At 41.1% G+C, this 144,179-nt stretch overlaps 4 protein-coding genes, 2 long non-coding RNA genes and 2 other non-coding genes across 14 annotated transcripts in view; 4 read left to right on the forward strand and 4 right to left on the reverse strand.

Annotated features, from left to right (window-relative positions):
* The first annotated feature begins 4,162 nt into the window (after positions 1-4,162).
* Positions 4,163-18,916, forward strand: LRRIQ4 (leucine rich repeats and IQ motif containing 4). Its single transcript, XM_036243139.1, is given in 6 exon segments — positions 4,163-4,202; positions 4,205-5,184; positions 10,629-10,802; positions 12,875-13,013; positions 14,250-14,446; positions 18,748-18,916. Coding segments are annotated over 6 exon segments (1,683 nt in total). The 3' UTR covers positions 18,901-18,916.
* Positions 18,917-20,592: 1,676 nt separating this feature from the next.
* Positions 20,593-48,993, reverse strand: LRRC31 (leucine rich repeat containing 31). The gene is made up of 10 exons (XM_036243140.1): positions 48,882-48,993; positions 46,695-46,949; positions 41,082-41,225; positions 39,209-39,376; positions 36,604-36,771; positions 36,218-36,385; positions 35,275-35,442; positions 32,504-32,671; positions 27,816-27,983; positions 20,593-20,951 (listed from the first exon to the last, which is right to left on the reverse strand). The coding sequence occupies exons 2-10, from the start codon at positions 46,882-46,884 to the stop codon at positions 20,620-20,622; spliced, it is 1,674 nt and encodes a 557-aa protein (XP_036099033.1). The 5' UTR covers positions 46,885-46,949; positions 48,882-48,993; the 3' UTR covers positions 20,593-20,619.
* A 4,881-nt stretch (positions 48,994-53,874) lies between these two features.
* On the forward strand, positions 53,875-53,978 carry LOC118617935. Its single transcript, XR_004956893.1, has one exon. It is a non-coding gene; the product is annotated as a U6 spliceosomal RNA (small nuclear RNA).
* A 25,146-nt stretch (positions 53,979-79,124) lies between these two features.
* On the reverse strand, positions 79,125-79,231 carry LOC118618074. Its single transcript, XR_004956995.1, has one exon. It is a non-coding gene; the product is annotated as a U6 spliceosomal RNA (small nuclear RNA).
* A 7,189-nt stretch (positions 79,232-86,420) lies between these two features.
* On the forward strand, positions 86,421-114,932 carry SAMD7 (sterile alpha motif domain containing 7). 6 transcript variants are annotated; one of them, XR_004956800.1, is made up of 10 exons: positions 86,421-86,645; positions 91,861-91,966; positions 93,552-93,678; positions 96,547-96,671; positions 100,058-100,136; positions 101,519-102,144; positions 103,142-103,263; positions 108,617-108,727; positions 113,862-113,999; positions 114,663-114,932. XR_004956800.1 is itself a non-coding variant. In XM_036242808.1 (9 exons), exons 2-9 carry the CDS (start codon positions 91,864-91,866, stop codon positions 113,931-113,933), a joined length of 1,365 nt encoding a protein of 454 aa, XP_036098701.1. In that variant the 5' UTR covers positions 86,421-86,645; positions 91,861-91,863; the 3' UTR covers positions 113,934-114,932. The 6 variants fall into 6 exon arrangements, 5 of the variants coding, with proteins under 5 accessions (XP_036098701.1, XP_036098703.1, XP_036098699.1 ...); XM_036242808.1 differs by having other exon boundaries at positions 113,862-114,932; XM_036242810.1 differs by lacking the exon at positions 113,862-113,999.
* Positions 88,390-105,281, reverse strand: LOC118617147. The gene is made up of 3 exons (XR_004956802.1): positions 104,769-105,281; positions 100,646-100,753; positions 88,390-88,496 (listed from the first exon to the last, which is right to left on the reverse strand). It is a non-coding gene; the product is annotated as an uncharacterized LOC118617147 (long non-coding RNA).
* LOC118617146 lies at positions 112,193-114,051 on the reverse strand. Its single transcript, XR_004956801.1, has 2 exons — positions 113,944-114,051; positions 112,193-112,528 (listed from the first exon to the last, which is right to left on the reverse strand). It is a non-coding gene; the product is annotated as an uncharacterized LOC118617146 (long non-coding RNA).
* Positions 114,933-136,899: 21,967 nt separating the features above from the next.
* SEC62 (SEC62 homolog, preprotein translocation factor) overlaps positions 136,900-144,179 on the forward strand; it is a 25,126-nt gene continuing 17,846 nt past the window's right edge. Inside the window, exons 1-3 of one of the 2 annotated variants that reach the window (XM_036242616.1) lie at positions 136,900-137,043; positions 142,867-142,975; positions 143,980-144,085. In XM_036242616.1, coding sequence (XP_036098509.1) covers positions 137,008-137,043; positions 142,867-142,975; positions 143,980-144,085 — 251 coding nt within the window. In that variant the 5' untranslated portion in view covers positions 136,900-137,007. Of the gene's footprint in view, positions 137,044-142,115; positions 142,137-142,866; positions 142,976-143,979; positions 144,086-144,179 lie in introns of those variants that run through there. The other variant, XM_036242617.1, reaches the window with a different exon arrangement.

Genomic DNA, 144,179 nt, shown 5'->3' on the forward strand with positions numbered 1-144,179 from the left:
TGGTGATACATTTTGCTAAATGGATAAGATGCAGTGTTTTGAGTCCATTGAAAGGAAACAAGTCCTGAGAAGCTGCTTCAGATCAATAATTTGGCCACAGTGGGAATGGAAGCATGCCTTCAAGTTGCTTTTCTTTGTTAATCGTCACCTGAGGATATTTTTACATTGATTTTTTTAGATAGAGTTGAAGGGAGGGAGGGGAAGAGAGAGAAAGAGAAACATCGATGTGACAGAGACACATCGATTGGCTGCCTCCCGCAGGACCCTTTGGCTAACACTCTAACCGCTGAGCCATACCGGCCAGGGCTCCAGTTGCTTCTCATAAAAAAGTTTTTCACTGATATTTATATGGAACTTCAGATCAGTTTTAGTTGAAAGGAGACAAAATTTTTTCAAGGGATTTTATAGCTTCCAAAGCAAAGGGTAGTGTGTTACCATTGCATGATTTTCCAGTCCTAGGTCAATTAAAGCTACGTTTAGCTTGTCTGTATTAGAGGAAAAAGAGCTCTCAGGTAAAGTTTTAAGCAAAATCTTGCAATAATTTTAACTAGAAATGTAATCAGAGAGTCACACACCATATTAATCTTAGGACCCAGTTTGTGTGTAGTTAGACATGGAAACATAAGTATCAACACTTGATGTAAATCTGAGGGGGCTGATCACTTTCCTAAATGATTTTCTTGGGAATTAAAGTTACATAAAGAAAGGTTAGCCCTGGCCGGTTTGGTTCAGCGGTTAGAGTGTTGGCCTGTGGACCAAAGGGTCCTGGGTTCGATTGCGACCAAGGGCACGTACCTCTGCAGTTCATCCTGGCCCTGGTTGGGGTCGTGCGGGTGGCAACCAATTGATGTGTCTCTCTCACATCGATGTTTCTTTCTCTCTCTCTCTCTCTCCCTCTCCCTCCCTCCCACTCTGTCTGAAGATAAATGTAAAAAAAAAGAAAGAAAGGAAAAGAAAAGAAAGGCTAATTATTAAACTGTCCAACCCTGGCTCTTTGAAATAATGATGCAACAAGTTGTTCCTCTTAGAAACACCACAGTAATATTGGATTGTAATAAGTTAATTTGACCACATTCAGGTAGCAATTTCTAAGAGAAAAAATAGCCAATAAGGAATCAATCTTCCCCTTTCTTATTTACCGTGGTTGAATTATTGGCAACACTGTCCTGAATCCTGGCTTTACAACCTCCATTTATTTATTTATTATTTTCAATATTATTTGTATTAGTTTTAGGTGTACAGCATAGTGATTAGACAATACAAAGTGTTCCCACAAACTCCTTTTATTAAGTCCACTGATGATATACAATATACATATATATAGCTTTCAGAGGGCCACCAAATTGGTTCCAGACACATATGGGATATCTGATTAAGGTGAGATAATATATATGCACACACTTTCAGACATTCTAGTCAGGTTTCATCATGGAGCAAGATGAATGTTAGGAGAAGTAAGTTCTTTTATGTGTCTGGAAGCCCAGACAAACTGTGTTAACCCTGATCAGGATGCTAGTCCACACAAATTTCCCCCAGATGACTGTAGCAAGGCTGAGAAAGAAAAATCAAGCCTGAAACCTCACACACAAGAAGAATTATTCTAATAAAAACCAGGCTTCTTTGTGAACAAATGATGCTAAAAACCTGTGTGAGGTTGAGTCAAAATCTCTGCTTCTGCTCCGCTTCTGAGACAAGCTCTTTTAGTTATTTAGTTTGTAAGAGAGGAATCATAATGGTGCCTCCTTCTTAGGGTTCTGGTGAGAATTAAATAGGTTCATTTAAGTAAAACCTAGAGCACATAAATGTTCTGTTGTTACTGGACTAAAGGGGTCCATTTGCCCGTGCATATCAATACCCAATAAAAGACGAATAGGAGTTTGCAGCCAGAAAGTAAGGGTTTATTAGCTCAGGAAATGGCGCCAAGCCCAGATCACAGATAAACTAGTGCTCAAAGACCTAGCTCCCAGATGGCTTTCAGGGGAAAAATAATTAATTATGGTGGTTAAAAGAGTTGGGGTCTGGATTCTACCAATTGGTTAAAACCAGGGTAGGGAGTGGTTGATCATTGTCAGCCATGGGATTGTTATGTCTGGTTTCATGACAGTTGAAGTCAAGATGTTACCTGTTTCTGAAGTCAAGATGTCAACAGAACTGAGGCTTTGTTCTTTTTTTAATCCTCACCCGAGGACATTTTTCCATATTTTGTTCAGACAGAGTGGGAGGGAGAGAGAGGAAGAGAGAGAGAAACATCGATGTGAAAGGAACACATCGAGTGGTTGCCACCCGCACAACCAAACCAGGGCCGGGGACAAACTGCAACCAAGGTACGTGCCCTTAGCGGGAACCGAACCCGGGTCTCTCTGGACCACAAGCCGATGCTCTAACCACTGAGCGAAACTGACCAGGGCGAGGCTTTGTTCTTAAGACAGTCTGATGCTGACCAAACTCTGATGTCCTAAGGGTTTAATGATTAAGAAAGGGAATTGATGCCCAGCCTGGTGTGACTCAGTTGGTTAAGCATAGTCCCATGCACCAGGAGATCGCCATTTGATTCGGGTCAGAGCACATGCCTAGGTTTGGGCTCAGTCCTCAGTAGAGGGCATGCAGGAGGCAGCCAATCAATGATGTTTCTCTCTGAAATCAATAAAAACATATTTAAAAAGAAAGAAAGGAGAAAGGGTCATGGCAAAGAAATTGAGTTTCTGTGTGTTACCTGGGGTGTTCATTTTTATTTATGTTATTGCCTCAGTCTGAATACTGTGGAGTATCTAGGAGCCTTCAACCTTTCAGTAGTTTGTATTGAGGAAATTGGAGATTTTATCCTATAGTACTGAACAGTATTCATCTGTCTGATGACCAAATGATTAAAATGCTGGAGACAGCCAGTTTTAGACATAATTTAATCAATAATATATCTTTTTTTTCTTCCTTTAAATAACAGAAACACTATCCCAGAACATTTTTTGAGGCTAGGTATATAGTAACAAGGATCTGAACCTCATATCATTAAATTGCACACAGTGTGGGGCTACAGGGCCTCTGTGCTGGATGAGAGGACCAGTACTCCAACAGGAAAGCCCCCCACCACACAGGCAAGTCAAAGATGCTACAGTTAACCTGGCCACCATTATGTGTCTTCTCTGCCATCTCCCTTAGGCTTTGAGAGAGAGAGAGAGAGAGAGAGAGAGAGAGAGAGAAAATGATCAAGGACTCAGTCTTATGTAATACAATATTAACATCTTAGATTAATAGGATTTATAAATCTAGTAGTCTGCCAGTTTTGTTCTTATTATTCAAGACTGTCTTTTGCATTTTAATATAAATTTTAGAATAAACTTGTTAACTTCGACCAAAAAAGAAAGAAAAAAGCGTGCCGAGGTTTTTATTGGGATTATAGAGCAATTTGGAGAGTATTGGCATCTTCACATTAATGAGTGTTCTAATCCATGGACATGATTTATCTCTACATTTAATTTCTTTCTAGGTTGCAGCTTTAGTTCATTAAGATTCATGACATTATCAAGTGTATTGCTTAGGGATTTAAGCCCTTCCCCCCAGCCAGGCTTAGGGATCTAAGACCATGAGAGGACAGATCTCTCTCTCTGCTTGCAGCCAGCAACCTTCTCTAAAGCCACTGACTTGCCCCAGCCTCATGGGGGAGAACTGGCTGGTGGAGAGAACAGACTCTGCACTTTGAGGCGTCTTCAGCTTCGAGTCCACCCTGCCAGTTCACACATGGCTGTTAAAAGTTTGGCTGGTTTCTCCTTATCCCAGAAGGTCCTTTGTCTATAGCTATGGAAAGCTTGCTTCTCTACCTGTCGGTCACCAAATTTAAAAATGCCAACAATACTTTGCAACTTTCTACATCCTACCTGGAAATAGAATCAAGATAGAAATTGTAAAAAAGGAAATTAGATAATTTTTGTATATATTAGTCAACCTGTTAGGAGAAAGAAGAGTCCGCACTTTAATTCTTCTCCTAACAGGAAACACAAAAGCCTATATTTTATGTTGTGTCATAATGTCAAGCACTATATTTAATCAACTAAAATTTAATTTTATCTCTCTTAAGGATACCAAGTCTGATGGCAGGTAAATCCTGATTTTTTTTTTCTTTTCACGGTATTCCAGATTTTGAATATTTGAATTTTCCATCAAAATAATGTCAAATGACAACATAAAATCAGTAGAACATTCAGATAAGAATACATCAGAAATATGATCCATAGCAAATCTGATAGAACATTTTTCATTGACGCTGCTAATCGGAATTTGGCTACTGTTCCATTGGAGGTTTTAGAATTAAGAGAATTAGAAGAAGTGCATCTGGAAAATAACCAGATCGAAGAAATCCCCCCGGATATTCAATACTTAAAGAATGTCAAAATCCTCTACCTGAACAAAAACAAACTGAGCAGGCTGTGCCCCCAGCTGGGAAAACTGAGCAACCTGGAGGGCCTGGACCTGAGCGACAACCCCCTCCTCCCCTCCTCGCTTCTGGTGCTGGGCTGCAACCGCAGCCTGCGCCAGCTCCGCCTCTACCGCACCTGCCTGCGGGAGTTCCCCGTGGAGATCTGTAAGCTCCTTCACCACCTCGAGCTGCTCGGACTGACCGGAAACTACCTGAAAACTCTGCCCATGGAAATCGTGAACCAGACCAAACTGAGGGAGCTCTACCTGAAGCAAAACCAATTTGACGTTTTCCCGCAAGAGCTCTGTGTTCTCTACAACCTGGAGATCATTGACCTGGATGAGAACCAACTGACGGTCCTCCCAGAAGAGATCGGGAACCTGACCAGGCTGCACAAGTTCTATGTGGCTCATAACGGCCTGCACTTTCTCCCCGAGTCTCTGGGCCACTGTAGCAAACTGTCGGTGCTGGATTTATCCTACAACAGCCTCCACTCCATCCCACACTCCCTGGAGGGGCTCTCGGAGATGACGGAGATTGGGCTGAGCGGGAACCCCCTGGAGAAGGTGCCGCGCCTCGTCTGCAGGTGGACCTCGCTGCAACTGCTCTACCTGTGCGGTGCCGGCCTGCACGGGCTGCGGCGCTCCTTCCGACGGCTGGTCAACCTGCGCTTCCTGGACCTCAGTCAGAATCATCTGGAAAGCTTTCCGAGGCAGATCTGTGCGCTGAAGAACCTGGAGATCCTGGCGCTGGACGATAATAAAATACGGCAGGTACTGACTCTCTTCCTGGCTGTCACTATGCTCTTATCAAGGGCCCTCCCTGCCCTAACTCGGTGCGGTTCTGTGTCTAAGCATCGGCAAATCTGAATTGACGATATGGGCAAGAATCCAGGGTTAACAAATATATCCAACAAGGTGATCATTTCTATTACTCCTCTCCCCACGAATAACAATATTAATCATAAGTAGTAGCTCGTGTTTATTTACGGTATGTCACTGGGCAAAGTGTGTTACATGGAATATCTCATTTAATCCTCACAAATACTTTTTTTTACAAGAATTTTTGACGTGGATAATATCCTCAGTGACACGAGGAAAAGGAGGCACAGGGAGCTTCACTGACTTGCCAAGGCCACACACCTGTGAGTGATGGAGGCAGGCATCCCACTCAGGGCAGCCGGGCTCCAGGGTCTATATTCTTAACAAAGACCACCTCCTACCGGGATTTCCTTAAACACATTTTTCTGACACATACAACCTTAGGCCTTAATGTTCCATTCATGGGAAACTTCAAAAACAGCTTAATCCCTAAAGAAACTTTCCCCCATGTGTGCAGAGTGGCCTGCTCAGAAATGTTCATTATAGCATTGTTGATAATCATGAAATGATGGGAATCACTCTAAATGTCAGTCAGTAGAGGAATGAGCAAGTAAACTGTGGTATATTTTTAAAATGGAAAACTATACAAAAATGTAAGGGAACTGGAACTATAGGTGCCAATGTGGATAAATCTCCAAATTGTAATGTTTATTAACAAGCAAAACACCAAATTGTAGAACCCTATGATGCCACTCATAAAATTTTTAATCACACAAAAATACAGAAACGCCCATCACATTTTATGGATATTTATACATGTCATACAAGTATAAAAATATGGACTAGAAAAAACTCACTACATTTCTTATAATGGCTGTCTCTGGGAAGAGGGAGGTAGTCAAGCAAATGAAGAGGGTATTGTAGAGGAACTCAACTTTAATTGCAGTATTATATTGTGTTTATTAACAAAAGATTTGGCAGTGGATACACCTGTATTTGTTTATTATTATCATTTTTTAAGATTTAAAAGTGGCCCTGGCCAATTTGGTTCAGAGATTAGAGCAATGGCCGTAGGACTAAAGAGTCACTGGTTCAATTCTGGTCAAGGGCACGTACCTTGGTTGTGGTTCGGTTCCCAGCCCTGGTAGGGGTTGCGGTGGAGGCAGCCAATCAATGTGTCTCTCTCACATCCACATTTCTCTCTCTCCCTCTCCCCCTCTCTCCCTCTCCCCCTTCCTCCCTCCCTCCCACTTTATCTGAAGATAAATGGAAAAATATCCTCAGGTGAGGATTTAAAAACAAACAAACAAATATTTTAAAATGTAAAAGAACAGATTTCTTTGAAAAGCAAAAAACAACTGTAGAGGGAGAAAAAGGAATATTTGGAATTCAACACCTAACCAAATAATAGGTCTGACTTTCCTGGCCTTGGACACCAGTCTCGTGTTCCCCATACATTATAAAAGTCCTAGGCCAAAATGGTGTTGTTGTTATTTCATCTTCTACTCAATTTTTAATTTCCAAAACCTAGGAATGGTAGTTTGTTTTCCTAATTATCGTAGAGTTTTAAAGCTGCCTTTCAGGAAGTAAATATTTTGATAGTAACTTTAAGATTTCGGAAGAGAATCAGGGATTTAATCTCTATTTAAGTAGCAACCCGCCTTGGAGGATTTTAGATGTTCCAGGAGAGGCCCTATGCCCATCCCCCCAACTATTCCACCACTGACAGAAGAAACTCCTTTATAGTGGATAAAACCTGTCCTTCCACATTTGGAGTGAAAGGCTCAAGATATAATGTGCCCCTGGGAAAAGTAACGTAAAGCATTGACTTAATTCCTAATCCTTTCGATACCTAATCCTTTCCTGTGAGATGATTTAAGAGATCAGGGTAGAGGGAATCACACATGGGTGGCTCTTTAACAAAGATAAACCTCATCCAATACCAAATGTTACCATAAGTCAACTGCACTGAAATGTGGATATGTTCAATATTATTTCAAACATGCAGTTCTCTGTGTTCCATTCTTATGACAGTGTTTGTTTTTGTCTTCTCGGTTTCCTGTGTAACTTCTCAATGCTTTTCTGTCCTCAATGACACATGGCCTTTAAACCTGCTCCTTATCTTATCTCTCTTATCCCAAAGATGTACCTGATGGGTTTCTGGCTTTTGAAGTCTGCCTAGTAGCTTTTTTTTGCCTAGGTAGATAGATGCAAAAATAGCTGACTTACACCATGTATGTAGATGGATTTTATTTGTATGATACATTCCTATTAGGGGAGAAAACCCATTCTCTTTTTTCTTTGTTTGTTTGTTTGTTTGTTTGTTTGTTTGTTTGTTTTAAAGAGAGAGGAAAGGAAAGGGAGAAAGAGATAGAAACATCCATGAGAGAGAACATCAATTGGCTGCCTCCTGCATGCCCCCCACTGGGGATCGGGTCCACAACCTGGGCATGTGCCCTGACTGGGAATCGAACCTCTTGGTGCATGGGTCAATGCTCAGCCACTGAGCCACACCAGCTGGGCAAGAGAAAACCCATTCTCAAAGTGGTTATAGCTCAGTTATTATGTCAGCAGTAATTGTCCTCATTTGATGCTGTGTAGGTTTTCTGTACATCCAGATTTACTTCCACTATAGTTTAATATGACTATGATGGAATTAATTATGGATCTTGAATATTCTGGGGGAAAAACCCTTTAAACATTTAATGTGCTTTGAAAAAAAAAAGCTAAACCTGTGAGCTAAGTAAATAGCAATAAGAGTGAAATTACTAGGTTATAATGAGGTAGTTAGATTGAAAATCTTTTCTCATTATTTTGCACTGCACTGAATGTAGGTGCTTTATATTGAAGGTATGTAAGTGCCCAAGAAGAATTTTGAAATAGCTAGGAAGGAAAGCTTAAACATCAGTTTCTCTGGAGATTGATTGACTGGTTCTGATTTTTTAAATTAAGTAAATAAAGCTGTAAACATATATAGCATGCTTAGAAAAATTAGCCCTCACCCTATACAATAAAAAGAAAAATGTCTTTCCAGGCGTGTGAGACTTTTATTGACAGGTCATCTCCGCAAGGGGCTTTCTTTTGACCTATTCACCAATTATTTATCCATTTCACCCATCTATAGGGAGGTCTGGGCTACACTGAACTATGAAAGCAGAGTGGCAGTGTAGGGAGCCCGGGAAGAAAGCCCACGAGCTAAAGCAGGGAACTGTGAGCAAGGATTTTCTATTTAGGAATAAAGAAATAAAGCTAGATAAAGGAGCAATGGTTTAAAGTGAGTTAAGAAGCTGTTGAGATATATAGCTGGGCTTTTTTTTTTTTCCTACAAGAAAATTGGCATCTCTGTAACATAATCAATAGGTGAGTGTGTTACATTTTAAGAATGAGACTTTTCTATGTGGTTCTAGAGGGCCAGAAAGACCAATAGGTAGACATAATAGTGACATAGATTTTGGCCTGACAAAAGAAGAAAATCTGGTGAGTAGAGGTCTCCATCCATGGTAGTGAGCTTCTCATTCTAGGTCCTAGAGGACATGGTGTTTAACTATGGGCTGGATGGTTACCTATGAAATGCATTCAACCACCGTATTAGAGAGTTAGAATAGAGAGCCTTCCAACCCTGAGAGTCTGTGAGTCTGTGAAATGCCTAGTTAAAACCTGCACACAAGCATCAGTATTCATTGGAGGGAAGAAATAGAACGAGAGAATAGTCTTCATTTGTGTCCAACTGAGATCTCAACTAAAGTTTCAAAGTTGCCAGGTTACAACCATAAAAAGGAATGAAATCTTACTATTTGCGACAGCATAGATGGACCTAGAAGGTATCATGCTAAGTGAAATATGTCACACAGAAAAAGAAAAATACTGTGTGGTTTCATTTATATGTGGAATCTAAAGAGCAAAATAAATGAACAAACAAAATAGAAACAGACTCATAGATTACAGAGATCAGACTGGGGGGTATCAGAGGAGAAGAGGGTTGGGGGGCTGGGTGAAAAAGATGAAGGAATTAAGAACTACAAATTGGTAGTTACAGAATAATCACAGGGATGTAAATTACAGCATAGGGAATATAGTCAATAATATTGTCAAAATTTTGTACAGTGACGGGTGGGTACTTGAAATATTGGAGGGACCACTTTGTAAAGTACATGATTATCTAGCCACTATGCTATACTTCTGAAACCAATACAGAATAATACTGAATGTTTAAAAAATGTATAAGTGCAGTTGCAGCTACAGGGCTGTTTGATGCCACCACGCCATTGTGCACACTTGGACTTGTGTATTGTACAAACTGTATATGGCAGCCCTGTCCAGACACTCTATTTCCTGATAAAAAGATAATAGGACTTGTAAAAAAAATTGCTGAGTTAAAGTCTTTTAGGGTGAGAGGTCATGCCACTAAATTTATCAGTTCTAATAACCGGATTAGTTATTAATATTATAATTACAATATTACACTAATAACTTTAGTTCTTTTTCTTTTAGTAGTGTCAAGCATTTGCTACACTACAGTTCAAAAATTTCTAATAAAGGTTAAAAATTGCTCCAATTTAAAGCAGTGCATAAGAGTGAACGGCAGAGAGGCTTAGGGAAAACGTGAAGCTCTGCAACTATAATGACTATATATGTGCAAACTTGTCATAAGTAGGAATTGCTAAATTACTTTATTTTTCATATAACAATGTCTCAAAACTTTTTTTTTATCCTCACCCGAGGACATTTTTCCATCCTTTGTACAGACAGAGCGGGAGGTAGAGAGAGGAAGAGAGAGAGAGAGAGAAACATCGATGTGAAAGGGACACATCAAGTGTCTGCCTCCTGCACGACCAACCAGGGCCGGGGACAAACTGCAATTGAGGTACATGCCCTTAGCGGGAACCGAACCCGGGTCTCTCCAGACCGCAGGCAGATGCTCTAACCGCTGAGCCAAACCGGCCAGGGCCAATGTCTCAAAACTTTTTAAAAGCCCAATTTCATTTTCTTTTTTTTTAAATTGGTTTTGTAGAGGAAGGGAGAGGAAGAAATAGAAACATCAGTGAGAAAGAAACATTGATTGGCTGCCTCCTGCACGCCCTCTACTGGGGATTGAACCTGAAACCTAGCATGTGCCCTGACCAGGAATCGAACCTGGGACCTCTTGGTGCATGGGTCCGTGCTCAATCACTGAGCCTCACAGGTCAGGCACCAATTTATTGCAGGTTCGATTCCAAGTTAGGGCACACACCTAGGTTGCAGCTTTAATCCTCAGTCGGGGCGCATGCAGGAGGCAGCTGATCAATGTTTCTTTCTCACATCATTGTTTCTCTCTCTCTCTAAAATCCATAAACATATCCTCAGGTTAGGATAAAAAAAATCTCGACCTGAAACATATCTTTTTGGAATACTTCTAGTTACCTTCAGACTTCTGCTTACTTTCAAAACTGAAGATGCTGGGACTAAGCGGGAATCAGTTCTTTACATTTCCAGAAGAAATCTTTTCTTTAGAGTCTTTAGAGAAATTGTACATTGGGCAAGATCAAGGAGCCAAGTTCACCTGTGTGCCAGATCACATTGGGAAACTACAGGTAAGTCTCCCCAAATGAGCAGGCAAAGAAGAACAAACCTACTGATTTCTTAAATTGGCCGATATTGAGAAAACATGGCCGTGTTCCCACAGGCTGTGTGTGGAATCAACCATACTAGGTTTCCAGCTCCAAACAAGTGGTCATTATCATACTTTGAGCCTTCCACGGTCTTGCTGAGCCACCCACAGATTTATAACTAAAGAACATCTTATTGTGATTGCTATTGGGTATGCCATGCCATGCTCCTTTCCACTGTGTGGCTTGGAATGTTTTATTTGCAGAAATTGAGCCATACTGCTTTTCATTTACTTTCCATTTTTTGTAAATTGCTCCTGAAAGTGCTACTATTTTGAGGTTAAAGTATCATACAGATGACATGGCCAGGAGCCGCATTTTGGATGGGGCAATAGACCTCCCAAACTCCATGATGGAATGCAAATCGTGGTCTATTTTATTGTGGCACCAGGTTCCCAGAGGATGGGTTCACAGCACTGTGCTAAATCCTACAAAGCAACAAGATAACTTCAATGTAGCCATACCAGTTTATCTTTATCTATATGCATACTTTAAAGAATCTTGTTATTTTCTTTTCATGTACCTGGTACTGCACTCCTTTTTATTTTTCTTTAACTCATTTTTTTTTTTTTTTAATCCTCACCCGAGGACATTTTTCCATTTTTTGTTCAGGTAGAGTAGGAGGGAGAGAGAGGAACAGAGAGAGAGAGAAACATCGACGTGAAAGGAACACATCGAGTGGCTGCCACCCGCACAACCGACCAGGGCCGGGGACAAACTGCAACTGAGGTATGTGCCATTAGCGGGAACCGAACCCGGGTCTCTCAGGACCGCAGGCCGATGCTCTAACCGCTGAACCAAACCGGCCAGGGCTTTAACTCATTTTTATTGTTGAATGTATTACAGATGTTTCTCCCTTTTTTCCCCACTAACCGCCTCCTCCCCAATCCCAACCCCCTCCTGCCTTCCCCACACTATTGTCGGTGTCCATTGGTTATGCATATATGCATAGAAATTTTTTGGTTTATCTGATCCCGCCCTCCCTCCTCCCTTCCCTTTGAGGTTCATCAGTCTAACAACCAATTTGTACTTCTTAATTTCTTCATCTTTTTCACCCATCCCTCCAGCCTCCACCCATCTGGCAAGCAACAATAACTCTGAATCTATGAGTCTGTTTCTATTCTGTTTGTTCATATTGTTTGTAGATTCAATTGTTGATAGATAATGTATTAATTGCCATTTTATTGTTCATATTTTTTGTTGTACTTCACCTTCAAGAAGACCCTTCAACATTTCGTGCAATACTGGTCTGGTGGTGATGAATTCCTTTAGCTTTTTCTTGTCTGGGAAACTATTGATAGGTCCATTGAATATAAATGATAGCTTTGCAGGATAGAGTAATCTTGGTTGTAGGGGTACTGCACTCTTAATACTGATAAGTAGGTATGGGCCACTACTTTATCACGGTCACAGAACTGAGCGATGGTAGGTATAGCACAGACACTTCTCACCTGTGACACAGGGTTCTCATTCCTAATTCTCCATTCCTTTGCCCTGTGTTCTTAAAATTCTGCTCTTCATCTTGTTTCTTGTACATACCATGCCACACTCTCTAAAATCTTAGGGTGAAATACAAGTTTTTACAAAGTGAATTTGAAAGTAGTTAACCTATTATCTGTACCTTTGGCTACTTCCACTTGGGCAATGTTGGATTGATATTTGAGGAAATTATACTTCTGAGGCAACTGCCACAGATCACTAGCTATTGAAAGGGAGCAAGTGATGTGTATAGTAAATGATCCAAATTATTTTCCCATAAAGTTCTTGTGAATAAACACTAGGCTCCTGTGCTCTATTTTCCCTACATAAATGGGAACCACCTCATGGCTTAACTCAAAAGTAACTTTTTGATGATGGTCCTTTAAATGTTTTTTCCCCTTGACTTCAATGCTTAATAACCTTCAATGAATGAGCATGGGAACTCGCAGGTGATCTTAGTTATTATAATTTATTTTTCAATGTAAGGATCATTATGGTGTACTATCATATTGTTTCAGAACCTCAAAGAGCTGCATGTAGAGAACAACCATCTGGAGTACTTGCCAGTCGCCTTGGGGTCGATGCCTCACCTGGAAATTCTTGATTGCCGCCACAATCTGCTTAAGCAACTTCCAGATGCCATCTGCCAAGCACAAGGTGGGGAATCTGAGTAGGTCCACGGCCTAGTAGAGTTTGAGGCCAGCGTTTCCCTTGATGAAGGCTTCTTTGCTTTACTAAAGACCAATCTCAGTGTTTAGAGAACTCGGCCCTACCCCCTTACCTCCTTGTAGGGCTCACTAACCATATGAGGAAGATCAGTTGCCTGACTAGCACAGCTCGGAGCCTCACAAAGGCAGGTTCTTTATGGGGACTTGAAAAAGAAAAGTGAACAGCAACTACTAAGGAAATTAGCCTTCATCCATATAGTCATTATACCACCAACAATACTTTACTGAGTACCTACTACGTGCCAGAATGAGTTGGGGGTCCTGCAGTAAATTCACATTAGGTCACTAAGTCACAAAGGACAGAAAAAATGCTGACTCAGAATGATGAAATCAGCAAGCAGGGAGGGGGGCTTTTGGAGCTACATGATTGACATTAAAAATCATGAATGATTCATATTTATTTATTCATTTTTAATCCTCACCCAAGGATATTTTTCTATTTATCTTCAGATAGAGTGGGAGGGAGAGAGAGACACACACACATCAAAATGAAAGGGACACATCGAATGGTTGCCACCTGCACGACCCAATCAGGGCTGGGGCCAAACTGCAACCAAGGTATGTGCCCTTAGCGGGAACCGAACCCGGGTCTCTCTGGTCCACGGGTTGACACTCTAACCACTGAGCCAAACCAGCCAACGCTGTTTTTACTTTTGTTTTTTTTTTAAAGAGAAATCCCTGTTTCTGTTTGTTTTGTTAATCCTCACCGGAGGATGTTTTTTCATTAATTTTTAGAGAAAGTGGAGGGGTGAGGGGAGAAAGAAACATCAATGTGAAAGAGACACATCAATCGGTTGCCTCCCACACAGGCTGGAGATTGAACCTGCAACCCTTTGATCCTCAGGCTGATGCTCTGACCGCTGAAGCAAACCAGCCAGGACCTGATTGTACATTTTTTATCCTGTCCTTGGTCCCTGGAGGAATGAAACATTCTCAAAATGTTTTAGTGTGTACTATTTTCCTGCCTCTAATACTAATTACGCTAGCTCTAACAACTCGGCGTTGTTTTAAAGACGAGAACTTGGGTTTACCTCATCAAATCTGATGTGTTTTTTTGACATGGCACAGTAGGAAACAAACATTTCAAAGTGACTGGACTAAAGAATTCACATTTCAATCTTGCCTGTTTTTAACATAAATTTGTCATTTTTGAAAACTGTTTCAGCTTTGAAAGAATTACTGCTTGAGGACAACTTGCTCACTCAACTTCCGGAGAGTTTAGACTGTCTAGTGAATCTGAAGGTTCTGACACTGATGGACAATCCCTTGGAAGAACCCCCAATAGAAGTGTACACCGAAGGCAAAGAGGCTATATACACATACCTTCAGGAGAAAAGAAATATGAAAATAACGGCAACAAAGGTAAAATCAGCAAAAGTTCATAGTTGCTTTGGAGAGGGGTTAGTGTTAAACATACTATAGATTATCCAGTGGGTAGAGACTCTTATTTACTTACCCAGGGCTAATCGAGAGAATTTTTAACATCATCCTAGAATTTTTGTCTTTTATGTTCCTTATCTCCTTGTCAGATAAGAAGCCAACAATCAGGCAAAAGAACCCGAAATTTTAAATTCTAAAACTATCTACAATTCTTAGGCTGTTCACTGGAGTGAAAAGGTGATGTTAACAAAGTCAGTAAGACAAGGCTGGAAAATTAGAAATGAAAGCAGTTGTGGAGCAGAGGTCTAGGACGGAGGTCTGCTCTGCCACTAACTAGGATCAAAGGACGAAGAGCCCTGTCACTCTCCTTGCCCACCAACCTCATGGAGACATAGGATACCCCAGACAGACCAGGAGTGTGTCCACTTCAGTCATTATTCAGTTTCTTTTTTTTTTTTTTTCCATTAATCCTTACCTGAGGGTATTTTTCCATTGATATTTTTCGTTCAGATAGAGTGGGAAGGAGAGAGAGGAAGAGAGAGGGAAACATCGACGTGAAAGGGACACATCGAATGGCTGCCTCCAGCACGACCCAACCAGGGCCAGGGACAAACTATAACCGAGGTGTGTGCCCTTAGCAGGGACTGAACCCGGGTCTCTCTGGACCGCAGGCCGACGCTCTGACCGCTGAGCCAAACCAGCCAGGGCTCCACTGATATTTTTTAGATAGAGTGGAAGAAAGGGAGGGAGAGATAAAGATAAAGATAAAGATAAACATCAATGTGAGAGACACATTGACTGGTTGCCTCCTGACTGGGGCTAGGGATCAAAACTGCAACTCAGGCATGTGCCCTTCCTTGACCGGGAATCTGACCTGCGACCCTTCAGTCCAAGGACCAACACTCTAACTGCTGAGCCAAACTGGCCAGGGCAATATTCGGTATTATTTATTCAACTGGCCCAAGCCCCCATCTTCTCACACTTCTACTTCTATACCTGCTCCCCCTAAAACATATCTTCTGCTCAGCAGTCAGACTGATGCAGTCAAAACCTAGGTTGATCAGCCCTCTGCTGCTGAAATTGACCATTTTCCCTGACATTAAACTCATAGATAATATAACCTATCAAAACCACATAACTTTAATAAATCAAAGTAATACCTGAGCTACAACATAAAGGGAAAAAAAAGTAATTTATATTAAAATATTTATTTTAATATGCATATACTCAGGAATGTTTGGAAGAATAAAAATAATTTTTTTGGATACTTTCTAAAAGAATTTTGAAAAACCACATGCCCTCTTGCACATTTTCCAAACTGGTATTTACATTTTTTTGCTACTAAGTTTAAATCATTGCAAAGCATTTACTTTCCAGTGAATTTTAAATATTGACATTTTCAAATAGAACTCTTAGATCAATATTTTAAATGTATCCAATGGAATCTAAATATTATTTTGATTTGATATATTAGTCAACATCAATTTACAAAATACTTGAACAGGTTCTTATAGGCATTTCTTCTTGAACATGTATTTTCATCTTAGAATCAATCTTAATGTTTTATGTGATATACATTTTATTAATCATATATAATTTTAAGTCATTTATAGATCACCTCTCATACTTCTGGGCAATAAAAATATTTATATAAATTAAATTTTTTTCTGTGACTACAGGGTTTTTATTGTTCTGGAATATTACATTTTATTAGTCATATTATAATTGTTGGTATTATAATTGTGGTATAAAATTGACCACAACAATATAACATCTATTACAAATTTTGATGTTCAATTATTTGACCTATAGGATTTTTGTGAAATACGTGTACAAATGAGAGAAACTATTTTACATAGTTTATGTATCCTTGCATAAATATTACTTACTGCTAGAATGAAACAGGGCTTGGCATCAGTACTGTGCCTGTTTTTTGTTTAACAGATGAAGTGCTGAGAAACCTTGTTTCCATAAATAAGTTGATAAAAATGGAAGACCTGTTTTTTTTTGCCTACATTTTTTTTTAAATGGCAATGCCTTACATATCTCTTGAACTTTTCCCAGATTTATACCCCTCAAAATCAGATAGCAGGCTCTTAGCAGACAACTTTCTTGAAGGCAGAGTTAGAAAGCAAAAGAATTGGTAACCCTGTCCTTAGAGTCAACATTAGTAATACTATTTTGAATTGTCCCTTTTTCTGGTGTCCCAGACGTTTCTGAAGTCCAGGGCAACACACCCTAGTCAGGTGGATGAGAGGTGTGCCAGAGACGCAGCTGTTCCTAGGCAGATACATTTTAGGAAAGGGTGCATATGGGTGAACTTTTGGAAACCGATTGCCTCCAAACTTTTGAAGCCTGCACAGCCTTGGACAGTGTGTGTCACACAGTTGAAGACTGCTAAGTCTTAAGACATCAAAAAACCCTGTAAATTTCCAGAATGCCTCTAGAGGGCAGTACCATCCCCTGGAAAATCACCACCCTAACTGCTGCTTTCACTCCCCATCTCATCTTTCCCATTTTTGTTTGACTTGAGTCACAAACAGGATCCTTGGTATGTTTCCAAAGTCCCAGCATGCTCCTACCTCAGCGCTGTAACACTGGTTCCTCCTGCCCAGAGATAATTCCCCCGGATATGAACAAGACTCTGCCCTCACTTAGTTGAGTCTCTGCTCCAAGGATCCTCATACATGCCCTCCATCCGCCTTATATAAAACAGCATACCCCCACTTAACGTATTCATTCATTTATTCAACAAATGTTCATTGAGCTTCTACTATGTGCCAGGCACTGTTCTAGGCACTGGAAATACATCAGTGAACAAAACATAAATATTGCTGTCCTCATATTGCTTAAAGTCCAGTGTGATGGGAATAAAGATATAAAATATAAAACCTGAGATTATATATATGGTGTTAGGAAGTGATAAGTGGTGTTGGAAAAAGTACAAGCTAAGGGGAACTGAGATTACCAGAAGCTGTGTGTGTTTGTGCTGTGGGATTTCAATTTAAACGAGATGGTCATGGTAGGCCTCCCTGAAAAAATGCCTGCCTCAGTTAGCTCAGGCGACCGTAACAACAAAGTATAATCTAGGTGGCGCAAACAACAGAAATTCATTTTCTTGCATGGATGCTAACGGTTAGAAGTCTACTTACTACTAGAGGAAGGATGTTCCTGAGAAGGTGGGAGGGAAATAGGATCAAGGGAGGAGACAAGGGAGGGTTGGCTGCAGGTTGGCGGGCATAGGAAGTCTGGTAACAAATTCCCCTTGCTGGGCGCTGTCATTTCCAGGGCACTGAACACCATGTCTGATTATACATTCGTGTGTTTATTGTTTTGGTTTGTTTTGTTTTTATCCTCACCTGTGGATATTTTTTTTCATTGATTGTCAGATAGAATGGGAAGAAGGGGGCGAGAGAGAGAAACATCAATGTGAGAGAGACACATCGACTGGTTGCCCCCTGCACAACCCCAACCAGGGCCAGGGAACGAACTGTAATCGAGGTGCATGCCCTTGGCTGGAATTGAACCCGTGACTCTTTGGTCCACGGGCCAATGCCCTGGTTAGACTTGAGTCAATCCAGCCAGGGCCATGTATTCATTGTTTATTGGCTCCTCCCCTCACTGGAATGTGAGCTCCACAAAGTCAGTGACAATAGTATTTAACTGCTGTTTCCCCAAGGTTTACAACAGTGCTTGGCACATAAAAGTACTCAATACTTAGCCCTGGCCGGTTTGGCTCAGCGGTTAGAGCGTCGGCCTGCAGTCCTGAGAGACCCAGGTTCGGTTCCTGCTAAGGGCGCGTACCTCGGTTGCAGTTTGTCCCCCGCCCTGGTTGGTCGTGCGGGTGGCAGCCACTCGATGTGTCCCTTTCACATCGATGTTTCTCTCTCTCTCTCTGTTCCTCTCTCTCCCTCCCACTCTATCTGAACAAAAAAATGGGAAAATGTCCTCAGGTGAGGATAAAAAAAAAAAAGGAAAAAGTACTCAATACTTAAAAAATAAGCTCTGGCCGGTTTGGCTCAGCGGTTGGAGCATTGGCCTGTGGACCGGAGAGTCCTGGGTTCGGTTCCCGCTAGGGGCAAGTACCAAAAGAAAATAAATAAATAAATAAATAAAAATTAAAAATTCCTGGATGATCGGCCAATTCAGAAAGAGAGAAAATAAGGTTTAGAGTTTTAATTCCATTCCATTCTTCACATCTTTAAAACCACATGTCAGAACAAGGAGATGCAACCCTCCCCCGTGATACCAGCTGATGCCGTTTGGGTTTCTCTTGTTTTCAGATCCAGACATGGTGGCGCGGAATTATGGTGCGGAAAGGATTGGGGAGATTTGGTGAATTACTGAAAGTGCGAAAGAAAGGAAAGAATTCTCCAAAAGCTAAGAAAGGAAACAAGGATGCAAAAGGAAAACCTGCAAAAGAAAAGAAGAAATAATTTTGTATATTAATGACTCGAGGTAATGAACCCTGATGATTAAGAAGGAAAAATATATAGGAGTTAGATGCCCACCACACTAACATTTATAGAATTATGGTTACGTGTAAAAATAAAGATTCTTATTTTTACTGAAATATTTATGATAAGATATGAAGCCTGGTAATTTTTCAGATTATCAGGGAGAAGTAAGTATGAGGGATCCAAATGAAACAAGATTGGCTATAAGCTGATAATTGCAGAAGCATCTGATAAGTATGTAGAGGTTCAGTATAGTATTCCATCTGCTTTTAAAAACTTAAAAAAATTTTTTTTCTTTATTGATTTTAGAGAGAGAGGAAGGGAGAGGGAGAGAGAGAAACATCGATGAGAAAGAAACTCTATTTGCTGCCTCCTGTATGCCCCCCACTGGGAATTTGGCCCACAACCTGGGCATGTTCTCTGACTAGGAATCAGACCTGCGACCTCTTATCACCTCACACCTGCCGCCATCAACAAATCATCAAACAAGTGTTGGTGAGGATGTAGAGAAAAGGGGACTCTAGTGCACTGCTGGTGGGAATGCAGACTGGTGCAGCCACTATGGAAAACAATATGGTGTTACCTCAAAAAATTAAAAATTGAACTTCCATTTGACCCAGTGATCCCGCTTCTAGGAATATACCCTAAGAAGCCTGAAACACCAATCAGAAAGAATATATGTACCCCCATGTTCATAGCAGCACTATTTACAATAGCTAAGATCTGGAAACTGCCCAAGTGTCCATCAGTAGACGAATGGATAAAAAAGCAGTGGTACATGTACACAATGGAGTACTATGCAGCTGTAAGAAAGAAAGATCTCTTATCCTTTGAGATGACATGGAGGGACCTGGAAAGTATTATCCTAAGTGAAACAAGCCAAGCAGAAAAAGACAAATACCACATGATCTCACTTATATATGGAATATAATGAATATAACAGTCTGAGGAATAGAGTAGACCCAGAAACACAGAAGTAGGGTACAGACTGACAATCCTCAGAAGCGGGGCTGGTGGGGGGAGGGAAGAGATAAACCACAGAACTTATATGTATGTATGCATAACCAATGGACATGGACAACAAAGCCGGGGACGGGGCAGGGGGGATGGGGAGGAGGGTGTCAATGGGGTAAAAAAGGAGAAACATCTGTAACAAAAATAAAATTAAAAAAACAAAAACAAAAAAAACCTGCGACCTCTTGGTGCATGGGTCGATGCTCAACCACTGAGCCAACACCAGCCAGGCTAAAAACTTTTAACTTTTACATAATTATATATTCATAGGAAGTTCCAAAGAAAGGTACAGAGAGGTCCATGCATCCTGTACCCTCCCTTAGTATTGACATTTTGCATAACTATAATACAATAACAAAACCAGAAAATCTATTTTGGTACCATCAAGAGAACTTATTCAGATTCCATCAGTTATACATACACTCGTGCACGCGCACTTGTGTGTGTGTGTGTGTGTGTGTGTGTAGATCAATGCAGTTTTATCACATGTAGCTTCGTGTAGTCACCACCACAATCAAGATGCAGAATTGTTCCATCACCACAGGTCTTCAATGTGTTATTCCTTTTAGTCACATCTACCACCTACCCCTCTCTCAATCCCTAAGCTGTTCTCTGCCTCTACAGTTTTGTTATTTCAAGAATGTTAAATAAGTGGAATCATATATGTGACCTTGGGAAATCAGCTTACTGACGCCCACCGTGGTCGAAGTGAATGCTGCTCCTGTGATCTCGGTCAAAGCATTGTAGTTCTTCCTCCAGTGACGGTGGGAGGATCCACCTTTTCATTCCTATTTCAGTGATCTCCGGAAGTCTGGTCACAGCACATAGCAAGTGTCTAAACCATTGTCCACAATCTCGAAACGTTGATGGCCGAAGGCTGATGTCCAGCTCAGTTAACTCTTTGAGGAGCCACACGTTCTGGCAGAAGATGGCCCATCCTGCATCACAGATGCTGTCATTATAGCTCAGGTCGAGCTTCTGCAGCCTGGCCAGATGACCTGTGTGTATTACCGATGCTGAAAAATAAAATCACTCTAAATGCGAAAATACAAGAATACTTTCTATCATGGCTCTTTCCCATTTCCAATAACACAACACAGTGGCTCCAGGATTAGTAATGACAAGATTGATAATTAGTATTGATTTGTTATTAGCTAGGTGCTTTATATAGGGCATCTGAAGTTACTTTAGTAACAAGTTTCCTCTCTGTGTATCCCAGGTACAACTTGAAAATGGATTTTTTTTTTCTCTTTCCAAATCCCTACCCAAAGAATATATTTTTTTTTGTCAAGTTTCCTGCTCTTTACTTCACTGAGGTCCCAGGTCTTCCTGAAGACTTTCTTTAATTAAACATCAGGAATGATGGCTCATTGGTGTTAACCGTTGGTGAATAGTCTTCTTGCTGTATAATACTGTTTAATTGTTCATTGTTCATTCATTCTGTCATTCCCTAGTCAACAATTATTTAACTAGCACTTTCTATGTGAAAAATATCCCTGGATAATTCCTAATCCAACTGAGAGAACTTTGATACACAGAACAACTTTCCCTTTGAATAGCACATATCTCAGTACTACCTGCAGTGACAATGAATAATAATTAATGATGAAGCTAAGAGAAGGTAAGGACTTATGTAAGTGGAGGTAGGAGATAGACCCAAGGCAAACAATACATGCTTTCCTTTTCCGTCAAAAGTCAAAATGGATTATAGAAATGAGACGAATAGTGTAAAATCTCGGAGTTGCCAGGGACCTTGGAGGTTTCCTCATTCAACCTCCAGATGGATGATCAGAGAGGAATCCCGGTCACAGCTTCTCTATGGTGACCAGCCCCGTTCTGTCTGAAGCACCCTTTCAGGTTGCCCTAGTAGAGGGAAGCAGCTCCCAGCAGGAGGATGCCCTTCCCTTGGGCCCCCATCTGCCTTCAGGTGACTTTCCCCCATTCCCCACGTCAGCCTGCCCGAAACCTCAGCTCCTTCCTCGTGCTAGCCCTGCAGTGTTGGACAGCAGTCAGGTCCATTCAAATTTCCCCCCATTGGGACTAAATGTGCTTTGGTTTTTCAATCTGTTCTTATACATCATGGTTTCCAGAGCAAGCAGGATACTCCATCCATGCCCATTACTCTCACTTGCTACAAGTCTGAGTCCACGTGCACCTGAGAGGTGAGCAGTGTGTGCGCTTGACAGGTGCACTCGGTCCCCGGGTCCAGGCCGATGTGTTTCTGCCTTTCTGTCTTTACCCCGAGACATTACTCAGCATATCCTGCAGACCCAAGTGTTCATGACAATGTGCATGCTCTTTTTTTTATTTATTTATTTATTTATTTATTTATTTATTTATTTATTTATTAATTTATTTTAATCCTCAACCGAGGACATTTTTTCATTTTTTGTACAGACAGAGTGGGAGGGAGAGAGAGGAAGAGAGAGAGAGGGAAACATCGATGTGAAAGGGACACATCGAGTGGCTGCCACCCGCACGACCAACCAGGGCCGGGGACAAACTGCAACCGAGGTACATGCCCTTAGCGGGAACCGAACCTGGGTCTCTCAGGACCGCAGGCGGACGTTCTAACCGCTGAGCCAAACCGGCCAGGGCTGTGCATGCTCTTTTTTAGAAAATTTTTTATAATAGAAATTTTGAAACGTACAAAACATTGACAGAACAGAAGAGTGAACCCCCATCCCCTTGTTCAGCCTCGACAGTTACCTTCATTACACCAATCTTGGCTCCTCTAGTCCCATCCGCTCTACCTTTTTTTTTAAAAGTATTTTAAAGCAAATCCCAGACATCATTTCACCTTTCCTATATTGTTTGAATGTTCCAGTCATGTGAACACCCTATTTATTATATTTGACTATTTTATATTTGTTATATTTTTAAAAATCTAGGTAATTAGATCACAGGCCATGGAAATACTTAAAAAATAATGCTGTTATTTATAAGATATAAGCTATTAGTGATTAAAAATCTTAAAGAATGTTTCTGCTACAAATAATAAAAGCAAAATAAAAACGACAATGGTGAAAACTGCACATAGTAATACTTACTACTTACTAAAAATTCAAAGGCAAAAATTCCCTTGACAAAATGTAAAAGTTGTATAAATTTGACCTAAGGTGGGAAATAACATCTGGTAGTAAATATTAAATATATATATAATGGCTGAGCTATGATTAATACAATTTAATGCAGACCAAAAAATTGAAGAAGCAAATTTGAATTACAGTTTTTAAATGAAATAACATCTATGTGTAATGGTGTCCAATTCAAGAAAAAAAAATAAAATAAAACCAAAGCTGACTCTGAGAAGATGGATAACATTGATTAGCCTCTCATGGCAGTCTGCATTCTAAGGTGGCCCCAAGACTTCTACTTTAATCCCCGGGACTATGAATATGATGGATTTTACTTCCATGATTAGGGTATGTTACATGGCACAGGTGATTTTAAGAAATGCAGATTATCCAGGTGGGGTTAACCTAATGACACAAGCCCATTAAATTAGAGACATTTCTCCATCTGGTAGCAGAAAAGAAAGGAGGTCACAGAGAGAGAGAGAGAGAGATTCGAATGTGTGAGGAGCACTGACACGGTTGCCGCGTGACGCTCGGGGGCCCTGTCCTGAGGAGTGTGGGTGGCCCCTTGTAGCTGAGAGCTACCAAGAAAGCAGGAACCTCAGTCCTACAGCTGCAAGGAACTGAATTCTGCCAGCAACAAGAATGAGCTCGAGAGTAGATTCATCCCCAGCCTCCAGATGAGAATTCAGCCTGGCTGACCTTGATTTCAGCCTTGTGATGCCCTAAGTGGAGAACCTGGACAAGCCTTGCCAGATTTCTAACCTACAGAACTGTGAGCAAATAAATGGGTATTGTTTTAAGCCACAGATTAGTTTGTTACACTGAAAAGAAAACTAGCACCTTTAGTCAGGCTAGCCAAGAAAACAGACAGATAAAAACACAAATGACCAACATTAGGAATGAGACGGGGTATCACCACAGACATTAGAAGGATAGTAAGGGAATAACTTTATTTCCATAAATTCAACAAGCTAGATGAAATGGGCCAATTCCTTGAAAGACACAAATTACCAAAATTCACTCAAGAAGAAAGAGATAACCTAAATAGTCTGATATCTATCTATCTATATCTATATCTATATATTTTTTATTGCATTTGTAATTTAAAACTTCTCACAAAGACAACTCCAAGTTTAGACAGGTCCAATGGTAAGTTCTGTGAAACAGTTAAGGAAAAAATAATACCGATTCTATACAATCTTTCAGGGCAATAACAGAGGCAGGAACACCTGCCCACTCATTTTACGAAGCTGCCATTACCCTGATATCAAAGCCAAACAAAGAGACTACAAGGAAATGACTAGACCATTATCTCTCATGAACATGGCCACATGCTCAACAAATATATAAAAAAGATAATACATCACAACTAAGTATAGCTTATACTGGAAATGTGAGGCTGATTTAACACTTGGAAATTAATTACTTTATTCACCATTATGACAGACTAAAAAAAATGCTTATCTTAATAGATGTATATAAGGCATTTAGCAAGATTTATCTGTAATTCATTATAAGAACACCTGCTAGATTAGGATCCCTTTCCCTGCTAAGGGCACATCTATTTAAAAACCTATAGTTAACAATATACTCAGTGGTAAAAGGCTAAATCCTTTCCCCTAATACTGAGAACAAGGCAAGATGTCTGCTCTCACTACATTCAACAGCTACTGGAAATCCCAGCCTGTTAAATAACCAAGAAAAAGGAATAAATGATATACATACTAGAAAGGAAGAGGCAAACTGTTTCTAATTATAGAAAATGTAGAAATCCTACAGTATTTACCAAAAATCTCCTTGAACTAATAGATGAGCTTAGCCCTGGCCGGTTTGGCTCAGCGGTTAGAGCGTCGACCTGCGGTCCTGAGAAACTGGGTTCGGTTCCCGCTAAGGGCGCGTACCTCGGTTGCAGTTTGTCCCCGGCCCTGGTTGGTCGTGCAGGTGGCAGCCACTCGATGTGTTCCTTTCACATCGATGTTTCTGTCTCTCTCTCTGTTCCTCTCTCTCCCTCCCACTCCACCTGAACCAAAAAAAAAAAAAAGGGAAAATGTCCTCGGGTGAGGATAAAAAAAAAAAAAAGAGATGAGCTTAGCAAGGCTGTTGCAGAAAATGTCAATATACAAAAATCAATTGCGTATCGGCGTGCTATATCAATGACCAACTGGGAATCAAGATTTTAAAACAATACCTTTTATGATAGTACCTTTATAAATAAATGAAATACTCAGATATAAATTCAACAAAATAGCTACAGGATCTGTAAAATAGAAACTCCAAACACCAATGAAAGAAATTCAAGAGGACCTAAATAAAAAGAGAGATATACTGTGTTCATGAACTGGAATGCTCAATATAGTTAAGGTGCCATTTCTCCCTGAATTTATCTATAGACTCAGTGCAACCCCAGTGAAAATACCAGCAGAATTTTTTTGTAGCTATTGACAAGTTGATTCTAAAATTTATATGGAAATGTCAAGGAACTAGAATAACCAAAACAATTTTGAAAAAGAACAACGTCAGAATACTCATACTACCTGATTTCAAGGCTTACTGTAAAACTGCTGTGATCAAGACAGTGTGGAATTGACAAAAGAGTAGATACATAGATCAATGGAACAGAATAGAGAGACCAGAAATAGACCCTCACAAATATGACAATTGATTTTTGACAAAAATGCAAAGGCAATTCAATGAACAAAAAAATAGCCTTTTTAACTAATGTAGCTCAAATAATTGAGCAGTCACATGCAAAAAACAACTTTGGCCCATATTTCCCACCTTGTACAAAAATAAGTCAAAATGAATAACATGTCAAAAGGTAAATATAAAGCTAGTAGAAGAAAATATAGGAGAATTCCTTCAGAACTTGTGTTTTGCAAAAAGCTCTAAGATGGAACACAGAAAGCCTGATCCATCTAGTTAACAAACTGATAGTCTTCAGCAAAACTGGAAGTTTTGCTCTGCAAGATACTGTCAAGGGAATGGGAAGACAAGCTATAACCTCTGAAAAAATATTTGCACATTACAGATCTGATAAAGGACTTGTATCCAGAAAATCGAAAGAACTCTCATCAATCCAATTTCTAAACTTAGGCAAACGATTAGAACAGATACTTGAGCAAAGAATACATACAGTTGACAAATAACTACCTTAAGATGTGCTCACCATCATTAGTCATTAGGGAAATGCAAATGAACATCACAGTGTTTATTCCCCATCTTCTAGTTACAATGTTTTGCCCTAGCGTTTGTTTTGAAATCAAACTTGTTCCAACTAGATTGAAATATCAGAAAACAGTGTGAGCATAACAAACTTTTTTGTTTGCTTATGTGTAATTCGTCCACAGGAACCACTAAGTGAGCACACAAAACTGCACCAGCTATGCCAGATAGAGGAGTAAGCAATATCCACACACATGCACGTACCTCGTGAGGACAATGAGCCTCACCGGTCCACATCCAGGTTCAAACTTTCTGTCTGACCTCAGATAATCCTTCCACCACTTAAAATAACTCACACGCTGCAACCCAGGGCTTCGCAGCCCTGAGCTTTTGCCTCTTCAACTTCCCCTTTCCTCTCAGCCAGCTTTGTGCTATTCTTTTCTGTTCTCTTCTTTTTCCCTCCCTCTTTCCCTGTCTCTCTCTGTTCTTTTCCTCCAGCGCACAGGTTGTCAGGCACGGGAAAGAGAGGTAAGCCGGTGAGAGAGTGCCCACAGCCACAAACTTCAAGATAAAGCGCTCCATTTACTATAGTATTTATGTATTTCTTAGCCATTTAACACAGATAGACCTTACTACCAGTTTATTCGTTTCTTATTTTTTAAAATGTGTCAGTGATGAACTTTTTGAGTATGGTGTTCTAATCATAAGCCCTGTGGTTATCGCGTGATTTTTGCATAGTACATGATCTTTTGGTTACACGTGTCATGTTACAGCAGCTCTGACCATATATACACAGAAAACACAGGTACAACTACCTGAAGTGGGTTTTCTGGGCCCTTTATTTGGAGGGGTGCTCACTGCTTCAGAGACTGGCTGCTGGTGGTTGAATAGTGATGGGGGGTACCATGGAAACAAGGGTAGACCGAGACAGATACACTCTCCAATTCGCCAGAGGGAGGTGGACACGTAGAGGAGCTTTTAGGGCATATTTGGCTAAGTACCGTATAGTATGGAATCCCACAGTACAAAAGTTGTTCCTTATTCAATTCTCTTTCCATCTTCCTACATTGACACGGACACGGTGTCAGATTGGTGCCACAGAATGCCTTTAGTCCCTCCCCTTTTTCTAACAGAGTGAATGAACCTCTACTCAAAGCCTTCAGCTGGCAACAGTCTAATAATGTCTTTCTATGAGAAATGATACCTGTATTTCAGATATGATGATCAGTTTGCTGTTTAAATAAAAGCATTTAAGTTAAAGAGTCAATATAAGGACTAAATTAAGTAATAATGTAGGTACCATGTAGACAGGGCAGCATTTGTAAAGGCAGAATGTGGATGACTGAAGTTGGGTTAGCCCTGAGTTGGTTTGGAACACCCCAGGCTCTCATGTGTGTGGGGGAACCTCCCACCACCACATCTAAGTCTATCTCCTTTTATGAAACACCCTCCACTGCTGTTTTGGTTTTAGAATTGCCCTTATTTGTTCTAACCAGATCTCTCCTGAGATGTTGGGAGAAGGGGCACTGCAAAGAGGGCCCAGGTCTCGCTGCCTTCTCCACCCCCTCCCCAGGGATGGCTGGGCAGGCACAGTGGGCTCTGCATGCCAGGGCTGCTCTGTAACCCAGAGATACAAACCCAGGAGAGCCACGTCCTCTGTCACCAGGGAGCAGCTGCTCAGCCTCAGCACGTGAAGGGACGTCGAAAGCTTGAGTGTTTCCAGAAGCAGCTTCAGGTTGCCACCAACACACTTATTCCAAGAAAGGCTGAGTACTTCCAGAGCAGGGAGGTGAACGGAGGCTTCCGCTAAAATGAGAGCAATTAGAACGGCAACACCGTTGGCTTCCGTAGAGGTCATAAGCCTTGAGTTTGAGGAACGTGGGCTAGGGCAACACATGAACATAACTGAGGCTGAGAAAGTTGTAGAGATTGTTCTCCCCCACCTGAAACCCATGGACTCCATTAATGTTGTCTATTTTTATTTGGGGGAAATGTTGGAAATTTAAGAAAAGTAAAATGTGATTAAATGGAATTCACTATCACCTGGGATTTCTTTCCTTCACGTTTAAGAAGAAAGAGGCAAAGAATTTGGGCAACTGGTCAAGATTTGCAAAGTGTGCTCTGGTTTTCCATATTCCACAGACTGTGTGGTCACTGCTGAAATTTAGAGACGGGGCCAAACCTCCCTAGGACTCTGAGACACCAAAGTGTATTTGCTCTTACTTAACTGTTTTTACAGGGACAAGGAGGGGAAATAATGTATTTAGAAAGATGTTTAAAGGAAATGAAAACAATTTTCTGTTCAATCCTCAGTTTCCCCTCACATTAAAATTGACCAGAACAACTTATTCACAGGGTAGGTCATTAATTACACTTTACACTTTTTTCTTTCTAAAAAAAGTAAAATATGTTCAAGGGGAAAATACATATTCTTTTTATAATATCTAATAAGAAAACCCCTTCTTGTCATATGGTGCAGAGACCTCTCAAGATATGGAATTTTTTTCTTCTAAAAAAGATGGAGAGAAATACATATTACTCGATTTACTTCTTAGTTCCAATTGAATTTAAGATTGAATGATAGATTTATGTTAGATGAGATAATTTACTGTAGTATCTGCTTGGTTATGATCCATTGATTTTGCAGCTATAATTGGAAAGAGTTGTTTTCTATGGAATTCACAAAATTTTTTTAAAAATGAACATTTCCCGCCCTGGCTGGTTTGGCTCAGCGGTTAGAGTGTCGGCCTGCGGTCCGGAGAGACCTGGGTTCGGTTCCCGCCAAGGGCACGTACTTCGGTTGCAGTTTGTCCCCGGCCCTGGTTGGTTGTGCGGTGGCAACCACTCGATGTGTCCCTTCACGTTGATGTTTCTCTCTCTCTCTCCCTTCCTCTCTCTCCCTCCCACTCTATCTGTACAAAAAATGGAAAAATATCCTCGGGTGAGGATAAGAAAAATGAACATTTCCCAACTAGGAAGTATATTTAGGAAACATCATGTCGTCCACAAATTTATTTTTTGTGGAATTTTTCTAACTGAATTTTTCATCTGAGCGATTAAATGTGGGGTGTGTATGTGTGCTTACCTAACCATTTGGGGGATTATAGACCCCTTAAGTTAATCTGTCTGTCTATCTGCTAACTCAATGTGTAGAAATATCTAAAATGTGCTTTGGGTATGCAGTGAAGAATAAACACAATTCTTGCCCTCAAGTTGCAATCTGGGAGAAATGTGGACATTAAAAACAAATAAGTAAATAATGATGAATTCTGATAAGACTATGAAGAAGATGCAGGGGCTTCTAATGTAGATCGAGAAGGGCTGTCTTCGATGGGGACGTCTACGCTGAGACCTGAAATCAGAGCTCCGCAGAAGAGAATGGGGGTAGGGAATAATTCCAGGGAACCAGAAGGCCCAGGGGCAGGAGAGAGCTCGGTGATATGAAGCAAGCACAAGAAGCCAACTGAGGCTGGGTCTGGGGAGTAGGGGGAAGAGTGGCAGAGAGGTACTGGGGCCAGGTCTCCTGGGTCTTTTATTTTTATTATTTATTTATTTATTTATTTATTTATTTATTTATTTTTTATCCTCACCCGAGGACATTTTTCCATTCTTTGTACAGACAGAGTGGGAGGGAGAGAGAGGAAGAGAGAGAGAGAGAGAAAAACATCGATGTGAAAGGGACACATCGAGTGGCTGCCACCCGCACGACCAACCGGGGACAAACTGCAACCAAGGTACATGCCCTTAGTGGGAACTGAACCCGGGTCTCTCCGGACCGCAGGCGGGCGCTCTAACCGCTGAGCCAAACTGGCCAGGGCTCTCCTGGGTCTTTTAGAACACATGAAAGAATTTGGACTTTACTGAAAGTGTTGCAGACAGTCTTTGGAAGTGATAAGACCCAATTTATTTTTTTAACTGGGTAGTGATAAGATTCAATTTACTTTTTTACATATGTTTTATTGATTTTTTAGAGAGAGAGGAAGGGAGAGAGAGAGAAACATCGATGTGAGAGAGAAACATCTATTGGCTGTCTCCTGCACACCCCCTACTGGGGATGGAGCCTGCAACCCCAGGCACGTGCCCTGACTGGGAATCAAACTGGGACCTCTCAGGCCATGGGACAATGCTCAATCCACTGAGCCACACTGGCTGGGCATCAATTTATTTTTAATGGAATTTATGGACTCTCTATAATATTAATGACTAACACTTATTGAGCATTTACTATGTGCCACGCATTTTCCCATTAAATTTACATGTATTTACCCATTTAATTCTTATAACCCTATGAAATAGGATACTATTATTTCATTTTACATTTTACAGACAAAAAAATTGAAGCACAGAGATGTTCAGCACTCAGGTCACAAGAGCCAGAGGCAGGATTTGATTTTAGGCAGTCTGATTCCAGGTGTTTGGAGCCAGAAAATGTATCATATACCTCCCACAAAATAATTGCACTCAATTTTAGGGAATTCACACAGCTCGCTACCCCGAGCATAGCTGTAGACTGACTCTCAGACCGGGGTGGGGGAGTGGTCCCCAGATCAAGAACTCCAGTTCTAAAGGCACATATCTGCTCCTCTGCCTCATCCAGACACATGGACGGTGATAGGAGCAATGCTGGGAGCAGTACGTGGCAAGGACCAGGTCTGTGTGAGCTGAACAAATATGTGGGCTGAAAACGGGGGCAAGAGTACTGTAGCCCTGGCCGGTTTGGCTCAGCGGTTAGAGCGTCGGCCTGCGGTCCAGAGAGACCCGGGTTCGGTTCCCGCTAAGGGCACGTTCCTCGGTTGCAGTTTGTCCCCGGCCCTGGTTGGTCAGGCAGGTGGCAGCCACTCGATGTGTCCCTTTCACATCGATTTTTTCTCTCTCTCTCTGTTCCTTTCTCTCCCTTCCACTCTGTCTGAACAAAAAATGGAAAAATGTCCTCGGGTGAAGATAAAAAAAAAAAAGAAGAGTACTGTAAACATAGAATTTGGGGTAAATTATATGCATTTATCTTTAGTAACAGATAATACTAAATAGCTCCTTATGTATTAATAGAATACATTTATTTATTTAATAATAGGCTTTGTCTGGTCTATAGCACAAGTCATTTTCAAGGACGTGTCAACTGACAGAACACTTAGGAGGTCAGAGAAGACTCTGCTTTTTCTCATATTCCAGAAAGCACCAGGATCTAACCTCTGGTCTTGTGCAGGTGTGCACAAAAGGAGTTAACCTACCAGGCCTGGGACTGCTCTCCCCAGAAAGGCCTGCTTGCAAGCTTGGCCCTTGGCTGACACCTGGGAACTTAATTTGGAAGTGTTACCCCCATTCCCTGACCGGGAAGGGTGGTCCGCTGGGCCTCAAGAGTCTGTGTCCAAACTTCATGATTTGTGCGGGACGCCAGCTTCCTTCGGTGAGTCTGGAGTTCTGGTACGTGTTAGGCAGGGGTGCCTGCGTGACCACCCCCAGTGAAAAACCTGGACTGGAAGGTTCAGGAGAGCCTCCGGGCAGACGTGTCACATGTGTGGTCACAGCACACTGGTCGGACGGAATGTGTCCTGTGTGACTCCACTGCTGGCAGGACTCTGGAAGCTTGTGCCGGGTTGCCCCGGGCTTCACCCCATGCACCTTTCCCGTTCCTGATTTTGCCTGTATCCTTTCATCGTAATAAATCTCAGTATGGGTACAACTACAGGCGGAGACCCGTGAGTCCTGGCAAATCCCTGAGCATGGCACTGGGGACGCCGTCAGGCACCACGTGCCCAGAGTGCTGGCTGCCTGCGTGGTACATTTGGGATAATACTGCACGATCCCTTTGCCTCAGAATGGCTCCCTCTACTTGCTGGCAATGCTTTGGTCCTCGAAGAGGCAGAAATGTCAGATTCAGCAGACCCTCGAGGTAGGCTGGGCTGTATCCAGGACCTTCAGCATGCGCAGGGTCCTGAGAGAGGACAACAATTCCTGTTGGGAACTGGGTGCTGGACAGTCAGCCAGGGTCACAGGCCAGTGATTGCTCCCTTTCTCCATCAGACATCAATCCCTATTTCTATTGGCGCCTCACTGAAATGCCAAGTTACTTGGCATGGACCTCCAGAGCTGGTTCTATATACTTTAAATTTTAAATGTTAAATGTGCAGATACCAGAGTCATTCCTGTGCCTTTCAGAGGGTCACTTTTAAGAAAGCATATTTCCTGAAAAGAAGACAAATTAGTACTTCACACCTTTGCCTATGGCTGCATCTTGGAATAATGAAATTCACATGTAGGGAAAGAGAGACACCCCCCCCCCCCCCCCGGTGTTACTATACCATGCCTCCTGGGGGGAATTTTCTTACCGAGGGCGGTAAAAGTCTCCCTTTCCAAAGCACAGTTGTTGATTAGTAATGACGTCAGTGCTGGTAAAAATCGGAGCCTGCTGAGGAGGTTTTCAGAAGAGCTGCCCATCTTCTTGTTGGCGGATAAATCCAATTCTCGAAGACTTGAGAGTAAAGGAATAATCTGGGCTGTTCAAATAGCAACAGTGACATGTTTCAGGCACCTCACAAAGGCCTTCTGGGTGTTTCGTTCCCACAGCCTTCTTGATTGGCAAGCCATGTCCTCCCTTACTCACTTCCACACCACACAAACCAGCCTCTCTTCCCAGTACGCAACCCGGGCTCTTCCACTTCCGACCTCTGTCCCCAGAGACCTGGGGTCCAGTCCGGGCTCTGCTACTAAAGAACTGTGTGACTTGGGACAAGTTACGTAACATCTCTGAACTTCAGTTTTCTCAATAACAATGATGGCAATTCTACTTCATAGGGTCATCCATACATGTAAAGTGGTCCGTGCAGTGCCTGGCACACATCAACTGCTCAATTAACGTTTGATATTATCATGCTTTTCTCAGGATATAAGTACTAGGAAGGCAGTGAAATTAAGCAATCAGAGCAGATATCTGTTGGAAACAGCACTGGGTTGGGTCCTGAGGGCCCCTGCAGAGTGAAATGTGGCTTCCTGGGGTCTCTGTGGGGCTGGCTCACCTCAGAGCCTTCCAGGCCACCTAAGCCCTGGTCCCAGTAACCTGCTGGTCACAATCACATGGCACCCTATTTTGTTTTTCTCGCAGCACCCCATGATGGGACTTTCTGTTTGTGTATGTGTTAGTCTTCTGTCCTCCCTCTGAAGGTGAGTTCTGTGTGTAGGAACCACTTCATTCCAGGGTATGCATCAGAACCTGGGACATTGGAGGCCAAACCAACAAATAAATACAAACTATAAATTGTGGAAGGGGGGGGAGGAGAACAGGGGAAAGAAAGATGAAGGGAAGGCCAGTACTTGTGATCTCAAGAGATGTAACAAATATCCCCTGTTTGAACTACAACACATGGTAGTTCACCGTGTAACTTGGATATTTATTAGTTTATTACTGCCCCTACCAGACCAAAGCTCCTTGACTGTGAATTTTCCTAAACCCACCACACAGTGCCTGGTATAATGAGATGATTGATCAAGAGTTGTTGGCTAAATGATTTAGAGCTGTCTAGAATAACCAGATAAAAGAATGCTTAATTTAAAAAAAGAACACAATTATTTAACATCATGAAGTATTATGTTTTTAGTACATAATATATCAACAGGATGTATGTTCATTTCCATCATTTCAAAATTAAACAGAAGGAGAACAATGCAATTTGCTACAGCTTTTAAAGAATCACTAGCTTTCCAGGGTCATTCACTTGTGTTGGGGGCTGTGCCTCTCGATAAGAGAGGCTAATCCCTCTGTCAAATTCATGGTAACAGCTGAGGTCCTCTAGCAGTTTAATCTTCCTCTGAGCAGCAAGATGATATGTGATACTTGTGTTAGTCAGTTGTACCAAGGAAAATTTATTATTTGGAATCTGATGGACTGGTAACTCAGGAGTGTCTCTCCCAGGTAGGACACTCATAAGTTGAGGGGATGGTTATACCTCATAAAGCTCTACCTGGAGCTCAAAAAGGGGTTGTTTTGTTACTTTAAAATCTTCAAGCCTTGAACTCTTCTCATTTTCTACAACTGAGGCATAAGAGCCTAAGAAATAACTAAGCAGATCTAAAAGAGAGATGTTAGACTAACTCCCCCCCCCTTTTTTTTTACTGCTTTCTTCTCCAAATTGTACGAAAAACAACTTAAAAATTATATTTACTCTTGTTCACTAAGTCATTCATTTATTCAATCACATATTCAATAAACATGTACTGGATGCCAGTTATGTGCCAGCATCTGTGTTTGAGCAAAGGAGAGATGCTGAGGAGACACACCCTCCCCAGGAGGAGCCCACAGTCTGAAGAGAGCCCAGGGACAGAGCGTGGCTGGTGTGCGTGAGCATCAGCACAGGTGTGGCTGGAGCGGCCTCAGTGAGGGGAAGGGGGAGAGACTGAAGTCAGAGTGAAAGAGGAAGAGGGCGACTATTTGGACTCTCGCGATCTTCTAGGCATGAGATGCCCGTGGCCTAAAGCAAGGTAGCAGAGGTCTAGGTGATGAACTGTGATCAGATTCTAGATATATTTGGAAGGTTTATTATGGTTACAGATGGAATAAAACCCTTCATCTCAAGGCTCTGCTTGCTGCTTGTTAAGAGAAACTGCATTTATACATTACATGTTGTAGTAATAGCAGGACTATGTTTGAGGCAGAAAGTAAGCACATCACCTCCAGTTGGAATGTACACCTGTTATGCACCACCCTGCTGACTCTTTTGGTAACTTCATTTGTAGCTAAGTGATATAACTTACTTGATAGTCTGAAAGCCTCCACACCCTTTGTTTTGGCTTTCTCTCTACATCCCTCTCTGTGGTGACACTCACAGATTCATTTCTAAACAGCAACCTAAATCCAAACTGTTCTCCTTCAAGTGCCATGTCTATCATTTAAGACGTGTAATAGGAGGAATTTGGATTCACTAACATTTACATGGGCATTTAAGACATGCCAAATACTATATTGGGGCACCTACAGAATTTTCATGATTTCAGCCTTCCAGTAACTTCATAAATAGTAAGCTTAAGGGTACATCTCAAATTTGCCAAGTTTCTAAACATATGCCGAGATTCCAGCATCTTCCTTGGCTCCGCAGCACACACTTACTCAGCGACACCACGTCGCCCACTGTGAGTGAGCACTGGTGAAGGTCCAGGACTGCCAGGTGCTCCAGCGTGGCCACCTGAGCTGGGGAGTCTTCAAACCCTCCCCCCAGCTCCTTGTTGCAGGAAAGGTCGAGTTTCCTCAGCTCACCCAAGTATCTAAAAGCAGCATCTACAAAGAAAGTCAAAATCCCATTCTGACATATTACAAGGCGGGAGGCAGCGTGGAGCAGGGGAGGATGGGTGTGCAGAAAGGAGAGAGAGGAAATATGCTCAGAAAAATGCCAAGACAGAGGAGTAACTGTGGACTGTAGACTCTCTACCATCCAGCCCTCTTTGGGACAATGACCTCCCACACACAACGGTCCTGCTACTAATGGGTCTCCCACTACCCTTGAGCTTTGGCATTTTCATAGAATTCTAGACTTGCTCACACTGCCAGTGAGAAGGATATTACAGGCTCTGTAAGCTGAAGAGAAAACACAGTTTCATTTCATATGCCCCCTTAATGTAGTGCCCTCTACAGGGAAATAGGTTTTAACTGTGGGTACCATTGAAGCCGTTCTTTGTATCCGTATCAATTCCTCCTTACTACGGAGCATAAACGAATGCTGACATTTTCAAAAGTGAGAGAAAACGGAGTGCTTTAGCAGCACAGAAACTTTTATTTTGCCCGTTAGCTCTCAAACCCAAAATAGCCTGGCTTTTTCAGATTCAGACATTTGGAAAGGTTATTTCTGTAATCCTGAAAGTATATGCTCACTGTAAAAGAAGATACAAAAAAACATAAAGAAGATTTAAATTACCCATAATCTTACTCCTCAATATAACCACTGTTTATATTTTGTTTTTTCCTAACAGTTTAAAAAATTAAATATGAAATAATATACATAAAAACATAAAATAAAATTTTATGTGTGGATAAACTTCAGCCATTGCTAACTTACCCAACAGTTTGACACTCTTTTGTGATAATCCACATGACTGTAGCTTCAATACTTTCAGAGTTGAGGCACGTTTTAATCCCTGAGCAATGCTGTCTAGACTGCCACCGATGTTTCTGTTAATGGAAAGGTCAAGTACTTCAAGACTTTGCAGCATAGGTAGCAACTGACCTGGAAGGAAGGAAATGCAAACAAAAAGAGCAACTCAGTAGAGCAGCAGGTGTGGGCGCTGGGGCAGGCAGGAGGGGGGCAGCCTCATGGGACCTGGGGGTGAAGTGAGCCACTCTTTCCATTCGGAGTAAGAAAATCACTGCCAACTTTGACTCCCAATTCAACCATGGGCATCTTGCACCTTAATTTTTTTAAGGACTCTTCCAAACTCTACGTACCCACAAACTCCCCGTCTTCTGAGGTGAGTGCGCAATCCACCAGCTCCAGCACGTGGATCTTGCTCCCTGCTTGGAAATTCTGGAGAATCAGAGGCAAGTTTCCTCCCACGTTACTGTTCCAGGACAAATTCAGCTCTTCAAGGTCAGGTACCGCTTTAAGTGCTTCTCCTGTCACAAAGTGGCCGAAGATTGATCACTAGTCCACAAAGCAGAGAATGCACCTCAAGATCAGTCCAACCATTATTTAGGAGCATTGAAGCAGAACCAGGTACTGGGTAGGTGCCCAGGAAGAGTAGAAAGGACCCAGTTCCGGCCCCCTGCCAGCAGGGGGAGCATCTATACTTACAGGCACAGTAGACCACTCCTTCCAAGTTCTAAAGCCATGCCAATGAACAAAAGTTATTAAAAAACAACCACCACCCACCCGTCAGTAGGGTGTGTTTTACTGAGTTGTTTTTGCAGTAGTAAGCATTTGCATTAGCCCATTACTTTCTGTCATCCACCCTCCCTGGAGCACTGCTGAGAAGCTTGGCCAGAGGTAGAAGTGAGACAAAGGCACTGGCTCCCACAGCGGCACAGCTCACTGTGACATCAAGGATGTCACATACAGCTGAACCGACCACTGCAGAGAAGAACCAATAATAGAGTATCAGGCATTAACAGCTCATAACAGCCATGTAGCCTTTGGGGTTACAGGCGGGTACAGTGAGAAAGGGGTGAAATGACATTTCTGAAACCATTTCACACAGAAAAACACCCATGGGCTACAGCGTGGAGGCTGGGAGAGTCAGGGTAAGTGACCAGGGAGATCATTAGGAATATTTTCACTGCTGTGGGGAGCCCCACGGAAAATGCGTTTCTCAGCTTGCAGCATCGATCTTAATCCTAAACAAGCAAGAGCACCGGAAAGCCCCCTGTGCCCAGAAGCTTCTCTTCCACATCCCCTGCTGGGCTTGGACTCCTACTGTTGGTTATTCATTGTGTGGATTCAGGAGTCCAGGAGCCCCCTGTTAAAATGCACATTCTTCCTGCACAGGTGTCATTTTGTGTCACTGACAGTCAACTGGAGGTGGCTTTCTATATAGTCTTGAAGCATCAGGATCAGGGAGAAGGAGTATAAGACTGATCAGCTACCTGCAGTGCTCATAGTACTAGTGTTATGCACTGGTCATCGTGCACTAAGCAATTGTAACAGGTGGAACGATGAGGAAATGCCTCCTGATTTGTGTTATCTTACCAGTACAGCATTTATTCTCCCTATATCCCATCTGCCATTAAGGCCATGGAAAGTCCCTTCTGATGGGAGAGGATGCAGAAGTCCTTCCAGAGAGGAGAAGTCTCCAGGAGGGGAAAAGGGCACAAGACATCAGAGAGAAAGGTGCATACACTCCCTTGGATCGAAGAAGTTTGGAGTGGGTCCCAGGGCAGAAATTCCATGTCCTGGTTTCTTAAGGAAATGGAGGATCATGAAAAAGATTAGATTAACCAAAGAAAGTAAAGAATCTACATTTTCTTTTCATGCCTGAGTAATGATGTGTTAAATTTGCAATTCCGCAACACCATAACCAGCTGATAACCAGTGGGACTAAATTCCTTGTGTAAAGCCACAGAAAAGAAATTTGGGATGAGGGCATAGGGAAAGGAGCAACTACCATTTGCGGAGCACCTGTTACGTGCCCAGTATGTAGTAGGCACTTCACAGAAATTATTTACTTATTTAATCCCCGCAATAATTTTTTGAAGTGGATTCAAAAACTGAGATAAGAAAACTGAGGATCAGAAAGGTTAAACAGTTTGTCTATGGCCACAAAGTGGAGCTAGGATTTGAACTAGGGTCTGGCCAGCTCTAAGATGTATGATATTTTTTTCCGCTACAGGCAGGGTGGGGCCAACGGTCATCGGCTGGCTCTCATTTGCTAGGGAGGGATTAGAGAGAAGACTTTGGCATGAATTGTGTTGTTTTTGCAGAAATCTTTGCAGAGATGTCAATGATCAAAATACATCACTGAAACAAGAAACTTTAGACCAAAAAAAATTAAGAAATATGAATGTCATCTAAAACCAGCAAGCACTTCAGTAAGGTAGTTGGGTTAGAAGCATGACAAATGTTATCCTATGTTCTGTTATTCCATGTTCAGCAGATAAACTAACTTAGTTGAGGTTCTACTTCTATTTAAACTATTTCTTTGAGTTGAAAAAAATCTTGTTTTGATGAATTTTTAATGGAAGTAGAAAACAGAAGGGATTATTTTCAAATTGGAGAAGAATTTCATTATTATCTACTCCAACTCTATTTTACAGATGAGGTAACAGACCCAGAGTGAGCTAGTTTTACAGTGATCTCCATTTAAACTCCATGGGGGCAGGTACCTGTTCAGCCTTGTTCCCCTCTATCCTGGATATTAGCACAATGCGAGGTACAGGTTACATAGCTCTTTAGAAGGTATGCTAGTGCTCAACACCACATTGCATCATTTACATAGTCTCATGCACAGTACACTGGTCCGTGACCACCGAGGCTGTGGTGACCCACATAGTTTGCCCTGGAGGGTCAGGCTGCAAAGGTGCTTTAGGTGAAGTCTTTTATGGGAAGCATTCATCATACCCAGTGCTCGGACATCATCCGTGGTAAGTCTGCAACTACTCAGCCTCAGGCTTTTTAACTTGCTGACAAGGTGCATTTGCTCAGTGATCGAATGGAGGGTTCCACCTATGAAATCATTCCAGGAAATGTCCAGTTTTTCCAAGTCCGGGAGAAAAGGCAGCAAAGTGACTAGACATGAACAAAAGAAAATACAGATTTGCATATGTACTTTGCAATGCGTAGTAGATAGGATCCATTGCCGAGACCCACAGAATACAGTTTTGCACTGTGAAAGAATAGAAGGGATGAGGGCAGCGTGGCTCTATCAGGGATCTCTCAGCCAGGCACGTGGAGAGAGATCTGCATTTCCTACTTCAGGGGACGATTTCTATTTTTGCCAAATAATTTCATTCTGAAAACGCAGTGGTGTCTCCATAAGATTTCCTAAGATCTTTACTGCAGAGGAAATGGTAATTCCACTGTTACCCCACTGCCGCTGTACTGTGCATGCCAGGCCTTGTATTTGGCAAAACCCTCGGACACCCATCAATCGGTCATCCTGTTGGATCCTCAGGCTGATGGTCTGGGGACTGCACTCTGGGCCAGGATTGCTGAAGTTGCGGGTACCTATTACCTTTTCCTTTTTATCTTGATTATCTGGGCATCACCATCTTTAAAAGCTGCTGTTACACTTAACTATGGAGACAGACCGGCGTAAAGCCTGATTGGAACCTTCTCTGCTGCTCCACTGCTCATTAAAAGTGAAGTTACTCTCTGTGAAAAAGATCCTCCAAGGCCATCTTTCTCTCCTGAAGCAACCTGACTTTTGAGTGGACACGCCCACACAGAGGCGGTGGAGCACCCTGCTTTGGAACATCCGCCTTGAGTGTCCAAGGGGTGGCAGCATTGGGAAAGTGCACACCCCGCTTCTGCAGCCACAGGCTCAGCAACCCCCTTCCAAACGCGGAGGCCCACTGAGCAGCGGAAGACTGTTCTAGTCACCAGCATTCAGAGCACTTAGCAATTTCATCTCGTTTGCGATGATCCTAACTGTATAAAGCATATGTCTATTGCACATATTAAGAAGGAAAAAATAAAAAATAAAACCAGGGCTTCTGGGGCCCACTCTCAGAGATTGCAATTCAGTGGGTTTGGGTTGGACTCAAGTGTCTGCATGTCTACAGGCCCCGCAGTGGTTCTGACACATCTGAGAACCACAGGCATGGTTAGAGTTCCCTCTTAAAGAACTGTCTAAGTTTTAATGGCATGGCTTTTAATTACAATAGTCAAGGACTCCATTCAAAACACAGTTCTTGTGATACATCTCTAGTGGTAGACATGTCTAATTTGATAAAAGGCTTGATTTAAGGTAATTGAAGAAAAAGGGGGGGGAAGGTGGCGATTGTGATGTAGGCATGGGGTTCCTCACAGTTAAACTCCTTCCTGCTTAGGTGAAGCAAAGGGTAGTGATAGTTCCATGTACAAATTACATGTGATTATTGCTGGTAGGTATATTTTTCATTCCACAGATAACTAAGCATCATGATACCCCTTTGAATTCCCAAGACGGCTTCAGTTTTATGGCCGAGTTTCATGGATTTATACCATATGCAAGAACAGATGTTTTTCAGGAGCCAGAGGCAACCAGTAGGGAGGTAAAAATGCTTAGGAAAACAAACAAATGAACTTCCTCAGCTCAAATCTTTGAAGCTTGAGGAAGAATAAATTAATTTGTTTTTTTGTTTTTTTAAATCATGGTACAGCTGCTGTTTTTGAGTAGTCTGGGGCCACCCTGCAGACCTGGAGTTACCAAGTGAGTAGTGAGTGTGTTTTGCTGGCTCTGTCAACCTACAGGCCCCATGGTGCTCTCTGTGAAAGCCAGCTGCGTACAGACCCATCTCCCTGACGTCCGCTGTTGTTAATCTGCAGTTATTCAGATCTAGGCACTTGTCGACAGCGTTTTTGCCCAACTTCTGCAGGAACTGCTCGTTTTTCTCCATCCTGCGTCCTGGTTCCATTTCTGAAGGGAGAGGCTTAGCTACATCATCAGAATAAAGAAGAATTTGCAGTTAATGCCAGATCATGTTAAAGATGCATAATGATCACAATAAAACAAGTGAAAAGACAGACTACAACCCTGAACTGGTTTCTGGTAAAAACCTGGAGCATTTACCAAGGTCAAAACCTCTGCTCCTGCCTCCGAGTGCTCCACACTGGACACTGACCACTCCCATGACCCTTTTCGAACAAACGAGCCTGAGGAACCTCGGTGGCTTTTCGTTCATGGCCCGGCCTGGCTCCTCAGCGTACAGACCGCTGTGCTCCTGAAGACGTAAACTTGTTAGCACAGCGTTGAGACAAGCACTGCTGGAAAGACGCACAGGGAGCTTTGGCGAATGCAACTGCTGGGCCAAGCACAGATGTTTGCCTCCTGTCCCAGCAGGTGAAGGGCGGGCTTTGCAGGCACCACCCATGAGCTTCAGATGGCTACAGGGAGTGAGTGAACGAAACACTCGCTGCTCATTGCCTCCATCATTCAAGAGACAAATCCTGAGAGCGCAGTGCCTGGAAAGCTCTTGAATCTTCTGAGCTCCTGCTGGAGAATACATTCAGAAAGCCTCATTTATCCTTCTTGTTATTAGAATCTACTTAGGAGGCACCTCACCCAATCTCTCTATAATAACACTGTATGACGTGATATCACTAAAGTAATAAAACGCTGTAATTTTATTGAGCACCTATTATGTACCAGTGCTTCACCCACTGCCTGTGCCAGCATTTAAGACACATGTAAAACACATTATACTTTTGTAGGGAAAAATGAACACACATGTACTGACAGTAACTTTAAAGAGGTTTTGTAAGTGAAAATGTACAAGTTAAAACATAAACCAAGAGTATGCTGGAATCCAATAGGAAAACATAAGTTATGAATGTACCATAATATTCTACTAACCCTGACCAAAAAAGTGTAAAACTACATAGTAGCTAAAAATATATACATATATATTGGCACCAGTGAATATTAAAAGATAGTAGGATTACAGTAATAATAAATTTAGACTAAAATATTAGCAAGAACAATAAAATCTCCATCTCTCCTCGACAGGGTGTCTTGTGACTTGCTATTTTTAAGAAAACCGCCTACCTGTAGGGTGTACATTTTTGCTGGGATGGTTGGTGTTGCCACATTCTACCAGTAGAGGGCAGCACGTTCACCATGTTACCTCTTTACTCAGCTCTTCCATTTTTATCACATGGCAGTGGATACAAGGTATTTGATTTGGGGTAGGGTTGCCAGATTTAGGAAAACCAAAAACAGCACGTCCAGTTAAATGTAAACTTCAGGGAAACAAGGAATCAGTTAGTAAAGTCCCAAACATTGTGCTTATTTTACCAGGCAACCCTGATTTCCGGTGGAACAGAGGAGAGCTGTGGATGGGAGTCGGGGAGAGAATGACTCTTACATGCCAGGGACTGCAGAACAGTTTGTTTAAACTTAATGCAAGGAGTCACAGTTATACTATTTCATAGATTTGAAAACTGAGACTCTGTTAACTACTAAGTAGAAAGTCAGAATTTGAACCCAGAACAGTCTGCCCCAAAGCCCATTATGTGTGTGTTTTACATTTTTGGTGTTTAAAAAATTTCTGTACATGGTGTGGTTGCTTTTTTATCTCTATAGGCCCAACCTACAATCACACTCAAGTTCCAGTCCCACCCATTCTTTCTCTTTGTTTTCTCCACAAGCCACACTGCCTTGTCAATCATTTTCTTTACTGTCAAATGTTTGAAAAGAGTGGTTTGTACTTGCTCCCCTCAATTCTTCATCACATTTACCAACTAACCCACTACATCTGGTTGCCACACTCATCTATTCTAATAAATTATTCCTCAAAAGTCACCAACAATGACCTACCAATGGACAGATTCAGAAATCTCTTCTCAGACCACATCTAACCTGGGTGCTCTGTAATGTTTGATAAGATTAGCAAGTCCAAGACAGCATGGTTGGAAGATCTGGTTGAAATCGTGGGTCCACTGAGTGAGCAAATCAATTAAATTCTCTGAGCCTTGGTTTACGCATCTATAAAATGAAGACTATAATTCCTGCCCAGTTCCTATCTCAGGAGTATAGCAACTTAAATTCATTGTGGCCTCCCAGGGAGATGGGACTCTGCAGAGTTTTTTACATGAGAGGTACTTGGTAAATATTTGTTGAATGAATAAATAATTGAATGAATGAATGAATGAATGAATAACCATTAGCTTTATAGTGTCTTAATTACCAAATCAACATGATAAATCTTTCTCAAAACACCTACATATAAATATGAGTACCAACTTATAAGACCCCTGGATATCTCTTTGCAGACCATGTATTTTGTTTTTAATGTTTTTGTTTGATTTTTAGGGAGAGATAGAAACATTAATGAGAGAGAAACATTGATTGGCAGCACACCTCCTATTGGGGACCTAGCCCGAAACCTGGCATTTGCCCTGACCGGGAATCGAACCAGCAACCTCTTGGTGCATGGGTCGACACTCAACCACTGAAGCACACCAGCCAGGTTTTTGTTTGTTTGTTTGTTTGTTTGTTTGTTTAACTATGCAGCCCTTTCTTCAAAGAATATCTTATGTCACAGCTCAACATATAAAACTGATGAGTCAGAGCTGCTACAGGTCAGCTGAGGTGGGCGGGTTGTGGCTCTGTGGAGGGTACAAAGTGATCACATGTGAGCAGTCTGTGAGTGCTTGGGGCCTTTTCCCAGTGGCATTACCACTGAGCCTAGTTCTTGTGTCTCCATCCAGGTAATTCTGTGAGCTAACCAGTATCTTTTCATTAAGTTCTTTTCCAACTTAAATCTGTATGAGTTGGTTTTTGTGGTTTATGACCAGGAGTCCCAATGTTTTCATAGAACATTGTTAGGTTTGTAACATTATTATCAAGTCGCTGTCTTCAAGGAACTATCTGTCTGATGGAGGAGACAGACAAGAAAGCCATGGTCACACATGGAGGAGAAATGTAATGGTGGAGGCATGCAGAGGGTGACAGTAAGTACCTCTGCTCTGGTGGGTGGGTCTTGGCAAACTACCAAGAGAAAGTGGTGCATAATTTGCACCTTAAAGGACCAATGGGAGTCAGCCAGGTGGGTGGACACAAGGGAGGAGTGCAGAGGGAGGATAGTGACACAAAGGAAGATCTTTCTAGGTATCCCACTTCGGGGAACGTGGCCAGTTTAGGAAACTGCAAGTAAGTCAGAATTTCAGGAGAAGAGGATGAACATGAGGCTGGGGGAAGGCAGAGGTCATGAAAAGATAATCAACTGATCACCAACACCTTGAAGACCATTCTTGGGAGTGTAGATGTTCTCTTTAAGGCAAGAGGGACTCAGTAAAGGATTTTAAGCAGGTGAGAGACATCATCATACCTACGCTTTAGGAAGAGCATCTGGTGGCAGTGTGGGGGACAGGCTGGCAAGAGAACAAGGCTAGAGATAGAGAAACCAGCTAGGAAGCTGTCACCGTAGTCCAGGCAAGAGACTAGAACCAGAATAGCAATGAAAGGAGGATCCAGGTCCGAGAGCCATTTGGGAGGCAGAATTAACACAACTCCAGGAGCCACTGACTTTGAAAGACATGGAAATAGAGAAGCCATAAATGGCTTGAGCAGCCAGTGTTTACCAGCAGGGATAACCAGCTGCCTGGTCTTGCACTGCTGATTTAATCACCGTTTCAGGTATTCATTAACCATGTTCCTGAAGCTCCAAACCACACTTTAAAACAACTGTCAACAATTTTCTGATAGTTGTCTTCCTTTAGAAGTAGGCTTTAACTTCCTATTTATAAAAATATATTTAAAATACATTTAACGTACTTACAGGTAACAATATTATTTTAGGTATTTAATATAAATAATCTGCTGGAAGTGAGGGCAGGAATAAATGAAACAAGATTGGTCATGGGCTGATAATTGTTGGAGAGAGGTGATCATGGGGACTCACACTGTTCTCTCTACTTTTGTGTATGTTTGCATTAAAAGTTTAAAATGTTTTTAAAATACATTTAATCTAGTTGATAATAAAGTGATGGTATTGGATATGCCATCATATTGCCAAATATTATGATTCTGACTTTGGAGAGAGATTTGACAATAGTTATTTTCATAACCCTCTCATTTGTAATCTCTGTTCTGGGAATTTCTACTTAAAAAAAAAGCTGAAATTCCATGAAGCAGAGAATAAGGGAGAGGGAAAGCCAAAGATAATCACTGAAGGGCAAAAAAAAAAGGAATTTATTAAGTAATTATGGCATATGAATGTAATGGAATATTATGCAGCTATTAAAATTATGCCCAGGAACATCATGAAAAAATGTAGGAATTGAGCAGTATAATATGGTCCAGAAGTAGGATCACTGCTTCATTCAACTCAAGAGGGATTTATTTGTAAGCTGTTATAACTGCCAAAGATGCCTGTTCTGGCCCCCAGCTACCTCACCAACTAGTCTAACCCCTCCTCTCCCCATCTCTCACCCTATCTCAGCATCTTGGAATTCCTGGCTCCCTCTCAAACACTCCGGACTCAGTCCCACCGTGGGCCTTTGCACTTACACTTCCCTTTGCCTGGAAAGCTATTCCCAGAAATACCTATGTGGCTGGCTTTACACATTCCTTCTACATAGCTGACTTTATTCTCTCTCTCTCCAATGCCACCCAATGAGAGACTCCTTTCCTCCAGCCCTGTCTAAAAGAGCACCTCCATCCCATCATTCTCTACTCGGCCTGCTTTGCTTTTCTTCATATCACTTATCAGCACTGAAACTGTATCTGCATTTTGTTCTTTGTTTACATACGGTCCTGTTCTTCACGGCTGTATTTTGAATATTTACAAAATATAGTGGCAGACACGTCGTAAGAACTCAAGTAATGGCTGTTGACCAGCTGACTGACCATAAATGTGTACACAGGGACAAAAGACCAAAACGAATCTTGAAGAAATGGTCATTTGCATTAAAACGAAAAGAAATCAGGTATTTTCTCCATACCTTTCTGGAGTATTATAATACTTTTGATCATTTAAAAGCAAAATTAGCGCCCTGGCCGGTTTGGCTCAGTGGTTAGAGCATCGGCCTGCAGTCTAGAGAGTCCCAGGTTTGGTTCCCGCTAAGGGCATGTACCTCGGTTGCAGTTTGTCCCCTGCCCTGGTCGGTTGTGCGGGTGGCAGCCACTCGATGTGTCCCTTTCACATCGATGTTTCTCTCTCTCTCTGTTCCTCTCTCTCCTTCCCGCTCTACCTGAACAAAAAATGGAAAAATGTCCTCGGGTGAGGATAAAAAATAAATAAATTAAAAAATAAAAATAAAAGCAAAATTAGCAAACTACTTAAAGTAATTAAGTAACATAAATGTTTAGACAGAGACTCATATTAGGTTTAGTTTCACCCAATGATCTCTTTAGGGGAAAACATTATTCTAAAAAATACAGAGCTGGTGGCAGTCAGTTTACCAGTGACTAAGGTGGCGGTCTCCTGCGTCTCATCGCCGGGTTGGCAATCAGTGGTTCGAAGGTCATTGCCCTCTTTTCTGCGTTCAGCTTTGGAGGACCTGAGTTTTGAGCCCCTGAAGAATTTGTTGACAAATGAAGTCTGGGGTTTAGTTTCTCCATCTGAGGACTTTTCTTTCCTTGTTTCACTCATGGTCAACTTGAAGGAGGTCTTTCTCAATAAAACATCTTCTTGCTGTTTTTTGTGTTCTAGGATTTCTGAGGAAAAAAAAATAAGACGGTCAAGCCTGGGTGGAATCAGAACTTTCATATATGGGTTTTTATTCCCCCCTTTTCCTTCTGTTTTTATCACTGGCAATGTTTAATATAAAACTAAGAATGATGTAACCAGGATCCGGGAACTAACAGATGGTGGCAGATGTAAGTCCAAAGCAAATTTGAGTTTTTAATTTCGCCCTATTTTATTGTGTGCAGTACAGGTCATTAAGCACCACTTGGCAGTGCATCAAATGTGTCAATAGATGTTAAATTTCAGCAATTAGAGTGACTTTCTAAGGAAGTTGGTCAAAGACGATTTCGCGTGTCTCTGCCTGGACCTTCGCAAAACTGCCACCTGGAGGAGTGTGCCTTGAGGCCCAGCCCCCTCTCTTGTTCACTGCTTCTCTTCCTCTTGGCGTTTTTATTCCTCTACTCCAGCCCTGCACCACCACCCATTAAAACACTCTGGCAGTAAAGAATTCATTCATTCCCTAAGCAGAACTTACTACAGACCAGGCATTACTTGAGATTCAGGAGATTCAATGCAGAACAAGACACAGCTCATGTCTTAACCTGGCGGGAAGATGGACTTGTAGGCCAGCGATTTTCACTGGGAGAAGGGCCATCAGGGAGGAGAGATCCAAATCGTTAGAGAACCCACACTTGGACGAAGCCTGCTTTGGAGAACAGACTTTGAGCAGTGAGTGGCATTGCCTGGCTTTTGAAAAACTGGGAATTAGCTAAATAGAAGATAGAGAGCACCAGTGAACATAGACAACAATGCTGTGAGGAGGGCTGGGATCAGGAGGAGGGGGTCAATGGGGGAAAAAGGAGAAACATCTGTAACAAAAGAAATTAATTAATAAAAAAAAGGGAATAAATAAAATAGAGAGCAAAGTGTCCTGGGCAGAACAAACAGTGGGCTCAAACACTCACAGGCATGCAGAGCCAGGGGTTGGCTCCAGGAGTGAATTCTGGTTTGTGGGGAGCAAGATATATAGGGGGGAGGGAGGTAAGCGGAGGGTCTGGTATGATTTAAGGCTAAAAATTCAAGAGGGTCACTCTGTTATCCCTCTTGGGATCTGCTTACATTTTTTTTTTTTTTTTTTTATCCTCACTGGAGGATATTTTTCCATTATTTGTTCAGGTAGAGTGGGAGGGAGAGAGAGGAACAGAGAGAGAGAGAGAGAAACATCGATGTGAAAGGAACACATCAAGTGGCTGCCACCCGCACAACCGACTAGGGCCGGGGACAAACTGCAACCGAGGCATGCGCCCCTAGAGGGAACCGAACCCGGGTCTCTCCGGACCGCAGGCCGACGCTCTAACCGCTGAGCCAAACCAACCAGGGCGGGATCTGCTTACATTTTAAGAAAAGGTTAAAAACATAAACTAAAGAGATAAGACTGTACATGGAATTTCAGATTCTGTTAAGAGAATTTAGATTCTGTTCTTGGGACAGGGCCCAATATTCTTGTATTCTTCAAATTACTATGTTCATGAGTTTCTTCCTATAAAATGGGTCTTTCTGTAATATTATGTTCCAGAATGGTTCAAGAAACATTTTACAAAGGGGCTTGTAAAAATTACCTTGTAGAACCCACCTTTAAGCGTGGGGATGGAATGTTCCATGTACCTGGAGTACTACTTTAGAAGTCACAAATGGGCATCCCTTCCTTTTCAAATTTTCTTTCCAAATTAGATCAGGGTCCACTCATCCCAGGCTTTCCCAGGAAGACATAGCACTAGAACCAGATAGTGTCCCCATCCACAGCCCTGCAGCTGGCCAGAGCCTCAGGGGGTCAGTTGAGAAAGAAAGAAAGACCTTTATTTAGCTCATGAACCCAGCCACCACCTGCAGCCCAGCTGCCCCGTTGTGATTCCACCATCACCCCACATACCCTTCTCCTTTGGCTCCAACCCAAGACTTACCTTCATTTTCACTCAATTTCACCTTTCAAAGACACACAGACCAATTCTTTGGAGACCTATGCCAGTAAATGGTTTCACCTTCCCTCCCTAAATGCACTGACTCCAACTCCCACGTCTTAAGAAAACACTGCTGGATGGCGCTCCAGGATGTGGTAATTTACCCACGTGAAACCCCACCCGGCTCTGAGTTCCTGCTGGTCCTCAGTGCAGGCAAGTTCACTTCAGGGCAGAATGGGGAGGGCAGGGCAGCCGGGGGGGGGGGGGGGGGGGCAAGAAACAGCTCGGGGCTCAAGGAACAGAGGAGGAAACGAAAGAACAAATGGTGGGCAAACTGGGGAGGCAGAAAGGCAAGAAACACAGGCGAGGCTAAGAGGGAATCAGAAAAGGAGCAAGTGTGAGGAAAGCAGACATGTGAGCACCAGGGGGAAAAGCATCAGCAAATGTCTTAACATTCAGCGGGAGGTTACCGTGCTCACACATAGGGAAAAAAATGTTTTCCTACATGTGTTCGGGAGATTCCTCTTTTCATATAAACTTCAACAAGTACTCAGGCTTCTGATACTAATTCAGCTCTGAGATTAGCTCACACAAACCTTTTATTTCCCTCTCCTCTCTGCACTGGGCTTAACTTTGTGAAGGTAAACCCTGAAAACTAAATTTGGGGAAATTCGCAGATCACAACATAACGACTAGATTACAGCAGCTAAAAACTGGGGTTTTGTCTCTTCTCCAAGGATCAAAAGCACTCACTCAAGAGCCCTTTGGGAAAACGAATGGTTGGCATTTTAGTTCAACTTCCCCAGGTTAATTGAGCAGTTACTTTTGGTATTTACTGTATTATCAGCAGGTAAGGTTATTTGTCATGAAACGCTAAGGATAATAAAATATTTCACATGCACTTAAGTAGTTTTTATTTATTTATTTTTGCAAAAGTGAGGAATATCTTTCTTTTCCACCCTTAGATTTGGGTTTAACGTATACTTAAAACTTCTTATCCATTTTCAGAGTGAGTCATATTTTCAGTGTTGCTTGTGAAAGGGAAACGCATTGTTCTTTCTCCACAAAACTTCATTAAAAAGGAAGTCCTGGCACATGCTACACAAATGAACCTCGAGGACACAATACTAAGTGAAATAAGCCAGGCATGAAAGGACAAATACTGTATGATTCTATTTATATGAGGTATCTAAAGTAGTCAAATTCATAGAAACAGAAAGTAGAATGGTGGTTGCCAGGGCTAGGGGGTAGGGTAAATGAGGAGTTGTTTAATGAGTACAGAGTTTCAATTTCACTATATGAAAATGTTCTGGAGATCTGTTGCAAAACAATGTGAATGCACACTTAAAAATGGCTAAGAACTGTGCATTGAAAAATGGTTAGGATGGTAAATGTTATATGCTTTTTAATTATTATTTATTTATTTATTTATTTATTTATTTATTTTTTCCTCTTAACTTTATTTTTTTAACTTATCTTTATTGTTGAATGTATTACAGATGTCCCCCCCCCCTTTTCCTTCCATTTTAATCATAATTTTAAAATACATACATGTATAAGTATATAAAGTGGGTCAGAGGACCAGGGCTTTAAATGAAAAGAAGTTTTAGAAATACTTTAATCAATTTCTGCTTTTATTTTTTTATGTATACACAAGTGTGATTTAAAAAAAAAAATCCATGCTTAAATATGTCTAAGTAGGTTTTAATAAGTATAAAATAAAACTCCTAGGTAATAAAAACAACTTAATTCCATCACTCAGTTCTCAAGCAAACAGGGCTTGGTTCAGCCCTGTCCAGAACTCTTGTCTTGAAAAAGAAGTGGATCTACTTCTAGCATTTCAGTTAATACTATTATTCTCAGCTAATTTAAGCAGAAAAAGGAATTTATTAAAAGGATGACAGAACTTCTGTTAAAGGGACAGCAGAGGTGAACATGTCCACTTTTAAGGGATTAAAAAATACTTTGTTAATCTGCAAGGATAAAGAGAATTAGATAGATGCCAACATAATTTTGGAATCTACGGCATGAGAATGAGTTAAACTGACTTTACAGTAAAGCGCCCACAAAGGTTGGGGAACACATTTTTCAAACTTCAGAGTCCCAAAAGTCTCGGTAATCAAACCAGTGATTGTACCAGGCAACTCTGAAGGACAAGGTGAGTATGGGTGGAGCTGAAAACAGGATGACTAGTTACAAGCTGTAAGAAGTTAAACTATTAAATTCCATTTCTCATGCCAGGGCAGCCAGGAGACAGCCTTTTCCCCACCCTAGCAAAAGATAGAAAGTTTCTTTTCAGCACAGGTTGAATTCAGAGACACTGGTCATGTTTCCAGTACCTTATTGGACAGGGGGTTAGGGAAAGTCTGTATGTTGAACCATGAGAGCCCTCCCCATTCCCTTTCCAGGTCTTCTCAGAACACAGTGGGGACTAAGCTTAACCATCCTCTTCCACCACCCAGTAGAGGTTTATGACAGACACCTATCTGGGAAAACCGATCAGCCTAAGAGAAAAGACCTACAGATATTAACTGCTGAGAGTCCCTCAGTTAAATGAATCTGTCTCTGTAAGACTGTTGACAAATCCTGTGTATATACACACAGCTCCTAATATAATGCCAAATTCTGTATACACTTGAAGACCTGTCTGGTGTCCCAAGGTAACAGGAAGTGGACAGAGACCAGTGTTCAGTGCAGGATCTTAGGTGTAGGCAGTGCCCTCCTGGCTTCCCCACAACCCCTGCCATTTATTCCCTGGTATCTTCACGCAGCCATGCATCCCTCATTATGCAGTGAATTATCATGGAGGATGTAATAACAAGCCTGCCGTGGGACCTTCAATCCTGTTTTGGTTTGTCGGGCCTCAGTTGTTTCCTGCAGTGAACTTGTCTCTTTATCGACATAAGGAACATAAGTTGTAACATAAGGAACCTATCCATTTGAGCTCAAAAAATCCGCAAATGGTTCAGATGTGCTCAACATTTTCCTAACCTGGATATCACCTTCCCTATGCCCAGCATCCGCAGAACACCAAGTCTCACACAAAATCCTGAGGATCGGAGATCTTTCTAGACATATTCTGATCATGAAAGCAGCCTAAGAGAAAGAAAACATAAAGAAAATTAGAACTGTAAATGCACTGTCCGATTAGTCACAGAAAATAATATAGGCCCAGACAGGTTTGAAACATCTACCCTCCTCTGGTCCTCACTCTGGATGCTCAGTGTAGCTCATCCTAATTCTATGATTTATCCTCCCTTTTAAACCTCAGAACAGTCAGGAGCAAACTGCTTTATAGAGAAACTTAATGAGACATGGTTGGTGCCCAATAAGTATAGTTTGAGTGAATACACTCCACCTTCCTGCCCCAATTTTGCTGCATCTCTATCTGAATACCTGTTCTCATGATGGTTGCTACAAGGGAAGGTAGCTTGGAGAACTGGCCACTGGTTGTTAAATGTTTCTGCTTGGGAGTAACAGGCATCATTTCCACTACCATTTTGTTGACCAAAGCAAGTCATGAGGCCACCTACATTCAAAGGGTGACCCAGGAAGGGGAACAGAACTGCAAGCACCAGTCTGCTGCAGACCTCTTACCCAAGAAGCTGACCTAAACATTAATGTTGGGTTGGGGGAAGTACTGACTATTCTATAACTAGTGACTGGAGTTTTACTTCTTAAAGCAAGTACATTCTATCCTTTGCTCTGAGGCATATTTTCCCCATTTCACTTTTATTGTGATGTTCTCTACTGGCTAATGTGCATTCTTGGCAGTCCCCAGCTCAGGGCTTTACCAGAAATGTCCCTGTGAAAAGGAACTTTAGGTCAATAGCAGAATTTGCTTACTCAAACTGGCTCGTCATCTATTCATTGCCTTAATGAGGACAAGCAGACTGCGTCCCTTTGTTACACATGCATGATGGGTATGCATGATGGGTATGCATGATGGGTTGCTGTTGCCCTCGTTCACTTGCCTTGAAATTAGCTGCTCTTGGAGCTCTGCAGAATGGGGCTGCACCCACCGTCAACCACACACTTACTCAACATCTGCTACCTGTAATTCCTTCACCAGGTTAATGAGTGCAAAGAGATATGATTGTGGCCCTTATCCTCAAGGAAATAACCTTCCAGCTGAGGAAACAAGTTGTAAACCCACCAAATGGTACCGAAATTCATGACCGTGTATGTTTCCATGCAGGACTGATGGTCAGGCGATAAAAGAATTTCAGAGGCAAGAAAGTTCCACCAAAGTGGTCGTGCAGTCAGGGTCTTTGAAGAATGTGGAGGGTGAGCTGGGCTTGGGGGGCCGCGGGGGGGACAGGGGTCTCAAGGGGTGTGGATCTCCCTCCTAGGCCTTGGCGTCTCTAAGGAGAGCTTGAGAGAGGAGGAAAGGGTGGAACAAGATCAGCAGCAGTGATGGAGGAGAGAGAGCATGGATGGATGTAGGGAGGATACTGCTGAAGCGGTGGGTCCAGTCATCTCAGTCTGACTTCCAAGTCGTCCCCAGGTCACAGTTGCACCTGGGATTCCAGAAATTCTACCTCTTCTAGGAAGTCTAGTATTTGGATTAACACCGGAATTCCATTCCATGTTAGACATCTTTGTGTCCCATCGGACATCCTTATAATTTAATAGACTATTTTAGAGATCTTTTTATATCTGTCCAAGTTTTAAAATAATATCCACTATACAGAATATCATAATTTATATGATCCGTTCTCTATTTATTCATATAACTACTTCAATGAACATCTTTCTGAGTGTCCATTGCCTCTTTTCCCAACCTGCCCTAAATCTTCCTTTTGATGTGATTTCTCCTGACAAATGTTGGGAGGAACATCCTAGCCTGTCCTTTGTAAGGCTAGGCCAGGATTGATGGACTTCAGGCAGCAAAGCTGAGCTGGTAGGGGTGTTTGCAGGACACACAGATGTGCGTTTACACCTGTGGGTATAACTGAGAAGGTAGGAGAAGCAGTCCACATAGAGACTGCCCTCGGTGCTTGATTCAGCAGCACATACACTAACATTGGAACAATACAGAAGTTAGCAAGGCCCCTGTGCAAGGGTGACATGCAAATTTGCGAAGAGGTCCATATTTTTATTTTCTTTCAAAGTACATTTTAGCAGATAAGTAGGCATAACAGTCTGAGAATCAAGAGTTTTGTGCCATAGTAAAACCACTTTAGCCCTGGCTGGTTTGGCTCAGCGATTAGAGCGTCAGCCCGCAGACCAGAGAGTTCCGGGTTCAGTTCCCACTAAGGGCACGTACCTCAGTTGCGGTTTGTCCCGGCCCTGGTTGGGGTTGTGTGGGTGGCAGCCACTCTATGTGAGAGAGACACATTGATGTTTCCCCTTTTCTCTCTCTCCCTCCCACTCTATCTCAAGATAAATGAAAAAAAAAAAAAAGTCCTCGGGCGAGGATAAAAAATACAAAAACATTTTAGAGAATCTATTTAAAATTAATCGTTCTGATAATAAAGCTTTAAATCTCCAAAAGGAGAAAGAAGGGAGAGAGGAAGAGAGGGAGAGAGAGACGAAGTGGCGTGAAGAGAGACTCCTCTTACTTCTGACATCAGTTGCAAGTTCAGGGTTCCGAAGACCACTTTTAGGTTTGATTATTTCCTAGAACAATGCACAGAACTCACTGGCAGTGTTTACACCGTGGTTATGTGTTAAGACAGCTAAAGGACACAGATCAGGATCAGGCAAGGGAAGAAGTGCATGGGCAGGGCCTAAGAAAGTACGAGATGCTGAGCTTCTATTTCCCTCTCCCTGTGGTCATAACACTCACGTTCTTGGCATTGAAGTGTGACAATATGCATTCAGTATCGCCAACCATGGCATTGACCCAAGCCTTGGTGTCCAGAGTCTTCACTGGGGCCTCTTCCAGGAGGTGATCTCAGCCCCTCAGGAGGTCAACTCTACTAGGTGACTCAGAACCCAGAGCCCATATCACAGTCACTATCTGACCGATCCAAGACCCCCGGCCAACAGAAACACTCCTATCAGGAAGCCGGGGACAAAGGCCAGACCTCTTTTTGTACTAAAGCTTCGATTCTTTACTACACAATACCAAAAACTTAATCAATTTCATCAGATTTTTCTAGGGAAACATCTCATTATTAACATCCAGTGTCTTTCCTGAGAGTTATTTAATCACACAAAATGGGGGAAGACATTGATCGGCTCGATAGCAAAAAGCGTCCTTGACCTCAACTGGCTGAATTCTTTAGACCCAAAGTTCTGTCCCACCAGTTCCAGTAAGTTCCTCAGCACACGCTCCTGTCTCCTGCGCGCCACTCACAGGAGGAAAGGGCGCAGGGACGAGTGGAACTGGGCGATCGGACCACTCCGCAGTGTGGGGAAGGAGGGATTTTGTCCTCAGGACTTCGCTCTGGTGGCTCAAGGTCTCCCCCAGAGTAGAGATTTGGGGCCAACGAAAACCCTTTCACTGAGGTCCTTGAAGTGAAAACAATTTCCTAACAGTGAAAAGATGTTATCTGTGTCGTGCGCGCTCAGATCCTCGTGACTGGACAGGGGAGTTCTCCAGAGGCTACGTGACACCTGGTGCCGCAACAGGTGCAATGAAGCAGCTAGGAGGACACAGCCAGACATTACGGAGATGGGCAAAAATGGAAACAACCCCATTCTTCTCACTAAAAGTTATTGTTAAAATATAGTTTTCCTAAAAATATATTATTTCTATTAACATGCAATGAGTTCATTATTTTAAAAATTAGTTGATATAGTTTTTTTCTTTTTATCCTCACCCGAGGATATTTTTCCATTTTTTGTACAGAGTGGGAGGGAGAGAGAGGAAGAGAGAGAGAGAGAAACATCGATGTGAAAGGGACACATCGAGTGGCTGCCACCCGCACGACCAACCAGGGCCGGGGACAAACTGCAACCGAAGTACGTGCCCTTAGCGGGAACCGAACCCAGGTCTCTCTGGACCGCAGGCGGACGCTCTAACCACTGAGCAAAACCGGCCAGGGAAGTTGATATAGTTTTTAAATTCTGGGCTTTAATCTCTAATACATTAAATGTTCATATACAAAGGTGTTTTGAGGCACTTAAGAGCAAAATGAATCCTGAGACCAAAAGAGTTTGAGAATCGCTGGTGTAAGGGAAAACAGCAATGATTTAGGACTGAGACATCTCTACCATGCTGGCCTCCTCTCCAGACACACACACACACACACACACACACACACACACTCATACACACCCGCAAGCTCTCTTTATCTCCTGCTTAAGGAAAAAAGAAGTTTAATTCAATAAGTAAATATAAAGTGACTCAACAAAACAATTAAAAGAAAAACAAATTCCCCAACTAAATAATGAAAATGGAGGAAACTAGAATATGTCTCTTTGAGATAAAATTATTTTGAGCTGAAGGCAATTAAGAAACAGCAAACACAGGAAAAGCTCTTTTCACACTTCGCTTTTTCTGTATAAAAGCAGGACGTAAATTCCCTTTTACTGGAGATGATTCTAGACTCTTATCAGCCCAGAAATGGCAGCATAGGAATTTGCAAACAAACCTTACTTCATTAGTTCCCTCCCATATGTGTCCCTTCCCACAGTGTGCTGCCATTGGAAACCTAAAACTGCTTTTCTTCACCCTGCCTTTCCCTACACATTGATTGTTCTTTGTTGAAAATGCTACATCAGCAGGAGTTCTAAACCACCTTTTCTAGTTGCTCTTTCTCTTCCCCTGAGGCCCTCTTATGCTTTAGGAGATAAACATGCTAACAAACTTCTCTGTATTTTTCTCTTATCTGTCTTTTTACAGGGGCCCCAGCAGAGAACACAGCAGGGTAGAAAGAGATTTTTTTTCCTTTCCTGTAAACATACTTAGTTTTGATGTGGGAACAAGGAAAGAAACACACAAAGTAAGAACTAAATGCAAATGATTTTTAGATTATTTTTATATTATTCTGTTTGCATGCACACTCAAAATAACTGTATTTGAACATTTTAAAATTTTAGTTTTCTATTAGCTTATTTTGGGTGCTTTAATCTTTTTGTTTTAAATAAATACAATTCTTTTATTTTTTTCTTCTTCAATTTTATTAAGGTATATTTTATTATAATAAACTGCACAGATTTAGAATGCATTGTTTGATGAGTTTTGACACATGTATACACATGAGTTTTGACACATGTATATACACATGTGAAACTATCAAAAGATAATAAACATATTTATCATCCCCCCAAAAGGTTCCTCCTGCCCTTTTGTGATTCACCTCCATACCCGCACTTCCATCCTCAAACACTAATCTGCTCTCTGTTCATAATAGTTTCCATTTTCTAGACTTTTACATAAAGAAATGATACAGTATATACTCTTTTACATTATTTTGAAATTTATCCAATTTGCATTTATTATTAGTTTATTACTGACTAGTATTCTATTGTATAGATTTACCAAAACTTGTTTATTCATTCACTTGTTGATGGACACTGGGTTGTTCCCAGGTTTTGGCTATTGCAAATAAAGCTATGTACGTTTGTGTACAAGTCAGGATGAATATCTATTTTCATTTCATTTCATTTCAATCATATGTCAGATATGTGTTTACTTTATAAATTGTCAAACTGCCAAACTGGTCTCAAACATGATGACACCATTTTATATTCTTATCAGCAGTGTATGAGAGAGTTCTAGTCATTCCACATCCTTGCTAACGCTCAGCATGGTCAGTCTCTTAAGTTTTAGCCAATGATAAGTATGTAGTGTTAACCTGTTATTTTTTCTCTATCCCCTGACAGCCCTATAACACCACTGTTTTCCTAATGTTCTAAATATTATTCATCATTCAAGACCAAGCACAACATGGTATGTTTTTCAATAAAGTATTAAGCATTTGTAAATAAATAAATGAGTCCTTGATTTGTGCTGATATGGAAAATCTCTGAGATATATTAAGTCAAAATGGTAACGTCCAACATATATTACAGTGTTTTCTATAGGCCAGACACTTTCTAAGCATTTAATATAGATTAGCTCATTTAATCCTTACAACAAACTTAAGAGGCAGGTACTCATATTTTCCTCCATTTTAGAGGTCAGAAAACAGCCTTAGTGACTCGTGTCCCTGGTCACACTGGTAATAAGACGGGAACACAGGCTCCAGAGTCTCAGCTGTTAATAGCTCTACAAGACCATGGTAGAGAGCGGCTACCATTTGTAGTTCTCAAGAGGGAGGAAATATCTATTCACATTTATTTACATATGCATAAAATATCTCGGAAAAAATATACAAAAAGGCAGTAACATTGATTGCCATTGTGGAGGAAAGTTGGAGTTGAAGGACGGGGAGGAAAGAAGACCTTTGGAATTTTGAACCTTGGGAATATATTATTTTTTACCCAAAATGTAAAATAAAATGTAAGTAATAAAAATAGAACCCATGAGTTCAACTTCTTGGTCCAACTTCTTTCCAAAGTCCTTCCCAGATACTCAATTCCGGATCCATGTTGCCCAACAACTGACATTTGGCTGTTGCCTCTTTTTTTATGTAAGTCATCCTTCTCTATCAGATTATACATTCCTTGAATCAAATACCCACTTCATACTTAAAAGTCGTGGAGCCACTCAGCACTCAGTACTCAGCACAGTCCTGGGCATTAGCAAATGCTTCATAATAACTTGTTTATTAACTGGTAAACCTGTTCCCGAGGGACTGGAGTCCTGGCACTGAGCCACCTTTATGTAACAAGTTGTCTCTTGTGAAGAACACATGTGGGACTGGGTCAGCCACCCTGGAAGACTGGGCACAAGCTGATCCACATAAACAGAAGAACCAAAAACCATTAAAAAATTATATTTGAAAAAAATTGAAGTAGTCATCATGGGAAATATAAATCCTTTGCTAGATTCTCTACAAGAATTTTACAGTTTGGAATTTTTACTTGTTTACATAACAGCAAGAGCCCTGTCATCTTTTCAAGGCCCCGGGTGTCTAAGAACTGAACCCAGCTGGGAAATCAGAAGGAAGGGGAAATTGTTTCATGATGTATGGCGTCCCAAGGTGTTTTATGAATGAAGCGGTAAGGGTAGTGGGTTAATATCACATGCTGAAGAGCCAGACAGCCCTCCTTCCAGATGAAGGGCATTGCAATCAAGTAAAGGCTCTTTGGGTTTCAGCTCTGGCCTTTTGTCTTCAGTTTTGAGAATTGAACTTTGGGGACAAATCTCTAGAATAGATCCTATAATTGGTGAAATTTCATTTTTCAGTAATTATGAGTAGCATTACTAAAATAGGGCTTAAATGCTCATGAAGGGAAAAAAAGAATGTCCCATCATTTGAAGAGACTTTTACCCACAAGTTGCAAAATGTTTCTGCCTGGGTCTCTCCAGGCACTAGGAAAACACAGCTCCTTCACACAAAATGTTAGCAAGGGGATGATGCTCTGCCCCCAGGCCATTGCATTCTGCAGGGTCAGCAGTCCTTGGACTCCCCAGAATGACTGCCTCAGAGTGAAATTTCAGATGATAAGCTATTTAGAAGTTTCCATTTCCCTTTAAAGGTTATCTTACTCTCTCAGGTTCTTGCAGTTCTTAACTTTCTTTGCTACATTTGCAAACAATGAGCAAAGCTTCATGTTTAAATTCAGAAATTGTCAGAAAAGAAATTTTTATTTTATTCAACTGTGCTTTGAAACTTTTTATAAAAGAGAGGCGGGGAATTGTGGCCGCCATTTCAAAAGCCAGATACTGTTCAGACTTTTTCTATAGTTTTGGAGAACAAACTGTTTGGCTTTTTGCTGGGAAGATCAGAGTTGATTTTATGTTCAGATACACTGAAGAAGGAACAACAGGTGTCTTGCATATATCACCATTACCTCCAACACCAGCCTCTCTTTTGAATGTGTTATAATTTTCAAAGCATGTTTCAGAGTTACTGAGAAACACAAAGGTTTGCAGTTTAGGTGGACATTGAAACAATGTGGCAGTAAGAGAGCCCTCACATTTTAAACCAAATATGGTAACAAGACAACGAGGAGATCAGCTGCTGGAGCCGGGCCAAGTCTTCACTTGCGAGTTTGTCTCAACCAGGTCATGTAAGTCCTTAGTGGAGCAACCTGAGTCACAAATAGTATTTGTTTATCCTTTAGCTTCCTTTATCAGCAGAGAAAGGCAATGAGAAAAGACTTTGACAATAATTTGCTTTATCAGTTCTTTTTAATTGAAGTCGATTCCCTTTTTAAAGGAAGTGACCGTTTTCTAACTTCAGATTTGTCCTTCTCAAGAGAAGGCAGATATCGTTCTGTTTCCACATCTATGCAGCCAGTCTGAGTGTCTCCTCCCTTGAGCATTTACCCGACTCGGGCCTGCTGACCAGGGTGTTGGACGTTGAAGAAGCCTGGTGGGGTGCCAGGACACTTTAGGAATCTCGGCCGTGCTCAGGACAAGCTTTTGGCAGGAAGCAGGGCTGAGCAATCCAGGCCGCAGTGCTGGAGGCCAGCAGCCTGGTGTCTTTTAAGATGCCTGGCTCCTCGCCAGCCAAGGTGGTGCTCTCTGCCGTCGCTGAGATTCCTTCCCACTGCTTGATGCACCGCCTAAGAGAGCTACAGCCAGTGACTTCCTAGGTGGCTGTCATTGATCTCATCATTTAAAATTTCTATTTGAAGGTGTTTCATTATGTACATAGTATATTAAATAATAGTACACGTGTATAATTTATAAATAAACATATAGAGGGGAGTCATGCTTGAAAATATTTTCCAATGGGAGTTCACAACCAAGAACATTTGGACACCACTGCTCTATGAGTAAAAGTTCTGGAAAGGGTCTCTATGACCTTTGCCCAAAGGCAGTTTTAAAGCTTATATCCAAGACTTAAGAACCAACTTGCAATGGCTCCAAATGGGCAATGATGGGACCATTTGAGCATTAACACAAGCAATGGAGTAAGACATATGAAATCAATTAAAATGTTATGACTTCATAATGATATTTTTTAGATCAACTCATTGGTTACCTTTAGAGGATGTTAGTGAGCCAATTATTCTAAAATGAATTAAGCATTGAATCTGCCTTTCCTGTGTGAGCTGTACCCTCTCTCAAGAAATAATAGAATTTGAATATCATTATTTGGCAAATCTCAAATGAATTAAGATCTAGGCTGTAACCATTAATAACCACTAACACATAAGAAGAAGAGAAATAACTGAACATGGTATGTCTCCTGGTGGAAGATCCAACACCATCTTTATATAAAAAGGTTCTGCCGAGCAGTGGCCGGCCGGTGTGGCTCAGTTGGTTGGAGCATCATCCTATATACTGAAAGGTGGCGGGTTCAGTCCCAGTCAGGGCACATACTCAGGTTGCAGGTTCCCTGGTCAGAATGCATTGATGTTTCTCTCTCTCTCTCTCTCTCTCTCTCTCTTTCTCTCTCTCTCAAATCAATGATAAAATATAATAAATAAATAAATAAATCATATCCTCAGGTGAGGATTAATAAAAATCCCTCAAAACATGAAACCTGAATCAGATTGAGCAACTAAATCTAATATTTAGGAAATGTGGAGGTCTGTGGAACCTGTTAACGGCACCAGGGGAATGCAATAAGCAAGACCAGATTGTGGGAGATGTGATAGGAAAAATAACCTGTTTTCTTAAACAAATTATATCGAGGAAAAAGAAAGGTAAGAGAGTCTGTAGCTTTACTGAAAGAAACTCAAGGCACATATACCAAATGTAATATGTGAATGCTTTTTGGATTCTCATTCAAACAAACAATTTTTTTAAAAATTATGAGACAAGAAAACTTGGACACTGACTGAACAACAGATAATATTTAGAATTATTAATGTCTTAGGTCATTGTTTCATAGCAATTTTTTAAAAGGTCTTTTTCTTTTAACGATACATACTGAAATATTTGGGGATGAGATGCTATCAAGCTGGCATTTGCTTCTGTACTCCAGTGTGGGGAAGGAGACACAGGAGGTGGGGAAGGCAACAATAAACAAGAGTAGGCATGAGTTTGTAATTAGTATAGCTACATAATTAGTACGTTCAGGTTTACTGTTCTAGTCTGTCTCCTTCAGCCTATGTTTGAAATTATCCATAATAAAGGATTTTTTAAAGCCATAATTATGTCCAACCACCATCCTCCTTTGTATTCCTAAACCACACACCAGAGAAAAAGTTCCAACCAAATTAGGTTGAATGGACCAATGAATTTCTGTTACAATCTTACCTCTACGCAAAAGCCAAAAAAAAAAAAAAAAAGCCCATGGTTATCTTGATCATTGTTCCATACAGGATTTCCACTCTAGAAAGGGAAATCTTATAGGAGTGAGTGCTCTCAATTAAATATTCCATACAGGAATCATAAAGTGTTGTTGAAACAAATGAAACCCTGTTTCATGCTCAGATGTGGTAGGTCCGTCACCTTTCCACCCCACCTGACTTCTGGAGGACCAGTCTGGGCAGCAGCGCTGGGGATGGGTTTCAGTGGATCTGTTCATTAAAATACTTTTGAAAGATGACTGTTTAACCCAATTTTATTTCTCATATGTTTTAAATTTTAAAGGTTGCTGGACATATAGTTGCCTGTAAGTATTCGTTGACTGAACATTTGAACATTTGTATAGTGTTTTTTAGGATTTACCCTTGTGCTTCAGGGGAAAGGACATTCTAGCCATTCACCAGCACATGGCCTGCACAGAGAACACAATTTAAGGGGCATAACCTCATTGTGAGGGTGGGAGCTGTCATCCCTTCAATTTCAGATATTATAACTAAAATGTTCCACTACCTGGTGCTCTGAGGGCTTTGCTGCCACAACAAAGTATCACAAATTGAGTGATTTAAGCAACAGAAATTCATCATCTTTCAGTTCTGGAGGTGGTCAGTGGAGGTCCAGGTGTCAGCAGGGTCGGTTCCTTCCAAGGGCTATGAGGAAGGATTAGTTCCATGCTGTCCCCTAGCCTGGGTTTGCTGACAATCTGTATCATACCTTGGCTCATAGGAGCATCACTCTGATTTCCACCTTCGTGTGCATATGGTGTAGTTCTCCCTCTAGGTGTGTCTGTGTCAACATTCCCTTTTTATAAGGACTCCTGTCTTTGGATTAGTGCCCACTGTAATTACCTCATTTTAAACAGATTACTTCCAGAAAGGCCCTGTCTGCAAATAAGGTCACATTCTGAGGCACTGGGCGTAGGACATCAACATATAAATTTTGGAGGAATGCAATTCAACCCATAACACTAGGTGAGCCTTATTTCCCCAAGCCTTCCTGTCCTTGAGGACAATTGCACTCTGAGGCCCCGAATTCCCCTCAGTTTCCTGTTGGCAAGACCAAGAAGCCCTTCTGGTCTTGCTCCTGGAGCCTCCTCAACACAGCTGTGGCTCATGTTGCCTGTTAGGTCTCTCTGTGGCCTGGTTTAATAGCTGCCATTTCCCTATCACTGGATTACGGTCCTCAGCTCTTTCTTCTTTCACGCAATGCTCCTTAGAGCTGGAGCAGCATGTCTCCGCTGCCAGCAAACAGCTTCTTGGGCTCAACTTAAAGCCTGGCCTTATACTGCGATTAGATTCTTTGAGCTCCCTTCAAAAGGTAGCCTGCTCCTTTTGGAGAAACTTGGGATATATATTTCCCAGATCTAGCTAAATGTGGGCAGATAATAGAGTATTCCCCTGTTGCCCTTGAATTTTCCCCCAGGAATCGATTTTCCTTCCCTCATCCAAGACATGGAATATTCTCTGTTTCTCAGGGTACCCTGGACACCCTAAATTAAGGGTAGCCTTCATCTGGATGCTCTCGGAGTTTAAAACTTCCAAAGATTCACTACCTAATTTTCCAAGACCCTGAGGGGCCCTCATGCAAATAGAGGTCCTAATAGCCCCCTGTAATACTCAAGGTTTCCCAGGGCCAATGTGCAAACGAGGTATCCATCAAACTCTCTGGATATAAAAAACATCTTCAACTGCTCTTCGGAGGCTGTGCCCAGAACAAACCAAGGAAAGCCTTACCCTTTCAGATAAGTAACGTAGACTTCTACCTGGACTGGCTGCATTCTTAGTCACGGTGCCTCCAAAATTAGAGCTAGAAAGATGGCAGCTGCGGACTCACGTTCCCTTAGCTAAAAGGCAGCACACAGCTGAGCCCAGAACTTTCAGAAACTTATGCTCACCTTGTGTTTTCTAAGAGCAGACAGTCATATCCCAGGTCACCAGACGACAGTAATAACTGCATGCTGGGACCTCAACTGCAAGAAAAAGAGGGTAACCTGGGCAGACAGAATCAAGAAAAGACTCAGAAATTCCAATGGCACATCCCTGGGATGCCATGTGGAAGGACATTCTGCTTCTGTTCACTCAACTCCGACCTAAAGCAGTGTGTGAGGGTGAGAAGCTTCTAAAGCCAGACAGACTTGGGTTCAGATCCCAAATTCCATCTCTTACTAGCAATGCAAGCCTAATTGTAGCTTTGCCTCAGCAACCCAGTCTGTGAAACAAAAGTAATAATAATACCTGCCTCACAGGTCTGCTGTAATGAACGCCTGAGAGTACGCAGCATAGGGCTCAATGCAGAGGATGCGCTCATTAAATGTCAGCTGTCATCACGGTTACTGTATTAATCTGAGGTGCCCTCGTGTCCTGAAGCTCTGTTCTGCTGAAGAAACGAAGATAACTCCTTTGGCCTTACCTGCTGCATTTATGGACAAAGAACGCCCTCTCTCTAAACTCACACGAGCGCCTTCAAGTCATGTGAGCCTATGAAACACAAGCTGGCACCTTTCTGCCGAAGGCCGGGGCAGAACTGCTGAATTTCTTTGGCATTTTGTAAGACGGAGGCCCATTTTCCAATATTACGTGTCATGATCACCCTCTCTTCACACCTTCAGCAATTCAATAGAATATGGCTAGCTCATCAATCTCACCAAACAAACATCCACAGAAGTGGAATTGAGTCTCCGAAGGCATGGCTGGAAGAACCCGAATCCAAGGCTTTCTCTGATTGCAGGTGGTGACAAGGCACCTTTTCCTCCGTGAGTGACAAGCGGGAAACTCGAGCTGCAGCTGCCCAGGTCAGAAGGCCATCGCCATGGTTTCTGAGGCAGGCGCCAAGGCAGAAATACCATTTTTGCACTAATGATGGAAAAGATAAGCGGTCACCCTGTTTCTCTGAATGTATCTTTAGAAGGGCAACAGCAGGTGAAGAGAAAAAAGGAAACACTAGTGAGAAGAAAAACGAATGCATTCAGCCTAGGGACAAAAGAGAACAATTACTTATTTTCCTGTTATACCTAAATAATTCACCATTCCTACCAGAAAATCACTTGACATACCGGCAGTTGCCTGTGTGTGCAATGAACTCTCCCTGACTGACTGGTTTCGGCTCAGCTGCTGGTCCCACACGCTCCGCTGGGCGCTCCCTCCGTGGGTGAACCCTGCTCCTTGGTGAAAACCAGCCTCGACCTGTTTTCCTCTGAAGTGTGTTTGCTCTTCCTGTGGAGAGGGCCCGGGTTTATGGCCCCAGGGTGTGGCACGAAGCACATCTCTTTGATCAGGGGTTGTCCCTGTTACATCAAGGGTGGATTGTCTAGTTAGATTAGCTAATAGTGGGGATATTTGGTTATTAATTTTTCTGTGCATCTCAGCTGCAGTGTTGACCCAAGAGGGCGACACTACAAAGAAATGAAAACAAAACCGTTCTCGTGCAAAGTGGTGGCCGATGTGTCTAAGTGTAGTGGGTGTTGTCGCGGTGGGGAGGCGAGGGGACAGAGGCCGAGGCAGGTGTGCGGGCTGGATAAGCACCAGGCTGTTTTCTCTCCGTGTCCCATATACATTTTCAAGCATTTTGTCTCTCCTCGTGTTCTAGAGCTTGACTCAAAACTAAAGGTGTTTAGAACCCATCTTTAGTTGATGAGTTTGAAACCCCCATTCTGTTGTAGGAAACATAACTCTGACATGAGGGTGGAAAAGACAGGACACACTGAAATTTAGCTTCATTCCCCTGAGGTCTGACCTCCAGTTCTTAGGATGGCCCCTAGCACCACAGACCCCGTTCCCTTTCCCGACGCCACCCTGAGGAGCCGACAGTGACACCAAGGCGAGCTCTCCTTTGTCCCTCGCCACTTCGCGCTTCGACTTCGCGGCTTCACTCCAGGGCGGTTTTTGCAAATATATTCATTAAAAGTTGATGGAGACAGTGAAAACGATCCAGCGCGCGCTCGGTTGTCTGAGTCAATTATATACCCCTGTATTACCACTAAAATTAAAATTACTGTACGTATGGACTGTAGGCCTATGTATTGGAGCACCCCCGGAGCCCTTCAACGCCGGTGCAACCGCCGGTCTGGAATGGATTAACCGCGGTCTGGAACGGATTAACCGCGGTAAATGAGCGCCGACTGCAGACCACTGAGCTTCGCAGTCACCGTTATTTCAGCAACCGCGTAGGTCTTCACAGTTACCAGGAGTGCCAGCGCTCGAGATCCAAAGGAACACAGACCCTGTCCGGGGGCACAAATGCTCTCAAGGAGGGCAGGAGGGCAAGCAAACCAGGGTTGTAGCAGAGATAGAAACCCTCGTGGTGATTTCAAGTTTCCTTGGTCCTGCAGAGTGGTGGTCATTCTCATTAGACCCAAAGCCCCTTCTCACAACAAACATTTTGAAACACCCCTTTACTATCCTGAAGTGGAATTCAGAGATAATATAACCTCCCTACACACTTCCAAACAATCAGTATAATGCCCTAAGTGTGATATAAAGGGGGAACGTAATCTAAAAAAAGTCATATGTATTTTAAAATGCAGATACCCCAGCACTATACTGCAACATATGAAAAGTCGGCTGCTTGTGCCTCCTACAGTGAAAATATTTTACTTAATTTTTACGTGTGCTTATATTGCTTTAGTTAATATTTATTATATATAAAAATATTTAAATGATACTTAATATAATAGTGTGTTGTTATTTGTATTTAATGGAATGCCTTTTCCTTTAAAAATATTTGACATTTTGAAATCAGGACTAAATTCATATATCATACATATTGTGAAATTTTATATGGATAGATAAATAAATATAGGTAGGTAATGACTAAGAATGCAGTAAAATACGTGTTGATTTGGTGACTCAAATAACGTGACTGACATTGCTGTCATGGTGTGATACTTTCACAATGATGAACGGCACTTAATAAAGTTGGAACAGAAGACAGGCATTTTTCCCTCAACTTATATCATAGTTGAATACCTGGAAAATTCAGTGTATGCCAACAATCACTCAAGAGAACACTTTGTGCCTCATGGAAAGTTCAGCTTGAAACTCTAGCGGTTATAATTTGTTTTCATGAATTCCCAGCCAAACACTTTAAGTCGCGTGTGAGGCAATGCACTGCTTTGTTGAGCAGGACTGTCCACACATTGCAGGATGTCCCCTATCCCTGTAACCATGCAAAAATCACATAGCAGTTTGCAAACAGGCGAACAACCCAAACCCCGAGGAGGCACCGCTGTCCCCACTGAGAATCCCTGGCCTAGGGGCCCTGCTACCTCGAAAGTTAAGTGGTTCTGTTTCTATACATCATTTCCAAACGGAATGTAATTAGTTATATTTATGGCCTCGTGTGTGTCTTTGTCGTTGAGGTAGGCAAAGATAAATTTGTGTCTTGTTCCTTTACAAAGACTTTTACAGATTTATCTCTAATGCCTAGCACAGCCACTGATACGTACTAGGTGCTCAAGAAATAATTTTGAATGTATGAATATGCATAGGGAGGATACTGAAAAAGTATAAATAAACATGAGTCTTTTCCTTACATTCTAATGGATGTCATACATTTCCAACATTCTAATTGGGAAATTAAGAACAAGATGTGACAGCCTCCCACAACCACATCAAAATTACAACTAAACTACAGCACAGCCATCAGTCAGAACTGCCTGACATCGAGCTGAATGGAAGTCCTACAACTATGAAATTAAAGAAGCCACATTGAGACTGGTGGGAGGGGCGGAGGTGCAGACAGGCTGATCCCACACCCACATGTGACGGATAAAAATCAGGAGGACACCTTGGCTGGGAAGGTCCTCCCTGAGGAGTGAGGAGTACCTGTCCCACACCAAGCACCCAGTTCAGGGTTCCAATGCCAGGAAGAGAAGTCCCCATAACTTCTGGCTAGAAAAACCAGCAGGAACTGAGGCTGAGGGAGGCTGAGGCTTCTGGAGCCCCAGGCATTTCCTCTTAAAGGGTCTGTGCACAGACTTATTTGGACTCACACCCTCCAGGCTCTAGCATGAGGGAGGCAGCTTGAAAGGCAACAGAGACATATGGTGAAGAACTGAGTTGTTTGGCATTGGGGCAGCTTTCTCCTGGACAAATGTGCTAGTGGAGGCCAGTGTTGCCTTGGTAAGCCCTTTCCCCACACGCAGTCAGACATGCACCATATCTAGGACTCCGGCAACCTGGCTCACACTGTTTGCCCCACCCTGGTGATTCCCTGAGACCCTGCCCCAACCAACTTTCATGCTCACCCAAGCTGTTTTCAGTGGCTTTGCCACAGGATTGGCCTGTTTTGGATCCTGCTTCAGATTTTCTTGAATTCTCTCAAACAGCACCTGGCCTAAGCGAGCCCCATACCTCTAGCTAATTGGCCCCAGGCCTGGCACTAGAAGCAGCCAGCCTTGATTCATAACTTGGCTTTGCCTGGGCACCTCCAAGCCTGGGGGCCTCGGGTAGAACACAGACAGAGGCTGACCTTGACCCAGAGCCAGGACACCTAGTGGACAGTTTCAAACTACATTGAAGCACCACCATCCAACTACCTTCATAAGTGACACACTCAAGGAGTGGATTCAGTGGGTACCAGAGGCCTGCTGAAGTAAGTCTTGCTCTATGTGGTGGGCCCTGCACAGTTGATCCTCCAAGGTAGTCAGTGGTCAGTGGGCACAGCCAGTCCTTGTAGCTGATCATCCTGAGTAAATCCCTCCAATTGATATGCCAACAGCAATCAAGATTCAATTACAACAGAAGAGTGTACAGTACATACTAGGGGTGCACCTCAAGGGTCCAGCTGGGGTGATCAGGGAGGCTGTGCCACTGGACCCTATAGGACACCTACTACAATAGGTCCCCTATTAAGCCTAGGAGACATAATAACTGTACCTAACACATAGAAACAAACACAGGGAGGCAGCCAAAATGAGGAGACAAAGAAGCATGTCCCAAATGAAAGAACAGAACAAAACTCCAGAAAAAGAACTAAATGAAGTGGAGATAACCAATCTAATAAATGCAGAGTTCAAAGCACTGGTTATAAGGATGCTCAATGAACTTAGCAAGAATTTCAAGGAACTTGGTGAGAATCTCAAGGAACTTAGTGAGGACCTCAAGAGCATTAAAAAAGGACCAGTTAGAAATAAAGGATGCACTAACTGAAATAAAGAACAATTGACAGGAAATCAGTAGTAGAGTAGGTGAAGCTAAGAAGCAAACCATTGATTTGGAATATAAGGAAGCAAAAAACACCCAATCAGAAAAAATAATCCAGAACAATGAGGATAGTGTAAGGAGCCTCTGGGACAACTTCAAGCGTACCAACATTCACATCATGGGGGTGCTAGAAGGATAAGAGAACAAGAAATTAAAAACCTATTTGAAAAAATTAAAATTGAAAAAATAATGACAGAAAACTTCACTAGCTTGGTGAAGGAAACAGACATACAAGTCCAGGAAGCACAGAGAATCCCAAACAAGATGAACCCAAAGAGGTCCATACCAAGACACATCATAGCCAAAATGTAAAAGGATAAAGAGAAAGAGAGAATATTAAAAGAAGCAAGAGAAAAGCAGTTAGTTGCCTACAAGGGAGCCCCCATAAGACTGTAGGCTGATTTCTCAAAAGAAACTTTGCAGGCCAGAAGGGAGTGACAAGAAATATTCCAAGTGATGAAAAGCAACAACCTACAACTGAGATTACTCTATCCTGCAAAGCTATCATTTAGAATTGGACATATAAAGAGTTTCCCAAACAAGAAAAAGCTAAAGAAGTTGATCACCAGTATTATATGAAATGTTGAAGGGTCTTCTTGAAGAAGAACAAAAATATGAACAATAAAATGGCACAATAAATACATATCTATCAACAATCGAATCTACAAACAAAATGAGTAAGCAGAACGGAAACAGACTCATAGATACAGAGAACTTTTTGTTGGTTGCCAGATGGGAAGGGACTGGGGTGATGGGTGAAAAGATGAAGGAATTAAGAAATACAAACTGGTTGTTAGACTGATGAACCTCGAAGGGAAGGAGTGGAGGAAGGACAGAAAGAGATAAACCAAAGAACTTATATGCATATATGCATAACCAATGGACACCGACAATAGTGTGGGGAAGGCAGGAGGGGAACGGGAGCGGAGAGGAGGGGTCAATGGGGAGAAAAGGGGGGACATCTGTAATATATTCAGCAATAAAGATAAGTTAAAAAAAAAACAAGATGTGACAACAAGAGATCAATACAAAGTAATACTTCATGAAGGGGTGCATCTATGGTGGAAACTGTTAAGTATAATAAAGTGATAAGAGAAATTACTGAGGTACCGAGAGAAGGATTAGTAAGTAGAGTCAATGGAATTGGAGCTGGCCCCGAAGGAAGGGTTGAACTTGGGTGAGAGAGGGGGAAGGCTTCCAAAGAAACTGAGAAAGTGCAGGGCCCAGAGTCAAGAATGTGCAAGGTCTGTGTGAACAGCAGGGCAGGGAGGCGCCTGGCTTGACTGGAAGAGCAGCAAGGTTGACATTAACGAGGTGTGGAAACACCGTGATTAGGTGTGCAGGGGCCAGATATAGAAGGACTTTGAGTACCAATTAGTTGAGACTTATTTGAAAGATTTTAAAGAAAAGCCAAAATTGAACACTATTTTAGAAACCCAAGCCAAATGCTGACATTGTTGAGGAGTGGAAGGAATGTGGATGGCTGAGGGCAGAAGTGCGCTGGACAGTGACGTGCTAAGGTCAGCTTGTACCAACTCACAAGGGCTGATTATTAAATTCTCGGGAATTTTGCAAGTTGGTTGGTAAACATGGTCATTATTAAAAGTCAATTTATATAGACACAACTGAATCAATTCTATTAAAATAAAAGTAATACATACTCAAAACTCATCACTTTCTAATTATTTTACCCCATTTTATTATTTCTATGTTCTTGGAGTTATTTATCACTACTTATCAGAACGGTGGAAATGATGTAGATCGCTGGGCTGCCGGTGTCTCTTCAGGGGTGGTGGTGGCTAGAAATCAGCCGTGGTGGGAGTATGGACACCACAGAAATCAGAAAATGCTGTGAATCACAGCTTGATGCATTGTTTTCTTGATTATAGACTTAAGAAGGTGATGGAGAAAAAGTTGATAATCTAGATAAAATCTTTAAAACTATCTTATCTCACCCTGGCCAGTTTGGCTCAGCGGTTGAGCGTCAGCCTGCAGACCAGAGAGTCCCAGGTTCAGTTCCCACGAGGGGCACATACCACAAGAATGAAAAAATAAAACTGTCTTGTCTCTAAGAGCTGTTGCCTAGAGAATACCACAAAAAGTTGAGGAAATATTTTTTTCAATATGTATTTAGAAATGTTTTAGCTTTATTGGGATATAATGAACAAAATTATAAGGTATTTAATGTGTACAATAGGATTATTTGATATATATATACATTGTGAAAGTATTTCCCCTACTTAATTAACATATTTCTCATCTCACATATTTGCCTTTTTTTGTTTCTTCTTTAAAAAAAATTTTAAATTAAATTTATTGGGATGACATTGGTTAATACAATTATATAGATTTCAGATATACAATTCTATAATATATCATCTATATATTGTATTGTGTGTTCACCTCCCAAAGTCAGGTCTCCTTCCATCACCATTTATCAACCTTTACCCTCTTCTCCCTCTCCCTCCCCCCTTTCCCTCTTGTATTCACCATACTATTGTCTGTGTCTAAGAGGGTTTTTTGTTTCATTTTGCTTAATCCCTTCACCTTTACACCCAGCCACCAATACCCCTCCTCTCTAACAGCTGTCAGTCTGTTTTCTATGTCTGTGGGTCCGTTTCTATTTTGTTTGTTTATTTTGTTCATTAGATTCCACATATACATGAAATCATATGGTATTTGTCTTTCTCTGACTAGCTTATTTCACTCAGCATAATACTCTCCAGGTACATCCATGCTGATAGAATATTTGCCCTTTTGTTGTTCTGCTCTCTTAGGGAATTTCAATTATACAGCACAGCACAATCTACTAGAGTCACCATGCTTTACATCAACTCCTCAGACCTTATTCATCTCATAGCTGAAAGTTTGTGCCCTTGTGCCAACCTCCCCATTTCTCCCCCCGCCCCCACCACCACCTCCAGCTCCTGGCAACCACTTTTCTAACCTCTGTTTTTACCAGCTTGACTTTTTTAAGGTTCTACATATAAATGATACCATTCTATATGGGGGGGGGGAGTACTTATAAATTATATATCTAATATGGGGGTTAATATCTAGAATATATAAGAACTACTATTTAACAAAAAAACAAAGAAACACACAAACAATCTAATTTAAAAATGAGCGAAGGACTTGAATAGACATTTCTCCAAAAGAGATAAATAAATACCCAGTAATCACATGAAAACATGCTCCACATCATTCATTATTAGGGGGAAATGCAAATCAAAGCCACAATGAGATACCACCTCACACCCAATAGGATCACTGTTATCAAAACAACAACAAACTCAGAAAATAACAAGTGTTGGTGAGGATGTGTAGAAATTGGAATCCTTGTGCACTACAGGGAGGAATCTAAAATGGTGCAACTGCTGTGAAAAACAACATGGCAGTTTCTCAAAAAGTTAAAAATAGAATTACCCTATAATCCAGAAATTCCACTTCCCATTATATACCTAAAAGAATTGAAAGCAGGATCTTGAAGAGATATTTGCACACTCATTTTCACAGGTGCATTATTCACAATAACCAAGAGATGGAAGCAACCCAATGTGTATTAATACGCCAGTCACAAGAGAATAAATACTCTGTGATCCCACTTACATAGTTACCCAAAATAATTGAAATCATGCAACCAGAAAGTAGAATGGTGGTTGCCTGGAGTTGGGGTGAGTGGGGATTGGAGAGTTGCTTAATGCATATAGAATTTTAGTTTTGCAAGATGAAAAAAGTTCTGGAAATTAGTTGCACAACGGTATGAAAGAACTTGTTATTGAACTGTACACTTAATTTTTTTATTGTTGAAAGTATTACAGATATCCCCCTTTTTTTCACCATTGACCCCCTCCTTCCAGCTCCCATCCCTCTCCTGCTTTCCCCAACCTAATGTCTGTGTCCCTTGGTTGTGCATATGTGCGTATAAGTTCTTTGGTTTATCTCTTCCCGTTCCTTCCATCCCCCGCCTCCCCGAAGTTCTTCTGAGGTTTGTTAGTCTGTTTCTTACTTCCATGACTCTGGATCTCTTTTGGTTGACAGTTTATTTTGTTCATTATGTTCCACGAATAAGTGAGATCATGTGGTACTGGTCTTTCTCTGACTGGCTTATTTCATAGCATAATACTCTCCAGGTTTTTTCATGTCGTCTCAAAGGATAAGAGATCTTTCTTTCTTACAGCTGCATAGTATTCTATTGTATATATGTACCACAGCTTTTTTATCCACTCATCTATTGATAAGCCCTTGGGCTGTTTCCAGATCTTAGCAATTGTAAATAGTGCTGCTATGAACATAGGGGTACACATATCCTTTCTGATTGGTGTTTCAGGCTTCTTAGGATATATTCCAAGTAGTGGGATCAATGGGTCAAATGGCAGTTCCATTTTTAATTTTTTGAGGAAACATCATATTGTTTTCCATAGTGGCTGCAACAGTCTGCATTCCCACCAGCAACGTACTAGAGTCCCCTTTTTTCTACACCCTGGCCAGCACTTGTTTGATGATTTGTTGATGGCAGCCATTCTGGCAGGTGTGAGGTGACACCTCACAGTTGTTTTAATTTGCATCTCTCTCATGATTAGTGACATGTCTCTTGGCCCTTTGTATGTCCTGTTTGGAGAAGTGTCTATTCAGGTCCTTTGCCCATTTTTTTTATTTATTTTATTTTTTTTTTTATTTTTTTTATCCTCTCCTGAGGATATTTTTCCATTTTTTTTTTTTTGTACAGATAGAGTGGGAGGAAGAGAGAGGAAGGGAGAGAGAGAGAGGAACATCGACGTGAAGGGACACATCGAGTGGCTGCCACCCGCACGACCAACCAGGGCCGGGGACAAACTGCAACCGAAGTACATGCCCTTAGCGGGAACCGAACCCGGGTCTCTCCGGACCGCAGGCCGACGCTCTAACCGCTGAGCCAAACTGGCCAGGTCCTTTGCCCATTTTTAAATTGGATTGTTTGTCTTCCTTTTGTTGAGTTGTATGAGTACGCTACATATTTTGGATAGTAATCCCTTATTCGATATATCATTGGCAAATATGTTCTCCTAGAGAGTGGGTTCACTTTTCATTTTGATGCTGGTTTATTTTGCCGTGCAGAAGCTTTTTAGTTTGATGTAGTCCCATTTATTATTTTTTTCCTTTGTTTCTCTTGCCCTGAACTGTACATTTAAAAATAATTAAGATTGTCAATTTTTTGTTATGTGTATTTTGTCACAGTTAAAAAAAGATACTTTGTGCCATGTGGTACTCATAAAAGTGACTCATTATTTATGTATAAAATGCTGGCATTGAGATTGCTTTGAAATAAGATACTGCTCACACCAAAAGTCAGAGCACTACACTGGGGATGAGGGAACCTGAAGCCACTTCTGAGTTCATCAATGATCCCCAGTGTGTGAAATACAGTTATTGAACCTTTTGAGGACGATCAAATGCTATTACTGCCTTCAAAAAAATTTTTTTTAAAGCAGATGTTTTAGGTATGGTTAAGGCAATATTTGTAAAACTACAGAGGCTCTCTACCAAAAAGAAGACTTTAAGTAAAGAAAAAAGTTATTATTAGTAGTATGATTATGCTACTTCTGTAAACACTGTTACATTGTTCAAAGGAATTCTGTTCACTTATCTGGTTTGGGCTAGATATCTATTAATGATAGACCCTTTGTCACAGCGAGTAATATTTAGTTTCCTGAAACCAATCTTTAAAAGTCTGCTTTGTACAACTGTTGAAATCTATCATTACAAGGACTTATTTTTGGCACCAGGTCCTGGAGCTTTGGCTAATAGCAGTCAACTGAGGTAATTCTAGCTTAATTTTTCAAGTGTTCTAATAGCAGAAAAAATATGTTACCCATGAATCATCATGACACTCAGAAAAATAGCTCAACATTTTATAGAGCCATAAGAGCATGGTAACTATAGTTCCTATTTTCCATGATCATCCTTTGTTGGGAATATTTCTATAATTTGGAAGAATCAGATTCCATTACAATTAATACCCACCTAACATAAACGTATTCAATTTTGTAAGTTTTGTGGTATGGCCAAGTAGTCTAGATTGAAATTCTCTTGAGGAGTTATTATTCTGTGATCATGGTACCTTCCCCTAATTCCCCCCCAAAAAACAGGAAAAACCCACCATCAGTAAGTAATTTACAAGTGCAATTGTTTGATGATCCTTTAAAATTAATTTTTCTGTTTGAAGACAAAATGTCATTTCTTCCTGTTTCCTAGTCTACTTACTTTTTTTCTGCTTATTTCTTATGCTATATCAGTAGTGAAGAGGGAGGAACAGGGAATTATGTAGAAGAAACAAAAGTCATTTGCAAAAAAATAGGCGTAAATTAAAAGCAAAAAGCAAAAACCATGTCATTGGCATATAGTTCTCATAGTGCTCGGTATTTTATGGCCATTAAAATAGAATGATTTTTTTTCAAAGCACTTTGCCATGCAGGAAATAATTTTTGAGTATTACTTTTTTTCAGGGTTCATGGTTTTCTAGATCTTAGTAAGATTTTAGGTGACAAAACAAGTTAATAAGTAATCTTATGTTTTAATGGGGATATTAAGGAAAGTGAGACTTTTTTTAAATTAAGAAAAATAACAATTAAAACTAGTATTTAAAGGAACAAAAACTTTGGTGATTGTTTTTCTTATCTTACTATTACCAAACTGTTTTCTACTTGTGCAATATATACAGTTGTTTGCATGGAAAATAATACAGTGACTAAGAAATAATAATACAAGAATAAACAGTGTTCCGCATACTCACAATTGTAAATTTACTCTTGCCCCACACTTTATGAGCCAGAGGTAAACCAAAGTACATGGATTCAATGGCATTGCCTTTATAACACTACAGTAATATACTGCATAGCTATGAATATATGCAAAGTGATGTAATGTATGTTATAGTAAATATTTTAATTTGTACAGGGCTTGCTAATTGTTAGAAGCATTATAGAATAGCATATAACAATTTCAGAAGAATATATTTAATGCTGCCACCATATATTTTTTTTCCCTCACCCTAAGATATTTTCCCATTTCTCTTCAAATAGAGTGGGAGAGAGAAAGAGAGGGAGAGAGAGAGAGAGAGAGAGAGAGAGAGAGAGAGAGAGAGAGAGAGAAACATTGACGTGAGAGAGATACATCAATTGGTTGCCTCCTGCATAACCTTACCAGGGCCAGGGATGAACTGCAACTGACGTACGTGCCCTTGATTAGAATTGAACCCACAATTCTTTGGTCTGTGGGCCAATGCTCTAACTGCTGAGCCAAACCTGCCAGGGCTGCCACCATATTTTTAACAAACAAATCACAATGGCATTAAGCTGGAGATCCCAATTTTTTAATTTTCTTAGATCATGAAGTAATCATCGTCTATTCTGGACAAAGAAAGGGAAGACAGATGAAGAAGAAATATTTCCTATTATTTTTTATAATAATGTTTATTTATTTATTTTTGTTACAGATGTTTCTCTTTTTTTTCCCCATTGACACCCTCCTTCCAATCCCGTCCCTCCCCTCCCCCAGCACTATTAATATATCCTTGTTTACACATACATGTGTATATGTTCTGTGGTTTATCTCTCCCCTCCCCCCACATCCACCTCTTCTGAGGTTTGTTAGTCTGTACTCCACTTCCATGTCTCTGGGTCTATTTTGTTCCCCAGCTTGTTTTGTTCATTATATTCCACAACTAAGTGAGATCATGTGATATTTGTCTTTCTCTGATTGGCTTATTTCACTTAGGATAATACTCTCCAGGTCCTTTCATGTCATCTCAAAGAATAAGAGATCTTTCTTTCTTATAGCCGCATAGTACTCCATTGTGTATGTACCACAGCTTTTTTATCCACTTATCTACTGATGGACACCTGGGCTGTTTTCAGAGCTTAGCGATTTTAAATAGTGCGGCTACGAACATGGGGGTACATATATTCTTTCTGTCTGGTGTTTCAGGATTCTTAGGGCATATTCCTAGAAGTGAGATCACTGAATCAAATGGCAATTCAATTTCTAATTTTTTGAGGAAACACCATATTGTTTTCCATAGTGGCTGCAACAGTCTGTATTCCCACCAGCAGTGTACTAGAGTCCCCTTTTCTCCACACCCTCGCCAACACCTGTTGTTTGCTGATTTGTTGATGGCAGCCATTCTGGCAGGTGTGAGGTGACACCTCACAGTTGTTTTAATTTGCATCTCTCTGATGATTAGTGATGTTGAGCATTTCTTCATGTCTCTTAGCCATTTGTATGTCCTGTTTGGAGAGTTGTCTATTTAGTTCCTCTGCCCATTTTTTAAATTGGGTTCTTTGTCTTCCTTTTGTGGAGTTGTATGAGCACTTTCTATATATTGGAAATCATCCCCTTATCTGATATATCATTGGCAATTATGTTCTCCCATACAGTGGGTTGCCTTTCCATTTTGATGATTATATCTTTTGCTGTGCAGAAGCTTTTAAGTTTGATGTAGTCCCATGTGTTCATTTTCTCCTTTGTTTCTGTTGCCTTAGGGGATGTATCAGTGAAAATTCTGCTGCGTATGATGTCCGACATTTTGTTGCCTACAGTTTCTTCTAGGATTTTTATGGATTCATGAGTCACATTTAAGTCTTTTATCCATTTTAAATTGATTCTTGTGTATGGTGTAAGTTGATGGTCTAGTTTCATTTTTTTGCACGTAGCTGTCCAATTTTCCCAACACCATTTATTAAAGAGGCTGTCTTTACTCCACCGTATGCTCTTGCCACCTTTGTCAAATATTAATTGAGCATATTGCCTTGGGTCCATTTCTGGGTTCTCTGTTCTGTTCCATTGGTCTACATGCCTGTTCTTATGCCAGTACCAGACTGTTTTGATTATAGTGGCTTTGTAGTATAACCTGAAATCTGGTAATGTGATCCCTCCAACTTTGTTCTTCTTTTTCAAGATTGCTGTGGCTATTCAAGGTCTTTTTTTGGTTCCATATGAACTTTTGAAGTATTTGTTCTAGTTCTGTGAAGTATATTGTTGGTATTTTGATGGGGATTGCATTGAATCTATAGATTGCTTTGGGTAGTATGGACATTTTAATGATGTTAATTCTTCCAACCCATGAACAGGGTATGTGCTTCCACTTTTTTATATCTTCCTCTATTTCTTTTTTCAATGACCTGTAGTTTTCTGTGAATAGGTCCTTTACTTCTTTGGTTAAGTTTATTCCTAGGAATCTTAATTTTTTTGCTGCAATGGTAAATGGGATTGTTTTTCTGTGAGTTCATCATTGGTGTATAAGAATGCCATCAATTTCTTGATGATAATTTTGTATCCTGCTACTTTGCCAAATTCATTTATTAAGTCTAGTAAATTTTTGATGGAGTCTTTGGGGTTTTCCATGTACAGTATCATGTCATCTGCAAGTAATGACAGTTTCACTTCCTCCTTTCCAATTTAGATCCCTTTTCTTTTTTTTTTTTATCCTCACTGGAGGACATTTTTCCATTTTTTGTTCAGGTAGAGTGGGAGGGAGAGAGAGGAACAGAGAGAGAGAGAGAGAAACATCGACGTGAAAGGAACACATCGAGTGGCTGCCACCTGCACGACCAACCAGGGCCAGGGACAAACTGCAACCGAGGTATGTGCCCTTAGCGGGAACTGAACCCTGGGTCTCTCTGTACCGCAGGCTGACGCTCTAACCGCTGAGCCAAACCAGCCAGGGCTTGGATCCCTTTTATTTTTTCTTCCTGTCTGATTGCTGTTGCTAAGACTTCCAATACTATGTTAAATAAGAGTGGCAAAAATATGGAACACTTCATGAACTTGGGTGTCATCCTTGCGCAGGGGCCATGCTAATCTTCTCTATATTGTTCCAATTTTGGTATATGTGCTGCCAAAGCGAGCACTCATAGTTGTTTTAATTTGCATCTCTCTGATGATTAGTGACATTGAGCATGTTTTTCATATGTCTCTTGGCCATTTGTATGTCCTGTTTGGAGAGGCGTCTTTTTAGGTCCTCTACATATTTTTTAATTGGGTTCTTTGTCTTCCTTTTGTTGAGTGTATGAGTACTCTGTAATTTTGGAAATTAGCTCCTTATCTGATATATCGTTGGCAATTATGCTCTCCCATATAGTAGGTTCCCTTTCCATTTTGATGGTTGTTTCTTTTGCTATGCAGAAGCTTTTTAATTTAATGTAGTCCCATGTGTTCATTTTGTCCTTTGTTTCTCTTACCTTAGGCATTTTATCAGTGAAAATTCTGCTGTGTGTGATGCCTAAAATTTTGTTGCCTGCCTTTTCTTCTAGGATTTTTATGAATTCATGGGTCACATTTAAGTCTTTTATATATTTTGAGTTTATTCTTGTGTATGGTGTAAGTTGGTAATCTAGTTTCATTTTTTTGCACATAGCTGTTCAATTTTCCCAACACCATGTATTGAAGAGGCTGTCTTCACTGTATGCTTTTTGCCGCCTTTGTCAAATATTAATTGAGCATAATGACTTGGATCAATTTCTGGGTTCTCTGTTTTGTTCCACTGAGCTCTTTGTCTGTTCTTGTGCCAGTACCAGGCTGTTTTGATTACTATGGCTTTGCTGTATAACCTGATATTTGGTATTATGATCCCTCCTACTTTGTTACTCTTTTTCAAGATTGCTGTAGCTATTCAGGGTCTTTTTTTGGTTCCATATAAACTTTTGGAGTATTTGTTCTAGTTCTGTGAAATATGTCGTTGTTATTTTTAATGGGGGTTGCACTGAATCTATAGATTGCTTTGGATAGTATGGACAATTTAATAATGTTAATCCTTCCAACCCATGAACAAGGTATATGCTTCCACATTTTTATATCTTCCTCTATTTCTTTTTTTGGAGACTTGTAGTTTTCTGTGAATAGGTCTTTTACTTCTTTGGTTAAGTTTATTCCTAGGTATCTTAATTTTTTGCTGCAATGGTAAATGGGGTTGCTTTTTTAGTTTCTCTTTCAGCGAGTTTGTTGTTGGTGTACAAGAATGCCATCGATTTCTTGACATTAATTTTATATCCTGCTACTTTGGCAAATTAGGGAAGTTTTCTGTCATTATTTCTTCAAACAGGTTATCTATTCTTTTCTCTGATTCTTCTCCTTCTGGTACCCCTATAATGCAAATGTTGTTATGCTTTGTGTTGTCCCAAAGCTCCCTTAAACTTTCCTCCTGTTTTTTAATTCCCCCCCGTCCCCCCCATTTGCTACTCTATTTGGGCATTTTTTTCTACCTTGGCTTCTAACTCACTGATTCAGTCTTCAGCTTCTCTAATCTACTATTAAATCCTTCAAAGGTATTTTTCATATCAGCTATGTCATTCTTTATTTCCTCTTGATTTCTACCTCTTTTTTTAAGCTGATGTAGTTCCCTCTGACCTCTTTATAATTCTCATTAAGTTGCTTGTAGTTCTCACTGAATTGTTTGAGCACCTTAAAATCATTGCTTTGAATTCTTTATCTGACAAATTGCTTTCTTCCATTTCATGTAGTCCTTTTTCTGGTGATTCTTCCTTTTCTTTCATTTGGGTGTTGTTTCTTTGTCTCCCCATTTTAGCCGTCTGGTAGTTCTAGACCCAGTGAGGGATGTTGGGATGTGTAGGCAGGTCAATGTGTATTAAATAAGGCTGATGTGCCTCCCATACTGTTCTAGTGTATGGCGTCTCTTGCCTGCTGTGGGTCCTGGAGGATTGACTACTGGCAGCAGGTATTAATCTGTCTTGGTAGGCACTGGTTCTGGGGCCGTGGGCCCACTGAAGCCACAGGCAGCTGGATCATGCGGGCTCCACTGGAGCCCCGGACCCTGCCAGTGCCGTGGGCAACTGTATTGCGTGACCCCCCCTGGAGCCATGGGCCCCTCTGCTGGTGGCTGGGGTGCACTGCTGCCTAATGGAGCTCAGCTCCTGCTCAGCCTCTGCTGATGCTGTTGGGGGATGGGTCTCAGCTGCCGATCTGTGCTGTTGCTGCCTGGGGATGGATGTCTGTTTCCGAGTCTCTGTTGCTGGGGATGTGTCTCAGCTCTAAACAGGCTGCTGCTGTGGAGTACGGAGTTGGGCTCCCAGCCACTTGCGGCTTCCGTAGCAGGTACCTTGACAGGCCTCCGCAGCAGGTACCTTGACAGCGCTGCTACTGTGCACTGGTCTGTGTTGACACAGGGGGGCCACTAGTCTGTTGGTTCGAGGTGCACTTGTGGGCTCAGGTCACTGGGCCCTAGCCACTCCTGCTGCCTCCTCCCAGAAAAAACCAGGGATCTTTCAAAATGGCAGGGCCTCCTGGCCGCACAGGGAGAAGCATCCTGATGAGCCGCTAATCCTGGTAGCCAGCTGCTCCCTGTCCACAGCACAGGAACCCTCTGCCCACCTTTTAGCACTGCTCAAAGTTGTTCGTCCACACTCACGTCCACTGACACTCTCTTGCACACTTGCTCACACTCTCACTCACTCTTGCTCTGGTCTTGCCCGCTGCCATCTTTTTCTACCTCCTATTCTTTGTTTGGAAGTCTTGTTACATGAAAAAAGTGTTCTTAGAATAAATCCTATTACTCTCCATTTCTATACTTACATGATTAATTTCCAGAAATAGAGCTGTCGACACTACATAAGAAAATAATTTCAGTGCTTGTTGGATCAGAAGTGTGTCCGCATTAAAAAAATGATGATATAAAATAGTTCAAAAGCAATATTTATTTTTCAGTGTATCCTCACCACACTCAGAGAAGTCACTGATGTTAAGTCAGTAAGAACCTTAGTAATAAACAGAATTTGAGAGCTCACTTATATTATTTAAATAGATGGAGACGATACAAACATGTGAAGCTACAAAGGCAGCAGCCACTTCTTCAGGTGGCTCAGAGGTGGGGCTGTGAGGTTTATTGCCACAGGAAGGGAGGGGGTAAGAACTCCCATCAACAAAGAGGCCGGGGTAGACTGGTTTTGAGCCCTACACTTTCTTTTTCAATCTACTTAGTTGAGAGATTTGTTCTGAAAACTACACTTTGTGTAGAGAGAATGGGGTAACTTAATTCCAGATCATCCTCATTGGTTAGCATATCAAGGGCCAGAACAGGAAGCCTGTTCACAGTTGTACATCAGGGAAGTCCCAGAAAGTCAGGAAGAAGGTGGTTGACCTTTTGCTTTGGTTCGAGGTGCACTTGTGGGCTCAGGTCACTGGGCCCTAGCTGCTCCTGCTGCCTCCTCCTTTTGTCTGGTTACCAGGGACACCAGAGCATTCTGGAGTCCAAGAGACAGGTGCTGTGTTAGATGAGTAGAAGGAAAGCTAAGCACAGAAGGACTCTTGCTATATGTCTCGTGTGGTTTCCTAGAAGAACACTTCTCAGCTAGGTGTCCTGGAGCAACCCAGGATTGCCAAGAGGACAGACAGAGAGAGGGCCTTCGTTAGCTTCTCTGAGTGACCCTGTGTGGCATGAAAGGAAGGACCTGGAAGAGCCCTTGGGTGGTAAAAGAGTAGTAGAGACTCCGTCTGGGAAGCTTGCTAGAGTGGGTCATCGGTGCCACGGCAAAAATAACTCTGTGGTCAAGGGCTACCGGGGATGAACGGCCAATCTGCAGGGACTCTGCAGTGTCAGGTGCTGAGGCAGCAGGTAGGGCCTCCTTCGAGCAGATCACGCAGTGATGCTGGAATGGAAAGCCAGCACAGCCCGGAGCCCGAGGCAGCACCAGGAGAACAGAAGGGCCGAACATGGCCCCTTGTCACTCTCTGAGATCCCTACCCCCACCCCTCCACGACAAGGCCACTGCAAGCTGACCACCCCTCAACTCATGTGCCATCTCAAGGAAGAACAGGAGATGAAGAAAATATACAAAAGAGATTTCATTTTGGAATAGACCAAGTTACCTGAGAAACACTCATTATTTATGTTATTGGATAGGTTTTAATTGATCAGATTGGACTAAACACAGTTTCTCACCTCTTATCCAGAGAGTAGGACCTTTGAAGGAGACTAAATCAGCTGCAGGAAAACAAAGAGGCTTTGCTTTGTACTGAGTGTAGGATGCAGATTTACAACACTTCTGAGTGATCAACAAATAACCCCCAAGACCACTGATAGTCTCTCATCCTCACCTGTTCCTCTTCCTGTGGACCTTCTTCCAACCTTCCCCAAATTGCCAGGGCCCTTTGATCCCACCATTTCCTCTCCTCTGCAGTCTTCGCTTTCAGAGGCCCACTTGTCAGCCCTGTAATCTTTCTTTTTTATTCAGCAACGGTCACCCCAGTGCAGACCAATCTGATTGCATTTTAGCTGGGGTGCTAGACCTAAAACCTGCAGACAACGTGCTGTGTTAAGAACTATACCTTCACATGCTATACAGGGGCGGGAGCGGAGAAGGGGGGTGGGGTGTTTCAGGGCAGAAGCTGGAGCAACTGACTCTGGAGCACTTGGGGGCTCAGGGCAATGACTACTGTCCAACCACTGTGGAAGAATTTCAGTATTTTAAAAATCAGCTCAGCTAGATTGGTGTGTACTAACTGGATATCAGAAGTTTCTATATCTTCTCTCCCTCTTCCAGTCAGAGCCCAAACTCCCCAGAAGCCACTGTTTCTCTTACTCCCCCCACATCAAGGTTCCTAACCTGCCAACCTCCCTCCTTCCCTCCCTTCCTCCCTCCCTCCCCCCCCCCCTATAGGGTCAGCCCCCTCTTGTAGCAGGAGCTAGTGGAGGGGAGTAAGAGAAGTAACAACTGCAGTGGGGACTGGGAAACTCATCCAGGAATGGATCAGGAGAAACTGTGTCATTCATGGACCCCACTGGTACTCTAAGCGCATTTCCAGAAGAACACAATGACAAATGGTAGATCCATGCTAAAATGAGGACTGCTGTTGTGACCCGTCCCGCAGGTCGAGCAACGAGGACTCTAGAGGGGGAGTGAGGATGAGGAGGGACAAGAGACACGAGAAATGGAGACAAGACAGGGCTCTGATCAAGTCTCGTTTATTCCGGGGAAATTCACACAATATATAGGGCAAGAAGCACATTTTGCCAAGCACCAAGCTTGCCCGAAGCAATTCCAGGAAATACTACAAAAGGAACAAAAGGTCAGCAAAGACTGGCTTGTTGAGTAAATGGTTACTTAAAGAAATGCAGAATGCAGAGATATCCTGCCTTGGGGCAGGAGATGGCAGAGCAGATTTTAACAAAATGGATGCCATGCAGTCTCCCACACTGTTGCACTGTTAGATGGGGTCATATGGGCTGGCAGGAACCTAATTACCCTTTAGGATGCTGCTCGTATGAAAACAATGTTACAAGTTCCCGTTGAGCCATATATAAATAAGCCTTTCAGACACAAGCTCTTCTAATGTGAGGGCTGTCGGAGTGATGAGATCTCTATGTGTTTATTGTTTATTAGCAGAAACTTCAAAAAATACATATAATACAACGAAAGAGACAATTCAGTAAAGAAATTAAGGTAAAGGGAAACTAATGTTAGAAAACACAAGCTGAAGCCATAGATCGTTTCTAGTTTTATTGTTTTGTTTAAAATTTTTTTTTTCTTTATTAGAGGAAGGGAGAGGGGGAGAGAGAGAGAAATCTCGATGAGAGAGAACATGGGATTGGCCACTTCCTGTATGTCCCCCATTGGGGAATTACCCCACAACTTGGGCACGTGCCCTGACCTGGAATAGAGCCAGCGACCTCCTGGTGCATGGGTCGATGCTCAGTCACTGAACCACACCGGCCGGGCAATAGTCTCTAGTTTTTAAATACATGCATAAAGGTAGATCGAGCTTACTACCAGCCATTGCAAAGGAAAGCTTTACTAGTTACAGAATTCCTGAGATTTTGTTCAGCCTGATTTCTCTGGAAAACACGTGATTACGCTTGGTACTGCAGACTGAGAAAAATTTCTCCCATGGATCCTCAACAGAGGACGCCACGTAATGTAGTTATCTAACATAATAGCTAACGTTTAGTGGGAACTATCCAAGTACTGTCAGCCTTGTTACCCTCATATTTCAGAAGAACTCTCCTAGGCTCTTCTGAGGTGAGGCAAGGTGGCTCAGAGAAGTTCCACAACTTGGCCAGGCTGTACGGCTCGTCAGTGTGGGCCTGGACTTGACTGGGTCTGTTAGGCACTGAAGTCCCTGCTACTTCATGAACAGTAACCCTAGAGCGACATCAGCGAGTTCTTTCTGGTATTTCTTATAATGACCGCAATAACCAAAGACAAAAATGTGTGTCAACAAAGGAGCAAATCATCGTCAAACTGGAAGCCTAAAGCATTACTTGTAACACTTTAATTTTTTATTTATTTTTTATCCTTACCCGAGGACATCTTTGCATTCATCTTCAGCTAGAGCGGGAGGGAGAGAGGGAGGAAGAGAGAGAGAAACATCGATGTGAGAGAGACACGAGTGGTTGCCACCCACACGACCCCAACCGGGCTGGGGGACAAACTGCAGCCAAAGTACATGCTCTTAGTGGGAATTGAACCCGGGACTGTCTGGTCCACAGGCCAATGCTCCAACTGCTGAGCCAAACCAGCCAGGGCACACTTTAATTTTTTAAGTTAAATTTTGTACTTCCCACTAGTAAATTAGTAAAAATTAAGAAATGAATGTTGTTTTTCATGGCTACAAATTCTCTATTTCTCTGGTAAATAAAACAGTTCAAGTTTTCAAAGTTCCATCTCTTCTCTTTTGTGTAGATTGTAGCTCTCACACAGACTCTAGAGGATTTTCTCACGGTCTACAAGAAGTAAAGTACATTTGTCAATTCTAGAGGAGTCTTTCTTAAATTGTCTGCCATCTTTTGTTTAATCTTTGCAGCTCTGTGGAAAACAATTTAGTTTTTTTCCTACTTGCAAAAAAACTTTTCCACTAAAACCTGTTGGAAATATGAAATAGGTTATATTTCCATCCAAGAGAAGCTTACTACTTATTTGTATAGTATTTTCCCTTTGTGTCGAAGAGTGGCATTAAGTGAATGCCCACAAAGCATCTTAGAGGCTAAGGAAGGATTAAACTGAAGGCTAAATCCTGAGACAGGTTTATGTTCACTGTCGTGCACTTTCCTGGGGCTTAACGTCTTTCCGCCTAGCTGCAGAGGGTATCAGAGGACAGCCTTTCTGTCATGAAATAGGACTAATCAACTTAGTCGAGTTCGTATTTAAGGCCAGGTGAAGTAACTGAGACAGTGTCTGCAACAGTGGTCAGACGTGCTTTTCAACCTGCAGTCAGAGAAGCTTCTGCAATTTAAAGACAGGAAGTTTTTGGTTTTTTTTTTTTTGTTTTTTTTTCCATGAGCAATGTCAAAACCAAGAAATCTTCACAGAGGATGTAAGTATACCTATACATTGGTTAGTCTAAACTGAGGCTAGTCACTTTTATTAAAATATTTGCACATGTAAAATAAAAGGACAATTTTATCTTAAAAGGAATATAGTTCTATAGGAGTCTGATGAAAAATGAAGAAATAAGGAAATAATCTTGTATAAGTATCATCAACAGCTTTCCTCCTATAACCACTGGTGGGTACAATATAAAAATAAAACACAGTACACTTTGGAAAAATTAATTTATGTAAATATTTATCTATAGATGTTATTGGCTCCATTACTAGCAGTATGTTAGCTAATAAATTCTTCTTTGGCTGAAGTTACTAAAGAGCAAAGATAATATATTGCTCATGCCAAATAAAGAAATAAATACTGCCTTGCCTTAGTTTTTTTTTTTCCAGTAAAAGTAAAAGAAAGTTTTTAAAAGATAAAGTCAGTTTAAAGTTGTATATAAATTTAAGTGTTTTGTCATCTTCAAGTATATTAAGGACGTGTCTCTGTGTGTTACTGTTATATATTTACTATGCATTATTATTGTAATGGACTCCTACTACTGCAGATAACTATATTCCAAAAATTGTCATGATGTGTAGACCATGAAGTATCAGAGAAGAAAATTTTGGAAAAAACATCGAGGAACAAACAATCATAATTGTGAAAAACAATCTCTCATGTTAATATTTATTTTTTCTTCTTTAATTATTTTTATTAACGTATTTTTGTTACAGATGTTTCTCCTTTTTCCCCCTTTGACACCCACCTCCCAATCTCCCCCCCCACCCCTCTCCTCAGCCGCTGCGTCCCCGGCTTTGTTGTCCATGTCCACTGGTTACGCATACATGCATATAAGTTCTGTGGTTTATCTTCCCTCCCCCTGCTACTCCCTCTTCTGAGGTTTGTCAGTCTGTACTCTACTTCTATGTCTCTGGGTCTGTTTTGTTCATCAGTTTGTTTTGTTCATTATATAACACAAATAAGTGAGATCATGTGATATTTGTCTTTCTCTGCTTGGCTTGTTTCACTTAGGATAATACTCTCCAGGTCCCTCCATGTCGTCTCAAAGGATAAGAGATCTTTCTTTCTTACAGCTGCAGAGTATACTTAACTCATTCTCAAAAATGATCTAAAGTACCTAAAATTCAGTTCAATTATATGAGTATTGCTAGACTCTCACTTTGGTCTATGTAAAGATTTATATATATTAGGTTTTGGTTCACAATCTTTTGAAGAAAGTGAACATAATTTATACAAACTGTAGTAACACATTAATTATGTTGCATTCAAGCAGAAAAGATATCACATATTTCTACTTGCTTAATGATGTCAAAGGTTTATCCCTTTGTGTTCCACTATCTGCAAATGTGCCTAGAACGTCACATTTCAAGAAGGCACAAGTGGATCTACTGACCATGAGCTCCCAGAGTGAAAATGAGGGGCGAGGACCCTGCACGTGTCCTCTGTCTTCACCAACACTGCAGGGTATATTCACTGTGAAGTGGTGCATTTAGAAAGTGTTAAAGCACGTCTTTAGCAGAAGCGAAATATATTTTATGACCACTGCCAAATGCTTCTGTATTAACTGTCTTTGTTGGCAGTGCTACAGTGATAACTCATTTTTGCTTGTACTGTGCTAGAATAACAGAAATAGCGCTTATTGTTATTTAAAACCAAAATTAAGTCTAGCTGCCTTCTAAAGTAGGATGTTAGTGACATACTTCAAACCAGTAGAAAAGAACTCTCCAAACCTCCTATTCTTAAAGATGGGTAGGGAGGGAGTCCAGAGTGACCCAGAGTGGAAGGCCCATTGAGGAGAGGCTCAGAGCAGAGTCTGGAAGAGGGTCTAGAGAGGCTTCTGCAAAACAAAGTAGGAGGAATTGGTTTGGGGTTGTTGGGGTACCAGCTGAAAGAAGGTCAAAGAAAACAATAAGAAACCAGAGCGTGACTTGTCAAAATTGCCCAAAGGAATGTTTCACAATGGAAAAGTCATGTTTAATTTTAAGTTGTTCTTGACACACCCCACTCCAATTGGCCAAGATGTCAGTTAAAGTCGGCTGCACACTGTGCGTGGTTTTATGTGGACAGTTCAAGATATGGACTGCATTCTGGGTCAGTGAGCCATGGGATGGACTGGGAGCCTCACAAGGCAAACACTTGTAGACAGAGTGCCTGCAAGGATGGAACCCCCAGGGATGGGCAGAAGCCCTGCGGAAGATGTGGGATAGGGGCTGAAGGTGACATTGGTCACTCAAATTTTAAGGAGCAATGTCATGTGTCCTGTTATAAATTACTGTGATGCACATTTGGATTGGAGATATTTTAAACTATGTTTTCCACTTGAAATGAGTGTTTGGATAATTTTAGAATTCCCTTGCAATCTTCTCAAGAAATATGTGATTCTACAATTAGAACAGTCAAATATTTTATGCCAATTTATTCATCTAGTCTTGCCTTCAATTTTATTTCAATTAACAAATGTATTCTGAATATTGATACAATAATTTCTATTTTACATGATATTTTATATAATTATTCTTAAATTTTTTCTCACATTGGATATAAAAATGGATTTTTCACACTCTATCTACAGCTATGAGAAATTAACATTATACCTCTTATCACAGCTAATTTTTCTGTTAGAAGTATTTGATAATGAAATGGTTTAGGGCAGCTCTTTTGGCCTTCCTAGTTTTAAAAATTAATTCCCATTTGTATTTTTAAAAATTAAAATATACTTTAGGAAGTGTGAAATGTGCTTTAGCATTAATATGCTTTTCATAACTCACTTTAATATAGGACACCTAAAACAGTGAATATGTGAAGATACTGGGGGTTGTTTTATACCTTAAAAAAAGACCTCTAAGGATATCATGTTCTAATTTTAATTTAAGAATGTATATTTCTTTTTCTCTGAATTGTACAAACACTTGATCCTACTGATCTTCCTTTTAAATGTAAAAACTTACCAAATACAGCAGCTATTTTAAAAAGTGTTTATTTAAAATGAATATATCCTAGAATTCATGCATCATACATGCAACAGATATTCTCCATGTAACTGCTCAAAATAAAACTTGGCCAAACTCAAATTGCATTTACTTTAACGAATGGTCATAGTATAGCCAGCGAGAAACTGAAATATAATCGAATTTGCACCTGGCTACTGTGCACCAGGCAGGCGTTCAGTAAATACCTGCTGACTTGGCAAGGGCTTTGGTTCATGAAGTTCATGTCTTACTACTACTGCCCTAATCAGTTGAGACAGAATTAGCACTAGCTAAGTCGCCAGTGTGCTGCCTGAAGGAGTTTGTCGAGGGTAAGAGTCTGAAGACAGAGATTAAGGAGTCCTCATCCTCCTAAAGTGCTGGGCATCCCGGATTAGAGCTCTGGGTCAGAGAAATCCAGGCTGAATGCAGACCTGAGCACCAGTGCACTCCCGCAGTTGGGATTACCAGACACGCTCCGCGTTTAAAACTGGTCTCTCAGCCTGCACTTTGACTCAAGAGCATTTCATCTGCCATAGCAAAGTGACCTTGGTTCATAATTTGTCTACATGTGTGGTTTTGTTTTTAATAAAAGGATATTCAGAAAATGGGAAAATTAGTATTTAAAGACTCATGGGTTGACCCTATGACTCAGTGTCTCTGAAATGGTGTATATGTAGAAACAGAGATTTGGAGCTTCAAGTATCTATCCAGCTAATAAAGGGAAGCATATAGTCAATCCCAGAATATTTCCTTGAAAGTGTCCTGATAGTATTTATTTTAAAATATAATTTGGCTCAGGGGATTGAAACTGTTCTGTATCACACTATAATGGTGAATACATGTCATTATGCATCTGTCAAAACGCACAGAATGTACACTAAGCGTGAACCCTGAGGTAAACTGTGGATTCTTGGTGATGGTGATGTGTCAGTGTAGGTTCATCAGTTGTAACAAATATACCACTCTGGGGAAGGCTATACATTGGTGGGGGGGAGGTATATGGCAATTCTCTGTACCTACTCAATGTTTCTGTGAAACTAAAAATATAAATATAAAGTTATTTTACATATATATATATATAATATTGGCAAACAAAAGATAACAAGCTTATCGTGACAGAAAGTTATCTTAGTCCATTCAGCCTGCTGTAACAGAAGACTACAGTCTGGATGGCTTATAAACACAGATGCCCTGGAGGCAGGAAGTCCAAGGTGAAGGTACCAGCAGATTCAGTGTCTGGTGAGGACCTTCTTCCTGGTTCATGGACTGGCATCTTCTTGTAGTGTCCTTATGTGACAGAAAGGTCAGGGAGATCTCTGCTGTCTCACTTCTAAGGGTGCTAATCTCATTCATGAGGGCTCCACTTTCATGACCTAATCACCTCCAAACTCCATCGCATTGGGGATTAGGTTACAACACAGGAACCTGTGGGTGGGGAGATATAAGCATTCAGTCTATAAAATGTGTTTTTTAATGAAAATCTGGGCAGTAATAGATATGATAGTGACAGGTAACAAAGCACTTGCTCACCACAGAAACTAGGAAAAGAAACTAGGAAAGCCAAGCAGAGCCTGGAATCATAACACTTAGTGTGGTGGATGTCAACGACTCAGTGTCCTCCCCAGAGACCTCCATGACATAAGAATATTTCCTTAGACATTGGAAATAATTTACATTTTAAGTAAAAACTTGGTGGATTGATTTGATAATAATAAACTACCATATCAAGAGTGTAACAAGCCCTGGCCAGGTTTGGCTCAGCGGTTAGAACACTGGCCCTTGGACCAAAGAATTACAGGTTCCATCCCTGGTCAAGGGCGTGTACCTCAGTTGTGAGTTTAATCCCTGGCCCCAGGTGGGGTCATTCAGGAGGCAGTCAATCAGTGTGTTTCTCTCACATCGATGTTTCTCTCTCTCTCTTTCCCTTCCTCCCTCCCACTCTATCTAAAAAGAAATCAATGGAAAAGTATTTTTGGGTGAGGATTAAAAACAAACAAAAAGTGTAACTAAGTTTTATAGATTACATTCAACTCATTGCAAAAAGAGTGAAAGGCAGACCCAAGAACCATAGAATCCAGAACAGATATGGTACCAAGAAGGGCTTTAACTTAGATGAGACTTGTCTCTGATGACTCATTTCTTCATCTCAATTAGCTTGATAGCCCTGTATTCTCCACTTATTTCATTGAACATGTGACTAACAGTGAAAAATATCCTGCTGTGCTGTTGCAGACAATGGACCCCCCAGAGCTTCGTAGAAATATGCTTGTGCCTGGCAAACCTGGCAGTCCAGACGGGAGGCATCTGTGCCGATTATCTAGTGGAATGACACTGGAAGGTAACTACTTTGCCTCAACTGCACTAGACCCTGTTGCTGCCCTATCCCATGTCCCCTTGGCCCACTTCTGAGTTCACCTGCAACCCCGAAGGTCATTTTCTACCTCAAACTCCTGCATTGCTCAACTTCTCAGTCTGAAGGCTTACTCCTGCACCATAGAAGATTTTTGGATCAGGCTCAGGCATAACCCAGATGTGAGTGAGAAGTGTGCTGTCAGAAATGGATGGGTAAATAGCCAACTCTTTGTCCTTCACTGGGTCATGTCTCAGGTGTGTACCACAAGGTTTCTTAGAAGATCTCTAGCAGGATTGAGCACTGGTTGCCCACAGTGGTAACTCACCCTTTCCCTACTCCCTCATGTGGGCTTCTTGGGGTCACCTCCCAAATAAACTACCTGCACTCAAGCTCTTGTCTCAAGGCCTGCTTAAGGGGAATCCCAAATAAGACAGTCTCGTGTCCTCGGTGGCTGATCTCCGTGGCATTTCCCTGAGCTGGATTGTGTGAGGAAGAGGGGTAGTCACTACTTTGAAAAGCAGAATTTTTCTTCCTAATTTCCTTCTTTTTCAAAAGTTGTAGATATCTTGGTTTTCGAGGGGTTTTTTTTTGAGTGACAACTGAGGACGAAGGAGAAGCTAAAATGACCTCTTTCACTAGTACTTGTTAAATATTTTAAATTATTCAAAGGACATTAATAATTAACAAAAAAAGGTAAGGCAAATTATTATCCCCCTAATAAGGGTCTCTTTTTTTTTTATTACTAGGCACTGAAGATTCAGTCATGAATCCTTGTGCTTATGTATGTTTGAATATGACTTGGTCACCTATTCTAATTAAATACAGTTTTGCCCTGGCCGATATAGCTCAGCGGTAAGAATGCCACCTGCGGACCAAGGAGTCCTGGGTTCGATTCTGGCCAAGGGCACGTGTACTTCGGTTGCAGTTCGATCCCCGGCCCTGGTTGGGGTTGTGTGAGTGGCAACCAATCAGTGTGTCTCTTTCACACCGATGTTTCTCTCTCTCTCTCTCCCCCTCCAGCTCTACCTGAAGATTAATGTAAAAATGTCCTCGAGTGAGGATTAAAAATATATATACATATATATAGTCTCATGCTTTCAGCCTGTATCCTTTCTAATTAAATATACTGTTAGCCATAAGAAGATATCCCCTTTCTTTTTTGTTTTAATCTTATCAACTAAACAGGAAGATTTTTCCAAAGATTGAACATGAAGAAGAGTGTATGCATTTTTACCTCTAGAAACATACAAATCAAAATAAGTTGTAAGAGAGGAAGTTGGTATTTCTGGAATCTTGCAAGACAGGTTTAATTTTATTATTGCTTGTAGCATGGTGTGCTATTATCTGTGGACTCTGCAACAAATTTCAGGGGCACATGCATAAAACACCAAGTTCTACAGTTGTATCTGGGTGCTTACAATGGAGAGGTTTTTGTGTAACAGAAAGCTTGGTGCAGCTAGTCTTCCCAAATGGTGGAAAAATACAAAAGATGTTCATGTGTTTAAGAAGAATTCAAATATTTTTCAAAAAGTAGAATTATTTGTTAACATACATATCTGGTTCTTTTTAGAATTCCATCAGTGGCAACAGGTATTGATGATAAACCCAACGATGGCCATGAACCCTTTATTGACAGCATCACAGCAGCAAAAGATCCCCCTGGTTCCCTCACCATTTGAACCTCCGACTGTGGATAGGTATTTCTTTCCAAAACAATATTATGGTCAAAGGAGAACATGGATAATAATTAAGTTTTTGAATGATTTTTATCCCAGTGTTGTTTTATGGTCTAATGTTATTTCAGTGAATTGTGGTGCAGTAATTCATGTCAAGATATTCTGCCGGCTGTACCTTCAACACACTTCCCATCCTTTCCCCTTTGAGGCCTGCTTGACATACTCATAAAGTAGCTTACAAGCACTTTTACTATGTCACAGGCATTGGCCGGAGCAAACACTGGTAGAGTCTGTGAGAGCTGCCATAATGAAATACCACAGACGAGTGGCTCGAACAACAGAAATTTATTTCTCACAGTTCTAGAAATTGAAAGTCCTAGATCAAGGTGTTGGCAGGGTTGGTTTGTGGCGAGACCTCTCTCCTTGGCTTGCAGACAGCTATCTTCTTGCTGTGTCCTCACAGGGACTTTTTCTCTGTACATATGCACTCCTGGTATCTCCTTCTCTTCTTATAAGAACACCATTCCTGTTGGATTATGATTCTACACTTTTGCCCTCATTTAACCTTAATTACCCCTTAAAGGCCTTATCTCTAAAGACAGTCCCATTGTGGGTTAGGACTTTAACATATGGATTTAGAGGGACGTAATTTACTTCATAATAATTGGGTGCCCTGGATTTCCTGTGATAGAACAATTATTTCTTTTCAATAAAAGTGACATTATCAGTATTTATGTTGCACACTCTGACAATTTCCTATCTTTTCTTCTTTAGAATATTTTGACATTTTGAGGAGAAAGTAAAAATCTATTATTTAATCTTGTTCATGGAGTATGAACAATAAATTTGACTTCTAGAGACCACTGAAGTTTGGCAAAATAAATAAATTATCTACCAGAAAGTCAAACTTTGGTTCCAGAGAGCAAAACCCAAGTCAAACATCGGTAAATGAGTAAAACATGTTGTGGTCAGAAGAGTATGTTGAGGTGGCTTGAACCTGAGACTTGGCCTTTCATCTTCCTTCCTAAACATTAGCTTAGTACCCACTCCAGCTTCTCCACCAATTACCAGACCCTGAGTTCCATGCAGTCACCCAGCCACTAGCCAGGCTGGCCAGCAGTGTGTTCAGAGTCTATGCAGGTGCTGGGAGCTCAGGTTCCTGGATCTTCGTGTTCCACCCCACAAACGAGTGAGGCAGCTGGGGGTCTGGGGACCTGGCAGGCATAGGGAGTATCTAGAGTGAGAAGGAGACTATGCAATGCCTGAATGACCACCAGGCCTCTTACCTGGAGAAGATAAGGAGTGTGGAGGCTGATAATTGGAGACAGAGAGCAAAATCCTTGAACATCTGGAGAAGAGGGGACCCCAGGTCAGAGACTGGAGGCATTACTGCAAGACCATTGAGGATGTGAGGATTCAGATCTTTGCAACTTCTGTGGACAATGCTGGCACTGTTCTGCAGATTGACAATACCAGCCTTGCTGCTGATGACTTCAGAGTCAAGTATGAGACAGAGCTGGCTGTGTACCAGTCTGTGGAGAATGGCATCATTGGGCTTCGAAAGGTTAATGATGACACCAATACTGCTTGGCTCAATTAGAGACACGACAGAGAGTGAAACTCTCAAGAAGGAGCTGCTCTTTATGAAGAAGAACCACTAGGAGGAAGCAAATGGTCTACCAAACCAGATTGCTAACTCTGGGTTGACTGTGGAGTTGGATGCTCCCATATGTCAAGACCTCAGCAAGATAATGGTGGATATCGGGCACAATATTATAAGCTGGCTCAGAAGAACTGAGAGAAACTAGACAAGTACTGGTTCCAGCATATCGAGGAGAGCACCACAGTGGTCATTTCACAGACCATTGATAGAAGCTGCTGAGATGACACTCACAGAGCTGAGGTGTACAGTTCAGTCCTTGGAGATCAACCTGGACTTTATAAGAAATCTGAAGTGCAGCTTGGAGAACAGTTTTAGGGAGATGAAGATGCACTATGCCATACAGATGGAACAGCTCAACAGGATTCTGCTGCACCTGGAGTCAGAGCTGGCCCATACCAGGGCAGAGGGGCAGCCCCAGGAGCATAAAGCTCTGCTGAACATCAAGGTCAAGTTGGAAGCTGAGATTGCCATCTACCCCTGCCAGCTGGAGGAAGGGGAGGGCTTTGATAATACCCCAGGTAACAGCAACTCCATGCAATCCACCCAAAAGACCATCACCCACAGGACTGTGGATGGCAAAGTGGTGTCTGAGGTTAATGACACAAAGTTCTGAGGTGTTAAAGCAGCAGAAACAAGGAATTCCTTGTAGGGGGCAGGAGACTAATAAAAAGTTCAGAGGTCAGTCCAGCCAGTGTGGCTCAGTGGTTGAGCATCGATCATGCACCAAGAGGTAGCTGGTTCAATTCCTGCTCAGGACGCATTCCCAGATTGTGGGCCCGATCCCGAGTGGGGGGCATGCAGGAAGCGGCCAGTCAATGTTCTCTCTCATCAATGTTTCTCTCTCTCTCTCCCTCTCCCTTCCTCTCTCTCTAATAACAATAAAGGGAAAAATTTTTTTTTAAAGTTCAGAGGTCATTAAATAATTTTTTAAAAAACAGGAACACTATATTGGTCATGGAAAATCAGATCTTTTCATTCAGACATCCCTAAAACTTTTCTTTCCTGCTTTCTCTGTTGTCAGTTGGGTCACTCCTTCCTTAGTAGAGTTCTTCCTCATCTTTTTTACCCTATTTCTACTTAAACCAATAGAGAGTGCAGGACTTTTGTATTTCATTTTGGGAAGAGATAATAGAATTTCATATAGCAATAAAAAATCTCATTGCTTATGCAGTGGAAATTTTGTACAATTCCATTCTCATTTTATCTGTTTTATATATTTTCCCTAGAGATTTATTGCCTTCCAATATAGCTCCAACTGACTCAAGACAATTTTGTGTTCCATCCCAATTTGGATCCTCTGTTCTACCAAATGCAAATATGCCAAACATGATGTCCAACTGTATCTATTCAGGTATGAGCAATCGATGGCTCTCATGGCTGCAGGATGCCAATTTACTGGTGAATAACATGAAAATCTGCAATATTACTACCTGTCTTATCTTACATGTAAGGAACTGATGAAGTCATGAGGAGATAAAATATGAGAGTTAAAGGGGCTTGGGGAAGTTTATATGTGGCCTGATAGGTCAAGTGAGGACCTGCCTTTTATTCTGATCAAGAGGGAGACACTTTTAATGAGTTTAAACAAGTTAGTGACATGGTCTGACTTATATTTTACCAGGACCACTCTGGCTGCTATGTTGGGGACAAACTTAATAGGACAAAGTTCTGGGGATAAACTGGTGGGAGTAAATGGGTTATAAGAATAGTCAATAGATTATGATGGATTGGCCCTGGGTGGTGTCAGTAGGAACAGTAAGAAGTGGTTGGATTCTATAATTATTTTGAAGGTAGGAACAACAGGATTTTCTCACAGTTTAGATATGAGATGTGAGAGAAGGAGTGTTCAAGAGGATATAAAAAATTTTGGTCTGAGCAATCAGAAAGGTAAAGTTACTGTTTACTGAGTTGAGGAATACTATGAGAGGAACAGAGTTCTTGGGACAGGAGAGATATCATAGGCTCATTTTTGCTCATATTACAATTGAGATCTTTAATAGACAATCAATGAGAGATGTCGAGAAGGCAGCTGAAGTCCAGGGAGGACTTCTGGAGACACTATCAATATAATTTTGGAAGTTATCAGCATACATGAGACTAGATTAGATGATCTATGTAGTGAGTATGGATAGAAGTTAAAAGAATGATCCCTGGGACATACCAATGGGGTCGAGAAGATGTCGAGGAATAAACAAGGGAGAGATAGAAGGACCAACCGTGAAGTGGGAGGAAACCCAGGAGAGTATGGAGGCCAGGAAGGCAAGGGAAGAAATATTTTAAGGAAAGATTATGCAACTATGTCCAGTATGCCACTCATAGATTAAGTAGATGAGGACTAAGAACATGTAATTAGATTTGGCTAAGTGGAGGTCATTGGTGATCTCGTAAGAGCCCTTGCAGTAGAATGGCAACAGAGAAAACATGACTGGTGGGGGCTCAAGAAAGAGTAGGAGACTAGAATTTCCTCATCATATTGAAGATCAAACTGATACATCTTCCCAATTCCAACAAGTCTTAATAGACAAGAACAATGTGAGTCAGAAACTTGACCCAAAAAGAAATATGATTGATACCAGGGCCAGTGAAGACACTGGCTTGTCTGGATTTGAGCTCCGCAGTGCATGGATCCACTGCAGTGAGACTGGGTGTCCAAACAAGGACCAGATTTAAAACTAACACCCACACTGGAGTGGCCTGAGGACCAAATAAGACAGCTGATTCTGGATGGAAGTTCCATCTGGCAGCAAGAACCCAATAAATCGATTGCCGTAGTTACAGGCAACAAATAGACCACAGACTCAGAGTGTCCTTCTTAGAGTGAAGAATTCAGAAACTGCCAATATTTGGATACAAACAGGCAGGTTGATTACCTGTCCTGAGGATATGGGCCAGGTCTCCCACCCCAAGGCTAATGTGTAGGAAAGTAAGCAAAGGCAAGGTAGGGCCTCGCTTCTATAGAAACTGAGCTTCTAAGTTAGCAAAATTAAAATTAAGACGGGTCTATTTTAAAAATGGGGTGTTACGTAGGGAGTGACTTATTACAGCTAGACCAGCACTAAGTTTGAGGTCACTTATTTGGGAAAGAAAGAAATTTGGAATAGGTTTGATGAGTTTGGATTTTAAAAAGTCCTGAAATCTAGGTAATTAGAACTGTACTCTCTACACTGGACTTCTCACATGGTCGTTCTCTGCATCCTTGGGCAGTACACCGTGAGCTGGCACTTTAAAGGAGAATATCTTGGAGCTACTCAACTATAAAAATATAGAGCTTTAGCATTAGAGGATTTTTATTTTTATTTTTTATTAATTTATTTTTGGTACAGATGTTTCTCTTTTTTTCCCCATTGACACCCTCCTCCCCGTCCCCCCCTCACCCCGTCCCCAGGTTTGTTGTCCATGTCCATTGGTTATGCGTACATGCATATAAGTTCTGTGGTTTATCTTTTCCCTCCCCCGCCTCCTCCTCTTCTGAGGGTTGTCAGTCTGTACCCTACTTCCATATCTCTGGGTCTACCCTGTTCCTCAGACTGTTATGTTGCATTCGAGGATTTTTAGAGGTCACGTCATCTAACCTCTGATTTTTAAAAATGATAGAACACCACAAAAAGGATATAGTGTGGTTTATTTCAAGATAGGTTATTATTAATAGTTTAGCTTAGTACAGAGTAAGTATAAAAAGTAGTTCTAGCCTTCATGATACTTACTCTCTTTTTGGAGAGAACAGATTTACACAAATACAAATATAGTTGACCAAAACTATGAATAGTAAGTACAATTTGTGTGTCTATTATTATTAGAATATACTTTGTGGACCTGCATTGGTCTGTGAAGCGTTGGTACAAATAAATGTATAAATAGAGAGTAAGGGCTGAGAAATTTTTAAATAGCAATTTGACAGGGTGATTTTATGCCTTTTACTCTAATAATTTAAAAATATGTTTCTTGTATTTGTTCTTGTTTTTATTTAAATTTTCTAAAATTTCATTTTATTATATATTTTTTAAAGTATTGGTCCATGATGAGTTGGAAATTTAAAAAGAAAAATGCTCTCACCATAGATGGTTTGAGAAGCGGCAGAATGAACCCTAAGTGCATTAGGAGTGCAAATGGAGGAAAAATCAATATAGCGTGGAGTTGCTAGGCAAGAACAGAGCCTTGAACTCTGATTATGCTGCCATTATTTCAAGACATTTTAGCAGCTTGACACACCAAATAATATAATTGCTGTCCAACTCCATTGACATGGTTTCAGAAAAAGGATTTTCCTTAGATACACCAAAAGGTCCACATAGAGAACTATATATTTTATCCTCTTAATTAATGCATTTACTTCCAGGGATTTCAGTGCATCAGGAAGCACTTAGTTACATTTTTTTTAAAAAAAGGTCAACTAATTTCTCTAGCACCAAAGGAAAAAAAACCCAGCTATCAATGTTTACTTCAAAAGCAAGAGATCAAGAGATCTACAGTTTATTTTATCTTTTTCCTGTTGAAAGATGGCAGGAAATGTCACTAATCAGGAGACTCATCCTTAAAGAAAAAAAAGTATTTAGTGTTATCATGATACCCTCACCAACATGACTCTAAGATGCTGAAGAGCAATGATACTGTTACAACATTGTGCTCAACTGGTGGTGTTTTGCAATTACTATTTTAATCATTATGCTTTATTTTATTATTTTCAAATGGGTGTTGTTAATTTGTTTGTGGGGTGAGATGGTGATTTTCTTTCTTAAGGTTGGGGCATTTTACCACCCGAATCCTTGAAGGCAATGGCCAGAAGGAATGAAATGATTCAAAGGCAGCATACTGCCAGGTAAAGTGACAATTTCGCTTCATTTATTTTCTATTTGTTCACTTGTTTGTTTATTCATTTGTTTTAGATAGATAGGTAAATAGATATAGTTATATATACTTTTATATACATTCATTCATTTACAATCTTTGTAAATTGTTGTATTTGTGTATGTTGCTATGTTTGTGTATATAAATACATTCTGAATGAATATATATGTATATATCTGTATATACCTCTGTCTATATAGATATATATACACACGCACTCTGATCACCTACTATCACTTACAAAAATATTTCAAGAATATTACAAAAAAAGAAACATATACATACATTTACAAATGTTGGTTAAGGATAAAAGCAAGATTAGACATTACATAGTGAAGCAAAGTTTACAGACTGTAATAGTTTGTCAGTGTCTCATAATGAAAATGCCTAGCTGTGATTCCTCTGAAATTAATGTTGGCATTTTTGTCTTAAATGAACTCAATTCTGCCCAAAGGGAGGAGCCAAGCTTGCCAATCTCACCTCAGACAGTGCCGCAGAGTCCAGGCAGCCCCCATGTCAACTCAACAGTGGCCTTCAGGTCTAGCCACCAGGAGAAGGAAAAGATAGTGGTAGTGACCGGGGTGTGGCCTGTGGGGAAAAGAAGGCATCAGAGTCAATTTTCTCATCACTGAATCTAAGGGGTCCAGGTCATGACCAGTAAGCAAGGAAAAGTATGCAAAAACACCAAGCCCGTCTTCTCCCCTCCCCCAACCCCTGCCACTTGCAGTAATTTATAACAGTCGAGACTTGCATTGACTTATTTCAGTTCATGAGTCCCACTAAATTTGTATGGCAGGGTTTTAAATTCTCTTCCAGAATTTTAGTTTCTTTGAGAATTAATCTCTGGCAAGAAATTTCCCTGTGCTGCTTTATTAATTTATAGTAACAATGTGTATAAATTTAACAGGCTAAACTGTTAAATTTGTCAGATCTATTAGAGGTGAGTCTCTACAGACTGGTCTTGGACATTCCATTGTGAGAGTCAGCCATGCCCTTTACCCTCATATCTTACCCCAAACTCTCCTTCCCAGTGGTTTTGTGGGGAATTTGTTTGTTTAGATTTCATCCAACAAACTTCAGATAAGTGGTATGAAGACTCATGGGAAAAACAGAGGTGAAATCTTAGGGAAGGCAGAGGGCCATTAAAATTATATTTCTTAAAATTTTTTTTTAATTTGTTGGGGTAACACTGGTTAATAAAATTACATAAGTTTCAAGTGTACAATTCTATAATACAGCATCTGTATATTGTCTTGTGTGTTCACCACCCAGAGTCAAGTCTCCTTTCATCACCATAAAATTTTACTTCTATTGGTTTTCTTGGGTTGTGTAAAATGCATTCTTTTGTTCTAGGATGGAAATGGAAATGCATGCCATTTACCAGCAAAGGAAAATAGAAAGAGTGAATCCCAAGGGATTAGCAGGTCTGGGAATACCATTCCTCTATGGCCCCAGTGTCCCAGCTGGCCCAGCCACCTGCCATGGCAGGAGCATGCTCCCTGCCAGTGACCTGAACTTGCATAGATGCTCCCTCAGGAACCTTCATGGAAACCCCATGCTAGTGGCAACTGGTCCACGCTACCCAGAGGGTTGGGGGCAGAAATGTCGTCGTCTCAGGAGAGGTACAGGGAATCAGAAAATTCTAGACAGTGATACTGAGAGTTCCAAAAGTCAAGCAGAAGAAAAATCCCTCGACCAGGTCCATGTGATTCCCTATGAAGAGGATGAGTATGCAAAAGACCCAGAAACCGAAGCCCTCAACAACCAGAAGTCAAGCAAAATCAATGAAAAGCCAACGACAGTTCTTGCCAACACCTGTGGAGAGTCGGAGCCTACCCTTAGAAAACCCTGGGGAGCTCCCGGCGGCGCAATGGAAGCAAAGGCCTGGGACAGTGGGAGAGAGGGTTCAGAGCAGGTTTTTACAGCCTGTGGTGAAAAGAATGGGATTTACCCTCCACTTCCTCAACCATCTTTGTCAGGTGGGTGTCCAGGTGCCAATAGCCAATGGCAGATTCTCATGAATCACAGGTCCTCAAGTCCTTAAGTAATTGCATAGTGAGCTAAAACCATGACGCTTCTTTTTATCTTTCCTTTTGTTAATCATATTTAAAAATACTTCTTCTTGAAGTCATTTTTTTACTTTAGATCCAAGAAGCCATATCAGTGAAACTCATCTCTATATATTGCTATGTAGAGAATTTACAGCAAAAAGTTAGGAAGGCAAGTATGAAGAAGGATGGGCAAACATACCAGAATTTTTCATTAAAATTTTAATTTAATTTGCTGTTAATTTCTTAATTTAATTTGCTTAAAAGTATGACTTCTATCTGTATTTAAGTGTAAAAAAAAAAACCAAAAGCCAGAAGCATTCATTTTCAGTACCCATTACTGTTAATACCTTCTGATCTAAAAGTATAAACACATTATTCACCCCCCAGTCCCGAAAATAAGTTCTGGTTTTCTAGAATTTATTCAGATAAAATATTTAAAAACACAGGGATTGGGATGATATGTGTGTTTGTGTGTGTGTGGGGGGGGGGGGGTCATGACCTAGTCACCAGACCAGCTGCTTCTCTTACAAAGTGTGAATTTGCTATTTTGACGAAGATGCAGCTAAATCCAAGTGTCACCTAAGACCACGATAAATCACAAAACATCATAGGACATGGTAGTGTTAATCTGCAAAACGAAGTCCACAGGGCATTTCCACTGGATCTGAGAGAAGCCATCCTGGAACTTGGTTTACTTAGGATAATGTCATTAAAGATCTAGAGGAGGAAAAGAAAGGAGGCAGCTTAACTGTTTAGAAAACATCTCTCAATAACTCTTACCATCCTTTAAGCAGTTTACATGTAGATTGACATAAAGGGATCACTCTATGGTAATAAAATAGGAGGACATTAATGAAACTATACATAAAGTAGGACTCTTAGGGTCCCTCTTTCCCCTGAAAATAATTTTCTCTCTATTTTAAAGGAACGCATATACTGGTTACAAGTAGGGCGACTCTGTCTTTGGATGAAGATATTCAGAAATGGACCGTGAGTGATGTACACAGCTTCATCAGTGGCCTTCCGGGTTGTTCAGACTATGCTCAGGTGACCTAAATTTAAGTATTTTCATTTTAAGTATCTTACTTTTAAATATATTTCCTTTATAATGAGTTCTGTCACATTTGCATTTTGCCCCTCAGAGAGGGTTCCTAATAATCTCCCCTTGTTTTATGTCATTGGCTACCCTGGGACAGGAGCCTCTGTTTGGTAGAGCTGGGGGGGCTCATGCCCACACCCCAGCTGGGAAAGCCTGTGTTTGGGTTTAATTTCTGTTCCATCAAGGCTCCTGAGAGGTGGGAATTCTCCCCAAATTAGGAGGTTCAGAGACCAAAGATGCAAAAAGAATGAGAAATGTCTACTACCTTTCCTACTTGTTCATAAACAAACATTTTGGGGGCAGATACTTCTGTACCAGAAGTTTTAGGCTACTCATAATAGGTAACGACATATATGCTTCATTTTCTAAAGGACAAGAAGGCAATAGATCTGAAAAGCTGGAGATGAACTGTTTTTAAATTCTTTGTTCATGCGAGGACAATATACAAAGCTGCATACACACATATCATTCTATCTAGTAGATAAACACTATGTTCTTAAAAATTCCAATAATGCCAGGATAGTTGGAATGAAGACTAATTTCATGTTTATGGGAAAATTGGTGACAAAAAGAGGTTGGCAAGTTTTTGAAGTTTACGTCAATGGTACATTTTCATGCATATAGTTTACTTTTTCAAGTGATTTAATAACACAATTTCAAGCAACAATGTGCTTACTAAATCTGATATCATTGTCTTAATATATATATTTATATATTAAAGGAAGCAAGAAAGAACACTGTGATTTAACAACATCATAAGTAAATGATGTTAGAGATAATTTTTTTTTTAGATCTTGGTTTGAGAGTATTTTTCTTCACGTAATGCTGTTCATTCTTTTCTTTATTTGTTCTGTTTATGAGACTTATGGAGAAGTTATATAGAGTAGTTATATAGAGTTATATAGAGTAGTAATTAAGAGTGTGGCTTATGAGACCAGAAAGTACAAGTTCAAATCCTGGCTTGTCCTCTTTCTGGACGTGTGATCCAGGACAAGTTGCCTCTCCTCTCAGTGTCTCATTTTTTCACCTGTAAAATGGGGATAGTATAATACACTCTCAAAGGATTGTTGTAAGCAATAAGGAGTGCCTGGCACCTTGTCAGTACTCAGTAAATGCTAATTTTATCATTAGGTCAGCCAGAAACAAGCAGCCTCGTGTATAATATACTTGGGATTGCTGACTTCTGATGGATTGAATCTGTTTGAGCTCTCATTATTATTAATCAGTCAGTGATCCAGTCATCAAAGTGCAGTTTATATTAACCACTCTTGTAATAAATAATGTTACATGCATTTCAAACCTTATCATCCCCAATGTCCTCTTGTGGGTACATGGAAGTCACATAAACACGACTACGCACCCTTTGCTGACTCATTATCTCTCACCAACAGGATGTCAGTGCTCCCTACCCTGCCCTAAGAAGCAGAAATCATTATTTCTAGGTGTGTCTCACATGTGCTTAGGATCCAGTCCTGCTCTGTTTTCCTCATCAAGGTCTGTTTTCTCCTGGCGACTACTGGTGAGACGAGTACAACAGGGCCGCTGCTGTCCTGGGCACGCCCCCACCACAGCGAGGGACGCTGTTCTGTACAGAAACAAGAGCATCCCCTGGAAGCAGCTGGGTGCAGCAGACCCTGACCAGCTCTGCTTGTGCTCGACTCCACACGTGCCATTGTCTGAAATGTGCCTTCAGCGTTTTCTCGCAGCCCCGGCTTACACCCACTGCCCCCGCCCTCTCTTTCTTCCCCTCTGCCTTAGGTGCCCACTCAGCCACCTCCCTCCACCTGCCTCCTATAGATAGCAAGAGAAATTCAGAAAAAATAACCACAACTAAAACCCAAGCCCCTATGCAAATGAACCCCTTTAAATAGAGGTAGAGAGAGGGTTGGTGGCTCAACTGTTTAGGGACATCCAGGAGACCCTGCGGCACATTTTGTTTGTCTAAGTAAATGTCTAGTTCCAAGAACTCAGCAGATAAAATATTCTCTTCCTAAAAGTAACTGAAGTGACTAAAAATATGTGCACACGTACGTGGTGCTTTTGGCCTAAACTGCTCTCGTGACAATGAGAATGAGACACCTTCTGAGAGACAGTGGCATGTTCAGGGTCTTTGCCTCAGGCCCAGGGTTCATCCACCAAGGCCGAGGGTTCAGCCCTCATGCATTTCAGGCCCTGGCTGCCAAACTACCTCTAACATTTATCCCTGTGGTTTCTCTTTCTTTGGTGCTTCCTGATAGTCCCCTCACTGCTCACTGGAATGCCGACCCAGGAAAGACACATGAGGAAATAACTCCCCCATTAATATATTTAACTGTTTTTATTAGCACTCCTTTTCTGAATGGCAGTGGCCTTAAGCAGGGACGATCCTAGCTCAGAATCATAAACTATATCTTTTTCTAAATTCTCAAAGTGGCAAGCTGTGAGCAGGCAACTCACCTAACCTTTTCTACATTGCTCTCTCCTTTATAAAAAATCATAACCAGAATGCGTATTCTTTGTTGGGTTGATTATCTGTGAGGCACTGTACTAGGCACATTGTGTAGAGATTATCCTTTACATTTAGTCTATACTAATTCTGCAAAGAAACGGTAGTAGTCCTATTTTGCAGCTAAATAAAACTGTCATCAAGGTAGCTAAAAGAGTAAGTACTTGAAAAATGTGTATGCGACTATGCATCTAACTCTTTCCATTATAATTACATTGAGGATATCGGGCAATGTGGTTTCTAGTCAAGAGCTCCTATGAGTTTTTAAAGGTGATAAAAAAAGATCCTTCATTTACTCTTTGTATTTAAAAAAACCTAAGAGAGATCACACATCCATTTCCCCAAGAGAAGGCCACAAGACTAACCCAAACTGTCAATTTTCTTGCTTAGGTCCAAATTAAATTAATTTATATCAGCCATTCTGTGATGTACTTCATTAAAATAGGAAAAGAAACAATTACTTAATAAATGTATTTTGCAAATAACTAAGACATTTAGCACACAAAGTTCCTGGTGCGGAAGCTTCCCAAGCAGACTCTAGTTTTCAGCTGGCCCCGCGGCGTGCCCTCCGGGCTGGAACACAGAGCGGAGACGCGCAAACAAGGTTCTTCCCGGGAGCCGTAGTCCAGACGAGGGAGGGACAGTCGTAAGTGATCCCGCAGCAGGTGGACGTGCTGTGAGAGGGCAGGCGCGGGCCTGGGAGGGGCGCACTGGAGGCCTCAAGGCTCCCTGCGGGAAGAAGAGGCAAAAGTGGGACCTGCCGGTGAGTTTATCAGCTGAGGAAGGGAGTGAGGCAGGAGAGAGGCAAAGGAGGACTTTCAGGCAAGGACTAGAAGCCAGAGAGAACTTAGAGTCGTAAATAGTGGGATTTGAGAGCAGTTTCTAGTGGCAGAGACGGCCAGGGCCAAGGGGGAGGGGTGAGGATGGCCAGACAGAGGCTGGGGTGGGAGCAGGGGCCAGGTCACAAAGAGCCCTGGAGACCCAGAGGTGGACTAGGACTTTATCCCGAGACGGTTGAGGTTTTAGGCAGAAGTGGTGTGATTAGCATTATATTTCAGAAGGATCACTCAGATTACTTTTATGAAAATAGGTTGAAGGTGGCCGGACTAGTGGGGAAGCCTCCGCAGATGAGCAACAGTGGAATTTGATGCAGGTAGAAACAGTGGGGCTGGCCAATAAATGTGCCATCTAAGAGGCAGAATTGCCATCATTGGCTTCTAAGTTTGATATACATGAGAGAGCCTGCAGTGTAGAAAGACACTCACTGAAGCCCATGGAGAGACTGAAGTGATGCAGGAATAACAAAGAGGTTCAGATGCCTAAGGTATTTTAACATTTAAAGATGGACAAAGAAACAGTAGCCACAAAGTTGAGGCAAAGGAGAGGGCAGAGGGTACCCAGAAGAGAGAAGCCTCATGAAGACAAGGGAAGGACATTTTTCATGACGGAGTAGTCAACAATGTCAATGCAGCTGCAACATAAGAAATATGAGCACTGATAAATATCCATGTGTTTGGAAACAACAGTCACCAGGACCCAGAGGAGAGCAGGTTTGATGGACAGATGAGGGCAGAAGTCAGGCTTCTCAAGACTGAGAAATAACTGGGAAGTAAGAACATGGAAACAGAGAACATCACAACTCTCTCTCTCTCTCTCTCTTTTTTTTTGAGAAACTGAGCTGTAAAGGGGCTGAGAGACATGGGCCAGTGTCTAGAAGTGGAATGAGGAAGCATTTGTGTATTTTCATTACTATTATTGCTTGTTTTATGATAGTGGAGACTTGCTTAAATGTCAAAGGGAAAGATCAGCCAAGGAGGAGAGATTGAAGACCAGAGAGGGGATTATTTACTGAGTGAGACCCCAAGTGAGAGGGGTGAGAACCCACAGCAGACGTGGAGAGACAGATTGTCTTTCAACAGTGAGGGACCCCTCTTCCGCATATTAGAACAGAGGGAGAAAATATGAGTTTTTAGGTTTGTTGGATAAAATTAGAGAAAGTTCTTATCTACTGGTTTCTTTTTTTTTTTTTAATATGAAAGTTACATAAGGGAGGATTTTGTAATATCTAAAGTTTGAGAATTATGAAGGAAGCTTGAAACAGAAAGAGGAGAAAGTTCATCAGTAAACAGGATTGTCAGAGAGGTTGAAGTTGGAGATCATGAAATTATGGTACTACCAGTCTGCTCAGTTTTTTTCTATCCATCTCTTTATCTGCCTAAACCTTTGTCCACCAGCAGCCTTCCTAGTTTCTGGAAGAAAGGAAGGCTTGGTTACACCCATTGCACAGTCAGAACAATAGGCCCCGTTGGAAAGGTCCCGCATGACAGCTCCCACCTGCAATTTCCTCTCCTCCCTCTACCTTCCGCTAAGGCAGGAGACGGAAAGCAGGGCACCTGTAAATAAGAGAGATGAAATTAGTCTGTGACAGCTTTTACCAATATCCCTTTATCCAGACTCTTTGTTCATTCATTGATTTGTCCAGCAAAGTTTATTGCACGTCTTCTACTACGTTCCAGCCATTGTAGGACAGGTACTTTGGTAAACCAGACATGGGCCTGCTCTCAAATATGAACTATTCTAGGCTGGAACTGAGTTCTATAGACAGATAATTACAATGTATTCCAAGGGTCATTAAAGAGCACAATGTGCTACTGAGGCACAGAAGAGAGACTAACTGAAATACAACATTTTATAAAATGTTTTGTCACCCCCAGCAGTTTTAACATTTCCTCCAATACTAAGATATCTGTACATAAAACAAGAATTTTTTTTTAAAAGACATTGAGATAAAGTTAACATCTTTTGTGTTTTCTAAGGTATTTAAAGATCACGCAATTGATGGAGAAACTTTGCCATTACTCACCGAGGAGCACCTTCGAAGCACTATGGGATTAAAGCTAGGGCCAGCACTGAGGATCCAGTCGCAGGTATGGTGATTTTTCATAGCCAAATATGAATTAATGAGATGAAGCTTAAGAGAATTATGTTACCGCCCTGGCCGGTTTGGATCAGCGGTTAGAGCGTCGGCCTGCGGTTCGGAGAGACCCGGGTTCGGTTTCCGCTAAGGGCACGTACCTTGGTTGCAGTTTGTCCCCGGCCCTGGTTGGGTCGTGCGGGTGGCAACCACTCGATGTGTCGCTTTCACATCGATGTTTCTCTCTCTCTCTCTCTCCCTCTCACTCTATCTGAACAAAATATCGAAAAATATCCTCGGGTGAGGATAAAAAAAAAAAAAAAGAGAGAACTATGTTACTTTTATCTTGTTGTAATATTTATGATACCTATTTAACTTTTTTATAAGTTTTTTCCCCCTCTGTGGGTGGGGTCATAATAGAAGTGAGGGAACTTGGGAACATTGGATGGGGTAATAACATACATTCCTAGGTATAGTTGGTGTGCTGGTATATGTTTAACAACCAGCTTTCTTTAAAAACAAAATGAACCCAGATCTGTAGCATCTGTCCATTTCTGTAGTGTAAATACTCCCACCGTGGCTGACAGACTCTTAATGCAATGTCACTGGGTACAGAATTGAGAAGAGATGCGTAGCAGCACCCCATTTGAGACTGCCATATGGATGGAATAGGCACAAATAACCTCAGCACTAGAGATCATGATATATGATAATAGGAAGAGAATTAGGTAAAATGTGTTTTAAGTACTTATTACTTTAGTGTTCAATATAATATATTTAATTGTAAATTTATATAATTTAATTTTATTACAGGTTAGATTCAAGATTATAATATAATGTATTTAATTATAAATTTATATAATGTAATTTTTAATAATGGCATATTTAACAACTGGCTTCCAAACCTCCTAAAATTTTAAAAATTGACCCTCCAGCCTGGAACAGGCCAGTGCCAGCACACCACGTCTCACCGTCTCCACTGTGCATTCTGGTCTAAGGCACCACCATCTCTCATTGGATTCCTGCATTAGCTTTCTAACTGTTCTCCCCGCTCTGCCCTCACCCAACCAGAGCTTATTCACAAAACAGTCAAGAGTTATTCTTCTAGTGCAGTGCTGCACAGCTTAACAAGGGGGATACCCCTGAGAAATTCCACATCAGGCAGTTCTCGCCGTGCGAGCACCATACCGTGCACTTACACAAACCGAGATGGTGTAGCCTACCACACACCCAGGCTACATGGCATAGCTTATTGCTCCGAGGCTACCAGCCTGCACAGCATGTTATTGCACAAAACACAAGATTAAATCAAGTACAAGAGAAAATGGTGCAGTCGAGACTCGATAAACATGAGATGTATGAGGATGCTGTCACCATAACATGGGCATACAGTTTTACAGGAAACTTTTTTCTAGAAGTAGAAATAGCACACTCTAAAATAATGCCAATGTTTTGGGTTGGACCTCCGGTCAAGTCACATATAAAACTCAACCAATGAATGCATAAATAACTGTAACAACAAATTGATCTCTCTCTCTCTCTCTCTCTCTCAAATCAATAAATTTAAAAATAATGATAAAAAGTATAGCATAATAAATACATAAACCAGTAACATAGTTGTTTATTATCTTCATCAAGTATTATGTACGATACATAATTGTATGTACTATAATTTTATACAGTTAGCAGGGCAGTAGGTTTATTTACACCAGCATCACCACAAACATGCAAGTAAAGCAACGTTACAATGGCTGTGACATCACTAGGCGATAGGAATTTTTCAGCTCCATTATGATCTATGGGACTACCATTGTATATGTGGTCCATTGTCAACCGAAACCTCTCGTTATACAGTGCGTGACCATAACAACACAGACCATGTAGCTCTTCTGCTCAGAAGTCTGCAATATCTTCCAATTTTCTTCAGAGTAAACGCCAGAATCCTATATTATCTGTACCCCTCCCCACCCTCCTGCACCCTTACCTTCCTCACCTCATCTACTTCTCTCCCCTGCAGTTACTGCTTCTGCCCACTCACTTCTGGATGCTGCTTGAGCATCTAGGCATGCTCCACCTTTCCCTCTGCCTGGGGTGCTCTTCCCCTGACGGCCTCCTGCTTCGCCCCCTCTGCCTTCTCAGTGAGCCTTGCTCTGGCCACGCTATTTAAAATTGCACACAGCCCAGCTCATGCATCCTACTGCTGTCCTTTTTTCTGCTCTTTTTTTTTCTTCTCATAGCACCTATCACCTTCAATGATACAATGTACTTTGTTTATTACATTAATGTTTATTGTTGATTTCCTTCTGCCCCTACTAGAGCAGTTGGAAGACTGATGCAGGAATCCAGTGAGAGCAGAGACCTTCATTTGTTTTGTTGTCTGATATATCTTTAGAATATGCAAGATCCGTAAGAGGTTGAAAATTATTGGCTGAAAGAAATGAGTTTCCTAAAAGTGAATCCAAGAACATCAACAGATTCTTCCCAGAATTTATACAGGGCACCTTTTTATACTGCATGTTTATGCCAGGAGCTGAGATTTCAAAATGTCCTTCAAAAACAATTTTTATCTAACTAAAAATTTTAAGGTAAAGACTTTTTAAAATTATTTATTTATTTATATTTTTTAATCCTCACCAGAGGACATTTTGGCATTTATTTTCAGATAGAGCAGGAAGGAGAGAGGGAGGAAGAGAGAGAGAGAAACACCGATGTGAGAGAGACACAAACATGCAAGTAAAGACACAAACATGCAACTGATTGCCACCTACACAACCCCAACGGGGGCCGGGGACAAACCGCAACTGAGGTACATGCCCTTAGCAGGAACCAAACCCGGGTCTCTGGTCCATGGGCCGACACTCTAACCACTGAGCAAACTGGCCAGGGTGGTAAAGATGTTTTTTATTTATAATGCAAATACTTTAATATTTCTATTGTTATTATTATTATTTTTTTTTATCTTCACCCAAGGACATTTTTCCATTTTTGTTCAGATAGAGTGGGTGGGAGAGAGAGGAAGAGAGAGAGAGAGAGAGAGAGAGAGAGAGAAACATTGATGTGAGAGAGACACATTGAATGGCTGCTTCCTGCACAACCCCAACCGGGGCCGGGGACAAACTGCAACCGAGGTACGTGCCCTTAACGGGAACCGAACCCAGGTCTCTCTGGACCATGGGCCTATGCTTTAACCACTGAGCCAAACCAGCTAGGGTTCTATTGTTATTCTTTTTTAACATCTTTTTAAAAAATAATTTTTGATACAGGAAAGATGCAAAGATAGTACTGAATTCATTTAGCTTTTCCTCATGTTAACATAATGTGACACATTTGTCGAAACTAAGAAATTAACATTGGTACAATGGCACAATGTAGTATTCACTTTTAAATGATTAATTTTTTAGTGAGGATACTATATCTCTTAGCATACTTAAATGACACTACATAGTTTTTACTCTGGCTCTGTTTTATTCCTTTGGTGTTTTTTTTTTTGACCTTACAATGTGGCCAACTTCAAATCATTCTTAATCTTCTCCTCACTTGTGTTGGCATTACCCCCCATATCGTTTTCCTGGGGCTGCGGTCATCTCTTGTGTTCCCATCTAATATGTATAAATGCTTCCATGAAGCCCAGCTGAGCTGTTGATCCATGCTCCATCTGCCAGCATAACAGGACAGGGCTTCCACAGAAAGAGGTGGGATGGGGGGTCAGCTGATGCCAGATGTTCATCCAAACAGAACAGTTGTGGGGTCCCTGCGACTGGGAATTTCCAGGAGTCCAACTGAAGAAGCAGAATTGGAAGATTCTGGGTAACCTCTGGAAGACATAGGAGTTGAACAGGCAAAATGAGGTATCTTTGTGGAAAAGATAACAAAGTCTCAATCTCCAAAATGGGAATCAAAGGCAGCATTCCATTACAGAGAGCCTGCTCAGAGGAAGGAAACCCTTTCTCCTGAACAGAGACATAGAAGGTGGACCTGCACTGAGCATATAAGGAAAGGGGTAGGAGAAAAAAAGTTTTGGGTATTTGAGAACTGAAATATTATTAGAATGGAGGATGCTGGGTTTGAGCTGTAACAATGTGAACAATATAGAAATCTCCTGGGTCCCATTCAGGGTCAGGTTTGCGTAGGAGCCCACTGATTAGTATCAGGGCACCAAGTCCCATACAAGCTCAATTTTTGTTTCAACATTAAGTCAACTGAAGGCCAGCTGTGTGCTGAGATTGCCCAAAGAATTCTAGCCTTTAGCCAGGAGAAGGACCAGCTGGGTGTTGGGGAAGGTAGAGTGCAATGTCAGTGGGACCATTGAAAAGGAGAGGGGGTGAAGTCAGAATGAAGTAACTGTGTGTGCAGGTGAACCGCAGCAGGGCTAGGAATGGTAATTGGAAAGTTGCTACCACCTTGATTTCCAGTTTTACAGTAGTGAACACTGTAGAAATCCGAGAGAAACAAAAAGCCCACTGTGTCCTAGAATCGTGTCCGCCACAACTACATAGATGTCCACGCCCGAAATTACCTCAGCCTCCCTGCCATCTGTGGCTAAGCAGAGTACGCTGGGTTATTGAAAGAATTCACAGACTTAATTACTATAATTATTTTTTCTTCAAAGGTATCTCAGCATGTGGAAAGTATGCTCTACAAGAAAAGTTTTTCACTTCCTGCCCATACAAAACAAGCATTTGATCAACCAGTAGATATACCCACTCCTCTGGATTTTAATTCCTGGGGTGATACACGGGATAGTACCTGTTCCCAGGATATAATTCCTAAAGGAATTGAGCGAGACAGTATGAGAAATTAAAACCATCAAGAAGCAGGAACTGTCTTAGTCAGTTCTCCAGAGTCTCAGATATTCTGAAGGGTGTGTGAAGGTTTCCCAGGACCAATGGAGGCTGCGAGGGGGACAGAGCCAGGCCTCTTGAAGTCCTCTGGAGGACGCCTTGCCCAAGAGGCTTCCAGAAGTGACCTCAGCACAAAGCGGCTGAAGGAGTATCCTTGGCAGCACAAGCTCTATGAAGGAGAGAATGTGCAAACACTAACAGAAGCTACAGGTGGATTTTCCTTAGGAAAAACTCTGAAGAAGCTAAAATAGCTGATACTGAAAAAAAAGAGCTCATTAACCTCCCTCACTCATTCCCATCCCCCAGAAAGAGACAAAGACCACCCCGTGGAGTAAGAAGGAGGCAGAAGAGAAAGTGAAGTACAAAATAGAGAAATAGAACGGCTGACCAAGGCCCCGACTCTTTTTCATTGCAGCCTTCCAGGCTTCAGGGGTCTGCTTTAAGGTAGGAAAGGGCAGACATTTTAACCTTAAAGTTTAGAGTCTGATTACTAGTCAGCATTTTCTTTCTGTCTGACATGAAAATATGTTATGACTAAAAATAGCTGGCAGGCTCTTCATTATCTGACAAGGACATGGAAAGTCATAATACCTCCCTCAGATTTGACCCAAGGGGTGGAGTGGAGTTATCTCTGCGAAGCAGGTTTGAGTTGGCAGGATGGAGGGGAGAAGATTAAAGTGCTTTCTTCATGTACCCTGTGGAGTTCCACTCTTTCAACTTCACATTCAACAGAGAGCCTCTGAAAGGGTACACAAGAGACTGACACAAGTTTGCTCAAGGGCTGGGGTGGGGGAGGACACAAGGGGACTGGGTGACAGGGGTGTGAGAGAGACTTACTACATACCCTCTTATACGTTTTGAATTTCTAACTATGGGAATGTGTTTTCTATTTTTCAAATTTACACTTTAAATAAAGAAACTGTAGTAAGCAGCCTCTAAGACGGCCCCCAATGATCTCTGCTTTCTAGTATTCGTGCCCTTATGTAGTCCCGTCCCCTTTTGAGTGGGCTGGACTCACTGACTCATTTCTAATGAATGGAATATGAAAGGCATAATGGGATGTCACTCTGTGGTTTCTGTCTGGGGTTCTCCCTCTCACTCTCTTAGGAATCCTTGCTCTGGAAGTAGCCTCTAGGCAGCCCTGTAGAGAGGTCCACGTGATTGAACTTGGAAATGGATCTTCTGAGGGCTGCCAACAGCCACAGGAGGGAACTTGAAGGTGGTTTGTCCCTGAGTCAAGCTTGAGATGGCTTAATGCCTCCTGCCCACAGCTTGGATGGCAGGCAGCCCTGAGCCAGAGGAACCCCAGCTGAGCTTCTCCCGGATTCCTGACACACAGACACTGAGAGATAATAAACATGTTGTTTTCAACCACTACGTTTTGGAGTAATTTGTTTCATAGCAATAGATAACGAAAACAAACAAATTGCATCGATGAATACATAGTATGCTATCCACATTCACTCTTTGATTTGGAAGAAAGTGGGCTTTTGCAGAGAGAGGGCTTTTTTCTCTGATTTGCAGAGAGAGGATTTTTGAAGTAATTCTACCACAAATCATTCTAATTTAGTTGAGCTTTTCTTTCTTTTATTATTAATATGAAAACAGCAGGTTTTTTTTCCCCCAACATAAAATTATAATATCAAATATGCATATGATTTGCTAGTTTACTCTCTTTGGAGACACACACACGCACACCACATACAGAGAGAGAGACAGAGAGTCCCTCCAAATTTAAAATTTTTAAGAAGTTTTGTCATATGATCTTTCAACAGCTGTAATTCTCAGTACACAGAAGTTTCACAAGATGCCAAATGTAAGTTAACAGATGTTATAGTGTTGATAAAAAGCAAAGCTTAAGTAATGTTCTAGAGGCAGAGGAATCACATGCTTTAATCCATATGATGGCTTTTGAATTTCTTATTCCTGTAAATGAGTCAATTGAGCTGGTAACTGGTTCACTTGAACAGATGTGTCTCAATGTTGCTCTAAGAAAATATTCTGATATGCCATCCTGGTATGTACTGCCACCAAAAAAAAAGAAAAGAAAAAAGAAGACATGTTGTTTTCAACCACTATGTTTTGGAGTAATTTGTTTCATAGCAATAGATAATGAAAACAAACAAATTGCATCGATGAATACATAGTATACTATCTACATTCACTCTTCAGTTTGGAAGAAAGCGGGCTTAATTTTAGATCCATGCATTAAAGAAAAGAACAAAGGAGGCTCTCCCCAGATTTCAGCATTCTTTTTTATTTTTTTTCTTTATTGATATTAGAGAGAGAGAGAGGAAGGGAGAGGGAGAGAAAGATGGAAACATCGATGAGACAGAACATCGATTGGCTGCCTCCTACATGCCCCCCAAAGGGGATCAGGCCCACAACCTGGACATGTGCTCTGACCGGGAATCAAACCGGCGACCTCTTGGTGCATGGGTCAACGCTCAACCACTGAGCCACATGGGCTAGGCTCTCAGTATTCTTCTTTGGAAGAAAAGGAGACCAAAACTGCTTGTCATGCTAAGATTGCTTTCTTTCCAGATTAATAACTCTAGGGTACCTTTGAACAAAAGAGCCACTTTAGCAACAAAAATTATTTCTGAGAGTGAAAATTTTACTCATTTAGAAGTCGTTTTTAAGTTTTCCACAAATGCTGCTTTGGTTTTGAGTACCCTATGTGAGAATTAAACAGCAACAATAAAAACCTCTCTTGTGTTTGAAAACCAGTCACAATAAAACTGTGTTTGCTAAATAGGGTCCTCTGATTTATGAAATATTCTGTTTAGGCAGATTGAAGAAACATACATATAATGGAACACTATGCAACTGTTTCCTCTATAGAAGTATTAGAGCTATTAGAAAGTAGTAACAGAATTCACCCTGGCTGGTTTGGCTCAGCGGTTAGAGCCTCGGCCTGAGGTCTGGAGAGACCGGGTTCAGTTCCTGCTAAAGGCACCTACCTTGGTTGTAGTTTGTCCCCTGGTTGGTCATGCGGGTGGCAGCCACTCGATGTGTCCCTTTTATGTCGATGTTTCTCTCTCCTTCCCACTCTATCTGAATAAAAAATGGAAAAATGTCCTCGGGTCAGGATAAAAAAAAAAGTATTAACAGAACTCAAATATCACCATTTTGTACCTCTGAAAAATAAAGGATCTAGGCAATGATCATACATGGTTGCTGACATCACCAAAAGAGAAATCAGACATTATATGCCTCCTGATGCAATTCCATGAAACAGTTATGAAAATAGCAAAATCCAAACTGTGAGAAACTGGATAGTACAAATTACCTGATTTTCTTCAACAAATAAATTGCAAGGAAAAACGGAGAGAGGAAAAAGGAAGATCAATAGATTAAAAGATACTAAATAGTCAAATCACCCAGATGTAAAAGTTTTAGAAATAGATAGTGATAATGGCTGCACAACTTTGTAAATGTAGTTAATGCCACTGAATTGTACACTTAAAAATGGTTAAAATCATGAGTTTTATGATAGAAACTACATATATAGATACTATCTATATATGTAGATAAATATTTTACTACAGTAGAAAATTTTAAAGATTCAAATTACCCAATATAGATATTTGGATGCCTATTGAATAAAATAGTTGGAGAAATTTGAACACAATTGGAAATATTCAATGATATTAAATAATTATTGCCTTTTAAAATGTGATAATAGTATTTTTTTATTTTGGTAAGGACTTTAACATGAAATCATCCCTCTTAACAATTAAAAATTTTTTTCTGTATTGATTTTAGAGAGAGAGGAAGGAAGAGGGAGAAAGAGATAGAAACATTGAGGAGAGAGAACATTGACTGTCCTCCTCCTGCATGCCCCTCCACTGGGGATTTGGCCCACATCCTGGGCATATGTCCTGACTGGGAATCGAACTGGCGACCTCTTCGTGCCTGGGTAGATGCTCAACCACTGAGCCACACTGGCTGGGCTCTTAACAATTTTTTAAGTGCACAATAAATATTGTTAGCTATAGGAACAATGTCATACAGTATTTCTCTAGAACTTATTTATCTTATCCAAGTTTTTAAAAGAGAAATGATTTCTTAGAATGTATACTGAAATATGTACAGATAAAATAATATATGCTGAATTTGGGATTTGACATTACCTTACCTACAACCTAATAAATTCACTGCTTATTATTTTATGGAGGTTGGCAGAATACTCAAGACTCTTGGGTCAGAGAAAAAGGACTTTATTACTCATGACACAAAAGCATCATAAACATCAGCATATTTGTGTTGGTTCCCCTTGTTCTCAACTGTCTTGGGGGCATCACAGATGACACATGCAGTAGGTTGCTTCACAGCTGAGGAACACTGAGCTTGGGGAACCCACTAATTTTATAGCAAGCAGTAAACAAGCCTGCTCTTTGTCTAAGAGTGGAGGTGGAGTATGGAGGAGTGAGGAGATATTACCTCATTTCGTAAGGTTATCAGGTACATAATCAACAGAGCTAGAAAAATTGTTACCCAGCTTCCTAGGCACCTTTTTAAAAGCTAATTTCCCAAACACCAAAGGGAAAAACAATGCTGACTCTACCCCTCACTCATGTCGTCCATTCTTGATCAGACAGTACTTTAGCTCATAGGAGACGAGGGAGGTTTTTCTTTATTGTGGTCCAGGTAAAGGAGAAGGTACAACACAAGTTGTGCTTTGGATTTACTCTTTCTAGTCACCCTGCCAGGGAAGACTAACTCCCCTAGGAGAGCAACTGGCAGACGGTCCATCGTTTCCTCGTGGCCCCTCCCCTTTTCCAATCATTCCCTCTTGTTGAAATCATCTCACAGGTCGCCTAAATTAGGTCTCTGAGTTCTTGTTCTACCTTTTCCACATAAGCAAACCCAAAGAGTTTTACCCACTGTGAGAATCTTTCAATTCTCAGAAGTCTCACCCATTCCATTCTATGGAGGGATGTTTCTCCTTGTCCTAGATCCTGCTTGACGGTGGTGTATGTACATCCTTTGTCTGCTCTTGACTCTGAATTCCTTAGGCCACCAACCCAGCCATTCTAAACTCATACTACTTCACTTCCTCAGCACTTCCTGTAACAGCAAGACATCCATTCTTTCTTCCAAATCGTTCGATTCTCCCATAGTGGTCATCTCAACCAGTCTCTCACTCACTGCCCCACGGTCCTGGAAAATCACACAAATGACTCCTGAAAGACTGGTGAAAATATCCCCTTTTTTCCAGGTACAGGCCTCTTCAGGCCCCCCCCCACACACACACACAAAGATGTACAATTGTGCTGTATTTACATGTGAAACTGAAACAGCCTTCTGTGTCTGCAGTCATTTCTGCTTCTTCTCTCTGCCTTATCTGGATCTCTAAATTCTGTTTTAAGCATTTCTAGGTCTTTATTTGTACTGATGTACAGATATTTAATGAATTTAACTGGACACATTATGCAGCATCTATAAAGAAATGTTTAGGCGTATGTGATATATTAGAAGCCTGTTTCTCTTCTAAGGTAGGTTGTGCCACCAACTGCCTTGAATCACAGACTAGAAAAGTCATTCAACTGCTTTCTGACTGCAAAGAATACTGTGGAAACTAGAAATGTCAGTAATTTCTATATGGGCCAGGAAGATAATTTGCTAAACTGTCAACCTGTTGTTTTGCATTTGTCTAACTAATCCAACCAGTTCTGTGAAGGAAGCCCAGTATTTGCTGGAGGTATATCAAACGCAGCAATGTGCTTTGCTTTGATAAAAGAACTCTGCTGCAGTTTTCGTTCACTTAAAAAGCAGAAATGTCAAGTATTTATGAAAAGCATTGGTACGATTTGATTACTAATAGTTGAAAACTATTCCCTGATAATTTCAAGACTTCAATTGCAGACCTCTACTATAGCAACATTTTCTTTTCAGACGTGTATTTAGGTCTCCAGACACTGAATAAATAGAAATAATTTCATTCAAAATAGCAAAAAGAAATTCTGTCCATGTTAGACTGTTGTATTTTGTTTTCTGGGTGTTTTTTTTTTTTTTTTTTTTAATGAAGTAGGTTATAACCAGGTGGTTTGTTTTATGAGATTAATATTGTAGTCTAACAATGGATTTAGAATCCTTTAACACTCAGCTTTCCTAAATTATTATCTTGGCTCTATGTGCTTTGTATTAACACCAATAGTTTGCCACTAAGACCACTCATTTAACTGAGCAAACAAAGATTTACAGCTTAGGAACCAGAAAGAATCAAGCATCTGATTGTGTAGATTGTAAATGAGAGGGATATCAGCAACTCCAAAGGACAAATCTATAAAAGGCAGCATTTTTATTCTTGGTAGGATATGAAAAATGTCTTTATTTCAGGCCTGATGACTGTTCCCATGCGAGAGGCATAAAAAAATCATTATACAGCAGCCTTTGTCTACACTCACTGACTCTTTAGGCAAATGGCATCCACAAAATAGATTCTAAGTACTGCTTCCCTTACAGAGATCTTTTCAAAGTGAATGATTGGATTGGGTTACTTTCTGTGATCACTACCAATGAAATATTTGTTAGTTAAAAATTGAAGCCTTGGCCCTGGCCGGTTTGGCCGAGCAGTTGGAGTGTTCGTGGGCCCGCGGACCAATGAGTTTACAGGTTCGATGTTGGTCAAGGGCACATACTTCCATTGCAGTTTGTCCCCGGCCCTGGTCTGGAGTCCTGCGGGAAGCAACCAGTTGGTGTGTTTCTCTCCCATCGATGTTTCTCTCTCTCCCTCTATCTTTCTCACTCCCATTCTACCTGAAGATAAATAGAAAAATATCCTAGGATGAGGATTAAAAAAAAAATCGAGGCTTTGTTTTAAAATTTAAGGTAAAGGATAACAACAAAATGCAAGAATTCTTGTGAAGACTCAAATGCTTTTCATGAACATTAAAATCTTTATTTATTTATATTATTTCATTTATTTATTTATTTTTGTTACAGATGGTTCTCCTTTTTCCCCCCATTGACATCCTCCTCCCCTTCCCACCACCCCGCCCCAGCATTATTGTCCATGTCCTTGTTTACACATACACGCGTAAAAGTTCTGTGGTTTATCTCTTCCCTCCCTTCACATCCACCTCTTCTGAGGTTTGTCAGTCTGCACCCCACTTCCATGTCTCTGGGTCTATTTTGTTTCTCAGCTTGTTTTGTTCATTATATTTTCAGATAAGTGAACAATGGACAACTGCTCCCATTAAACTTTTGAAATACTTGTATGAGATTTAACACAGCTGATATTCTCTCAAAAATTTGCCTGACTGGTGTGGCTTAGTGGTTGAGTGTCGACCCATGCACCAAGAGGTCACTGGTTTGTCAGGGCACATGCCCAGGTTGTGAGCCCAATCCCCAGTGGGGGCCATGCAGGAGGTGGCCAATCCATGTTTCCTCTCATCAATGTCTCTATCTCTCTCCCTCTCCCTTCCTCTCTCTCTAAAATCAATAAAGAAGAATTATTAAAAAAATTTTTTTTATCATGACCTATGGACATGGACAACTAAGCCGGGGACGGGGCAGAGGTGGGGTGGGGAGGGGGTGCCAATGGGGTAAAAAGGTGAAATATCTGTAACAAAAAAATAAATAAAAAATTAAAAGAAAAAAAATTTTTTTTTAAATCTTTTATACTTTCGAAATAAGAAAAAAATGTTTAATGTTTCCGACTCTCGTTAATCTCTCCTTTGGGTAACCAGGAGTGTGTCTCTGTTGTTCCATGCTATGCCAATGACAGTAATCTGTCTCTTATTTAGTGCAGGCAGGTATAACCAGCAAGAGAGTAAAGTGACCATAAGAATTAGTGCAAAGCACTTGCCCAAGAGGAGGGAGATGGGGTTGGAGAGGCCAAGCAAACACGAAAACAAGCCTCTCCTTGCCCGTACTCTCACGGAGCCAGGGCTTCCTGGAAGCCGTAGCTCGGGGGAACTAGAGTCCACCAAGGACAGCTTGGCCTCGGGCTCAAGAACACGTGAGGACAGCCCACTTGGCTCTCCGAAGAACTTCACGGCTGAAGCAAAAGGAATCCTAATATCAAAACAGGTTGAGACAAGAAAATGATTAGTAACTCAAGTGTCTGGGTGGAAAGGGATTAGGAATTACCACCGCCTACCCATTCCTTCCTACCAAGCTCAGAGCTATTTCAACAGACCATACCAATTCCTTGAGAGCATTTAAGAAATGAGATATTTCCAGCATGATCTCCTTCCCACATGTGCCTCTTCACCCTGCCTGAGGGGAGGGGAGGTTAAGCGTCGTGGAGGGAACCAAATTTGGAAAACCTTGTTCCTAGAAGTTTATACACTCAAGTGCACTGTGGCTTTGGATCGCACCACCTCCAGAGTGTCTGCTTTTTCCAAATAATGGATCAGGACAGATTTGTTCCTTCCCAAGATCGAATTTTGCACTCATTTTCTCTAGCTTGGGACATGCTGCCCCTGTGCTTATGGCACCATGGCACTGGACCTGCCTGGAAGTGCTGTCATTGATTCTTGGGGTTAGGCCAGGCCTTGCTGACCCAGTTGTCATTGCTGTGGCCACGAAATGGGATGTGCGCTTAACACCCGGGCCCTCCTGTCCAGGCAGGGGTGGGAGCCGCTGCTGCTTACTTACCTTACTGATAAAGTGGTCCCCTGTCTTTAGCCACAGCCGCTGCTGCTGCTCCTCCTACTTCTTTTGGTTTTTTAAATTTATGTTTTACAGTTAAAAAAATCAGTGCATATGGTCTCATGGCTCAGGAGGGTTTGTAGTGATAAATCTTTGTTCCAACCCTGTCCTCCAACCACTGATTGCCCTTCTGTAACAAGTAAAAATGAACGGCTATTTTTTTTTTCTCTTTTTGAAAATGTTAACAGACTACATTTGAGAGGTGTATGTTTGTTTATTTGCTTTTTCATGTAACAAAATATGGCACTGTCTCCGGCAATGAGTGAGGGCCTGTTTCCCAGCTCTCACCAACACAGTTTTATCAAAACGTTTTATCTTTGTTCATCTGATAGGTGAAAAATATCAGTATAGTTGTAGTTTGTAATAATTCCCCATAAGAAGTAGCAAAAATGCCTGCTAGCATTACCTGTCCATTCTCTACCTCTGTAGAGAACCGACCCCGCGAAGGAGAAGAGAGAACTGACCCAGTGTTTCCTTCGTCAAGCCAGCCCCCCGCCGGGCAGCCAGCATCGCCTCAGCTCCTGGTCCTTTCCCTACGAGCAGGAGTCCTTGAGTCAGTGTGCATGCAGCTCCCCTGACCTGGAATTTGGCGGGCAATCTCTATGACCTCTGAGTAACTACGTGTGACTGCACACACCAGCCAGCTTCTCCTGGTATTCTTCTTTCTAGAGAGCTCTTTGCTGTGTCCCCTCCTCAGGTTTGCAGCAGCTGGAGCCTAAGCGTCAAGGGTCAGTGGTAGGGAACTGTTTCCAAAACCCCAGCTGAGAGTTCTGAATGTATAGGACATCTAGCAAGAGCTATGACCTTCGATCGAGAGCACAGCCAGACCACTGCCTCCCAGCAGAGGGGTGAACCAGCAGACTAGACAACTTGACCTCTCTTCCCACCTCCATATCCTGCTGGTGCTCTCCATTGGCTGACCATCACCAGAAGCCAGAGGGGGAGGGAGACCACTGATATAGCCACTGAGTCACACAATAATGGAGAAGGGCAGAGAGGGGAGCTAGAAGAGCAAACAGAAGACACCCAGCACCCAAAATGGCAAATCTGGAGTTCCTTTGGGACTTGTTCCCTCAGACTCTTTATTTGCCGCCTGAATTTTCCAGACTCCTGGAAGACAAACATCAATGAGTCCAAGACTTGCAGTCATGACAGTCCATACTTCCCCTCATGCAAGATTCTTCTGGTCGATGGACACTCAGCAGCACAGTAGCCATATTACCTCTGGGTTACTTGTAAAGTTTTAAAAGCCGATCGTCTGGATCTTGGATTAGTAAGGAGTCATATGGAAGAAAAAGATCTGAATAAAGAAGAGGTTATTATTATTATTATTCACTAGCCACTAGCAGATAATGTTTCATGAAGATCTTTTTGTTTTATAGGTTGAAAATAGTTCATGTGTGTGCTTTGGAGATCATGTAGTCTAAGTAGGCTAAGGCAAGTTACTGTTTTAACTCTAGAATCCTAGTGTCTCACTATTTTAAGACAATGGGTACAAATGAAGCCCCATTAATATTAATATCATCTCAATAGTACCTCACTTCCACTTGTTTAACTATAGTAAGAGGCCTAATTTTTAACAGTGCCCCTGTTTCTAGAAATTTACTAGAATTCTCAGGGATCTCACATGTGCCCGTGAGTCAGTCGTGGTCATTATTTGCTATTCTGGTAAGATGAACTAAGGTTACACAGCCTCAGGGGCTGACAGTTCTATAGAAGTATCACACAGAACTGTAACAGCTTCTATGCCCATGGTTGTCCCTCAACAATGCCTAGAGCTACATGTAGTATTACTGAGCTGGAGCCAGGCAGCAGGCTGGTCTGGTGGAGTTGGAACAGCAACGTTGCCCATGAGGTTAGAAGTCCAAACATTGATCTTACAAAGTGAGAAGAAGAATACTCCCTCTGGGTTAAACTCACATGCAGCTGTACAGGGTCCCAAAACAAGGTTGCATGTACCCAAAGTGTTAGAAAATTTAGTCTCACAGTTCTTTTACTTAATACACTCTGCAGCTTTTACCAAGGGTCATACCTACTGCCAGAGTCTGTGTGGAGGTAAGTTCTAGAGCAGTGATCTAAAATCAACACCCGTTCTGAAGCTCATGCTCTGCTCCTGCGTCTGACTTGCTAGACCAGGCTTCTCCCTCTCGTGTACGGAGCTGCCATTGCGCTCATGCCTCACATTGTTCTTTCAGAACTCTGACCTCCGTGAGAGCCACACCAGTCCATCACACATGTTGTGCATGCCTTTACAGAGTTCAAAGTCTTTTTCTGGGAAAGACCTTGGGCCCTGGGATAGATCAGTGGATGCAAACAGATTCATAGTGAGAGATGTTCCCCAAGTCTTGTCCAAAACACCACATGCACTCTTTTCCAGGCCACTCTTCCACCTCGAAAATATTCAGCTGCACAGATATCATAAAAGGGAACAGTTTCTTCTGGGGTGGGATGGAAAGTACAGTGCCCAAAAGTTGCCATGTTAACTCTCATTCACAAACCATTCCTAAGTGATGGCCTCTAGACAGTCAAGCCAAATTGATAATTTAATCAGTAAATAAATAAACGAATAAATAAACTCTTCCCTACAGTAGTATCCTAATTAATAAATGTAGGAGTGATGAAAATAGAAAATTATCATTTGGTAGACACAACAGTAATAATTATTTCAGGGAGAGGTAATTAATGGGTACTAAAATGAGTGGGCAAAAGTATGATGAAAAGCAGAATATTTACATAGTTTCAAAGGATCCCCTGATTAAATGCTTGTTGATTTTAACGAGAAGAACAGTAACTTACAGTGATAAAACCTGGCAGATAACACCTTAACTAAATGATCAAAGTAAGCGTCACTCGTGATGTGACATGCTGACTATGTACCCCGATAGAAAGCACTGAAATATTTATGCCAAAAGTGTGCAACCTGAATTTCATGAGGAAATATCAGAGAAACCCAAACTGACCAACATTCTACAAAAACAAAAACAAAACAACCTGACTAGTACTCTTCAAAAAAATCAAAGAAAGACAAAGAAAAACTGACATTAAAGACTAATAATCCAGCCCTGACTGGTGTGGCTCAGTTGGTTGGAGGTGATGGGTTCGATTCCTGGTTAGGGCATATACCCAGGTTTCAGATTCATCTCCAGGTGGGGCACGTGCTGGAGGCAACCTATGGATGTTTCTCTCTCACTCACTTTTTATCTTTCTCTCTCTCCCTCCCTCTCTTCCTTTCTCTAAGATCAATTTTTAAATGACCAATTAAACCATGAAAATTAAATACAATGCAGGATCTTAAATTGGACCCTGAGCAGAAAAAGTACATTAATAGGACATGATAAAATTTGAATAAGGTCTGTAGATTACTTAGTACTCTGTCAAGTTAATTTCCTGTTTTGAAAATGATACTGTGGTAATATAAAATAATATTTGTAGAAGCTAGGTGAAGAGTACACAGGAACTCTTTATACTATTTTATTGCAAGTTTCTCACAACTAAAAGTATGTCAAAATTAAAAGGTGAGGAGTGTGGACGAGCAACCTCAAGAAGGGAAGAAATGCGGGGCAGAAGTTTCCTGTGCTGTGGATGGGGAGCAACCAGCTACCATGGCAAGCAGCTCATCAGGGCACTTCTCCCTGAGTGGCCAGGAGGCCCCACCATTTTGGAAGATCCCTGGTCAGTTTTGGGAGGAGGCAGCGGGAGCAGCTAGGGCCCAGTGACCTGAGCCCACCAGTGTACCTCAAACCAACAGACCAGTGGACCCCACTGTATCAACACAGACCAGTGCAGAGCAGCAGTGCCGTTAAGGTGCCTACTGCAGAAGCCACAAGTGGCTGGGAGCCCAGCACCATCCCCCATAGCAGCAGCCTGATTAGAGCCAAGACACAACCCCAGCAACAGAGGCTCTGGAGCAGACATCCATCCCCAGGCAGCAGCAGCACAGATCGGCAGCTGAAACCCATCAGCAGAGGCTGAGCAGGAGCTGAGTCCCACCAGGCAACAGCACTCCCCAGCCGCCAGTGGTGGTATCCAGAGCTCCAGTGGGGCCTGAGCAATACAGCTGCCTGTGGAACCAGTGGAGCCAGAGACTCCAGTGGGACCTGCACGATCCAGCAGCATCACCTATCACAACAGACCAATACCAGTCACCAGTAGTCAATCCTCCAGGACCTACATCAAGCAACAGGTGCCATGCACCAGAACAGTCTGGGGAGGGGGGGAGGAGGAGGCACAGCAGCTTTATTTGATACGCACCTGCCTGCCTACACATTCCAACATCCCTCACCAGGTATAGAACTACCAGATGGCTAAAATGGGGAGACAAAGAAACAACACCCAAATTTAAAAAAGGAAGAATCACCGGAAAAAGAACTACATGAAATGGAAGAAAGCAATTTGTCAAATAAATAATTCAAAGCAATGATTTTAAGGGTGCTCAAGCAATTCAGTGGGAACTACAAGCAACTTAATGAGAACTGTAGAGAGCTCAGCAGGAACTACATCAGCTTAAAAAAAAGAGGTAGAAGCTATGAATAAAAATCAACAGGAAATAAAGAATGACATAGCTGATATGAAATATACCTTAGAAGGATTCAATAGTAGATTAGAAGAAGCTGAAGATCAAATCAGTGAGTTAGAAGACAAGGAAGAAAAAAATGCCCAAATAGAGCAGCAAATGGGGAAACAAATTAAAAAACGGGATGAGAGTTTAAGAGAGCTTTGGGACAACACAAAGCATAATAACATTCACATTATAGGGGTACTAGTAGGAGAAGAATCAGAGAAAGAAAAAGAGAACCTGTTTGAAGAAATAATGACAGAAAACTTTCCTAATTTGGCAAAGAAAAAAGTCACACAAGTCCAAGAAACACAGATAGTCCCAAGCAAGATGAACCCCCAAAAGTCCCACAACTAGACACATTGTAATAAAAATGGCAAACATTAAAGACAAAGAAAGAATTTTAAAGAAAGCAAAAGAGAGACAGAAAGTTATGTACAAGGGACCTCCCATTAGACTATCAGCTGATTTCTCAACAGAAACAGCGCAGGCCAGAAGGGAGTGGCATGAAATGTATAAAATAATGAAAGGCAAGGGTCTGAATCCAAGACTACTCTATCCAGCAAGGCTATCATTCAAATTTGAAGGCAAAATAAAGAGCTTCACAGACAAAAATAAAAAAGCTAAAGGAATGTACCACCACCAAACCAGCACTGCAAGAAATGCTAAAGGGACTGCTATTAAGAAGAAAAAATAAAGAGAGCAACACAGGCATAAAATAAACATGGAAACCAATAAGTATCTATCAATAATAACCTTAAATGTAAATGGCTTAAATGCCTTAATCAAAAGACATAGGGTAGCTGATTGGATAAGAAAACACAACCCATATATATACTGTCTACAAGAGACCCACCTTACAACAAAAGACTCACACAGGATGAAAGTAAAGGGATGGAAAAATTTTTCCAGACAAATGGAAATGAAAAAAAAGCTGGTGTAGCAATACTCATATCTGATAAGTTAGACTTCAAAACAAGGGCCATAATAAGAGACAAAGAAGGCTATTATATAATATTAAAGGGAACAATCCAACAAGAGGATATAACCCTGGAAAACATATATGCACCAAACACAGGAGCACCAAAATATATTTTAAAATTTCTGTAGGACTTCAAAGGAGAGCTCAATAGCAATACAATTATAGTGGGTAACTAACACCCTGCAGAAACCACTGGATAAATCTTCTAGACAAAAATTAACAGGGACACACAGTCCTTAAATAATGAATTAGATCAGCTAGACTTAATTGACATTTACAAAACATTTCACCTCAAAGCTACATTCTTCTCAAGTATACATGGGACATTCTCGAAGATAGACCACATGTTGGGACACAAAGTAAATCTCCACAAATATAAGAAGATTGAAATCATATCAAGCATCTTCTCAGATCACAATGGTATTAAACTAGAAATCAATTATGACAAAAACACGCAAAAACATTCAAACACATGGAGGCTAAATAGCATGTTAATAAAAAAACAAATGGGTTGCCAAGAAGATTAAGGAAGAAATTAAAAACTTCCTGGAAACCAATGAAAATGAACACACAATGACACAAAATCTATGGGACATAGCAAAAGCAGTCCTGAAAGGGAAGTTCATAGCACTACAGGCCTACCTCAAGAAACAAAAAAAATTCCTAATTGATTTTCTTCTTCTTTTTTTTTAAATTTTCCTTTATTGATATTGGAGAGAGAGGAAGGGGGGTGGAGAGAGAGATAGAAACATCGATGAGAGAGAACATCAATTGGCTTCCTCCTGCATGCCCCCCACCCCTGGGGATTGGGCCCACAACCTGGGCATGTGCCCTGACCGAGGACCGGTCTTGGTGCATGTGTTGACGGTCAACCACTGAGCTACAATGGTTAGGCCCTAATTGACTTTCTAACCCTACAATTCAAAGAACTAGAAAGTAAACAAAAAGAAAAACCAAGAGCAAGTAGAAGGAAAAAAAATAGTGAAGATCAGAACAGAAATGAACGACATAGAAACTAAAAAAAAAAAAAATTCAAAAGATCAATGAAACAAAGAGCCGGTTCTTTGAAAAAATAAACAAGATTGATGGACCTTTAGCCAGACTCACCAAGAAACCAAAAGAGAAGACCCAAATAAACAAGATCAGAAACGAAAGAGGAGAAGTAACAACTGACACCACAGAAATACAAAGGACCAATAAAACATACTATGAACAGTTATACACCAACAAATTGGACAATCTAGGCGAAATGGAAAAATTTCTAGAAACACACAGTCTCCCAAAACTGAACTGGGAAGAGATAGAAAACTTGACTAGACCAATAACAACTAAGGAAATTGAAGATGTAATCAAGAAACTCACAGCAAACAAAAGCCCAGGCCCAGGCGGCTTCATGGGGGAATTTTACCAAACATTCAAAGAAGATCTAACACCAATTCTCCTCAAAAAAATCCAAAAAATCCAAGAAGACAAAAGACTTCCAAACTCATTTTATGAGGCCAACGTATTTCTAATTCCAAAACCAGATAAAGACACTACAAAGAAAGCAAACTACAGGCCAATATCTCTGATGAACACAGATGCCAAAATCCTTAACAAAATATTAGCAAATCGGATCCAGCAATACATCAAAAAAAACTATTCATCATGACCAAGGGATTCATCACAGGGATGCAAGGATGGTACAATATCCGCAAATCAATAAATGTTGTAAACCACATAAACAAAATAAAAGATAAAAACCATATGATCATATCAATAGATACTGAAAAAGCATTCGACAAAATCCAGCATCCCTTTTTTATAAAAACGCTCAGCAATGTGGGAATAAAAAGATCATATCTTGATATAATAAAGGCCATATATGAAAAACCTACAGCCAACATCAGATTCAATGGGCAAAAATTACAAACATTTCCCTTAAGAACAGGAACCAGACAGGGATGCCCACTCTTGCCACTCTTATTTAACATGGTACCGAAAGTCTTAGTCACAGCTATTAGACATGAAGAAAACATAAAGGAAATCCAAATAGGAAAGGAGGAAGTGAAACTGTCATTATTTGCAGATGACATGATACTGTACATAGAAAACCCCAAAGACTCCATCAAAAATCTACTAGACTTAATAAATGAATTTGGCAAAGTAGCAGGATACAAAATTAAAGTCAAGAAATCGATGGCATTCTTGTACACCAACAACGAACTCAATGAAAGAGAAACTAAAAAAGCAATCCCGCCCTGGCCAGTTTGGCTCAGCGGTTGGAGCGACGGCCTGTGGTCCTGAGAGACCCGGGTTCGGTTCCTGTTAAGGGTGCATACCTCGGTTGCAGTTTGTCCCCGACCCTGGTTGGTTGTGCAGATGGCAGCCACTAGATGTGCCCCTTTCATGTTGATGTTTCTCTCTCTTTCTCTCTCTCTTTCTCTCTCTGTCTCTCTCTCTCTCTCTTCCTCTCTCTCCCTCCCACTCTACCTGAAAAAAAAAATGGAAAAATGTCCTCAGAAGAGGATAAAAAAAAAAAGCAATCCCATTTACCATTGCAGCAAAAAAAATTAAGATACCTAGGAATAAACATAACTAAAGAAGTAAAGGACCTCTTCACAGAAAACTACAGGTCACTGAAAAAAGAAATAGAGGAAGATATAAAAAAGTGAAAGCATATATCTTGTTCATGAATTGGAAGAATTAACATCATTAAAATGTCCATTCTACCCAAAGCAATCTATAGATTCAATGCAATCCCCATCAAAATACCAACGACATATTTCACAGAATTAGAACAAATACTCCAAAAGTTTATATGGAATCAAAAAAGATGCCAAATAGCTACAGCAATCTTGAAAAAAAAAAAAAAAAAAAGAACAAAGTAGAAGGCATCACAATACTGAACATCAGGTTATACTACAAAGCCATAATAATCAAAACAGCCTGGTATTGACACAAGAACAGGCATATAAGTCAATAGAACAGAATAGAGAACCCAGAAATTAACCCAAGTCATTATGCTCAACTAATATTGGACAAAGGTGGCAAAAGCATACAGTGGAGTAAAAACAGCCTCTTCAATAAATGGTGTAGGGAAAATTGGACAGCTACATCCAAAAAAATGAATTTAGACCATCAACTTACACCATACACAAGAATAAACTCAAAATGGATAAAAAACCTAAATGTGACTCGTGAATCCATAAAAATCCTAGAAGAAAAGGCAGGCAACAAAATTTCAGACATCACGCACAGCAGAATTTTCACTGATAAAATGCCTAAGGTGAGAGAAACAAAGGAAAAAATGAACACATGGGACTACATTAAACTAAAAAGCTTCTGTATAACAAAAGAAACAACCATCAAAATGGAAAGGGAACCTACTATATGGGAGAGCATAACTGCCAACAATATATCAGATAAGGTGCTAATTTCCAAAATTATAGAGTACTCATACACTCAACAAAAGGAAGACAAAGAACCCAATTAAAAAATGGGCAGAGAACCTAAATAGAAACCTCTCCAAACAGGACATACAAATGGCCAAGAGTCATATGAAAAAAGCTCAATGTCACTAATCGTCGGAGAGATGCAAATTAAAACAACAATGAGGTATCACCTCATACCTGTCAAAATGGCCGCCATCAACAAATCATCAAACAAGTGCTGGCGAGGGTGTGGAGAAGAGGGTACTCTAGTACACTGCTGGTGGGAATGCAGACTGGTGCAGCCACTATGGAAAACAGTATGATGTTTCCTCAAAAAATTAAAAATGGAACTGCCATTTGATCCAGTGATCTCATTTCTAGTAATATATTCTAAGAAGCCTGAAACACCAATCAGAAAAAATATATGTGCCTCTATGTTCATAGCAGCGCTATTTACAATTGCTGAGATCTGGAAACAGCCCAAGTGTCTATCAATAGATGAGTGGATAAAAAAGCTGTGGTACATATACACAATAGAATACTATGCAGCTGTAAGAAAGAAAGATCTCTTATCTTTTGGGACAACGTAGAAGGACATAGAGAATATTATCCTTAGCAAAACAAGCCAATCAGAGAAAGACAAATATCACATATTCTCACTTATTTATGGAATATAATGAAAAAAACAAAATTCAGAGTAAAATAGACCCAGAGACATGGAAGAGGGTGCAGACTGACAATCTTCAGAAGAGGTGGACGTGGAGGAGGGAAGAGATAAAGCACAGAACTTATAGGCATGTGTGCGTAAACAAGGACATAGACAATAATGCTGAAGGGGTGGGGTTGGGATTGGAAGGAGGGTGTCAATGGGGGGAAAAAGGAGAAACATATGTAACAAAAATTTAAAAATTAAAAATAAAATTTAAAAACTATGGCTGAGCCCTGGCCAGTTTGGCTCAGAGGTTAGAGCGTCAGCCTGCAATCCAGAGAGACCTGGGTTCGTACCTCAGTTGCAGTTTGTCCCCAGCCCTGGTTGGGTCAAGTGGGTGGCAACAACTCGATGTGTCCCTTTCACAGCGATGTTTCTCTCTCTCTCTCTCTCCCTCCTACTCTATCTGAACAACAACAACAAAAAATAGAAAAACGTCCTCGGGCGAGGATAAAAAAAAGAAGAAGAAAAAAAAGCTATGGCTGAGCAAAATTTACTTATACAATATTGGTTTGTGGGCAGCGTAAAAAAAAATACATATTAATTAAAAGAAATATCTTCACTGTTGATATTAAGACTAGACAAGCAAACTTTGCCTTTGATTAGTTATGTACAGGATTATTCAAGAATTTCTTTCTTCTTCTTTTTTTTTTTATCCTCACCCGAGGACATTTTTCCATTTTTTGTTCAGATAGAGTGGGAGGGAGAGAGAGGAAGAGAGAGAGAGAGAAACATCGAGTGGCTGCCACCCGCACGACCAACGAGGGCCGGGGACAAACTGCAACCGAGGTACGTGCCCTTAGCGGGAACCGAACCCGGGTCTCTCTGGACTGCAGGCCAACGCTCTAACCGCTGAGCCAAACCAGCCAGGGCTATTCAAGAATTTCTTAAAAGCACATTCTAAGCTCTCAGCATTTACCTTATTACCAAAAGTTGAAGGTCAGAATAGCAATTGTATGTGAAAATATTTAGGCAATCCTGGTTTCTTCCTGTAACAGTGTAAAAAGACCCCTGCTGGAAACTGTTGTTTTTTTTTATCCTCACCCGAGGACATTTTTTCATTTTTTGTTCAGATAGAGTGAGAGGGAGAGAGAGGAAGAGAGAGAGAGAGAGAGAAACATCAATGTGAAAGGGACACATTGAGTGGCTGCCACCGCACGACCAACCAGGGCCGGGGACAAACTGCAACCGAGGTACGCGCCCTTAGCAGGAACCGAACCCGGGTCTCTCTGGACCGCCAGCCAATGCTCTAACTGCTGAGCCAAACCAGCCAGGACTGGAAACTGTTTTATTATGGCAGTCAAACACTAAATACACTGACCTATCAGATGAGCAATTCCTGGGTGGATGGCTAATGGAAGAGGAAAGTTTTCCATTTGGCAAATGAAAAATCAAGACCCTCAAATCCCTTTCCTTAGGAAGTATAGCTTAGGAAAGGAATCTAGTACTTTTTGCTGTTTGGTGTGAAATATGTATCATTTCAAATGCAGTGAGTTCATTTACAGGGTCAGTGGAGAAACCCTGTTTAACTTAGAAGTGACATGTGGGAAAATAAAACAATACATATGAATAAAGAATCCTGCTTCAGCCCTGGGCCGGTTTCGCTCAGTGGTTAGAGCGTCAGCCTGCGGTCCAGAAAGACCTGGGTTCGGTTCCCGCTAAGGGCATGTACCTCGGTTGCAGTTTGTCCCCGGCCCTGGTTGGGTCAAGCGGGTGGCAGCCACTCGATGTGTCCCTTTCACATTGATGTTTCTCTCTCTCTCTCTGTTCCTCTCTTTCTGTACAAAAAAAAAAAAAAAAAAAAAAAGAATCCTACTTCACGGAAATTCATTTATCGTGGTAGAGTCTGGAACAGATTAACCGCGATGAACGAGGGCCGACTGTAATTGGCGCCACTGGAAACAGAACATTTTACCTGTCACATAAGAATATAAAATGTGCCCTGGCCGGTTTGGCTCAGCGGTTAGTGTCGGCCTGCAGTCCAGAGAGACCCGGGTTCTGTTCCCGCTAAGGGCATGTACTTCAGTTGCAGTTTTTCCCCGGCCCTGCTTGGTCCTGCGGGTGGCAGCCACTTGATGTGTCTCTCTCACATCGATGTCTCTCTCTCTCTCTCTCTTCCTCCCACTCTATCTGAACAACAAAATGAAAGAATGTCCTTGGGTGAGGATTAAAAAAAAAAAAAAGAAAATATTTTAGTAGTTCCTTAAACAGATATATAAGAAAAAAATAACTGAATAATTAGTAGCTTTAATTTGGGGGTAAACTCATAGTTTACCACAGTCTCCACCAAATTATTTAATTACCTAAAAATTTAAATAGTCACTCAAGATCTACTGGCCTTTTCATTTCAGAGAAATCAGCATTATTGACTAGCACTTGAGAACAAAGCTTTCTGAAAATTATCTGAGGCCAATATAAGAAGGAAAATTATTGGGATGTTTTTCCCAATGTCCATTTGAGGTCCAGTTCTAGAAACCCTGATTTTGTTTTGGCAAAAGAAAAAGGGGCAATACTCCTCATTTGGGAAAGAAAAAAAAGTCAGATGACAGAAGCGAGATTCAAATTCAAAGGAAAACTAGATCAAGAAGTGGCTAGGAAAAACTTTCCACTACCACCATCAAAGATATAACTGGGACTCTGGAAGAGTGTTTGAATTACTTTTATGTAAATATTAAATGGAAGGAGGATCCAGAAATTTGACACTTGGGTGAGAACATATCCATCCTTCGTGATGCTGTACATAATTGGGGAGTAATAGTGGGTGGGTTAAACAAGGTAATTTAGAGTGTAGAGAGGTAATCTAGAGTGTAGAGAGGGTAGATTTGGGAAAGTAGACTAGAGTGTAGAGAGGGTAGAGTTGGGAAGAATGATTACTAGGCTCTTGCAACAATAGTTCAGGTAGGTAATGATAAAGACCTGATCAAAGCAATGGCAGTAGGAATGATGAGGAAGGGAAGAATGCCAAACATCTCAGTTGTAAAATCAATAGGATTGGTGACTCATTGACAGAGAGGCATGGTTGAGATACCTCCAAGGTTTCTAATCATGAGTAACTGAGTGAACAATGATGCAGTTATCTGAGTTTTAAAATAAAGTTTCGTGGGGAAAATGGTGATCTCTAGTTGGACATTCAGGAGATATCCAGAACACAGCTGGAAATAAACATATATGCCGTATTTTGGAATGAGGCTGTAAACATGAATGAGAATTCACAAAATGTACAGAGAAAGAAGGGAAGAAGCTGAGCAGGAAAGCATGGTGGCTAGGGACATGTAAAAGCTGGGTAAAGAGAGAGGAGCAAAAAAAGAAACCAGAAGGAAGAACCTGACATCATAAATACTAAGGAAGAAGAACTCAAGAAGTAAATGGTCAATATTGTCAAATGCTTAATAAGATGCTAGCCAAAAAGAAGTTATTGGATTTGATGGTAACTATATGGACGGTAGAGGTAGAAACCAACTTGTTATAGTCTATGGAGTTAATGTCAGTGAGAATATTGGGATAGTAAATTATAGCTCTTCTGAATAAAAAGGAGCAGTAGCTTGAAAGGCAGTAATTGTCCACAAAGGAATTTTGTTCTCCATCATAGTCCTAGCTTAGCATTTTGCATCTAGTAGGCATTTGATATCTATTAAATGTAATATGTTCATTTATATACCAGCTCTCCTATGAAAATAATCCAATGTTCACCAAATAAACCAGTACAAAACAGATCCATTATTTTGGATGGGAAAAGGGCCTGAAGGAAACAGACATTTCATAATCTATGTTATGTTTTGGGTTAATTGGTAAGAATCATCACTTTTTCTCCCCCTCCCTGACCACACACCCCCTAATTGTACATTTTAGAGGAGAAAGGAACAAAATAGCTTGCTGATCCTGTCCCGAGTACAGCATTGCATAGTCCAAAAAACGTTATTTACCTTACTTTATAAAAAGATGCCACTATTTACCTTAGTTAAACATTTACTTTTTATTAGGTTACATATTTAATAAGGGAAGCTTGAAGAATTTTTTAATGATATAATAAATGCTTGCAACATAACATTAAATGAAAAAAAGGCTACCATATTACATATAAAATATCATCTCAATATGAGGGAAGGGGAAAATGTATAAATATAAATACACACACAAGGTAGGAATAAATACTAAAAGAAAATTAAAATGATAGTCTCTCTGAGAGGTAGAATTAGGGGGTTTTTCTTTTCTTCATCTTACTTTTGTGTATTTGCCCAATTGTCTACAAATAAAAGTACCTTAAAATCTCCATAAAGTCATGGGAATCTCTAAATTAGTAGCCATCTAAGCCCATTCTCCTTGGTCCAGATGTCTCTAAAATAATACTTATAATAGTAATTCACCAGATGTAAAGCCCCCTGTCTTCTTCATTCCCAACTTCTTAAAATCGTCTACTCATCTTACTAGTTGCTTGTACTTCTCTAGATTCTCTCTTACTCTTGGATTGTAAAGGTGAGTTTTAAAAAGCAACGCGGAAAACAGAATGGAGAAATCCAAAGTTTGTTTGAGATGAGCCCAACTACCCCGTATGTCGCATGGCAATCGAGTTGGACGAGGCCGCCGCTCCGCCATCTACCAGTTGCGGAGCTTCAACTAAAAGACGTCCCAGTAGTCTCGGTTTTCCCATCTTTACAATGGAGCTGAGAGTCTGCTCTGGGGACCGTGTGGGGCAGGGCCCACGGGGAAGACGTCAGAGCCGTCTAGCACCCCGCAGGTCGCAGTACAGCGCCGTGCGAAGGGCTCCACGCCAAACCACAGACTCCCAGGGGTGGGGCCCGCGCATCTGCCTGTCAGTAGCTTCCCAGGTGATTCAGACGCTCAGTCGGGTTTGACAAGCAAGGCCTCTTTCCAGTCCTGTCCTCTGGGCCACTTCTCAGCTTCCTCCTGGTCCCAGCCACTTCCAGTTCCTGCAACACAAGGAGCCGAGAGAGGCGAGGACAGGAGGCGCCGCCGGGCCCGCGGGGCCGCCCGGGTACCGGCCCCTCGCCACCTCCCCCGTGCGGGGCGCCGGCCCGCGGGTTACATAACGGGCCCGCGGAGGGCTCTCGCGAGGTTTCCACCGCCCCCTCCTCGCTCCACGTCAGAGGGAACCGGGCGGAGCGGCCAACATGGCGGAACGCAGGAGGCACAAGAAGCGGATTCAGGTAGCAAAGCCGCGTCTTGGGGTAGGGGGCCTCAGAGCGCTCGGAAGTGGAAGAAGCAGGGGAAGCCCCCTGGAAGGGCGAGCGACACCGACAGCGAGGTGGGGCGGGGTTCTGCCGCCTGGCCGCCGGGTGCGGTGTGGTGAGGGGCCCGAGGGAAGGCGGTGTTGGCGACCGCGGAGACCGGGGCTGCGGTGCCGGGGTAGCGGCGGAAGGCAGGAGGCGCCCCGCTGGGAGGTCCGCCTGCTCCGCGGGCTCCCCTCCTCCCTGCTCCACCCCATCCTCTCGCCTAGCTATCTTGAAATTAAGGCCACGGTCATGGGGGTGGAAGCAGGCGGAGGACTGACGGAAAGCAGCCGGTTCTTTGTGCGCAGACAGATGGACCGTGGAAGGGGAGTCAGCTGGGTTTGGTCGGCCCCCCGGGGGTGCAGGCGGCGATCTGCCTGCCCAGATGTGCAGTTGTGTATACCCTCCTGGCTCCTCAGTGGTATTAACTTAGTAGTCCAATTGTAGCTCTCCGGCTTGCTTTCCTTTCTTTCACGCGACACAGTGTAAATAAACACAACCCCGTTGGTACTGCGGCGAGCTGGTCGCGCCCAGAAACCTTGCAGTGTGTCATTCTCGTAACCTACATAACATCCCGCCCTCGTTCCTCATGCGTGTCATCTGGGCATGTCATCCTTCGATCCCCCACCCCCACCCCCCAGTTGTTCTTGTTCTTTACCAAGAGTATTAAATATGTGGCACAGCCTAGACTCAGGGTGTTCGCTGTCCCATGAGCTCGTGTGCCTGGAAACCTTCATATGCCTGGAAACCTTCATGTGCCATCAAAAGATAGCATGTTGTAAATTGTTAATATACTAATCACACATTGTTACACTTACTGTCTTTACTATTTCATTGCTTAGAATGACTTTTTCTGTCTGTTTTTTCCCCATTAAAAAAAAAAAACAAACCTGCAAACTATCACGTCATTGGCCTTGGCCTACACCACAGGTGATTTGAGTTATGCAAGTTAAAATTCTGAAAACTTTGGAATTTTGGAGTTGGGCAGAAATACAGAAGGGGGTCATAAAGAAACAGTTCTCCTGGATTCAGACAGGTCATAAAAACCAAGGTTTAAGGTTATTACGGAAGAAATTTCTAATTATACTATTCCTAGCCCTTCAGGATTGAGTGTTATTGATCAGATATGAATATATAAAACTTTTATTAGAATTTGTCAAATTTGTACTTATTGGATTCCTTATATTTATACATATAGTACATTTTATGCCCTTTTTACTATTTCAGCTATGATTTAATATTGTAAAAGTGATCCTAATTCACTTTTTGAATAACTGCCCTATTTCAATTGTGATTTTTATAGTAAATAGGAAGGTAGATTTAAAAAGCTGTATTGTGCCCTGGTCCATTTGGCTCAGCGGTTAGAGCGTCAGCCTGCGGTCCAGAGAGACCGGGGTTCGGTTCTGCTAGGGGAACATACCTTGGTTGTGGTTTGTCCCTGGCCCTGGTTGGGTCATGCGGGAGGCAGCCACCTGATGTGTCCCTTTCACATAGATGTTTCTCTCTCGCTCTCCCCCCCCCCCAACAAAAAATGTCCTCGGTTAAGGATAAAAAAAAAAAAAAGACGCTGTATTGTAGTGGGTAGAAGCTAAAACTTGAGCCAAATTGTGCCTGTTTGTAGAAGTTTCACTTACATTTTTAACTGTGTAACTTTGGGCAAGTTAACTTTTTACCTCCATTTCCAAATCTGTAAAAAGGAATATTTACCTTTAAAAAAAAAGAAGAAGAAGAAAGAAAAAAAAACCTCATAGGGTTGTTGTGAAAAAATACATTAAATGAGTGCTTGGCACATAACTTCTTCCTTTTCCCCTCTTCCCAAGGGTGAATGATTTATGGTGGTTTGTTTTGGTTTTTTTTTTTAAGCAATATGATATGCTGAAGAAAGATTAACTCCTATTTATTCATTAAATAAACCATTAGGTTGTGAGTATAAAGTATAGGTATTTACTTACTATGATTTATTTGAAGATCAGATAAGTATGTGAGGATCTGATTGTTAAAAATCAGCTTGCCTTACTGCTAAATCAAGCTAAATAATACATATTTTTTTCATCCTCAGAGTTTTCTATACAGCTGTACTGGAATGTTGTGAAGATCTTGGGAGTGCTACTTGGAGTACTACTATACAGTCTTAACAAATTAATTAAAATACACAATATCTTACAAAGTTGCTTATTTATTTCTCCCAGAGATTCAGAAACTATAATATTGACATCACTTGAGACAGAAAGATCAAATGTGATGACAAAGTTCAAAGTTTAAGTTCTAGAAAAGGTTCTATTGTAAGACTTTTGGGCAAAAAGATCTGTAATATTCACCAAGTTTCCTGTTGTTTGTTACTTGATGTTTGCTGTTTAGAAAAGCTTTTTATGTTTAATAGATTTAGTAGTTGAATTGTATTGTGTACATTGGGGAAACCATTGATACAGACAAGTTCTGGGTTTTAAAAAGTAGCTAATTCATTTGCTTTTTCAAGTGTAGCATAATTTCACATTCTGATATCCCATCAAAGTTGGAAGCAGGAGGACTATTTGACACATTTCCTTCTTGAACTTACTTTACTGGTCACTGAAAACCAGAAGTAAGCTACATATTCATTGACATCATATTGGGAAATTTTAATGATTGAGATTCTCAAATGGAAGTGATCTCAATCTACATTAATGAAATATTTCAAAATAAATAATTTTAAGTTATTTAAGAAAGGCAATTATGTAAGTTTTTAAAAACATACAGTAAGTGTGCATAGGTTAACAAAAGTGCTGCTTACTAGAAAGGTTGATTTGGAATCTTAATATCATGAAATTTTAGATTTTAGAGTTCAAACATTTTCAAATAGTAGGGTTTGTTTGGAATCCTTCTGCACAAATGTGGTTCTTATATGAAAGCAGAGTGATAGCCCCAAAGCCCCATCACTTAAGTACCCCACTACCATCATCCCTCATCCCATTGTCTTTTAAGCTACTTTTAGGAGCTTGATCAAAAAATATTACTAAGTATAAAATTTATTGCTCTACCATCACCCTCATTTTACAGATAAACTGAGATTTAGTGAGGTTATGTGACTTGACTCAGGATCACTCATCAAGGTAGTAAAACCAGATTTAGACCAAGTCTTTTAATTCTCAGTTGAATGGTTTTACCACCTCCCCATTGATAAAATAAGAATAAATTGTTCTGAAATAGTTTAATCCTGAAATCTTTATATTAAGTTGTATGCCATGTTTAACATGACTTGTCCCTACTAAAGAGAGAATCATCCCATTTAGTGTTCTGCTTATGGAAAGTATCTAGTTGGGTTTTGGGACATCAAATGACTTACTATTTCTTAGAACTTCTATAATCTGTGCCTCAGTTAATTTGGTTTTACCTGTCTGTCTCCCTGACAACAAAATTCTGACATATCATGGGCCAGTAGACTTAATTTCAGAAAAGGAAAGAAAAGAGAAAGTTGAAGCCTATGCAATCTGACTCTCTGGGACCTTCTGAAGGAAACAGGAACCCAGGAAGCAGGTCCTAAGTGAAAACCCCACCCAGAAGTGTAATGGAGGGCTTACAATAGGAGTGAAGCAAAGGGGATATTACAGAAGGGCACTATCAGAGTTACGATACAGATACTTTTCAAACTTTATTGGTAATGTGCTGTGTGACTTTAAGCAAATGATTTATCTACGGTCCCCTCCAGCTTTCAGATTTTATTCTGTTAACCCTATTTGCTTATCACCAATATTTTTACACTGCTTGTATGAAGACACAAATTCAGTTTGTGGACTAAGCATTTTTGCTCAATTCACCCGACAAACAACTAAGTTTATTTCTATTGACTATAGAAATTTTTTCAATTCTTTTAAGTCAACCCCATCTGGTGTGGGTCAGTGGATTGAGCGTCATCCCATTGACTAAGAGGTCCCAGTTTGATTTCCTGTCAGAGCACATGCCTGGGTTGCAAGCCCAATCCCCAAGAGGGGCATGCAGGAGAAAGCTGATGGATGTCTCTCTCTCACATCAATGTTTCTATCTCTCCCTCTTTCTGGGGGAAAAAAAAAAATCAATAAAAACTAAAAAAAAAAAGTAAATAAAATTCTTCTAAGTCAAAAATTCTGTAAGATTGAATGAAGCCTGCAGCTTACAGGCTTGATTTAATTTTTTTTTTCTCAGAAAGGTTATCTTAAGTACTGCATATATATATATATATATATATACACACACACACACACATATATATATACACACACACACACACTTTATATACATACATATATGTGTTCTTAATATAACCATATATATATAACTATATATATAAACAGTAATTCCTATTTCATTATAGTATTTGAGTGTTAATGTATTCTAAAGTAAAAACAGTACTTCTTAAGTAACTAGAGAGTGTTCTAACTAGACTTTCAATTTATATAATTTTGGACTGTGAGTTATGGCAGCCAGCATCTTGGTATTTGGGTGCAAAGATGGCAGTCCAGCCTCAAAATGTTGGTTCTTCACGTCCTCATTCTAAGACATTTGAGCTCATTCATTGAGTTATATAAAGTTCTTTTCATTTGAGGTTTGATGAGCTGGTTTCTCCTTATTAGTGGGTCATGCTATTCCCAAAAGGCCTTCACTTTTTGTTAGAAGGTTTCTGGAAAAGTTATGGAAATATTCTGAAGATTTGTTTACATCAAAAGAGGGGAGGTACCGTAGCCTAATGTATAAACAGGAAGAGGGGAAATGATAAACAATGAAGAAAGTAAGAGAAAATTTAGAAGGGGGAAAAGGCGGAAGGATTAAAGCAGCCTTTTTAAAACTCTCTGTACACTTCCATAAATAGTTTTTCAAATAAGAGTGTAATTTATCGCATTTTTATTTTTGCTTTACCCCTACAAAGGAAGAAAAGAAAAAAAACAACAACAAGCCCTGGCCAGTTTGGCTCCGTGGTTAGAGCGTCGGCCTGCGGTCCAGAGAGACCCGGGTTCGGATCCCGCGAAGGGCATGTACCTCGGTTGCAGTTTGTCCCCGGCCCTGGTTGGGTTATGCAGGTGGCAGCCACTCGATGTGTCCCTTTCACATTGATGTTTCTCTCTCTCTCTCTCCCCCTCCCACTCTATCTGAACAAAAAATGGAAAAATGTCCTCGGATGAGGATAAAAAAAACAACAACAACAAGGTGTTAAAGGAGTCCCAGAGTATCTGGGATTTGGAACCACAAGGGGAAAGGAAGGAAGTACAAATCTTCAGCATCTCAGAACTCAGTTCTCATGGTTACCACACTGGGGCAGTTAGCTATCTTTGGTTAATCTGAGAACTGCTCCTAAGGTCTGTTGTCCATTGTTCAGGATACATAGCTTTAGTTGTTATTTGACATTTATTTATGGCACCTGTTTCTACTTACTTTGACATTTGGGCACTCACTATTAGCAACCGTTTAATCTTTTGAATTACTGCTTTGTGGCTTATAAAAAGAGACCAGGCAAGAGTGAAGGTGAACTGGTACAATGTAGTTACCATACTGGAAAAACAACTCAAAATAAATGCCTTGTAGCTGAAGCCAAGGAGCAGACAGATTTTGGCTCTATCAACTTGTGTTTGAAAGATACGTAATTTTAGAAATTCTCCATCCTCTTTTGTATTGATTACCAGATCTACTTCAGAGAAAGCTTGAAAGAATGCTCCACTTAACAAGATTTGCCGAACAGATCTGTAAATTATTCTTCAGTACATGAATTCCTCAAGTAAATGATTACATCGAATTAATATTCTTACTTTGCAGGAAGTTGGTGAACCATCTAAGGAAGAGAAGGCTGTAGCCAAGTATCTTCGATTCAACTGTCCAACAAAGTCTACCAATATGATGGGTCACCGGGTTGATTATTTTATTGGTAAGATTACATCAGTGTATATATTAGTATATATATCTTATGAAGATACCTAAATTTGGAATATGTAGATGTTTTAAAAGTGTTTTCCAAGTGTGATTAGTGAAGCTAGGTGATGAGCATATGACAATTGATTATCCTGTTCTTTCCTTTTATGATCAAAACTATCAATAATAAAAAGATAAAGTACTTTGTAATAACATTTCCTGGAAATTTTTAAAATAAAATTTGTTTTCAATAGTAAGACTACATTTTATTCAGATAGTACATGTACTTGAAGATAATCCTTTTGTAAAACTCTGGAGTAGAATTCTGTGTGAAACAAGTCTGTTGGAACCAATTTAGGAGTTTTGGTTCTTCACGTAGTCCCAACACCCTCATAATAAGTTAATGCTATCTATATCATAGCCCCATAGCTTATAAATAGTAGTTGAGTTAATTAAGATTGAATTGCCATTATAGAGAAGAAATTTATTTATCTTGTCTTTCTTTAGTGTTATGATTAATGATTTTGATATTCATTAAGAGTTTACAAAAATGGACATGCTGTTCGCTTTGGAACTAATATATTTACTGTCTTCTAGTGACAGCAGTAGATTGTAGAGCTTATTCCTCAGTGGGTTACAGTAAAAGCATGGTGACAATTTATATTACAGTGGGAGAGGAAGGTTTTTGGTTTCTTTATCCTGCATTTAATTGTGATTATTTGATGAGCGATATTTACATTTATTTTGAGTTTGTATTTTAGAACATTTCCCCATTGCTTTAGTTAATATTTTTTAATGTCATTTATTTCCCAGCATTACTTTAAAAAGATGCTTGTTAATATGCTTCACAAATTGAGGTTTTGAGGAACTATTTACCATGATCATATCAGACTTAAATTTTTTATTGAACTTGGTTTTATTTTCTGATGCCAGATGTTGGAATTTGCCTTATAAAATATTATTTAGATAGACATAAATTTCAATGTATACTAAATTTAAAATAATAAATTTCTTCTTTAGCTTCAAAAGCAGTGGATTGCCTTTTGGATTCAAAGTGGGCAAAGGCCAAGAAAGGAGAGGAAGCTTTATTTACAACAAGGGAGTCTGTGGTTGATTACTGCAACAGGTAGTATTTATTTCTTTGTGAAGGATAACTAAAAAGTGATTTGGTAATATTCTTCATAATTCTGAAGTTTCTTACCCATTTTTATCATTAAATG

This window comes from Molossus molossus, unplaced genomic scaffold (assembly GCF_014108415.1).
Source record: "Molossus molossus isolate mMolMol1 unplaced genomic scaffold, mMolMol1.p scaffold_m16_p_5, whole genome shotgun sequence".
NCBI classification, from domain to species: domain Eukaryota; kingdom Metazoa; phylum Chordata; class Mammalia; order Chiroptera; family Molossidae; genus Molossus; species Molossus molossus.

Bases quoted from the DNA above. Each gene is read 5' to 3' on its own strand.
- SAMD7 (XM_036242806.1), top strand. From the start codon at position 91,864: ATGGACCCCCCAGAGCTTCGTAGAAATATGCTTGTGCCTGGCAAACCT. The intron at 96,672-100,057 runs GTATGAGCAATC...TTCTTTCTTAAG, and splicing joins GTCCAACTGTATCTATTCAG to GTTGGGGCATTTTACCACCC. The intron at 100,137-101,518 runs GTAAAGTGACAA...CTTTTGTTCTAG, and splicing joins CAAAGGCAGCATACTGCCAG to GATGGAAATGGAAATGCATG.
- LRRC31 (XM_036243140.1), bottom strand. From the start codon at position 46,884: ATGAGTGAAACAAGGAAAGAAAAGTCCTCAGATGGAGAAACTAAACCC. The intron at 41,226-46,694 runs GTAAACTGACTG...CTGATGATGTAG, and splicing joins GACCGCCACCTTAGTCACTG to CTAAGCCTCTCCCTTCAGAA. The intron at 35,443-36,217 runs GTAAGTTAGCAA...CTTTCTTTGTAG, and splicing joins AAAGAGTGTCAAACTGTTGG to ATGCTGCTTTTAGATACTTG.